This window comes from Anticarsia gemmatalis, chromosome 3, assembly GCF_050436995.1.
Source record: "Anticarsia gemmatalis isolate Benzon Research Colony breed Stoneville strain chromosome 3, ilAntGemm2 primary, whole genome shotgun sequence".
Lineage (NCBI taxonomy): Eukaryota > Metazoa > Arthropoda > Insecta > Lepidoptera > Erebidae > Anticarsia > Anticarsia gemmatalis.
Window position 1 is genome coordinate 9304762 of NC_134747.1, and position 144179 is coordinate 9448940.

Consider the following 144179-nt stretch of genomic DNA (forward strand, 5'->3'; position numbering starts at 1 on the left):
TCCAGAAATGTGTACATGCAACTTTTATGAATAACGGTAGATACTTCAAGTTTGAACGACGCAAATTGCAAAAAATCTGGTACTAGATATTTTTACAGAACTGTTTTCTTTGAGTTTGTTCGTATGTAAAAATTTCGGGAAAGCTTATTTTAGCCATGTTTGGTAACGCTGCAAATTAAAAGGTCTGGGTATTGTGAGTTTAAAGAACAAATTTATGAATTACTTGAGCTTAGAAGCTCAAATAATTAATCCATACTAATATTATAAATGCGAAAGTAATTCTGTCTGTCTGTCTGTCTGTCTGCTACTTAATCACGCCTAAACTACTGAACCAATTTGCATGAAATTTGGTATGGAGATATTTTGATACCCGAGAAAGGACATAGGCTATATATCATCACGCTACGACCAAAAGGAGCAGAGTACCAGTAATTAACGTTACAAAAACGGGGAAAAATTTCACCCATTCTCTCTTATTGGACGCAAGCGAAGTTGCGCGGGTCAGCTAGTTTAATATGAATGTGGTATAACTCTGGAATATTCGATGGATAAAATCTTTGTACTGAGCTTTCTAAATGCAATTTCCTAATTTTCCTCATTCGCAATTAAGTTGACTAAGTAAGCAAGTGCTATACGTGTTAGTAGTGGCAAATATGTGGCTGGTGGAATAAATAAGCAACCTGATTCTATTGCCGTCATCACATCTACATTTTCAAACCAGTTCCACGACTCGAGAGCCTGTGCTTGTCAAACGCCACTGTTCCGATACAAAACTGAGTTGTATCGAAATGCGAGCAATATTCTCCATTCAAGTTTAAGTGTCGCCACAGCTTTCAGTATCCCGCAAGTTTAGTGCCGATGTCGCGACGGTCACGAGGCAGCAACACATGGGAGGTGCGTGCATCGACGTTGGCTCGCAATACCCATAACTTGATACGAGACATCGTCGAGAACCTTCAGGTCGAGCCCAATCCTAACAAGCCCTTAATTGCGCTTTCCGTGGGTTAGTGATATTTTGTATTAATTCTATATGCAATCTTAAGTTTTTTTTTATTCTAAGGATATTAACTGGACTATAATAATACGTGGTTTGTTGCTGCAGTAACGTCTGTGTGTTTTGGGGTAAGTGAAAACGTCTAACAGAACAGTGCTTACTGTAAAGAAGTTTTGCAACGTAATATTAATTTGATTTTTGTTTCGAAGATTTTTTCTATGCTACAGCATATTTTAATATAAACAACAAAACCTTCAATCGATGGCAATAAAAGTGCATGTATTTATCAAATTAGGCATACAACAGCATAACTACTATGCCTGATTTTTTGTTCTGCGTAAATGGTACGAACGCTGACTTTCTTACTCGTCGATTTTTGTTTATATTTTTCCTGTTGATTGCATTGTAAGTAAGTTTCTCGGATAAACAGCTAGAGAAAACTGCTTTAAATAACTCGGCTAAGATGGTTGGAAGAAAAAAAATATATTAAACTTGTTCCAGAATTAGGTCAGGCCATATTTTAAATTCAAAGGTTAGCAGGATTTCGGTTACACAATATAAGAAAATTTTGTAAATTTTCATTATTATTATTTATGTTTATCCCAGGTGACCCAACAACTTTTGGTAATCTGAACCCTCCAGAACAAGTGATACAAGCTGTTCGAGACAGCATTGAATGGTTAAGCAGTCGGAGCTATGGTCCTGCTAAGGGACACTTGGAAGCCAGGCAAGCGGTAGCGCAGTACAGCGCACATCAGGGACCTATTGCTCCCGATGACGTCATCCTCTGCAGTGGATGCTCTCATGCCATAGAGCTCGCTATCACTGCGATTGCAGATTCAGGACAAAATGTACTCGCCCCGCGTCCAGGTTTTATGATATACAAGACGGTGTCTGAAGGACTAGGCATCAATGTCAAGTATTACAATTTACTGGTAAGTCCACTGACGATAAATGTTAATTATTTTATGTTTGGTATACTTTCACACTAAATTACTTTTCATAATATATTTCCTTAAACTAAAATCACATTATTTTGCTGGTTTGACCAACTCCACCATAATGGTATATTAATTTACTGCGTAAAATAAATTGAAGTCAGATGTTGTATGAGGAAATGTGCAAAAACTAGGGGCATAGTTGCGGCAGTAGCGGGAGCAACTCGTAATATCAGGTGATGTTAAACGAGTTTCTAGAAACATAACAAGTTTCTTGTTGAAAGAATTTGCATATTGCTCATTTACGCTTTATTTTATTTATAACTGCGTAAATCCTTGATTAAAGGTTACTTATTAGAGAGACAGTAACTATATGTACCTACCTATGTTTTCTTGCAGCCAGACCAACAATGGAAGATAGACTTAGAAGATCTAGAAAGCCAAATAGATGATGATACCGCCGCTATCATTATTACCAACCCGTCAAATCCATGCGGATCAGTTTATAGCAAGGAACACCTGTGCGAAATATTAGAAGTAGCCGCTAGGAACCGCGTGCCTATCATCGCTGATGAAATATATGAACATTTTGTGTTTTCTAATCATGAATTCACTGCACTATCGGCTCTTTCCAAAGATGTCCCGATACTCACGTGCAGTGGTCTCACCAAAAGGTTCTTGGTTCCTGGCTGGCGTATGGGATGGGTGATCATTCATGATAGACACAACATATTTGGGCATGAAGTCCGGAAAGGCATGGCGAATTTAGCGACTAGAATTCTAGGGCCAAATACATTAATACAGAGAGCTTTACCGGCGATACTGTCATGTACGCCGCAAAGCTTCTTTGACGATGTTGTGTTATTTATAGAGGTGAGTGGAAAATGTTTAAATATTTATGATACCACGTTGTATAACATGTTGTTAATGATAAACATAACGATTAACAATATCGACATACAAATGTTAATATTTGCTTGAATTGCAGTCCGTGTTTTGTCATGTGTTTCGCATTATATTGGTACTTTGGTCTAAAGCCGTTCTGATCCTTAATGAATTTTAAAATAACTGCTTTTTTTGTACATAAACCGCCACCCCTTATTTGAAATTCAAATAAGTTGATAGTTTTTTTATGGTAATCGTTTTTAATATACTCTTTTATATCTCTTTTAATACCCGGAAATGTTTTAATTTTAACCCATTATTATTTACAGAATCAGGCTAAACTGGCATTTGAGGAGTTACGATGTGCTCCTGGATTGCGCCCAATGATGCCACAGGGAGCTATGTACATGATGGTGGAAATCAAAATGTCCTTGTTTCCAAAGTTTAAAAACGAATTACAATTCGTAGAAAAGATGGTCGCGGAACAATCTGTTTTCTGCCTCCCAGGACAGGTAAACTGTAATAATTTTTTACGCTACTCTTATAATAGGTAGGTTACAGGTACAAATCAAATCAAAATAATTTTTCCGTGAATTTGACGTATTTAATGCGCGTGAGAGCAATGAAAAATAGCTAGAAAAATTAAACTAAGTAATTTAACTTAAGGGACATTCAACTAAATTAGGTTACGGAAACATCGAGAGAACAGCCACTTTAGCTAGTCCCTACCTAGGTAAGCTTTCACTTGCTTTGAGATTATGCGCAGCTCCAATATTGCAACGTCACAACTTATGTGCAAAGAGTTAAGTAATTAATAAAAACAGTGTAAAAAGGTTTATACCTAACTAGTTTATTGATATCGACAACTTATCGAATATAAGAATCGCAAACATCAATTAAAAAACTTTCTGAAAAAAGATGCTCCTTTATCTCCAACACACATGTGTGTAAATTCTAGTAACGAAATATTTTTTAAACGATACTTACAGTGTTTTCTTTCATTTCCAGTGTTTCATGTATCCTAACTACATGCGGATCGTCTTAACCGTGCCAGAAGACATCATGCGTGAAGCTTGCAAACGTATCACAATATTTTGTAAAGACCACATCGTGTCCCGGGAAAGTCTGAAAGAGATAGACAGCAACTTGGTCAACGTGTCAAGTGAAGCCGAAGTCATTTGTGCCAGTAAATGTTAATTCTATTAGTTATCTATTTGCTTTGATAGAAAATATATTACTTGTATCATTTAATGTAATAAATGGTATCAGTGCATAAGTTGCAGAAATGTCTTTATTTTTAAATACCGTACCAATATGTTACAACTAAGGTGCCTTGACTAGTGTCTGAATCACATAATTATCTGAAATCATAACATAGTATTTATTTGTAATATACCTACCTACAATCTAAACTTAAGTACCTACTAAGATAATTTTGACCCTTTTGTTATGTTTCGTCAATTTTATAAGCCATTTATCGTGATTTTAGATCTTACTTTTAGTTTCTATTGAATTTTAACGATTCGTTATCGATGGCGTTTAAGATTTAAGTCGAACCTGCCCATAACGCTTTTAATTGCATACATATGTATCTACCTACTAATACCTACTTCCTCGTCATTTTCGATAGGTACGATATCTTGACGTCTACAACTCGCATTGTATCTGCATAGCGATATTGCAATCCCCTTGGTACTACGCGCCATTCTGATATGCATTTCAAATAATATCACTCATGTGCTACGTGTTTTGTATTGCAGAAATTTTCCGCCTGATTACGTAGACACTTTGATTACATTACTTATCAAATTAAAGCACTACGACATTATAATAAATTCAGAGATGCATAATTTGTTCTCAGACCGGTATGTTACGTGTGCAATTGAATGAGTTGACCATTAATGTAGGTATCTACGCCAGTTAAGTAGTAGACCAATAATTATTTTATTTAAAGTTTAAATTAACATTTGTTTATTTTAATCAGCTTTCCAACTAAAGTATGTAGGTACCTACGCTGAATACTTTGAATACAGAAACGTGAAAATTAAAAAGCTTGAAATTGCCTCTAAGCTGAAGTCATATGTCGTTCTCTCATAGCTCAATATAATTCCGCCGTAGTTTACCGAGTTCATTTTTGCATGCTAAATTCCAGGTAGAGAGTAGAATGAATAGTTTTTAGATATTTTTAACGACTAAAGACTAGTAAAGAGTACTTTACTGTAACAAACTGTAGTCTATAACATGCTGTAATACACGATAGAGTTCTAAGTCTAATTTACAAAATTAAAAAAAATACGCAATTAGTAGGATATTATTCAAATCTAAAATGAAACAACGCAGCTAGAGCGCATTGAACAATAGTTTTAGTTAGTAGCAACACTGAGCATCGATATGTCAAATGGCTATTTTCAGTGTTCATCGTTCATTCTCCGCGTTCCAGGCACCTTAGTAATCAATATTGTCAAATATTTAACATTATGTTTTCACTATTTCCTTTTTTCACTCTACAACTCATATCTTGGCATTTCATATTAGTGCAATGTTACCTTAGCTAGATAAGAACGAGGCTTATTCTGACAGATATCACTTGCTGACTGACTGAATACGATTGCATTGGATCTATGTACTGTATTTCAGGAAACATTCTAGCGGATATTGTTAATTAATAACCTATATTCTACTGCAGACTTAATATTATTGAGTATACACAGTATCATTACAGTTTGATAAAGTTGCCAAAATGTCTCAAGTAAAATCAAACAAGAAATTCAAATGGGCTTTGGATTTTAATCAAAAGTACGTACCTAGTTTTAAAATTAAACTATGCAGTGTTCTATGTTTATTCGGTTCTTTGACTATGTTATGTTTGTAGGTCTCGCACAACGGCAACGGAGCTACCATCTCCACCAGGCTACAGCCAGTCTGCTAATGCAAATTACACAGAGTCCTCTAAAGATACTGATTCTAATCTACTTTTAATCAAGAAGCTTTGGGATGTTGCTTTGGGCCCACTGAAGCAGGTGCCAATGAATCTGTTTATCATGTATATGGCTGGTAATTCCATATCCATCTTCCCTATCATGATGGTAGGCATGTTGATTGTTCGTCCAGTGAAGGCATTGTTTGCTACTCAAAGCACATTTAAAATGGTTGAAGGAACTCAAGCAACAGGACAGAAATTTGTTTATTTTATTGGAAACATTGTTAACATCTTATTAGCACTTTATAAATGTCAAAGTATGGGGCTGTTGCCAACACATTCCAGTGACTGGTTAGCATTTGAAGAACCTCAGACCAGAGTAGAACACATTGGTGGTGGTATGTCTCTAATTTAGAGCAATTACATGTTATGTATGATGGCTATAGGAATAAGGTGTGGTGTTATGTTTGTTAGAACACAAAGAACAATGTATGTATTGCTAATTTTATTTAGAGTATCACTGTATAGAACTATCTAAATTATTTACAATAAACTTAAACCGGCTCATGGATATTTCTTAATACAAAGCTTGTTTCATCATTTGTCTCCTTTTTTTCCATCAAATTCGTCGATTTTCGTCTTGATGAAGGTTTGTGCCTTTTCAAATAATATCTTTGGATCCTCAACTTTGTCGATCTGTTATAAAACAAAATTTAACAAAATATTAGTGTATTCTATAATTATAGTTGTTGCAGATTATTTACACTCTTTAAAAATTTTGTGGGTATGAATCTAAACATTCCTGGTTCAAGAATAAATAAAAAACAAGTAAGCTAACCAGTCTTTCTAGGGTTTCTTGTCACATTGCTCCTTTGCTTTTTTACAAATTTCATCCATGATACCAGCCTGTGTTGAGAAAAAATATGTAAGAAAATAGAAATTATTTGAGAGAACAAAAGAGGTCATACACTCTTTTAGATAATTTGAACCAGGAATTGTGTAAAAGTATGGATCAATGATTTGATTGCATTATGCTTTATTTCCTGCAGACCTCCTTTGCAAAAATGAGTTACATTGAGAAATCATTTACAACTAATAATGATTAACAAAAAACCAGTCACCTTATAATTTTGGGCTATGTAGACGCCAGTGTAGACTCCAGCACCAAATATTATCTAGAAATAATATTGCCATTAACATTTATCTTCAATCAGTAACAATCATGAAGTGGTATTTCATTATGTATAGTGGTATATCATATTATCAACTAAGTTATATGTCTGTGGTTAAATTACTTTAAGGTTGTTAACCTTACAAAGTTGGAAACAGTTATTACATATTTTAGATCATCTTGATCAATAAAATTTAAAAATGCACTTTTAGATGTTTTTGATCACAATAAAATTATTGCAAGGTTCATGTGACAGCATATACATGTCATGCTGATAACTGTTCATAGGTATATCACTTGGAAGAAATACAAAGTGAACAGCAATTTCCTGTTCTAATTTTACACCTTAATAAAATTATTATCAAAGCTGAGCACTTACACCAGTTTTAAAGACAGAAAATAAAAATCCCATCTTTCTAGCTGGTCGGTTTATATTTGGGCTGGGCCTACATTTCTGAACATATGGTTTACATTTCATTTATACCAAATTTGTATATGTATTTTATTGGATGTTGAAGAGCACATTGTAATAAGTTATAATAAAATAAAATTAAAAATACAATAACATTGTAGTGCACACAAATTGTCAGAGTGACATTCTAATTTTAAACTTTATTGCTCTATCTAATTGGCAATGGTTGTGTACAAAGAGTATATAATATTTGCAAAGACAATTACATCTAAAAAGTTTTTGATGCAATGAAAACTTCACAGGCATATGAATAGGAACAGATCACAACAAAGTTATAGAGGTATACAGATAATGAAACTGTTGATATGTAATATAGAGGAATCTATTATTGGCAGAGTTAAAGCTGAGGATTAGTAGCCAGGTTAGTACTTATAAGGATAATGACATAAGGTGTCCACTTAGTGCTTATTTCCAGAAAGACATCAATGTATAGTTTCAATAAGTCTGGTGTCCAATTAAGAACATCTTTGGCTACATTTAATAACAGACAAGTTCTTATTGTGCACTTAAACAAAATTACTCACATTAAGTAAGTTTTGGTCAGACCATTGTTTATTAAGTCATACATACTTATAAAAATGGTGTAAGTGCTAAGCTGGAACAACAAAGAAAAGAGACATAATACTTTGAAAAATGTTTTTATTTTAGAGCATCTATTATTTTAATATTATATCCAGACCAAGACCATTTTAAGCCAATAGAGCAGTTACTTAGTTGCTACATAACTTAAAAGTAATGATTTCTCTGCGTCATTGTTGACAAAAGATTTATTTTTAACTTTGCCTAAAATATAAATTACAAAAAATAATGTTTTGAAATAAATGTATGAACTTACTATTGCTTTAATCATTTTTGACATCGATTGAAGTAAAACTTCTTCTTTGTATAAACTGATTTACGGTGCTTTTCGAGGTCTCGGAGATTTCAATGATTTTTCTTACACAGAAAGAAATCTTTTTGCGAAATGCAAATCGTAATTTGACAGTCGGTACAGCTGACACGGCTGACACTGACACTGTTGACAGTACTGTCATGTATTTTGTGATTACCATAAACAACGGCAAGTTACGTTTCATTTTTCGCTATAAAATTGTATTTTGTAGCGAAAAAGGTAGTTAAGGAAAAGGAAAAATTTAATAAATATTATTTTCTTTCTTCTGTATTCATGTACCTGCTGTCAGATATACTTCTCTTATTTATTACGATTCTGCCAAATTAAGCAATAAACGTTGTTAGCCTATCTGTATCTTTCGTAGTGTGAGTCAGCAAAAGCCACTATCTACCAGCCTACCGACTGGGCGTTCGTGAGACCAATTCTCATCTTAACCATACAGGTGTATGAGTGAAGATGTTTTTGTTTCCAGTTCAATTGAACAACTAACATACTATTCTAGTAAGATAAGTTTTCTCTCATACAACAGATCAAGTAATAACATTGAATTTGGCATAAGTTATAATAATAAGTATATGCCTCTATTTTTACTGTCATGTTATTTAATTATTTTTGTTCATCCCTGTGGCAGTATTTTTTTGCTGAGGGGGCTACTTAAACTAGCTACTTACTTACTTTACTTACTACTAGGTACTTTTAGGTGTTTTCTTTACAACTTATATAATTGCGTCGTAGGTAGGTATTAAAATAAAAGTAAAACAAAAAGGTAAAATATTTTATTATGCCATGAATTTTAAAATAAAAATATTTACAAAAGAAATTAACAGTTCATTACAATGAATTATTGTGTTTGATTAAAATAAATACCTACTCATACGGTACGGATTACTTAAAATACCTATCTTATAATTTATTAGGCAATATATATTGAATTAATTAATTAAATTTATAAAGTTTTAGACAAACGTATTCCAAATTCATCCTGATTATAATAAAATTAGGATTTTAGGGCTATATAAAGTTATTTTAAGGCTACAAAATCATTGACATATTTTTTTTATCAGTCAATAGCTACTGGAACTTTTATTAAAAATAGTCGCATCTAGAAGAGAAATATTTTAGCACACAATTCACTAATTAGAAAAAAAATCAGTTTGACTACTCGTAGAATAGAAAGGTAAGTGTTTCAGTAAATATTATGACCTAGGTACCTACATAACATTTCGGGACTTTAGACCCATTCATGTCTACTCGCGCTTATCTGTATAAATTATTAGCCCTAAAATACCTGTTAACATAACTATTAGCCTAAACATCAGTTCACAAGTAATAATATCAACGCAAAATATTACAAATATTGCTTAAACTAAGTTGAGGAACGTTCGAAGTATTAGTTACAATAGTATTAACTTAATAAATACTATTATTATTGGTTACTTAATTCTAGGGTTTTATTACCCATATTGATAGATGGGTACTTATTGCTGAATATTTTTGTTTTGTAACTTTAACAAAACACCACTAACATTACCCAAATAAACAGGTGACACAACTAAATTACGGTCTACGTTATATAAAAAAAAATATCGTGACGAATTGAGGACCTCCTCCTTTTTTTGAAGTCGGTTAAAAACGATGTTCTCCTGTAACCATTTGATAAAAGTCACGCGCGAACAATACATCGTTTTACATGACTCGCCTGTGACTTGCTGTGATAACACTAATAAACTTAGTTTTTTTTTTCTTCACCGTAATTTCATAAAACTCATGAAAAATTAATGATCAAGAAAATTTTACGAAGTAAGTTCGCGTTTATGCTGCTAATGACTCGCAATTGGTTACCCGTATTTTTTTATTACCTGTGTGGTACACCATGCCAGCACGGATTAGCTTGAATCATTATAGAAAACTATTTAAGTAATTATAATAATTAGGTACATTGTCAGCTAATGGTGTTTTGTCAACTCATATGTTGTTGATATGACTTAAATCGCTTATGGAATTAGTTAATGACGGCAGTTTAATTCACGTTACATTTTTTACAAATGGAAGGTACCTTTTTTTTAAACACGGCCATGACACTACTATTATTCTATTTTCTTTTAACCAGTTTTATTGCTTTAAGAAATGGAACAGATTGTCCTGGGGTAGGTACAAACTCTGTAAAAAAATTAATAGGTACTTTTTGAAGTGATAACGTTAAATATGGAGGGTACCGGTCTTTATACTTAGCCTTTTGTAAAGCTTGTGTAAGTGAATCGTTTCTAAAATGATAGTGTTATAATATTATTTATTTACAGGCAACTATAATGTAATTTTTATTTTGACTACCCTATAGTTACATTTAGCTAAGATTTTAAGATTAATGTCACTAGCTGCACGTATACCTCTCGAAATAACTGTCTGCCTATCTACTTACACACTTTGAAAACTACACATTTAATTAATCGACTATTCTAGTAAACAACCATGAGTACGTTTATCACATTACATGTACTGTAATAAATTGTTTTTAACAATTAACATTCGTGACAAAAAAATGTGACATTTACAGGCACTATCCTTACTTCCTTACTTTACACATTCATGCTCACTTAATTACTCGCATTAAAAAAAGTTTATATCTAATTTATTGTTTTAACACGCATTTTTGAAAGCTTTTCATGCAGTCTCAATTTTTATTAAACAGAAATTATGGAAACGTGGATGTCCATTTATGATTTTCAAAACATGTTTATCTGTATGTTTTTTTTCTGTTCAGTTCAACGTCTTTAGGTGAATTCCTGGTTTAATTTCAAAACTTTTACACAAGTAGATTCTTAACCTAAATTATTGTTCTGCACTTCTAAACAGATATTGAATCGAGTCTTCGTGTAGGGCTATCATTAACATAATAATACCACCAGAAAGAATACCTAAGATAGCAAGCAGTAAGTTAATACTCTTGCCATGATTATTCTCATTTATTTCTGGAACTAAATCGGCAAGAGCTATATAGAAGAATGTTCCCGCCGTGGCTGCGTAAATCCACTGGGATGCAGACTCATGGTCTTCAGCGAGCCAAATTCCACCCGCCATTCCCATGAAACTGAGCACCGACGAAAGTACATTATAGTACAAAGCGCGCCTGATGCTCATACCTGATCGTAATAGCACTGCGAAGTCTCCTAACTCGTGAGGGAGCTCATGACAAAATACAGCTAGAGCCGTTGCAAAACCAGTGACCGGATCTCCACTAAATGCCGCTCCAATTGCCAGTCCATCTGTCAAATTGTGAAGCCCGTCTCCTACTATCACCATGAGTGCTGTTGACGTCATCGGACGTTCTACTGGCGGCGGCGGTGAGCCCGGCATCATTGCGCCCAGCTCTATGGGCTCTATTTGTTTGGCAGCATCAGATTTTAAGTCTGAGCTAGGCATTGACGCGTCATGCGAATGAGAATGACCGCCATTTAACGTTTGCATGATAGCTTCGACGCTGTAGAATAGTAATATCGTTAGAAAGGTAACGCTACATTTCAATACAACTTCTGTCTCCTCTTGTGGTGCTGCAGATGGGCCGTGAGATTTGAGAGCATGAGGCAGCAGATGGAGCAGAGCATCGCCACACAGAGTGCCAACAGCAACAGCTACCAGGAAATGTAACACGTGGCTGAAAATTACAGACTTCAGCAGGGGAACTATTGCCACTCCAACCAAACCTGTAGCACTTATCACCAGGATACTCAACGTTGCGTAGATCCATGCTGAAAAGAAACAATAATAAATTGTAGTGCACCGAAAAGTACTACATATAAAAAATATAATTTTAGTATGTTGTCACTTGTAATATAAAAGGAAAGTAATTTTTAATTTTAGCTTTAAGATTTAGGCAAGATAAACCATAAGCGGAGTAGGTACTTACTCCAAAATCTGTCAAGTTTTGGTGCGGGTGCTTCTGTTTTGTAGCAAGACCGTTGATCCAGCTGGTACACGAGGGCGGGGCACATTTCTAAAAATGTCTTCGGTTTGATAGTGATGACACCCGGCTCGTTCTCCATGCCATACACTTCTAAGATTTCTCTCGGTGACAGGCATGATTTTTGCAAAATCGGTTCCGCTGAAATAATAAAAATAAAGTATTTTTTAACTGACCCTAATCGACTTTATAACACTTCTACCTATAATAGTGTAGCCTCCATACTAGGCAATAGTCCTAATAGAATTACGAGTCTAACAATAGTGAATAAAAGAGCCAAAGTTGACCTGACCATGAAAGGTTATTAGGTCAAATTGTAATCCTCTTGACTTTTGATCCATGAAGCGATTGTGGATCAGATCCAAACAAGTTTCGCTTACCTTATTAAGAGGTTAATAGGCAAGATTACCAATGAGTACTACTGAGTACCTGTGATAGGCCTATCGTATGCAAGTAATGTATACGTTTTAAATAACATATTTAAACGTGATCTTGGTAACTCGATAGATACTCGTGTTATGAAAGTACACTGGGAGAGTATCCGCTGATGATTATGTGAAAGCAATTTCCTCCACTAATACATATTCTGCTATTATGTTTATCTGCTATTATGAAATAAAAAAAATGTCTTTGATTAAACGGCACGATTTTTCTTGATGCACATGTAAGTATGACCGCTTTTTCCTATTATCATATCTATCAGTAAATAAATAAACGTTCTCCTACCCTAATTATAGTTAACTGATTTGGGGCATAGATAGCTGAAGACCGGTTGCTTTTTTCATTATTACAATATAGAAAATGCAGCACATTATTAATGGAATAGTCTTGTTGAGATTAAAAGCCAACGATGTCCAAAGGTAACCAACTAAAGGTGTATTATTTAAAAAGTGTGTATGTAACCGGCTTTATATGTGTTAATTTTAGTATAATGCATATTAGTTTGAAATAATGAAGATGCAAATAATATATTTGAAATTGAAATAAGTATAAAAAAACAAACTGCAGTCTGGTTCATGAGTGTGTGGGTGGACAATAATAAAACCACAATCATTTGACATCGAGTCTCATTCATGGATTTATGAGACAGATCCTTGGCTGGGGTCAGGCAACTGCCCAAGAGCAGTCAGTAATAGGATAATCGCGATTATAAAGGACAATTCTCAGTCCATTCGCCGCTATGAGACGCATATTTTAGCAGCCGGAGACGCACAATATGGGAGCTAAAACGTTTGACTTTTGTCAAATTGTTACAATACAATAAAAGAGTTAAAACGCGCAGTTTAGAGGTTACTGTTTTAACTACCTATAACACTTGCCTGTGATTGGAGGATTTATTCCGTCTAAAATAAGAGATCTCCCTGCAAGAGCATTTGGATAAGTATATATTTTTTACAAAATACCAAGAGCATATTATTTAACATAAGGGCATGGACTGATTGCTAATGCTGTCGCAACAAATGAGAAAGCAGTGAAACCATCAGTAGCGCTTTCTACAAAACGCAGTACATGTTAACATGTCATACCGGATTTTAAAACTGTTGTTTATGATCTTTCTTATCAGCATTAATCCAATCAGATGTAGTTAATAACGCACTAAAAGTAGATAAAAAAGGAAGTGTCTCTCGTTGAACACATTGCGCAGTTACCCTAAACGAATATTTATCATGTAGTAGCTAGACTAGCGAAAACATACAATGGGGATCAAATTATAAAACGCAATTTACTAAGATTGGTCACAGCTCAGAAAGTACCTTGCTTACCTTTGATCAGGTAAAAAATCGTGACTGTCACTAGTCCAGGAAATAAAACGAATACAACGTTCATTGCAATAACAACAGTTTTTGCCTATGTTTAAAATATTATTGCAGAGTTACAAGAAATTCGTCGTGAGCTATTTGGCAATAAATACCCCATAGAAAAAGATGTAGCAAAGCAAAAACGACTACTTTTTATGGGCATTTGAATTCGCTGGACCAACATTCATGGTATTCATGGTATACAAACGACATAGACATACAACTTCAATCTTACCTCAAACTCCTCATATCGTGTTATATTAGAGAAACACGAATGTTATCGTGTATTTTATTAGATTTTACAAAGACGGTTTATGTTCAAGGACGTGTAAAACTAGTTAAACATGTACGTTTTCTCCATGAAAATTGATTAATTGTACACACTTCCTCCTTTCCTTCTAACTAGCAGATACTAGTCATTCAAGGTCTCATTACTCATTATTGCTTGGTTACCATTTTTATGGGCACCAATTGTGGTTTTTCAATTTATTGTTTATAGAAAATAGATACGGACCTATATATTTTTATTTATAAGTATGTAATTATTTCAAACCTGTGAATGAATACCATATTATTTCTTTAATAGACATATCAACAGCAGCTATTTAGCTAAGCTATCCCACATTTTTTTTGCCGATATTATTCCAATGGCCCGGAAACTAAAAAACTTTTGTCATTATAAATTCCAAGCTCACTGCACTTGCTTTTGCGTACCTAGATAAGCGAATTTTATTATTCTTATTAACTTAGGTAATATAGTAGGTAATATCTTAAGCCCTAGATCTTTAGTTAAGACCCCTAGTAAGTATTTAATTCTACATAATTATTCGGTAATTCTAAGTCAAATTAGAAGTGTCATACTCGCGACTTACTTAAGCTGTCATTTGTCGAGGTGGTTGTTTGCACACTCACGTGTCCGTGTAACCGGCAATTTCACCTATTATATGTCAGCTGTGGCAAATGGCAACGTCCTTTTTCCTTACAAAAGACTTCATTATATTTAATCATCATCATTTAAACTTAATTTACTACGAAACGAACTCTGTATCTAGGTCTAAATTCTATAATGTTGCGTTTCTAGAGAAGCTATTTCCAACGCCAGATAACTTTGTTGAACATAACTGAAGCTTGAGAAGCTTCATAAAGTTATGCATTGGAGGATGCTGGAGGACCTACCACAAGTAAATGTGTAATGAAGATCAGACAAATAACTTTTTCTTTTATAAAACTTGAATTATTTTGTTTAAAGTATCTAGTTAGTTTTGTAAACTTACGAGGTGTAGGAGATCTTCGGTGCCTATGTTGCTGGTCGTGCAGTTGCCGGAAGGTGCCGTTTATTCGATGGATGGCCAGGTCATGTGGTGACGTGAACACTCTCCCGCCGAGGGCTCCAAGTCCTAGGCTGTCTAGAAGATGTTCGAAACCCTGCAAAAAGATAAATATTATCTCGTTAGTTTTTATCTTCGGATTATTTTTTATAGAAATGAGAACTAGGACTATGTGCATTATTTTATTGATCTGCTTCTAGACTCTTACAAGATATTGACAGCATATCGTCCGTCGCTTAGGAAATTAAAAATTCAATTGTATGTTTACATGCGGTTGGTTACAAGATTTTATACATCCATTCTTATTTATCAGCAAACCGAAATCATACAAAATTAATCAATTAGTAAACAAGGCATTTGTACTGCCCATTAATTTTCCAAACAGACAAGTCAAGTTGAAGGGCGAACGTGTACAGTTTTGATAAATATTGATAATGCAATGCCTAATCTGTATAGGTAGTTCGCTGAAATTTTGCTAATGATCCACGTATATTTCTAGTCATAAAAAGATTATAAATCGTAAAGATATGATTATTATAATATGTGACAGTCGATAGAATGCGACAAAAGTATAGATGGAAAATATAATTTGGTAAAACGTGGTTTTTAGAGCTGATTGTGTATTCCACTCACCTACTCCCATTTTTATTTGAAGTACACAACACAACTTGAGTATAAAGAGATAAACTACTGGTCACATAACACACTGCTGAATGATTAAATCAGCTTTCCCAAGGACAATAAATTACTCGATATTTGTATTACAAAAAAGTTATCTTGACATTCCCTTCTAATTTAAGATCCTCAAAAAAATGTGTCTCAGAAATATTTTCTCAGCTAAAAGAAAAACTCAGGAAATTAAGTTGGTGCCTTAATTTTGTCGTTTTATTTAAATTGTTTGCCTTAACAATAGTTGTTAGTAATTGTTTTTTAATTAAATAGTTACCGAATGATTAAGAACCTATTAATGTTTTCCTTAAAAAAGTAAAACACAAAACACAGCGATAAGGGTCTACACAATTTCAAGGTAACTTACTATAATGGATAGATATATTTTAATGACTCACGAAATCATTGTTAAATTTATAAAAAACATTATCAGTCTCCCAGCTAGGTGTATCGTATTGCTCACGAATATGGTAAGTCTAATTTTTAACATTGTGTACCTAGTGCAAGTACTACCGATGACGATGGAATGCGCATGATGACAGGCGTTTGATGGATATTTTTACATTCCTGACAATGTAAACACTAAAAAGTATTGATAACTAGGCTTTTCATTTTTGATAATCTAATTAATCAATTGGTGTAAGTAATTTTAGCCTGAAAACTTTATTACCTTTATCTAACGTCGCAGAAAAGTTGCAAGTAGTCTGACGTGTCTGTGACTCGCTATGCACGCATGGTTGCTACTGCCTATGTTCTATGTAAGTGCAACTTGTCATAGGCCTTATAGGCTCTAACTAGTGGATACGTTATTTTTTCATGACAGTCTCTTAAGACCACACGCTAGTTACATTTGACATCGGCAAGCTACCACATCCGGCTGTTTTCGGCTTATTTCCTTTTGATTATAATGTTTTTATAGATATCTATCGCTAACACTATCTGTATAATATTTTAATTGGTGACGTTGCATAATGTACTCGCTAACACACTATAACGTGGAGCCATGTTTTAGAAGAGCGTAGACCACTGTTGTTCCGTGGCGTAGAAGATAATAAAAATAGGAGAGAGTTTCAGAGTTTTTATTTATTTAAAACCGATCTTTTGATTTACAAATTTGTAATATCTTCGACATGTTTAATATTTTTTAACGATGAATCGAAAGTATAGACACCTAATTTGTTGTCAGTAACTGTCAAACGCATGGTTAGCTGTGACTGTATCGATTGTGACATAAATATAGTTATATCATTTGTCTTCTTTAGCTTCCTGACATTATAATCTAATAATTATTTGATAAGATAATATGTACAATGTCCTTATCTTTCTATTGTGAAAATTAGTTAAATAGGAAGAGAAGCGCGATTGATGTAAACATATGCAATGAATACTGTTACAATACATAACATTATAAATATTTACAAATAACTGTTTGTTTATAAAATACTTTCGGGAAGCATTTCCATTGCGATAGCGACAATTTACAAGGGAAAGATTCTCTGTCATACGTGCAGCCTACATACTTCTATCAAAAATAAAGTCACTAACATTTGATCGAAAAAACACATCGAATGCAACACCAACAAAAGTCAGAGGTGATGTATAATCGGAACATAGTTCCTCAATTACAAATTATCTTATTTTAATTAAGGACAATTTACCATTATTATTTATTATTTACGGCCGACTATCGAGAAATTTTGTATTGACATCTAATCCGCGCCTCTGAAGGACGTCTTAAAAACTATTTTGGCAGTACATTTTAAATGTCAAACTTTCGATAGTCGACAGCACCAACTGTAGAGATATGGAGCTACTGTTTTCATATTTTACTATGTTGTTTATAGTATGTACTATGTCAATCTGTTTTGAGACTATATTAATAGCGGTTATGACGAATCCCTCTAGCCTTGTTTATTAAGTGCCTTCATAACAGTGAGAGTACCCTTAGAAGGCAAAAAGAAGTTGGCTGATTTGATGTTTCCGGCAATGTGTCATTATAATTTAGCCTTGAGAACAAAGGTACTTTGAATATTGTGGCCACTAGAATTACTCAACTATAAGAGGTTTATATGTTTAATACTGATATACAAATTACCAAATACTCGATAAGTAATCGTTTGGTATCATATACATCCATACTATTCTATACTGCAAAAGTCTGTTTGTTTGGCTGCCGGCAATGCTTTCGCTGAATTGAATTTGAGGAAATTTTGCGAAAATTTATGCTACATGGGCATTAGCATAAATTTAAGGCCTGTGATCAAACTAAGGGAAACGTTTTTTAAAAATCAACATTAGGTGTTGATATTTGCGGCTGAAATAAATAGGTATACCTTATGCCTAGCCGCGCAGGTCAGACAGTAACTGTAAAATATAATAAACTCGTAGCAATAAGAAGGCTTTAAGAAAAACTTTTTTTGTGAAGAAGCATTGCCACTTATTACAAGCCGTAGCCCGGAGAAAGAAAACAAATTTTTAATGCGAACATTTTTTTTTGCACATTTAAGAAGACTACCGTCAGTCTGATTTACTTATTGCATATTGTTCGATTGATGTCATCGAGTAAATATCCAAGTAATTGACACAAGAAAGTTAGATATCTTGTGGCGATATAAGTCGATCGAGACATATTTAAGTATCGGTCTTTGAACTACTATATCTAAGATATCGACGGAAACATATTTTAATCGATGTTCATATAAAATCTCGTGTAACTAACTTACTTCTACGGTTATTGGAAGTGAAGTAAACCATATTCCTTAATAAGTTGTATAATACAACTTGACTGACCTAAATAAGGATAACTAGATCGTTTGTGTTTCTAGCATAGATATCTGAATAATCTGATTTATGAGGTTACAAGGCCTGTTATTTCTATCTAAGAACACATATATCTCTTACTTATTAAAGCAAAGTTTTCCGGCGGGAAAAAAGCACTCATAACGTAATTACTTTGTGAAAACAAAAGTGTTTAAATTTATTCAAAGTACCCGCAGATATCACTGCACTCAATTTCCTCATTACCTGCTTCGGATCTAATAATTAACAAATCGCAATTATACTACGAGTTTTAGCAATAAAATGGTATCGACCACGTGCGGAAGCTACGTAACAACTAACAAGCAATGCCTGAATACCGTCGTGTGTTTACGTCAGTATTGGTTCAGAGGCAACGGACCGGAGGACAGGAACTACGTTTGTTGACAATTCCAAGCATTGATTGCATCGAAAGAATGCTGAATGCTGTCAAACATTTGGTTACGTCATTGAAGAATTTCGTCAGTGGAAAGTAGTGAAAACTATCTATTGGATAGTAATTTTTTAAATGAAATTTTACTTTTTTCACATAATCTCCACATCTAAATTATGATTTACGTATACCTACTACGGTCTGAACTTGTTCCTGAACTTTCAAAAATATCCGGCACTAGATAATAGCAAAAATTAGATAGTTGTATGTTATAGTTATAAGTTCTATTATCTATTCTTCCTCTCCTGGGTCTAAATTATTATCTTAGAGATACAATTAATAAATATCTTAATTAAATAAAAAGAGGTGGAGTAAATGACCAGTTAGCTAATATATTATGTAATCAGAATCTTGTTCCTTGTCTTCATTTATGGAGACGTCCATGTTTTGCTGCTAGCGATCATTTTATGGCGTGATCCGGCGTTAATATTCATGTAAACTGTTTTTAACGTCACTGAATTAAGCCATAGATTACTACATACTCAATATATTTATGCACAATTAAGAAAACCATTGCCGTAAAGACAGAATTGATGTGGTGTGGATGAACACATTATCAAACAGAGATGAGTTGCAGCAAAATGCATCCTGTGCTACGAAGAAAAACATAACAGTCCGAGATAAAAGATGAATGAGAATCTCAAACTCATATTGTATATGTTACTGTAAAAGCCCGGACTGTGGTAAATCCTAAGATTTTCCGGTATATCCTAAGATTTACCAACTCTCAATGGTAAAAGTCCGAACAATCCTTTTATTTCGAACTTTTACCCCTATTCACTTGGTAAATCTTAGGATATACCTCAAGGGCAGGTAAATGTAGGTAATATAAAATAATTTTATAGTTATAAAGAAGGAGTTTTGGGCAAACCGACAAGGGTAGGTTAGGTTAGAAGGCTGAGGTGGGAGCGAGCGAAGCGAAGCTCCCACCTCAGCCTTCGTGGTTATTTTTTTTAAACCACCCAGAAGGAGGAGCCCCGCGAAGCGGGGCTCCGGCGACATCTTCAAACTCTCATTATAACTATATTACGGCATATAATTATATCCCTAGCAATATCATTATATTACGGCTCAAACACATGATAATCAACTTTTACCGTGTCGTTATGTAAATCCTAAGATTTGCCAATTAAATGGTGGTAAAAGTTCGAAATAAAAGAACGTTCGGACTTTTACCATTGAGAGTTGGTAAATCTTAGGTTTTACCGGAAAATCTTAGGATATACCACAGTTCGGGCTTTTACAGTAACATATACAATCTTGGGAATTCACGCATGTCACAGATATTAGACAAAACGTATTTTTATGAAATTTGACAATGATCCACCTCACATAGTACCTACGTTCTTCAAAACATCTGTTAGCGTTCATGCTATGTGTTTATCTTTTGAGTGGGAGAACAATACCCGCAGGCGTAATTTTTCGCAGTTTTATGTACTCGACAAATTAAGAAATAAAAGTCGAGAGTGCCATAATTATGTATGGCCTGTACGCAACTTGTATGCGCTTATGCAGTGATTGAAACTCATACAATACGATTAATTGTGACTTTCGTCGTAGTGCATTGTTCTGCCCAGCCACCTGATGGACTATTTGATTTGATCTAATAATCGTGGAACGTGTTTCATTATCCTCTCACGGTAATCGACTTTAGTGTTTGCTATTTAATGTTTATGTGAATGATAATAATGCATGCCGCTGTTGTTCAACCTTTCTTTTCTTACTCCTATGTTTGTATAATAAAATGGCGTCACTCATATTCAGTCCATCACATGTCAACATACTTACACCTGTCAAAATAATTAATGTGTAGGTCATATTTTATTTATAGTTCCGGGTATCGAACCACAAATCTATCGATGGCTCTTTACAACTGTGCCATAAGAGTCAGTCGTAAATGATTATGAGTCAGGTTATGTTATAACCGAAACCATAGACGACAATAGGATCATATTAACGATTTTATTCTGATTGAATAATATAAAAACTCAGTGTAAACAAAGTAATTAAGTAAGCACATACATTTACTTAAGGCTTCAACAAACAATAGCTTAAGTAATATTATGATTTTAATGAATTATAATGAGGTGTGTTTAATAAAGAAATAATAAACATTTCAATACTTAGTGATTCTATCCAAAATGATTATTTAAGTAAAGACAATGTCCTATATATATTCTGCGCACTTATCAAGTGATTTAATCCCCAAAGGGATATGAATCTAGGACTTCCTTTTCCGCAATTACGAGCATATTCCCAGTCGAAGAAGGCGTCCAGTTTATAAGACAAATATACGTTATAAATGACACAAAGTCGATGTGTAAAATGTATATTTAATACGACGATTAATAATACCACGAGTCACCATACATAGTAATGCATTCAAACAAACTATTCAAACAATAAGATGACTGATGTTTTGAGACAACGCTTAGCGCTGAGAACTAGATACAAAATAATAATATGCCACAAGTAGTCGGATTCATTTCCAAATTTAGTTCAAATTAGCAGCTATCAATAAAGCGGTGGATTTAACTAAATATTGATAAGAGCGATAAGGAAACCTGTAATGCCAAATACAAATAGTGAAGTTGAATTTAAGTTCGATGAACTTCCGTTTACGAAACTGGGAAAGATGTCCAGGAACATGAAAATTTACACAGCTATAAATCAGCAACATGTTTCTTCGTCGTGTGTGTTCAATGAGAAAGTCAACAAAAGCATCACAATTGTATCTAGTAAAGTAAATACAAACGTACCAATATCGAAACATATTAATTAAATAGCCATTTTTTTATTCCACCTCATAATGTTAAACCGGTGGTGGTCGTACACGCGAAGTAGCACGTTGATATTTACTGTAAACCTCGTTGAAAAAGAAAATAATGGACTTACCTCGAATGTGATGACGCCTTTATCTCCGTATTTATTGAATATCTTGTCAATGAAGTACTGTTCGGCGGGCAGGGTATTGTTCAGCTCGTTGTCGATCGTTTGGATAGTTTGGATGTCTACGGCGCTGGCGAGCGTCGCCGCCAGGACTACGACGGCGCACGGTGTCAACATGGTCGCGACTGAGTGTCCGCGCCTGCGCCCGAGAGCGGTGCGCCGGCGGCTGTCCCGCGCCTCCGCACCACACTATCAGCCGATCAGACTCAACACCGCTCCGTGCGACGTGATAATGTGACGCGTCGGGTGGCGCTCGCGCTTCCACACACACGCCGCTCTTTTGTTTATAAATTTGTTTGAAAATAGCAATAATATAATCGCGGATAAAATTAAATGCTTGACGACGCCGAGGGAACGTGTTTGTCACTTGAGGTCAGGTATGCGTCTGCGACTCTGCGCTGACTTTCACCCGTCGCTCTCTGGAGGCTCTGAGGCCGGTTGTGGACACCGTTACTGATAATAAGGTGTATTTACGTACTGACTGGTATCGAGAAAATCTTACTATTATAGTATTGAATGGCGGAGAGGTAGACTGTTATCAGAGTCTGTCCTTGCCGGGTGATCCCCGTGACGTGGAAAACTGGATACGGTTTAGTGGTTGCAGTGAATGGAGCGCTGCTCGACTACTTACTGCTGAAAAATAAACCTCAAGTACGAATTTATACATCAACTTATTTACTAATCATATCTAAAAGATATTTTAACATGTAAGCAGTAGTATCGTGGAAGTCAACAAATAAACGTAAATTGTTGTGTTAGTAGTACTCGTTCATTCATAACTTATTTTATCGTTTGTACATAAGGGTTTGGTTTTATTTCGCAGATACTGTTCATTATGTATACGAAAACACTTGCTGAGTTAATAAATACATTCATTAGATAAACTTCCTTCTTACGTCGCGCGTAGATGCGAAACGGTGTCTTTTGTTTTTGCGAAGATGAATGTCAATTTTCGGTCGCACTATGCCATTGTCACACCGGTCACGCGTCACTTACGCATCGCGATTGTTAATCATATCTAGGCAGTGTTCCTAGATTCTTACAAAGGTTTAATGCGACAAAGAAGCGAGTATTATGTAGATTCATTGAGTTATTATGTAAGTTTTGTTGTAAAATAATAGTATTACATAATATTGTAGGTCAAGCACTCGAGGAGACAGTGGCGATCGGTTACGGCAAGTAAACAAAGGTAGAGTGGTTTCAGTAACTTACTGTAAGAACTCTCACTGTAGATAAAAAGTATAAAGATTTATTAACGTGCCAGTACCTTGATATCGTGCTGGTACAAGTGTACGAAGGTAATTAGAAAGTCAGTCACAGATCAATGGTTAAATTTGCCGACGCGACGTGTTATAGGTAATGAGGCATTTAGGCCAAAAATCTTTATTGAAACTTTGAGAGAGGTTCCTGTATAGATAGACTAAATTATTTTTTTACTTACGTCTTTATTAGGTATATACAGGGTGTGGCGTAAATAATGGATAATCCTTTACCAGCGGATGGGCGACCACCCAAATGATCTAAATATCAAAATTTACCTCTGGCACAAGTATCATAGTTTTTGAGATTATGACCATTTTGTGTGTTTTTTAAGAAAGCGATTTAGGCTCGTTCTTTTTAATGCTGTGATCACAATTTGAGGCTTTTTTTAAATCGGTTTTTTGCAAATAAATCCTGAATAGATGTGCTATTGAATCTACAATCTTGTTTTGTTATTAGTACTTGTTTTTTATTTTAATTATGCATTCAAAGTTGAATTTTATAATCTTTCACAACATTTGTGCAACTTTGAGCACTTGTGGTGAAAAAAAAATGTATGGTGGCTTTACTGCCCACGCCATAAATAATTTCTAAATTTTATTAGAATTCTAAATTGGTATAACATGCAGCATTAATACCGATTATTGTCAAAATATTACAAAGAACTTAAATTATTAACACTTTTGCCGGTCGACTAATTTTATTTTATCAGCGCGTTTAAGCTAAGTTTGCTTTCAAATATTCATGTTTATAGGGTTATTACACTATTAAAGATTATTTAGATGATAAAAAAGCTTGGAACTGTGCTGCTTCTACCAAGTCTATTTCAAAATAATGTATAACAATTTGATGAAAAATGATTTTTTTGTCAACAGAGTAGTTCTCTTTAGATTTCTAATTATCTTTATTATTTGAATAGTATTTGTGTTTTGTATTTCTTTTTTTTTTCAACACTGCACACAAGTGTTCAAAGTTGCACAAAAGTGTTGAAAAAGTATAAAATTTAACTTTGAATGCATAGTTTAAATAAAAGACAAGTAGTAATAACAAAAAAAGATATTAGGTTCAATAGCACATCAATTTAGGATTTATTTCCAAAAAATTTTAGCCATTATGTGTGTTTAAGAAAGCAATTTACGCTCGTACTTTTTGGTGCTGTGATCACAAATTAAGACTTTTTTTAAATCCGTGTTTTGCAATTAAATCCTGAATAGATGTGCTTAGTGTGAAAAAATAAAATTAGTCGACTGGCAAAAGTGTTAATAATTTAAGTTCTTTGTAATATTTTGACAATAATCGGTATTAATGCTGCATGTTATACCAATTTAGAATTCTAATAAAATTTAGAAATTATTTATGGCGTGGGCAGTAAAGCCACCATACATTTTTTTTTCACCACAAGTGCTCAAAGTTGCACAAATGTTGTGAAAGATTATAAAATTCAACTTTGAATGCATAATTAAAATAAAAAACAAGTAGTAATAACAAAACAAGATTGTAGATTCAATAGCACATCTATTCAGGATTTATTTGCAAAAAACCGATTTAAAAAAAGCCTCAAATTGTGATCACAGCATTAAAAAGAACGAGCTTAAATCGCTTTCTTAAAAAACACACAAAATGGCCAAAATCTCAAAAACTATGATACTTGTGCCAGAGGTAAATTTTGATATTTAGATCAGTTGGGTTGTCGCCCATCCGCTGGTAAAGGATTATCCATTATTTACGCCACACCCTGTATATGTACAATTGTACATGACTTATACCACTTTAAACTAAATGCTGGTTGGTTGATTCCTCATTACCAGTGTATTACTATTCATAGTGTTGTGGAGTATGATCAACATTTTCAGTTTCGGAAAATTTCAGGAACCGCGCGGGTGTGGAACGTACTCTCTGCATCGTATCTGATGCGTCGGAAAAACGTATTCGTTCAATTGGCCTGTTAGGACACATCAGTGTACTGATTTGAATATTATAAACATTACACGATATAAAAATACTACGTATTTACTATAGATAGCATTAGGTAAGTGTTTAGTGTTATTGCTATTGTTCTAACATCCAATGATAAGAAAATCGAAAGAGTAATCCTTCCTTGATCATTATTTGTAAAATTCGCTGATAAGCAATGTTTTCTACAGTGTACTAAACAAATAATGTAAACACTTAAATTGAGATGTTAATTACTTAATTGCGAAACCTACTAGGTAAATCGATTTTAATGAGATTCGGCAGTCATTAAAACATTTTTTTCCGGAAAATATTATCAGGTTTATGAAAAGAAGTTAGTTATATTTAAATTGTTTTCTTTTCAGTTAATACCTAGCGACTATATTATTATACAGGGTGTGTGGTATGTAGCAAATATTAAACACCTAGGTTAGATCACATTTATTACAATGAAACGTGTTATTTTATTTAATCTAAGTTATGAACACCATTTAAACACTATTAAGTAACGAATAGAGGGTTTCTTTAAATATTTAGATAAGAAGCTTACTAAATTTATGATATCAGATAGGCTTATTCCATTTATATTTATTTTAAAGACTAGATAGATAAGTAATCTATACTTATAATAAATCTGTAGAGAGGTCAATTCTGTACATTGAATATATTTAAAAAAAAACCAATGGGGGATGTTTAGTAACGGATACTGATACCGAATCTGCAATTTATAATTTTCTTTTCTGTCTGTCTGTCTGTCTGTCCTCCGTCTGTATGTGTCGCTATCACGTAAAAACTACCGGATAGAATGCACTGAAATTTAGTATATGCATAGAATAAGTAGTGGAGCAATTTCTAGGATACTTTTTATAGCATAAAATTTCAAAGATTTTTAGAAAATTGAAAAAAATACGTAGAAATCGTTTGAACCTGCGTTTCCCTATAGAGACCATAGATGGCGTTACAATCCATTTCACAACATTCGCATAGTTAACGCGGCGCCTGCCGTATCGATACCTGTTGTTCGATTTATTTTGATGGCTTTATTGTAAAAAAATACCTTTGAAACATGCTATACATTTATAAGATTTTTAAACATAAATGTTGTATGATATATTACACAAAATTGGTTTACCTGGGTCCGGTGCGATCGGGATATCCTAGATGGCAAACCGAGTAATTTCGTTTGTTGTCGTTGTTCGCCGCAACTGACAGATGGCGTTGTTGTTCGAATCACATAATATTTAATAACCAAATTAATTGGTTGCATTAAGGAAATAAATTGGATAGCTATGAAACAGACTATGTGGTAAGTTTTAAAAAATAAACAACGGATGATATAAGTATAAAAAATAATTACGGGTTACGCGGTTTCGGACGTATCATCGCAAGTATACATTATTACGCGTCTGAAAAGCTCCGGCGCAGATAGGACCTATAATAATATTCTGAATCCAGACGGGTAAGCAATGGTCAGTCTATTATAAGGTATTATATTTTACACTGTAAACTGCTACGGATACAGACGAGAGCGGAAAAGAAGGTAACCACAGGAAATCAGGCCTGCCTGAGCCTGTGTCACATTGTGTGCCTTTCGGGTCCCTTTCGTAAATAACCATTAGATGACAAAAGAGTTGTTAACATTTTTATGTGTAGGTGTATCGAGTGCTTCGCAATTCGCGTGCTCAAACGAATAAGCAACAGTACGAAATTCACGCGAGCGGAGCCGCACGGGTCAGCTAGTTATAATATACATAGGTGTGTGTTAGAGATGTCACCACCAGGCTAATGGATAATTTATTTCGATTACTCGATTACTTTATACTAACTCTTACTTAAATATTAATGGAACTTAAATATAATTAAGGAATTATAAAACGATCGAATAAAAAAAATCTTAACGACTGATGATGACATACTGTTTTAATAACTTGAGCAGTATGAATTTGAGTAAGCGAAAAATTAACCAAAGTAACTACAAATATTGATTAATAATAAATTCTAGAAAGAGATTACAAAAAGTGGGTTGTGATTAATCCATTTCAGAAATTAAAATTCTGTTCTTGCAACTACATTACTAAGTGAGCGACTAGAAATACAGAGAGGGCAACTTCAATATTAAAATAGATTCGATTTTTCCAATTAAAAGGAGTTTTTGGCAAACCGACATGGGTAGGTTAGGTTAGACCTTCGTGGTTATTTTTTTTTAAACCACCCAGAAGGAGGAGCCCCGCGAAGCGGGGCTCCGGCGACCTGATGTAATATCAAAAGAGACGAATTTATATATAGCTTATCATACTCTGCTCATTATAGTATTTTTCAAAGTGGTTTTTGTATTCGAAACACTTCATTTAAGATGAAATACCGCTCAGTATAAAAAAAACAATTGCCAAATATTGAAAAAAAAAATAGGTCGCTCAAATATTATGAAGCTTCTCATTTTGAATTTTAATAAGTAACTCAAATTAATGTTTGTAAGTTGCTGTTCTGCTAATATCTCGTCGCTCGCAGTTAGTCGCTCACTTAGTAATACTATACCGTAAATTAATTATTTTTAACACTTAAAACTTTAATTTACAGTCACTCGTTTAAATACTACCCAATATTAATTAACCTACATGTCTACAACCTATATACAAAATATTACTATCAGTAAATAGTCCATTAATCCCTATTGCTTTAAGCTTCTTTTGAGCCCTACACGTTAAAAAAATAGAATTGCCTATTCGATGGACTTTAACAAAGGTATTAGTAGTTATAAATAGACTACAATTCTTTTTTGTGTTTTTTCAGTAGAAGCTTAAGTTCAAGTGGGGTCACCACCCTTGTCCCCCGGCCGTTATTTTGGAAAAAAGCTTCGGGGCCAGGAGACAAGGATACGTTACTTTGTTAATTCCCATTTCCACAGAGTATTGTCGATCATATTCTAGTCTGACTGACCTGACGTGCACTAAGAAAACTTAAATCTATACTTATATTATAAAGCTGAAGAGTTCGTTTGTTTGTTTGTTCGAACGCGCTAATCTCAGGAACTACTGGTCCGATTTGAAAAAATCTTTCAATGTTAGATAGCCCATTAATCGATATAACATCACGCTACGACCAACAGGAGCAGAGTACCAGTAAAAATCTTACAAAAACGGGGAAAGTTTTGGCCCATTCTCTCTTATGTGACGCAAGCGAAGTTGCGCGGGTCAGCTAGTACTTTATATACAAAATACTTAGTACATTTTAATAATGCCACGATGATTAGAAAATTGACTAGTAATGAACTGTTGTCGATATCATTGTGTCCTTAATTTTATCGGCGGTATCAATTACCTGGGATTAAATAAATATTACGTTCAATACTCGTGTACATTACCCGAGTGTATCCTACACGATACACTGTAAGTGTCAATGTTAAATGTCTTCGAAGGTTAACAGTTGCAACATTGTTTATGTAATATTTATGTAAAAATATATACAAATTATGGGGATATGGAGAGCTATATTTACCCTTTTTAGTCCTACAACTGGGCAACGGTCTCCTCCCGAGTGATAGAGGGGTTAAGGCTTTGAGTGCACCAAGCTGGCCATGGGCGGGTTGAAAAAGAAGACGACTCAAGAAATATATCAAAAAATTATTGCAATTACAAGAAATTTTATTCATATTACTAAGTAACTCGATTGTGTTTCAATTCAATGTCGGATGGTTACGAAAATAATCTTATGGGTATATTTATATTTACATATCAGTTAAATATACAATAACGATATAGAAGTCCTTATCCGTTATTGAACTATTTATCAAATAATACCGTTCGCTTCTGTTATCCATTATCCTGGCATTGATACAATGTATTAGATATTAGTACTTTGCTAGTACGTATTACAACATTTGTTACTTAAGTTATCATTACCAGTAGGAACTAGGTTCTTAATTACATACCCGAAGGTGCAGGCTTTTCACATTATAGTATGTATGAACTTGTAATAAAATCTTTTTTCTACACAAAGCTCTATATTTGGGTAGGTACCCCACGAGCTCACTGAGCAGCTGCTGGGTACCATTGTTTTACATGGAGCGACTGCCTATCTGACCTCCACAACCCAATACCTGGGTTACAACACGATAACCTTCGGTAAGACTGGTTGTCAGACTTTCAAGCTTCTGACTACTGTTAACGCCTATCAAAGATCTTCGAAAATGACAGCCGGGACCCACAATTTAACGTGCCTTCCCAAACACGGAGAAACTCGATATGTATAAGATGGTCACCCATCCACAGAACCAACTCAGCAAGCATAGCTTAACCTCAGAGATCGATCTGCGCGGCTGTTGTTAACTAAACCACGAGCTCCTCAAACCAAACTCCAGGCTACTATTAAGAAATATTCTATATCCATTTTGAAAAGACCAATTGCATTTTACCTGGCCCGGAGACCTGGTGATCAGCAGTCGGATATACTACCGACCGTGCCACAGAGGACATAAAGTACAACTTTCCTTTTTAAGATGTAATGATGTTATTTTTTAGAACTTTGTACGGGCATTTTTATCATTACAACTAAGCATTATAGAGAGATTAGCTTTGTAGAGTCTGATAATATTAATGATTAGCTAAATTTAGGAACAACTTAATAATAGAATACTACAGGCTCGTAAGTAAAAACTTTACATTTATAGTACCTGCTCTATTATTTCATATAAAGACTCAAGTGGTGTAATTAAAATGTTCTCAATAAATAAATAAATATCATTGGACAACTCACACACGGTCATTTGATTCCAAACTAAGCAGAGCTTGTACTATGGTAACCAAATAACTGATAAACATACTTATATATTTTTAAATACATACTTATATAGATAAATTGACATCAATAAACAATGATAATTATTTAAAAGAACATAAAACATGTTGCTTGGTTCCTGTTACTTCGAAGTAGGTAAAAAGGTTGAAACGAACATCAAATATTTGGTCAGTACAGTGGTCATGATAATCTGTTGCTTGTTATATAACTGTGCTATTAAAACGACACGGTACATGACTCTACCATACATTATGTACTATGTAGAGTATGTCACTCTGTTGTATTCCTAACTATAAACCGGAAAATATTTGCAAAAACAGATCAAATGGTTGAATTTTAAATAATATCTATTTATGGTCAGAATAGCAATTGTTCAGTGTTTTTTTTTTATTAAATTATATATCATGTGCGCCTGTTAGCAGGCAGAGGTGTACGAAATACATCGACATTTCACCATTTACAGTGTTAGTCCTATGTAATAGAGGCCAAGCCTATTGTCATGTACCGGACCCGTAACCAAACTCCTGGCTAATATTGAAAATAGTCTAATCGACTAGTATAGTTTTTAAAAGCCGGGAATCGAACCCGAAACCGTGGTCAGCGAATGTCTACCACCGCTCAGGAGAAACTGACAGACAGTCGGTTTGTATAATTATATTTGCCAATTTGAGTACGTAGCTTTAAAGTTTTTACATTTAACGAATACCTATTATCAAAATAGATTGGTACGTTCTTCCGTTACTTTTACTTACTTCGCCGAGTTTCGTTCAGCGCATTGTTAGCAAAGTTCGACGGCATCGTTGAAAATAGTGTCCGGTTGTAAATTGTAAGTTGAGAAAAATAGTTTTAGCGCCATTATTTTTGGAATCAAGCGTTTTTTTGTTTAGTCGACGGAGAGCGAATGAACTTAATTTGTGCTAATCAGTTTTATCCTCGAAACTATGTATTTGACTACGGGAGTTTACAAGATTCAAAGATTTAAGGCAGAAGAACTTTGATAATATAATTTAATTACTACTGAGACAAAATGTCTATGATGCGATCTTTACAAGTTATATTTCTGAAAATGACTTTTACTACTGAATATTACACAGCTATAATTCTTATGAATAGTTCACTTCACCAGTTATTGAATTGTGAATAAAACCATTATATGCCTGCCAAACCTAGAGATCCCTACGTGTGATGGCCATCCCCACACATTCATCAAGTCTTTAAATACACAGCTTATACCTATAAGTAGTTTGTGGAAAAAACACTCTTGACAGGACACCGACAATGAGCTCTTCGTCCTTTGGGACGTCTGATACTCTGCGAGTTGAACCCAAGATCTTGAAGGCAAGATGACCTCGCAGTCATGAGGGCATCGAGGACGTAATTGTCCACGTTAACTACACGAGTATTTACACCACTCATTGTTCAATGACTCAATCGCTTTCTTAACGTATTTACATTTAAAACTCCTATGCTATCTGTTTACTGACTGAAGTCGTCGATGTGTGAGGTTGAAGATACTACTGTTTGTTGGTGTGTTTGCCCGACTGCGCCAAAGTAAACATTCCCATCCACCGGACAGATAGTCAATGTCAATAAGTTCTAATCGATTATATCAATATCAATTAATATTGGCCAAGTGTGTGCTGTGACATGCACGCTGCAGGTTTACAATTATTTATTTCATACAGTTTAATTAACCTGTATCTTTGATCAGTGAAGTTTTTCAGCGTTCCTTTTTTCTAGTTTACACATTATATGTGGGTCTTTGTAGTTTATGTCTACCGTAAAAGAGAATGGAGGAACTAATTTCTTGTAGAGATAAAGGGCCTTGATTTCGCATTTTCTATTCCTCAAATTTTTATATCAAACATCTGAATATTTACCTAAGTGTTGTTAAGATTCCACCTACTTTCGCAGGCCCATAAAGACGGTGCATTTTCAGTCTATCATCTTGCTTTACGGAACCCTAAAATGCCAAATTGTAAAATTTGAAAACATGCGAGCACTGAATGTTTGATTCAACAGTGGTTAGAATACCGAGTGACTTTGCATTTTGAGTAAATAGATTTTTTATGCGTATTTGGAATTTCGGTGGAAGACGACAATAATTTACTATTTAGTATGGTTCAAGGAGTTCAAGGCAAAAATGTTTTTTGCCCGTTTGGCGCTTAGTATAACATTGCAGTCGTTTTGAAAACTAAAAATAGATACCAAAAATCTTATAGGTAGTCGTGATAAGCCGAAATTTATGGAAATACATAGCCGCTTACAAAAATATGATATGTTTTTCTTATTTTCTAGATAATTCACAGCTTTCAGCCTTCGGTTGAACAAAGGTACAATTATATTTTTTAATAATTAATTTATAAAATATTCAAGGGATCGTAGCGTAAAATCGTAGTATCATACTTCTTTGTTACGAGTATGAAGAGTATATATTATCTATGAAGAGAATATCTATGAAGCCTATTTTAAGATTCCTCGGTTGCCTACTTCTGCACGTTTAGTTCAATTAAAAACATAGGTATATTGTAAATTGGAATAAACCAATTAAAAGTGGCTTTATTCTAGAATTAAATTATTAATAACAAATATAAAGTATTACCTAATAACATAATTCTACACACTCAGTAATAAATAATAAACAATTTGAGTGCGTATATAGATTGAGTTACCTAACTGACAATAATATTTATGATAAAGATTGAAAAGGCAGTTTTTCCCAGAACAATATTATAAAAGGTTTGAATATAATAAAATAATTTATTGTCAAGATTTCCACGATGATGTAAATGTTTTCATTGCCGTCTACAACTATCATGAAGTAGTTTGTTTTAATTCTCTGTAAATTATATTATTATTTGATTAACATTAAACTATAAATATCATAATAACTAACGTCTATGTTTAAAAGACCACGGTGGCTACTAGTAAACAAGGTTTTATAGCAAAGATAGGTATTATGTAATAAGATTATTTTGCCGTCGACAAAGATGGTTCTTCAAAACGGTTACATATTTTTAAAAGCTACATCATTAGTGTCAACTCTTACGTATAAATAATGCACGTACTAAAAGGTAATAAAATGAGTGTAATTGAAAGTGGTCGAGTCAAAGCTTCGTGATTATAGGTCGTTGTTAATTATCTAGTGTGGAATTTTCTCAATATGCATATACGAGCTTTACAAGTTTTCTGGCCACGATTTTCCGGAAAAAGTTCTGCTTCGTGCTAAACGCATGTTTCCAACTATCAAGAGCAGAATAACTCATGAGAAGTCCAGTCAACGATGTCAATCAAAATCAATCTTTGAGAATCTGGGGTCTTAGCTTCTAAATTGATCAACGTCAGACGCTCAGTTAGAAAAATCGAGTTATAACAGGTGGTGTACCTGTTGTCTGTCGTAATCTAGGCGTCATCGACTGACGATAGCGCGATATTCGGTCCCTCCTGTAGACAGCTTTACTACGCAATAACCCACATCCGTCCATATTACTGGCACGGGAAGATAAGTAACGGAAGAGGGAAGACATATCTACATGTAATCGTTTCCTTACTTAGATATGAAGTATTCGGCAGGTTACAACTTTTAAGTTAACGGGTGCAATGGTGCTACTAGATAAGTCACTTGTGTCTGATTACCTGGCTTGTAGTTTAGTCTTGATAAATAAGCTTTTCGTTATGCGATGCTTAGCTACAATAAAATTCGACAAATATGTTTGAACGAAAATAATAAATTCTTTGTCAATATTATTTTCGGAAATACCTTGTACAAACGGATATTTGATGTAGGAAGTCCTGAAAATACTATTTTATCTTTGCAAAATGTGTATTGAATCAGTCGGCACGTTTTATAGGCTTCCGTAACGGTTACGAAACTTTAATTTGGCCAATTTCCACGGTAAGCATACAATAGAGACGTCGCGACTAGCTCATAACACCGGCTATAGGTACGTGATGCTCGGACCGAGCACGACACTATTTATGCTTCGCTAAACATGGCTCTGATCAAAAAACCAGCTTAAACGCAGATAAATGTACACCTACTTGAATAATTTAAACACTAGTTTTTTGTAGTCACGTATTTAAATTGAAAATTAGTTGTAAACGCTCATTACAGCCACTTGTTAAAACTGTTGTTTTCGGACAAAAAACAAATGCCGAAGTAATTTTTTTTCTATGTGCACAAAGCACCTGTCACATGTTATTGTGCCTTAAATCAAAATTGTCAATGAAGACACTAGTTTAATCAGTTAATTTGAGGTTACAGATTCTTGAATAGTAAAGACAGCTTAGCAATAATTATTTTGAGTCACCATATATGTCTCGTATATCGACTATCAAAAATAATATCTGCCATGAAAGGGACTGCATAATATCTTACTATACGTTGCGTCGTAACAAATTCAGTACAATGTAGAATACTAATAGTATGATTGCTATTTAATACTATGAAGTTTTGTCGCGCAGTTCAATGTCATATATTAAAATTTAGCGAAACCTCCTTGCACAGGTATATCTTTTATTTAAAGGGAGGTTTTTATGTAAGATTTACTGTAAAAGTGTTAGAAGTCACTGAAAAAAACTACTATTGATATATTTTTTTAAAATAACCTCTGTTCTTAGTTTTCCTGGGCTGAATTGGCTAGCTAAAATAGCTATGCGGGTAACATAAGGTCTTCTAAAACTTCTTTCAGGGTTAAAACGTCCCTGGGTGTATACTACAATATACATGCATTATGCAAAGTGTACTTGATAGTTACACCTTGATGATGAATTAAACGATTCGCAGTAGATGAGCAGCACAATGGCAGGAAATTATCAAGGTAGGCAACTTTTGACAGGGACGTTAGAGATACTACCATAGAATTTTATGTGTCATGTTCATTATGTTCCCAAAAATGTAGAATCACTTTAGTATGGGTGTGTATCCATTAATTAAAATCATTATTATAACGTTAGTACTGTGTAGTAAGAGTCAAGTCTGGTCCTATTCCTGAGTCCATATATCGGGCATATAAAACTTCCCGAATACAATCTTGCATAATCGAGAAGCAATAAAAAGGGCCCATAAGTTTACCTTACTTTACTTAAAACAAAAATCGACACCGAGATCTTTTGATCAGGATCCCAACCCAATTGACTACCACACAGACTGCACTAGAGCCACTAGGCACTCCTAGGCATTATGTTTTTATTATTAGCCGCTTACATAAGTTTCTGTTCTTCCAACTCATAAGTTCAGAACCGTAATACTCTACATTCGGTACTATCGAGTATCGAGAGTTTGACATTTAAAATGTACTGCGAAAAAAGTTCCTACAGCGTCCGCTAGAGGCGCTGCTCAGAATTTCATGCAACATTTTTCAATAGCTAGCTGGTTCTATAAAGTAAGTAGTAGAAAATCACGCGACAGGTTACGGGTAATGCAAAACTCAACTCGGTTAAATTGTCAGCGTACTGTTCTGTAAAGCCCTTCTCCCATTACGATACGCCCACGCGACTCTAGTCTCGGAGACTAGTCGCCACGAAGTATCTCACATACATTTGTATGGAGACTACCAGTATCGTAATGTGAGAGTCTCCATACAAATGTATGTGAGATACTTCGTGGCGACTAGTCTCCGAGACTAGAGTCGCGCGGGCGTATCGTAATGGGAGAAGGGCTTTAGACACGGATATTATATTTTACGTTACCATATGAATCAAATATTTACTCTCTTTCTAAACACATTTATTTTATTGTTTTGAAAACAAAAGAGTATTATTACATCTTAATAAATGCAGATCAATATTGAGTCACCATGGAGGTAACTGTGTAATGAGTTTTAAAGTTTGAAAACTGAGATATACACTCGTAGCCAGGCGAAGCGCCTGCGCTATTAATATAAACTATGTTATGTTTTACGTGTTGCGCTGCGAAAACTGTAAGTACTGCGTTAGCTAGAAATAGAGCTATACTATTCACTGCTTGCCTACGTTTTAATTATTTAGGTACTTTTGAAATAATATTATTAATGCGGATTCGTCGACTTATCTACTCAGTAATTCAAATGAGAAGCTTAGAAAATAGGTAATTCGGGATCGATGTTCAGGTACTTAGTGTTTTTTTGTTTTCTCAGTGTACATTTTTTAGATATCGCCCGAGGTGCGCTTGCTCAGTTAATTTCAAAAGGGCCAGAAAGGCTCAGTACTTATGGTAATGATAGCACAGTGCACACGATATTGTGTGTTAAGTGGACTTTAGACTAAATAAACGCCAAGGATCCATATCGACGGTCATAACCTCGCTCTAAATCGGCTTAAGAGCTAAGGTATCAGAGGCTTAAGTTAAGCCTACAATACCTAACTAACTAAATTTATATCGTTTTAGACCTATCTGCATGTGAAAGCAGTAACATGAAAAGAAACGTGTGTCATAGTTTGCACACAGAATTTGTAGATTAACCGAGAAACAAAGTCTGGTGTAAGGCACTTGAATAAATAACGCAACATTATTAACAATGTATTTTATTATCATACGAAATTGTCATAAATTTATACTTATCGTCTAATCACATATAGATACTTAGCCTATAATTGCATAGGAATCAGCTTAACTAAATATAATTACATCCGCAGTCAGTATTATGCGAATTGACTCATGTATGTACTCATCCTAATAATAATAATGTAAAAATACCAAAAATATCAGTTGCACATTCTAAATAAAAATACTGGATGTAGAGGATCATAAATCTTTGAAGTTCTCTGGTAGGCACATGAATAGTTTGGAGCAAGTGAGGTTGAACGCGTCACATGACGATTGCATCCACTGTGGTTTGTGCTTCCATAGGATAAAGACGAAGTATACTGGGACGCCGAGAGCGACGATTGCCATGCCGATTCCTACTTCTTTGGGATGCGTGAAGCAGGAGAACACGACGAGGAATGTACAGATGATGAGGAAGGAGACAGGCAAGATGATGCTGACTCGAATAGGCCGCAGTAGATGTGGCCGAGTGTAGCGCATCCAGAGCAGGCCGGCGACCGAGGCCAGCGTGAACAGCGCCTCCACGGCTGTCACGTACACGATCAGTGACTCCACGTTGGTGGATAACAGGAGCACCAGCGTCGCTAAACACTGGAAACACAAAAATAATTTTATTAATATTGCGCTTGTACAAAAATCTATACATATTATCTATAATATATATTATTGGGACTTCAAACCCTTCTACGGAGTACTTGACAATTTGTAAGTTTAAGAAACGTTTAGTTAACCTCTAAGGTTTACTGTTCTTTTCGTGTTAGTATCTAAGTCTTTTCCCTAATCCCAATAAATAGGTAACAGGTATTTTTCACACGGCATATAAGTTTAGTATAACTAGTATTTTATAGGCAATTAGTGTAGGCACCAATGGATAACATACGAAGAAAACAAGAAAGCGCGAAACTATGTCAATCATTATTGGGAGCGAAAGTTCTCATCATGCCGCATTACATTTAAAAATAGATCATCAGCCGAGAATAGATTTCAACCTTAATACAAGTTTACAACCTTACATTGTAGACACTTAAACGAAATAATAGTCAAACCATTTACAAGACGGATTTTATGCGTCCATGTTAATATGTATTTTTGTACCCAGTTACCTAGTTATGTATTGTATTTAAATCTACATTTCGTGACCGACTAATTGCCAGAGAACGGTTAAGCTACTGACGTTAAAAATATGACTTTATGATAAGCAACGGGAAAATAGTGGACACGAAATGTTAGCGTCAGCTAAGCACATACTATCGGGTCAGTCAATAGGTCATTAATATGAATTTGGATATTTTGAGCTAATATTCAGCCATGAATTATAATGTAGGAAACGTAATAATTATATTCATGGTACAATCTGGTACATGCTTCAAAATATTGTCCCCTATGGTGATTTTATTACGTGATGTGGATACCATAGATTTAGAAATAGATTTCAAGACCTATACATAATTATGAACAAATCATTGCACAGCAACCGATACAGGAAGATCTCTTTTTAAATATTTATGGCTGATAAAGCGTGTAATATTTATAAGCGTTCAAACGTTTGTTCAAAGGAATCTAAAAATAACTGTTATTTAAACGGCTCACTTCCGAATAATCCTTGAATAACATGACGGTTAAACATGGCTTTTCAGTACAAAGTAGCAATAGGTACTAATATAAACGTACAACATGCAGCAACTTTGTATTAGGATTCGGTACAATTCTTATAATGCCCTATTATTTTTGTCAAAATCTTAGAAAAAAGTGTGAAGCATTAATCTATTGGCGTTCGCTATCTTTGTTATGGGATAAGTTACTGCAAACGACGATAATATACTGGTACGTGTAGTTACAGGTATATCTTTGTATATTATATTTCTAATGGCGTTCTCTGGTCTTTGCCTAGCCTTATGGGAAGAAGGCGTCATTTCAGGTATGTATGCATGTATGTATGTAAGTTTGTAATTATAGTGAAATGTTAATAGTGTTGCAGCGCTAACTAGATTTTTTAATGAGCACAGATTATTAAAGATCTTATCACTTTCTAGACTGGGATTAGCTTCGCGTCAATTAACTTTCTCTTTGTATCGCAGATGTCACTGCCATTACTGTAATGTTTAATGACAAGAAATCAATCAGTAATGCAATCATAAGTACGTGTATAGATTATGCAGATTGCTCTATTGATAATTTAACATGATGATGATAACAATGGTAATCAAATCTTATAAGTTAATTTATGCTTAAGTGTTTTACTAATGATATGAAGCATTTTTGTGAATGCTTTCGAAATAAAAAAATCTATATAGAATTTATTGAAGTGGTTACTATAAGTCAAGAAAAAATTGAGTGACTTAAAATTTAAAGTTATAGCAAGAGAGCTTAGAATGTCAGCTACAAAATTCTACAGTATTATGAAGAATCTCACCAAAAATATTAACGAAGGCACTGGAGTGAGTCTTTTGACGTCGATCAACGATATCGCTAAAGGCAGGTGTCCATTCCTGGCTCCGACGAAGAACAGGCGAGATGAGGCATAGATGGCTCCGTTCAGAGAGCCGAAAGTGCATAGAGCGACGAACAAAGGCATTGTCCATGACATCATGCCGAGGATCTTTTCACTGAAGGTGACGGCTACGGCCTGTGATGCGTGGATCTCATCGTTGGATAACACGGCGAAGTAAGCCACGTTTGTTAACGCGTACACCAGGGTTACTACTGGCATGGAGATACAGATGGCTCGGGGCAGGTTCCTGAAATCATACAAATGTGCAATGTTAGTTTTGTTGTGGTAGAGTCATTTATAAGATGGGTGATTTTTTAACTTTTGCAAGTTGAGATGTTCAAAAATAGCTTGACCATGCAGAGGCATCGAGTATGAAAATGGCAGGCAATTAAATTCCGAGAGTTATTTTTAAATAAAATTAAAATTCTAACTGAATTGTAAATAATTACGATAACTATGTTGAAAAATACATATTATGACTTTTAAGTTATTTCACATGTGCTAATGCTATGGCAATATATTACATGAGACATTTGCAACATATTTGATTTAACAGCAGCTGCACAAAGATAATAAATAAGAACACTTCACATGGTGGGTGTAGCGCCACTAGCTCTGAGATTGTTTTGTTTACGTCGTCTTGTAAACTATTTATAAGCTTAAGACAATATGCCAACGATTAAGTAATTATACTCTGCTTTATACTGACTATGTTTATGTAAATGAGATTTCATAATGAGGTTGAAATGTATTTAGATCAAGTTTTCTTCAGCAACAATGCGATGCTTGTATACTATACTATACAACAAAGTATTTATAAAAATACTAGCTGACTCGCGCAACTTCGCTTGCGTCACATAATAGAGAATGGGTCAAAATTTCCCTTCTCGATAAATGGGCTATCTAACACTGAAATATTTTTTCAAATCGCACCAGTAGTTTTTGAGATTAGCGCGTTCAAACAAACAAACTCTTCAGCATTATAATATTAGTATAGATTTCAGTTAACTCTCTGTGATTACCGAAATAGCATTGTTTTTTAGATTAGTTACCGTATGTAAAGAATAATGAAACTCACTTGTAAGGTTCCTGCAACTCCTCTGTAACAAAGTTCAAGTAGTTCCATCCGGAATACGAGAAGAGGCCCGTGTAAAATGCTATGGCGATCTCTCCAGGTTTCGTGATGGTACCTTGCATTATGTTTTCCAAGTTCTCCGTATGTCCAGAGAATAAGTACCACAAGCTGGCGAAGAACGTCACCAACAACGCAAGAATCTTCGCCGCAGTGAAGGAATCTTGAACTCGCGTCACCCATTTTACGTTATAACAGTTGATAACTGTGAGGAAACCTGGAATGAGGGAGCCGCATTATAATAAGTTATTATTGCATGCAGAATCATTTGTCTCGTTGAATCACTGAGTAAAGCAGAGAGCAGATTGTTTCAGGGTCTCCGATGCAGAACGGATTTGCTGTAGCGGATGAACATGCCTTTTTTATGATATCATTTGTTTCGATGTAATCACACCTCCGTCAGCTTATAACTGTATAGCTACATAATTCGGATGGTTCGTATTCTGTGAGAAGCAAATTATACGAATTCGGGATTAATCGGGACAAATAAACCTGCAGCTACTTATATTCGTTTCATAACAATCCCACCTTGGGTCTGTCGGGAGAGTAAATCGTTACGGACATCATTATTTACAAATGGCAAAGGCAAATCCGCGTCGGGCTATTAAGTGCCCTTACGTTATGTACACAGAGCGTGATAATTCCGCACAAGAGTGTGTGTCAGCGCGATGCGGGAGGAAGCCCTCATTATCCTGTCAGGAGCAATCAGCACAGGCGACCGCGCCACAGTACACCTATATACCTACCGGGAATAAAGACGCGGACACAGTCGCCCTATTGAAGTGACAGCCTGAGGCCTCAAGTACGATAAATCGCTTATCCGTCACACTCCGTCGTACGTCTTGTTGTGCTATCTTCCGACACTGAGGGCTGTCGTAACATGTGACCATTACCACCTACTCGTATGACATTGATATCGTTTCCACGTTATTACAACAGGATGAATGTTAATACTAGAGATATTCTGAAGTAGAGCACGATGAAAGATAATTTGAAGCAATTTGGCAAGTCAATGATCCAGACATGTCAGTTCAATGTGAGAGGTAATGACTGCACCATTAACACTGTGAATACTTTTGGCGGCTATTGTATTTACAACAAGAACTTTAAACTAAAAAGTTGACCAGTTCTCCATGTTCAAGATTCTGTACCGTAAAAGGTACAAAGAAATCGCCAAAACTTGGTTCAAGAGAAAAAAAACCGGTTCCCAACAGGGGGTGATGATAATGCTCTGTGAGCGAAAAATTACTCATTATTTATGAGCGCTGAATATAATACGAGTAATTGTGCGCAACCCGTGAGAGAATTCTTCAATCTTTGAGCAGGTTTCTTGGAAGGATGTGTGCTTACTTACTTTATTCCCAACGTGTCATAGTACTTTTTTTACTTTGATTTTCATAAAATAGTTGACGACGAGCAAGGGTTCAATTAAAAATTAAATATTCGTGAGTTTTTTTCACTTAGTAACTATAGATCAAGATTCTTGATAAAATTTGGAAGAAATATTGATTCGAGTCACGTGCAATCTCCATCGACGTAACAGGCCGAAGGCCATATTGAGAGTATGAATAAAATTATGGACACAAAAATGTGTAGGACTGCGGCTAACAATAGTAATAGCCGACGAAGAAGCCTAATGGGCGCCATCCTCGTTATAAATGACCTAATCTTGTAATGGTAAGATGAAAATAACAGTCAATTTTAGTGCCATGATTGTGACCGATCGTTAGCCAGATGTGTTACCACGTGTGCTACTCGTTTCATTCTTATCTTTATCTCATTAATCTGACGAAATCTCATGTGAGATTGTCTAGTAATGAATTAAGAAGATTAGGCCACGGTGCGATGTACTTTACCTACGCGTTTAGATGACACGGCTTTTTATAAGACCACCTATGGTCTCACAATCACTTTAATATCATATCAAGCATTGTTGTCCTTGGTAACAAATGACGAAACACTTACAAATTTCTACATTGAGTTAAAGCAAATTTTTGTTAATCTTCATTAAAATACAATTCACATAAAGATCAAGGTGTCTAATTATGTAAATTGGGTGAAGATACATAATGAACTTATATCGCTGCGACGGTTTATTGTATTATTTACCAAAAAACGGTATTTTTCAAGAGGACAATTATAACATAACGCTTTACTCGCTGAAAATGAACATCGGAACGAGTTGAATATCGGAGAGTTGACTTGGCATGGAAAGTCAGAGATGGAGGTTGAGCGACGTATGAAATATTGGTACTTACAAGTAATGCTGGCTGCAATAAGGTTGACTGCAGCGGACGGCGGAGAGCACGCTGGCCATAGAGGTTTGAGGATGTTCTCTGCAAATGTGAGTGCAGTGATGGCATTGCCGGTGGGCACTAAGATGAATAGTGCCACCCACAAGTACAAGAATGCTGGGAGCGGTCCAAACGCCTCACCGATGTACGCGTAGTCACCACCCGACTTTGGTATCATTGTACCTGAAATGGAACACGTCAAAACGCTTTTTTATGGTACTTCTAAATACATTTCTAGGTGTATAGTATTAGCGATGTCAATAATTATTTCTTTCGATTTCTGGTAAGGCTCTATAAACCAAACTGTCTAAGTTACTGCAGTTTTAAAAAGCTGATTCGTGTATCTCTTTTGGTCACCCCCTGAATCTTTGCACGGAAACTTAAGAGATAGTGAGAGATCCAAAAACTTAGAAATTTCGAAAATCGTGAGGAGATTTACAATATATTGAATCCGAGTTTATGGATTAATCCATTAAGTGTAACAAACATAATATCTATATGTTTCAATTCGCCTGTTCAAGTTAAAGTAAACTGCATTTCTTCGTTTATGTAATAACTACTTCTGACGCTGCTTTTCAATTGGAAACCGGTTTATGTTGAGTCGGACGTGTTTCGCACGTAACTTAAAAAATTGCTAGCACGCATGGCTGTCGTGCATCTTGAGACTGACTTGAAAAAACCAACCCATTTACATAATACTTATTTATTTTTAAACCTATTAAATTAAACAAAAGATTAGTCATCCAGCCGCAATAGCCACTGATACTGGGCCGAAACGTCAAGAAAACAAGGTAACTAAGCGTCGCGATAATCCAATTTAATAGATAGAAAAGTCATTTTAATACAAATTGATTAAAACCCCTTTGCTGTTTGAACCAGTATTATTTTTGCTAAGCGTATTTATGTATTGAATATTATTCATAGCAGATGTAAGGGGGAACGTTGTGAGTCGTTTCACCCTCGTGGTGGCGACACGGAATGGTTATTTGGCCTTATTTGGGTCGCTGCGTCAGAACTAATTATCTGCGTATAATTCATATTTTGCGAGACCATAACCGTTATTTGCGGTAAAATGTAAAAATCGGTAAGTACCTATATTGAACCACACTCTATGGGGTAGGATTTTTAAATATTTTGTTGAGAACATTATAGCACTTCTGTTCTATACACGATTTAGACGTTGATCACAAATTAGGAATATTTTCTTCATAGATCAATTAACGGTTCATTAGGGTTCCATTCCCAGTGCCATTTATTTTTTAAATAATAATTGTAAATTATCCTATTATATATTATTACAAGATAGTGAAGGTATCTTCGGCCTCGCAATATATGCACAAGTGTATTTTCAATGATACACTGCTTCAGTAATCCATTTGTATGTATTCGAAGTCCGAAATCAGCTTTTCACAAGATTTTTGCTCAAATCCCAAAAATCCTTAAGGTCTTCATTATGTTGAAAATGCTAATGGTTATTTTTTATTGCTGTTTAAATGCTCACTGGGTTTGATTCAGACTGTTTACACACAGTAAAACGTAGAGCATCGTAGTAAAGCGCCGATCATAGTAACGCTCGATTGTGTTAATTGAATCAAGGAATTTTTACACAATTCTGTTTTACCATGTGGTAGTACAGTTTTCCTCCGTGAAAGTCTATCCAGTCTTATAATGAAAGTAAGGAGAAATGGTATACTTTTAAACCATATAAACACTGCGTATAAAGCTCACAGTATCGGAAATGTGCGATAAGTCTCGTTCTGACCCGAAATATTAACCTTGTCACGAGGTCAAAAGATTATGTGCTTTACAAAAATAGATAACTATACAAATTCTCACATATTTTTAGAATGAACTTGATTTTTTCAAAGCTAACGTTTAGGAAAACAATGTTTTGTTCTATTTAACATGTTTTATAAGACTTTTAATCAAAACTTGCGTAGAATTTCTGTACCTACATATACCTGTTTATGTATATGGGTCAGATCGACACACTTATTAGTTGCCTGTTAGTTTTGAGCTGATTATAATGTAACAGGATCGTTACTGGCAACTTATTTGGGAAATGTTTATTTATTGGTACGTATTTACGATATAGAAATATTAAAAAAAAAACTAATGCTGCATTTCTACACATTAGCTCAGAGCGCAATTGTATCGCCTCTACATTTTGATTTTTACGAATTAGTCCTAAATAGTTTCTTTAGATTGTTTTGCTGGATAAGTAATTTTAATTACTGAAAGTGTTATTACCTAATAAGCTCTAGAGCTGAGTCATTGCTGAACTTTTTATTTGTCTCGACAACTCGTTAAATTGTAAGTACAGAAATATTGATTTCGTGAGACGTCTGGCGACAGTGGTTGGTGCAGTGTTAGCTAACATGCTGTTTTCATATTTATATCTGCAGTGCGCTACTTTAGCACTTATATACTTTTATTTATTTAACTAACACAACCACCGTACTACGTAACGTCCTCGATGAAAGATTAATTCGCGCGGGAAACGGAAAAAATATCCCGAAATTATTTCTCCGATAGTTCTACTATAAAAACTTAATATCAATTATTTTTATACTATTCGAATTTTAAAAATAACTACTGTTTAATAATTATGTTCGTTATATTCAGGTTTCCGTAAGTATAAAATGATAACAATTTACCTACTGTACATTTACATGAATTTACCACAAAAACATAACACGTGTCGCATTATATGCAAATACAAATTATTTCTTTAGAATGAGGTACTTTAGTCAATATATATTTTTATATAATTACCTATTGCCAATCGCCACAGGTTTGTTATCGACTAACATTTCGGGATGTGGTTTAAATATCATATTTGATATCAATAAATAACTAGACTCTACCAAACTTTTAATTAATACCTAGGTATATCAAATCGAATTTGACATCCAATATGATTCTAAATAGATATTCTAACGCGATGAAATTGATAATTCCTCACACATTTCAGTACTGAAATAGAAAGTGACTACATCGAGATAGACACACGTTGAATGATAGAAGTAGACGAGCAACACAGTTCGTTACTCTAAATCCGTGATAAAATTATTAAAGTTCTTAGTTACTCATTAACATCTGTGATGTAGGCAAAGCGTTACCTGATAATTAAATTGTCTTACCTAATTCTGCATAGCACAAGGCCCCTATCATAGAGAGGAAGCCGGAGAGCACCCACACGATCAGCGCCATGCCTTTAGAGCCCGCATACTTGAGCGCCAGGCTCGGAGACACGAAGATCCCAGAGCCGATGATCACTCCCACGATGATAGCGACACCGTTCAGCAAACTTAGCTCCTTCTTCAACCGAACTCCTTGGCTTGATTCTTTATCACCACTGTCATTACTTTCTAAGCCTGTGTCCATCGCTTTCGGCGGCAGCACATCAATATCACTCACTTTTGCCATGTTCGATGTTTTAAATATTGTCCTTCGTCAATATCTTCAAGGAAACAGTTAACTTTAATACAAATTTAACAAGGCACACTTTAACACATGGTCTATCAATACAAAACACCGTCACAGTCGAATTCTGAGACTCCCTCGCGCAAATATTGCATCACACTGCGGACTGAGCTGCGGCGGGAAATACCACGTGCGATGCCCAACACCATGGAACAGCCATGGACTGATAAACGTGTATGTGGTTCACGCTACTTATTAGCCGGCGGGAGCTGATAACGCGAACTAATAGTAAATACTACCGTAAAACAGTTCCACATGTGAGTGACATTAGGTTAAAATATTCAGAAGTAGAGCCGCACAGTAAATTATATTTAAATATACAATTAGTTTTATTTTCCCGTAAAAATGTGTATGTTATTTAAGTGGTAATTAATTCGCCGGTAACGCGTTTTCCGTGCCACTATCGTATCCATATGCTACGAGAGATATGTGTCCGTCATGACGTGCGCTTACTTTAATAGTCAGTCCGCTACTTTGCAAGTTAACTACGAACACAGCCGTCTGCGTCCGCACGTATGACTCAGGCCCAAAATGGCATCGGTGTGAAGCCATATCGAGTCAATATCGACTTTAACTCTCGCGCTTTTGAGTATATTTTAATTTTATGGGCGGCCACATAGATTCACTGCCAAGTTCGTACAACTGGTTTTTTAGCTATCTCGTTCTCACCGTCCTAAACAGTACACGTGGTCTATGACACAGTTATCTTTTAGAACCCTAATTTTCAAAACAAGCGACACGAATAAATCGCTACGTTAAGCGATGGGCACATTGACCGGTTGTATGAGGAATAGGTTCTTCACGTAAGCAGGATATGAGCAATTCATTTATAGCATGTTCGTTGCAAAGAGGTCAATGACAGTGTGGAGATACGAGATATCAATCTGTATGGTGAAAGCAACGAATTGTTTCCTATAGAAAAAAATGATTTGTTTACATGATGATTATAGCTGCTCTTTAACCTTCGGATTGTTGTAGCAAATAACATCCAAAGGCATAATTTAATACCTTCTCTTTTGAACACTCCAGATATTTTTAAATTCTTATTTGCGGCGGCTTTTTTTCAGATAAATATACCGCAAGATAACAACATCTAAGGCGCAATTTAGGAGAAGCAGGTATGAGCGCAAAGAATAAATACTGAAAACATTGGTAAAAAAAATATTAAAATCTGTATTTTTTTTTGGTTTTATGTTAGCTATCGCGGGATGTACAGGCCAGTTCACAAAATATTGAGATGGGAAATACCCGACAATTATGTATTTTTACGGTCACCAAGTTATATCTTATCTACTGCTTGGATGTTATCCATAAGCTTGTCGATATTTAAAGACTACCAAATATTGGTACGATAAAACGCCTCTGACGTAAAATAAGCGTAAAAAACTTGCCCACTATTATTCGAAAAAGGTGTACCCCAGGGTAGATTGCTATCACCCACCCTGATTACGTTTATCATTAATGACTTTCAATGAGTAAAGAATTCGCTTGTTTCAATTATTTGTTGCATTGCAATCTTGTGTGTGTACTATTTTGGTTAAAAGTCACGATGCAATTAAGCAGTTTTGTGTTTTCCGTCTTTTCTCATGGATGCTTTTTATAACGAGATATCAAATGCATAATACCTAGTATGCAACCGTTTTTATTACGAACAATACTAGGTTTACATAGAAGGCACCGATGACTTTATCTCTGCATTAAAATGATTTGTAATGGCAATTATGCAAGCATTGTGATGTTTGCATTACGGATTAAGCTATTAGAGAACAAATATGTTTGCGTACATTGCAAGGTAATTACCTGCGCATTGTGATAACCTGGTTGACGCCTACTCAATATAGGGTAAGTAAATCTTGTCAGAATTAGTTATTTGTTTCTAAACATATATTTTAGTAAGTACTTAAGGTAGGTAATCCCCAAAGAAAGTTCCTATTGTAGTTTTCAGGTCAACTAGCTTATGTATTTAGGTAGGTTTCATTGTTAGTTCAGTATTGGGTTGGCCGACTTCGCGATAATTAATAAAAGATGCTAGACTAAGAGTTTAGAACACCACGCCGATAAGACATTTTGTATAGAGAAAATACTTTTGCGCACAAGCGATTTAATCTTCGCATTATCAATAACTAAAAAGCATTGAGGTACTTTATGTAGGATTAAAAATATTTAACTTATATTTATTAAGTGTCAGTCAGTTCTTTTTCGTTTGGCAACACTGAATGTTCTACTCGAAAACATAACACTGGCAACACTCAAGATATAGAAATGAACCCCTTATGTCCTGTATGATACTACTACTTTAACAACTGCGCTATGAACGTCATTAATAATACGAATATTGGATATCGCTAAATCAAATGGCAATAAGTAGGTAAACTAGGTAAAATACACAATTTTCATACCTCGTTATAAGAAGACTTAGAAAGAAATGTGGGTTCGGTGAATATAATAAAAATCCCGTATTTTAGGCATTTTATATTTTTGCAATACAAATATAAACCTAATTTAACATTGTAAAAATAGAGTAACATTAAATAAGCATAAAAATATCATCAAATGGTTAATCATTCAAAATGAAATTCAATCGTTGTCTGTTTTTTCTTCATATTTGAATATTCTTGCGGTACCGTCGTCAGACGTGGTGAGAATGACACTTTGTTTCGCGTTGTAACATAGATCTAGTACTTCGGACCTATGGCCTGTGAGCATTTGACTGCGTTCTCCACTCTTGCCTTCGTAAACCCTGATAGAGCCGTCGAGACACCCAGTTACTAAATGATTCTTTATCCAGATCATCTTGGTGACACCTCCAACATCCTCGTCAGATTTCGCGCACTGATGACGTAACATTTGTCTCGCTACATCCCATATACTGACTGCTCCTGTTAGTGTTCCTGTAAATGAGAAATACTGATTTGGAACTGAACTGATTAAGGCATGAATTAATACAGTATGTAACGGCGAGTGAGTCACGTAAAGGTGGGATTTCGCAAGCAACTACGGCCTAGATAGAAAGTCGTATTTTCAATAAAATTTATATAAGACAGATATCTTCATATTATGGCAACAGTAGGATAGTAGAAAATTAAGTATCATATGCCGTTGCGAAATCTCTCGCAAAAAGCAAAAAGCTCTCGCAAGTTATGATTGACGTATGCGACACACATCAGAGTAAAATGGATTCTGCACTCATATTGACCAATATCATGCTATCAAGCAGTCATTTTTAGAATCATATAAATATAAATCAAATATTATTGTTCTTTCCTATATTATTCTTACCTAAAGCAAGTAGTCCATGTTGTGGTTCAGGAGCAAAAGCCACTGTTTCCAAATCATTGTCTATTTCCAACTGTCCCACTACTTTGCCATTGGTTGGTGTGGTCAGCACTACTTTACCTGTAATTATAACACAATGATAATATTAAAACACATTAATATTAAATATGCAGTATTTTAATATAAGGGATTTTGATAAAACAGTTATTTTAGGTCACTTTCTAGATAAGATTTAATTTTGCACACTTGTTTGTCATAAATTCAACACAATGATTTGCAAAAATTTTCTACATTAGTAGTTGTCATTTATGTATCAGTTTTTATTGCTCAGTCATTTGGTAATATGGTGCAATACAATTTATCAGTTAAGATTTTATTAAATTGCCTGATTTTCTGCTGTTAGAAAATAAAGTTTAAATAAAAATATATTCAGAAAAAAGATTGACATTTTGAAATTATATTAACATAATCTGGCAACACAGAAAAAAAGTAAAAAAAAAGTTATTTATTAAAGAAAATTATGCCTTAAAAAACAGATGTTCTTACCATCTGTAGATATAGATGCCATGAGATTATCCTCAGGGTGTGTGTCAACTGCTGTGACTCTGATCTCATGCACAGAGGCAGGCAGGGTGTGTATCACTGCTGAAGTCTTCAAGTCCCAGATCTTCACTGTGCCATCCTCGTAGCCTGCTGCTAATCTCACTCCATCATTAAATAGCTACAATATTACATATTACAATTTGTAATTTATAAACTGGCATTTTAAAGTTATTAGAAATTTATTACTGTTGTTTTATGTAATTTTTGTATTATTTTCAACATTCTTTAGGTCTTCAAATAAACTTTTGTAGTGAAAATAAATGGTAATCGCAAATAAATTTTTAAATGGTGGTTTTGATTGTTATTGTTTTTTATTAACTTTAATTTTTAAATATCAATTTTTCAATACTTATAAGATGCTTACCTTTCCACATTCCACTTTGACATTATGTCCTTGCAAGACCTTTGTGTCTCCTGATGGTACTTTAAAAACATAAATATCTCCTGAGACAGCTCCAACAATAAGTACTCTTGCTCCAAAGTGCCACTGACCCCAGGTCAGGTCATCAGCTTCATATTCAAAGGCGACTGTCCACGGCTCTTGTTGATTCTCATCAGTATTGCACTTCCATACTTTGATCAAACCACACATGTCTGCTGTAGCTAAGTAGGCACCATCATGACTGAACCCAACGAATATGACAGAGTCTTTGTGGCCAACACAGTCCATGACTAACTGTCCCGTCTCCACCGACCACACGTAAGCCTTGTCGTCTTCACCCCCAGTAACCGCCAATTTACCATCAGGATGCAAGTCACAACAAAATACGGAACCAATGTGCTTACTAAAAACAAATGAAGCGTGATCTTCTGGCGGCTCCATATCTGCATCCTCTTCTTCTTGATCAGCTACTTCATCCATCAAGTTTTCATCATCCAAATCTATTTCTTCAACTTCTTCTAAGTAAAACATACCTTCCTCGTCCATGCCTGTAATTTCGTCGCCGTTTACAGACGACGGCGGTGTATCCCCCTGTCCTTGCATTATCTAAAAACCCAAAACAAGAATATCAGAACCATTTCTCAGCAGTAAAAAAAAAAACATTAGTGCGCACAAGTATTAGAAAAACTAACCTCTTTCATGAGTTGTCCGGTAAATTAAATGTCACAAGAAACTATCAATACCTCAATATTTATGTTATAAATATTAATATGTATATTCTTTTCTAACAACGTTTGTTAGTAATATAATAATCTGAACAAGTTGAGTGAAACACGCCGCGTTCAATTTTATACGTCGAGGTTTGATTTAATGTCAATATATAAACGTCACTTTGTCAAAACTGTCATACTCACATGGCCGGTCGTCTGCCAACTAGAGATGTGATTTGATTAACAAAGATCGATTTTGTGAATCACATAGTACTTGTTAGTCCTCTGATCTAGTTCCAGTTATGGCTATATGATTAAGGTTTACAAGGAGTCGCTCGTGAATAATTTATTTTGATAAATGACTTCCTCTCTATCTTAATATTGACTAAGGAGCAAGCTGGCATAAGCGCCGTGAAAAAAAATTGTAGATGCCATTAAAAATAAAAATAAAACATTTTTTTTTCTTTTGTTATATAATATGGCTATCAAAAGTTTTCTTTTGGGAATTGCAACCAGTGACATTCGGCTAGAGAAACCCTCATATTTCAAATCAAAGCTAGAATCCAAAAAGCTTCTTAGTCAAATATAAAAACAAAAACGAAAATTGACAATTGAATTGACATTTTATTTTTAGGTTAAATATTGGAAAACAAAATAACCAATTTGCTAGGTTTTGACTCGTATATCTTGAATTAACAGGTGTACGACAAAACAAATACATTGCCAAAATGGCTTCTCTTAACAAAGGTACTCTTTGATGGCAAGATGAAGCGCTGACGTTGGTCGTGTACATTTTTTTGATTGCACTATGTAACATGGTATTCTTATTATTTTCAGTATTGCTATCTGCACAGACTCCGTTTCTAATAGCTAAACGATTTCGTGGAAAGATCAACATTCAAAAACCGAGGAAGCCTCACTATGAGAGACAACTTTTGATAGATTTGTCTAAGCCTGTATACGGTACTCCTAAACACAAGATACCTGATGCTGCTCTATGTGACAGAGGAGAGAAGAGCTTTGTAAAGGACGTTGATAATCCCTTTGAGAGAATTTTAGCTAACGAGTGCCTCAACTGGTTCAATACATCGAAAATGGTGGTATTTGTGCATTTAAATTCTATATCGATGGAGGATAAGATGCCTGTGTTTGCTACTTTAGCTAAAAACAACATGCATATGAGGCGATATGGTAAGAAAATAGTGAGTATGGCGACTAAAGGCACAAGATATGAGGCTGTGAATCACTTGTTTACATCACACCAAGAAATTATATTTGGACAGCCAAATAATGCTGCTAAACTGTTCAAAATATTGAAGAAAACTCCCCAATTAGTTGTCATGGGTTAGTATCTCTATATTCATCTCATTAAGCTTTGATTTTGTCTACATATTGTCATTAATTTAGTCAATTATTATTATGTCCATATTAATTTATTATTATAAGGGTTGTATAGCCAAAGTGTGAAAGAGGAACTCTGTTAAGACTAAGACTAGTACTAAGACTTTGCTGTGTCTGTTTGTTTGTTTGTCGCTAGGTTGTATCTCATCAACCATGAACAGTTAAATGATGATATGATTTCATTTCTGTTGGCACTTCAACAACAAAAACTAAATACCAGAAAAAAATAAATATTTGTCATTTTATTTCAGCTGGAATAATTCAAGACAGATTGATGTCAAAGAATGAGTTGGTAGAATTTAGTCAAATGCCAAACTTAGATGCGGCCAGGAGTCAACTTTGTCAAGTCCTGGATAGTGCCGGCTCACTCTTAGTACAACAACTCAATCAGAGCCAGCAGACCTTTGTAGGGTATTTGGACAAACATGTAGAGTTGAAGGCCAGTGAGAGCAAAGAACCTCAAGAGAGTAAAGAAAGCAAGAGTGAACCAGAAAGTACAGCCTAGTGTTAGTGAAATAAAATGTTGTTAATTTGATAGTATAAGCCTTAGAAGATTATATGCAGTTTTTTTTATGAATTTCTCATTGATGGGAATCCCTAATGTATTTTAATGATTATTTTTAAAATTATTATAAGTTAAGTTTATAATAAAGACAAAGGTTCTATCTTATGATTTTTACCTGATATGAATCAGTGAGCAACACACCACAACAAATAAAAATATTGTAGCATAGTATCTGGATTAGAGAATGTAACTTCTGAAGTCTATATTTGTTGTATTGATTAGTGCTTTTTGTAAATAATTTGTGTTAGTAATTGAGTGAAAAGTAAAAATGCAAAAATGTCTAATATTAACAAAATTTAATTTTAATCTTGAAACACAATCTTTGGTTGGAGTTACAACTTATAACTACTTAGTCCAATAGAGATCAAAAAGTTAATGACTATATAAAGCAGCACTGCTTGTATGAGAACCTTACTTTAAATAATACTTGAGCAACACTGATTTCATTGGCATTACGTAACAGTAAATTTTATTTACGTAGCAAACTAAACTTAATTAAAAATACAAACAATAATGGCAGTTACTCTGTTACAACGAGTATTGTTATAGAAAAAGGCACTTGATCACAAACACTCTGGGCGCGGTACATCACGGTGTGATGACTCGGCCGGTCGCAGTCGCGAGTGCTGTGAGTGCGACGGCAGCCTCCACCTCATCTCTGTCGTGACGTGTCAGCGTATTTATTGTTATCCTTTGTATCTTGGCGTCAGGCTTCCGACGCTTGCCGTCTCCCCACCACGAGTAGTTACACTCGCTCGGTTGAAATCTAGCTGCGCTCTCCAACCACTTGCTTAACAACATTGGACTTGTTATTGTTTTAGTTTGTTCCATACCGTTGTCGTTAGGCTCCACTTTATAGGAGTTATTGTTGAAATTCACGCATTTATCTTTGTTGACTGACGATGCATCAGAATCTTCTTGATTATATTCAGTGATGGTTTCGGGGCTTCCAGTCATTTCACCGTCGTTGTCTAACATTTCGTCGTGGTTGGTGGGGTCCGACTCGCTCCAGATGCTATCGTCAGAGCAGATGCTGAATTGCTCTACATTGCCCTGCGCACGGTCGTTGTAAGTGCGTATGAGGTGACCCCATGTTTGTTGATTTCTATCTATGTTAACATTTTTCAGTTTTCTCCGCCAGTTTGCAAACCAGTTGCAAATCTGTAAAATAATAGCATCTTCATAAATAATCATATGGGACAGACAATATAATACAAAACACGTGCAAGAACCGTAATAGCCCGAGCATGTGTGTGGAATTTGATAGGTTTGGTGTTAGGCAAAATTTAAAATAAAAAAAAAATTCTGCGACAGCAAACGACAAAACCCTATATTTTAGTACCCAAATAAAGGGTGCCAATGTAGTTTTAAATCGTGGAGTGTTTTAATAATGTCTTAACATAAGTGTACCAATAGCCCGACTCGAGCAAGTTATCAAGTGACAATAATTTCTATAAACTGTAATATTGATATCATTCATAAATTCATCCTTAGCTGCATTCGATCAGTCTAGTTTTCACTTAACGTTAAACGTTGCACACTAGTTAACAAAGCAGAGACAAAAATAGTGCCTATTTATGTACAAATAGCAATTTCTGGCATCGATCCAATTAGGTTGCTGTTAGGCACAAACATGATACCTACGTTTAAAAATCGAAAAACAATGACGCGTTTACAATGTTATTAGGTACAGTTTGTAATAGTTGAAACTTACTTGAATGTAAGTGAGGCCTGTTTCACGAGATAAATATTTTTTTTCTTCTCTGTTCGGGTACGGGTTATCTCTTCGTCGTACTAGCCAGTCTTTTAGATATCGCTTTATTTCTGGTGTGAATAGCCTTTTTTGCGGACGCTGGCCCGCTACTAAACTCCTCCTGTAAACAACGAAAACATTATTCTACTGAAAAAATAATAAGTGCCTCTATCACCATTTTCCATAGATAAAATGTCAGAAAACAAAACAAAAATCTCCGCTTGTTACCTTTATTTATCCAGAAGTGGTGAAACGTAACATAAAATAATGTATTAAGTATCATAAATTACACTTATTGCACGTCTCAAGGTTCTATGTAATTATAAATTTCTCAATAAAGGGAATTAAGTATTTAGGTGATTTGTGTGACGCACAAAGAAAATGATTCTGAATACTGAAAGTAATGAGTCATGCATGTCAATCTTTGTAGTGGAGTAGGTACTGACCGTGTGTATCGCCTGTTTCTGACAGGCCTCGAGGATTTCCCGAGGTCTTGTTTGCTCGTAGTCTCATTCATGGTGGCTTCTTTCCCCTCGACCGTCGTTTGGATGAGTGTCATCTGATCTTGTATAACTTGAGTTGTACTTAAAAATATTGTTAGAATTTGTGTAACCTTTTAGAGCGATACGTAACGAGTCGACAGCACGTGCAAGGGCACCACGGCTTGCGACACGACTCGTGTCTCGCAACACTGCCGCTGCGGGGGATGCTTACTGATCTATTAAAAAAATAAGGACATGATGACATAAATAGATTGTCTTTCGAACAGTACACTGATTAATTATGAGCAGCAGTTCGATAGGTAACCGTATGTTGTCGTGGTTGCGTTGATGTAACCGAAACATGACCGTCACATTCCTCGATCCACTTTTATATGTTATTTATTCGCGGTACCCTCCGCAACTAGTGATTTACCTTTTAATAATGATTTATTCACATTCGTGAAGTGCACTTTAACGGGGAGTTGTGTTAGAACGTTTTTGAATTCAGTAATTACCACAAAGAACAAAAAACATGTTAACTATTACGTGTGCTCGAGGGTCAATGTTCTTGTTTTTAAACGGCACAATAAAATGTAGAGTTAATTAGATGATTTCCTGAACGCGGACAGACGCACTGATTTATAATATGAAAGTGTGTATATTTTTTATTGTTTCACTAATAAGTTATTGTCACAATAAGAAAACTGAGGTACGTACCTGTGTGCGGGAAAGCTCGGGGATTGTGTGAAAATGGCGTCGGATAAGCGCGCGACGGCAGCGCCGCGGCGCGGGCGCATCGCTGCTGCAAATACGTGTTATTTCAGGATGTCTCCCGCGATGTCTTCAAAAACATGATTACAATGAATACTACTATACATTAACTGTGACGGTGAGTACATCAATCTGTTCTCTATGGTACATTGTTCTTGATTATCTTAGTGTTATTATGCAGCGTTCAACAGTATGTTACATTCTAATAATATCTTACTGAAGCCAAAACAGATACAGTCCACTGCATTATTTTCAGGTTTCCCTTACTTTATTTTTACAGCGGTGAGAATTATTTTTAAGCTATGTTTTCCTACTAACTTTACAATAGATAAAACTTGTACTAAGGTGTAAAACTTGAGGTGTCTAACTGTCTACCAATATTTTTTTTAAATTAGGTATCCGCTCTACAATTTTAATATACTTACTTAGGTACTCATGCCTCAGTTTTGCATCGTTTTAAATTGTTTCATCTCTAAAATTATAACAAAATCCTGATTTCGCATTTAATTTCTTATGTTTAAACGTTATTTAGGGAACATAATTTGTATTGATATAACATTTAGGCAAATGTATAATATTTAAATTAAGTAAGTAAGTGCAAAGTAGTAACATAATAGTATAATGCCACTGATTGAAGTTTGATAATACAATAGGGCAAATAGAGTGATTTTATAACCCACAGTTGCACAGTGTTTCACAGTGCCCCACACGCGCTGACTGGTGAAGGGTCCCATGTTCAAATTCGACTCAGCATATTATTTTTGTTGGGGAGCTTTTTAATAAAAACACATGCTCTTCATGTTTGTTATGTTGTTTTACTGACTACGTTGACAAAGTTGTGTAGGTATTCTAAAGTATTCTATTATGATACTGTGATAGTTGCATGGTTTTTTCCCATTACTGTCCCAGTGTCGGGTAACCTTAGATTTAGAGGGATTAGGCCCTGAGTCCACTACGCTGCCCAAGTGCGGGTTGGGGAATTTGCAAGCCCTTAAGAAATGCATAAAAAAAAAATTTAAGCGTGCAAGGTTTATCAAGATGTACCTATTTCTTTATCGTTATATTGTGTTAAATGCCTTCTCGATGTAGTCGTATCGTGACGTAGAGATCTACAGCCACTGAACTTGATGACGTAGAGATTTGAATGCAATAGGCAAAAATATTTCATGACGCTTATCAATTTTCAATGTCGTAAAATTTCAGTTACGGGTGTTGATAATAATCAATTACTGAAGTAATAGTGAATAGTTAGAAATAGTGTGATTGTTGATAGCTCCTACATGGAACAAATATCGGTACTTAGTCGGGATCTTTATTTTTTCTTTACGTTTTCTTGGAAATTTGATGTATTGTATTCATTTAAAACTTTTCGCGTGATTTCCCCCACAATTGTTATATAAATGCATGGGGCATTTGTAGAACTTCTGTTAAAATATGATGCAACTACTTCATAATATGTCGTCACGAAACTATCAACTGTAATCAACGATCGATTGGCAAATTACCAGTTAATTTACCGCGATACTAATATAACTATCTATTACTATCCTCGCACTTCCTTGTCCCATTAAACAATGAATAACAACAAAATAGTTGTTCAAATATTGCCGGCTGCGTGAGTTTGACACCGGCTACTGAACACGTTCTCTATCCTTGTCGGGAGTGCCCGCGAGTGATGGCGGCGTCCCTGTCTGGTGCGCATTTGTTCCGGTGCGCATGGTGCTCGGCGAGTTCCGCTCGTCCCCACATGCGCGGCGGCGACTACTCCGAGTGGTCGGCGCGTTGTAAATACACCGCATCTGACGTCACCACTATATCGTCTATTCCAGTTTCGCAGACCATAAAATGGTAACAGAAAGTGAGTCAGTCGTGTGAGATATTCGGTGGCGGCGAGTCGGTCGATGGTCGAGTGATAGCGCGGTAGAGCGGCGTGGAGAGCGGTATCGGTCCACGTGCGTTTCGTTTGCCGGTGTACGCGATTGATTTTTTTACGGAATGGGTGAAGAATCTCAGGCCGGTGATGGCAAAGTGGTTTTAAAACGAAAAATAACATTGTTTAATGGAGTCGGAATCATTATCGGGACAATTATCGGTTCCGGTATCTTTATATCTCCGGCAGGAGTGTTCCTGTACACCAAGTAAGCAGTATTCAAGTTTCCCGCCTTCTCAATATGTTGTTCAGCCACTTGTTGCTATATTTGCAAACTTCTTGCACTTTTTAGACCACTCAATTTATTTTTACAGCGATACTCTTTTCATGTTTATGCTGATGTAGTAAAATAATAGTAGAAATGTAAGTAGGTAGGCAGTGCTAATTCATTGACTAGATATATTAATGATGATTTACGATTTGAATTATTAATATTTAAAAGACTCGTTTTTATTCTCGAACTGTTTAGCAAAATTTTTATATTTATTTAAATTTAAGCGTATCCTGTGAATAAGTAGAGCTAACAGCGTAGTAGAAGTCTTACTACTTACGATGTTATCTGATACAGGTGGTTTCGAATGAACCGATACTGTTGCAAAATGTAACATAACACTTAGTAGGTAGGTAGGTACGTTACGGACGAAACTTTACTACCTATCCATGTTTGTTATTGTATGATCGATTTTTCCTTTCTGGTCATTGACTTTACTAACTTTGGAAACTTTTATCAATGACGGTATTGTGTGTGACCACCTGTGACTTGTGAATAAGGCTTTAATGTTTTGAAACACGATCCCAATGTTTAATAGTTCTAACGAGAGTGGAATGGTGAACGGTATCAGTAGGAATTTGCAATACGGTCAAGGCTATTTGCCGTCAATTAAAAAACATAACATGTGGTTTACCGTTGCCATGGAGACGACGAGCAATGATATAATCAAAATTGTTTAGTTATCAATTAGGGATGACGCATTCGTTTTTTGGTTTAATGTTTTACATTAGGGAAGATTAAAAATTTTACGCGTATACTGCTTAAATACATTAAGTAAATATAGATAGGTAAGGCTAAAATTTTATCCTGTCCTGTCAAGTGTCAATACAGTCAGGCAACTATCTATCTATCTACATCGAGATTGATTTTCTGCAATCGTTGAAGTTCGTAACAGTTTAAAGATGGTTTGGTAGTTAATAGAGTCATCAATTAACGATATTTATTTAGAATTTGAGGCTACGGCTAATCTTTCGTAATGTTTGTTAATGTAAAGTACCTACCTATAAATAAACTGTGTAGTAAAGTACAATCTTTTAGTGGTTAGGCCTAAGGTCCTGGGTGGCAAAATCGGCCGCTGTTCCTACATTTCATGGTTTTTCATGGTGTACTCAACTTAAAAGTCATGAAAATGGTTTTAATATTTGTAATATCTAGTGTCGTACTGGTCAAGAAAAGTAGACTTCGAATAGCAGAAGGCTTTTTATTAAAAAATCGATCCCTGTTAAGAAGTTATTATTCTGGTCCATCTTGTTAGTTTGTCAAATTTATTTTGGAGCGACAAACCACTTAGTTACCTACTCTAAAATTCTTAAATATAAAGGTACGCTTATAACTAAGCCGTTTAGGAAGAGCAAATTCATAGATAGTGACTTACGTTTCAGCTATTAAATAACAACGTAATCGCTGGTGTATTTCAATATAACTTAGTCACGTCGCTGCAGGCTCCCACGGTGTTTTTCAAATGGCGTTTATCACGATTGTCTAGATTCATTCATAACTTATAAACTAGTAGACCGTGGCCCTAAAACCTATAGATTGCGCAAAAAGGCTGTATGTAATACTTCAGCAATAAATAACTTTGTATCAGCTACACTTGTTCGAGTTGCTACCTATTTAGAGCTAAGACAGCAACTTTAAGTGACCTAGAATGGATAATCTTTGCTGTTTATCATACAATGCATGAAGGTGCAAAGGTGTTTGTACCTTATTTGTAGCACCGAAACAGTATAATATTGTTTAAAAAGTATTGATGATTAATAAATTATACCTATAACAACATGTTGCTTATAAATCTTGGTAAATAATGGAAATGACCAGGAATAAAATATACCTCGGGTTCTATTAGAAAAATAAGAATAACTGTTGTGATGTATTAATTTTCCTTGAACCTTTTACTACGAGGAATTCTGTAAAGTATTAAACTACAAAACAATAAAACAATTTTATTTGGTTATAAGTTTTATGTCATCAGTTTCCTGCCTTTGTCCTAGGTACTATTCAGTAACAAATTACCGCATAAGAATTGCTGAATATTTTTCATTTCGCTTACTTGGCAACGTACCGAATGTTCTTTTAATCATACCTAAAGTAGACTGGCAGAAAATGCCCCTGGCTTTAAGTCCGCCTTTATACAGAGTTGTATATTAAATATTAAGTTTCAATTAAATAAATATTCTTTGTTGCAGTTCCGTCGCCGCCTCTCTAATAATATGGCTAGTGAGTGGTCTGCTATCCACATTCGGTGCTCTCTGCTACGCCGAGTTAGGGACTTCGATCACAAGGTCTGGCGGTGACTATGCCTACATCTACACGGCCTTCGGTCCTCTGCCAGCTTTCCTCCGCATGTGGATCGCGCTGCTCATCATCAGGCCGACGACACAAGCCATCGTGGCTTTAACCTTCGGACATTATGTCGTGAAGCCATTCTTCCCTGAATGTGATCCGCCTCAGAATGCTGTCAAACTCCTGGCTGCCGTTTGTTTATGTAAGTGGCTATTGTTTTATGTCAATGTAAGATTGAAGCTTGGGAGACGTCAGGCGTCTGTCGTCCACCCCCCAGATTCAGGGTTACACGATGCAGGTACCAAAAAGTATGTACTGTGCAAGCGACATCATCTCTTTTTCCTGCGAATCACAAATTACGCTGCAAATATATTTTTTGAACATTTAAAATAACGAATACTTTCATCCTGTGTAAACCTATGGGGGGCTGGGGCACATGGAACATAGTCTGACAACTGTGTTCCTAGTAAAGTTAGTCGGAAGTAGGTTAGACTAGTTATTCAGACTATTCAAACAACATAAAGCAAGCAATATATTTGTCATACACAGATCGATCTATTGTTGGAGTCGTATGAATCGACATTGCAATTCACAATTGTGTCCGCGAATATATTTGTCGCGAATTGATTTATTCCGACAGATCGTCCTCGAGTTCAGTCTATTTATTAATGTCTAGACCGTTTTCTAGAATGCATATTTTTAGGTACTTTCTAGGCATTTATAGAGTTCTATTGGTTTGGTAGAACTCGCATATCTCCCAAACTACCTGGTTTGATTTAGAAACTAAGAAGATGCCTACCTATTACTCTGAAAAGAGAGCCATTGTGTGTAAAATAATGTAATCTTTACCAAAAAGTGTAGACTCTCTTCAATAACTAGACCAATGAATGTCTTAACATAAATTGATCGATCTATTTTTAACGCTTCGAACTGATTTTCGTTTGTGTCTAATACATTTGATCTTCGGCAATGACTTCGCGCATAATGTCAATCTTAATAGACATAATAAGAAATGATTTCCTTTAACTCTTCATAACTGATAGAACATTTAATAATGGCAAATCAGAATTAAATTGACAGTCTGAATTGGTACAAATTGAAGATGAAAGATGAGCTAAGATCTAGAAAAAACAAAACGTCGAACTCGAGGTTAAATTAAAGTTATTTAATTGTGAAAATATACACTAATCAGACAATATTGAAAGGAACAAAAGACAAATAGAGGATAGAAAGTGCGTCGTAGTAATTCTCTACATCGCTGTCCATCGGGAACGTTCCCAGAATGCTTGCAGAATGCATCATCGATACATTGAAAAGTAATGCTAAATCTCTGTGCTTAGTAAATGCCATTTCATTGTTATGCATTTTCCAACGGTTTACTTAACAATTATTTTAAAAGTTTTCGAAAGTTAACTGCAATAAAGTGTTATAAATATGTATTGCTCGTTATAACGTTCCAATTTCACTAAGCTTATCGTTACTTTCTAATTATATAATAGGCCCTCAAACGAGTTTTTATAGAGTACGCGCCCTTAACAACACTGCATAAAAAGTGTATTAATCAAAGAGTTATTAAAAAAACTTACTACCTATAGATCATAGAAAAACCATGGAGTATTGATTGAATAGTTACATGCTTGGTGTTTGCAAATCTTCTAAATATTGATTGTCGTATAATACTGAAATCAGCAATAAGTAAAGCAGAAATATAACAGTATTTATTTTAAGTAATAATAAATTATATCAGCGCGATATTATTGTATAGTACATACCAAGTATGTAGGTATTAAATAATAGTAACTAGAATTTGTTGAAATTATTGACCTTTATTTTATTATCCCCGACATTAAATTTTTGGATGACCTTCCATCAAAGTTCACTATACTCAGCCAATACATTTAATCATTATAATTACCTAATTAGCTATTAAAATTAATAGAGCTTAACACCTTCAATTCAGAATGGAATCAAACTGCCGGAGATAGGTTACAGTGAAAACTATGGAGGAGGTCTTTGTCCAGCAGTGGGACTATACAGACTCATAATAAAGATAAACCCCCGGTCTCTGAGGTACATTTAGCCGTAGTTTATCTGTTCAATAGCGTTTAAACTCATATGAAAAACGCTATTGAATAGATAAACTACCGCTAAATGTACTGAGAAACTGAGGGTGAGCAACTCTCATAGATAATTCCGCACCCCTTTTATAGTCAAAAGAAATAATGAATTTGCAAACACAAACATATCGCTCTAACTTCACGATCCTTTAATTTTGAGTGACATTAACAAAGACTAGACAATCATTAGGGACATGCTGCGTCCCTAAAGTAGCCAAGTCATTAACAGCAGACGCCGAGTATTTGAAATGTAATTGCTAAATATGCAGACTGTGAACACATTGACTTTTGACTTCGATGCTTAATGAAGGAACACAGCCGTCTCGCTTCCCGGTACGAATATGTACAGACATAAGCTAAATTATGATTGTATAGTACTAACACTGTTACATACTGTTGAAAACAGCATTTTTATCAATAATAGTAGTATAAATGGTGCTGTTTATTAACAGTAAAGTTATTTTACAATCACTGTGTAGGTACTTATTGTTGATCAAAAGTAATGTCTTCGTGCAAACAAGTTACCCTTAAAAGTATAGGTTGGTACGGTCAGCGTCAAAGATACACTCTCACATTTTTAAAAGGAATTTTATTAATGAAAATACAGCAATAAATGTTGTATAGGTATAAACTTCTAAGTAATCTCACATTCACTATATTGTTGATGTTGACTAATAGCAATTTTCCATTGATAATTTTGTACGAAGAAGTACGATTTGAAAATGTAACAGCGATTAGATATTTTCATGCGTACGCTTCGTATACAGTTACAGTACGACCTTATACGCAAGTTTACGTAGTCACGTAGTATTTCATTAGAAAACTATCAATGTTGTTTACTGTCCGTTGGGAACGTCTTCGATCCCCGGTCACAACTCATGTGACCACATTGTTTGCGCAAACAATCATCGACTTCTCGTAGTGAAAGCGGAATTGCACAGAGTACTACGCTCAACTAAAGTAACACATACAATCAATGTGCAATTTCTAAAAGGGCACAAGTCTTACCTACTGAATGTGAGATATGCCTTTTTAAACTTGTAGGTAATTCATTCAAGTTGCTCGCACTTTTCTTACGAGAGGTCATCGAGTGTTATCGCAAGTAATTAAGAGAGTTTTTTCTAAACACATTAATTTTAATTTTTACTGCGATAATATATTAGATAAGGATACTACGCATATTTTATGTTCATTCATTTATTAGTCATCTCTAAACTATTATTCTTTGAAACGGTGCTCGAATTGGGATAATTTTGTAACATGATACACTTATCTACTAATACTCAAAACATTTGACAAATCTACTCTTGTGCTATTAATTCGTTGATATCGTTTTATCTATTTTTAAGATACCGGTTTTATTTCAAACAAGTACTTTTTGAATGTAGAGCCACACAGTTGACACACACCTGTAACATTATTTTATTATTATGTTTAATTTGCAGCTACACCGGGATTTTCTTGTTATAAAATTCACTTTATTTAGCATCCACAACGGTAAAATTGGTCCTACAAATTGTTCTTACCAGCTTATGTGCTAGGTAAAACGTTATCTGGTAAAGGTTGATCTGTATAGTCCGTCAACGTAATAGAGAGCCTTGGCATGCACGAATGACATTCTCCAAACTGCATAAGCCCGCGGGTCACCGATGCAAACCAAGAATCGAGGCTCTCTACTATGTTGCTGGACTATAATTATGGTAGTATTTTTGTATTTACGCGTAAAAATACAGTGCTGATAACATGGCTTAATGGCCAGTTCATTACGTGTGAAGAGAATGTATGTCAACGTAACTTGCGGCCCGCTGCAGTGATTAACGTACCCGTGCATTATTCATTAGAACCAACATACTGTATGAATAAACCAGTATTTTTATTTTCAATGTTGTTACAATGTCAGGAACCGGTGTATTGAAAACAAGAGCCGTGATTTAAAATCAATGCACAAAGAGAGTAAAAAGTCCGAATGAGAAATGATGGAGGTTTATTCTGAATTGATAAATAATTATTTGGCGGATGAACTCGAGTAACTTATTACGCGATATGATATACAAAACTGTCGGTCATTATCTGGGGTTTTGACCTTTTTAAAATATAAAAACTATTTAAAATAATATTAAGTGTTTAATTATTCTGTTAAAGAAGTTATTGGCAGAGTATAAAAGCATCAGTACCAATGTACTAGTGAATGGTCGACATCGTAGACAAGGTGACTTAGAACGTAAAAAATAGCTTTGAGTAACCATCATTCCTTATTATGATAACGAATGCTTGTTAATCAAAGCTATTTTGCACTCTATTTTTCTCACTAGCTAACAACTTGTTTATTTATGTAGGAAATAATTCTGTCCGCGAGTGGCTACATGAGGTGTCAAAAAAAAAAATTAAAAGAAATCTATTAACTTTTGCGTTAACTTGCATATATTATTATGTTTTCATGCAGTTTTACCAAAGTACTAAATTAGTTTCTTAGAATAATAATACGTCTAAATGATAATAGCACTTAAATTAAAGACGTTAGTAATGATTAGAACTTACTTAATGATTAAGCATTCCGTACGGTGATTATCTTGAACTAAATAAAACATAGCTAACTAGACTAATGTGAAATTGATTACCAACCCTTTAACCCTGTTTCCTAATGATTGAATGAATGATTAACCCTTTTTCATTACTATTTTAGATAAATGCAACGTACGTGCAATTTGTAAACTAACGGTAGAAGTCCCTACTTACATTATACAGGGTTAATAGGTACAGCCCTGTGGTGTACCTGAATAATATACTAGTGCATTGCCGCGGAACTTATTAATGCCTAGTTTTAAATAATAAAAAAAAAACGCTCCCCCGGTTTCTGAGGTACATTTATCGGTAGTTTATCTATTCAATAGCGTTTAAACTCATATAAAAAAACGCTATTGAATGAATAAACTACCGCTAAATGTACTGAGAAACCGGGGGTAAGTAAAGTACATTGGTGTAGGTACGGTTTGAGTTAGTTTATCAGTCTAATAGAAATACGCATTGGAATATAGGTAACGAGTTATATAATCACGTGCACCGGTGTATCGGAAAATACAACTAATCGTAAACCCATAAAATATTTTCCTCAATGAAGTTCCATGTGAAGTGTTTATTCGATGTAGGCTTTTTAGTATGCACCGAAGAACCCGGCATTAATCATAATTTATAACATTCTTTATAAAACGCAAGGGCCTGGGGATTCCCGAGTAATTTATGTAAACACAAACATGTTTTTATTGTTATAATTGCTTATAGGCGCCATTTATTCTCTCATTTCTTTTCTGTTTCATAAATAAACGGGTAAAGATATTAAAAAATGGGATAAATGATTGCTTGAGAATAAAAGTGATTTTGATCAAAAGATAACAGACGTCTATCGGGGATAATAAAGCCAATGAAAAGTCAATAGAAAAGCCTTTAATTCTTTGATTGCGTCGCGCCTGAGGCGCTTGCCGGCTTCACTTCAGAAACTTCACTTAACCCAATTACTTGTGACAGACGCGATTGAAAATGAACTGCTTTCTCGAATCTGCGAGAGATGTTCGAGTAAATTAGTTATTAGTGTTGATAAATTTGATATATGCTGAGAATATCAAACCTACGAGTAAAATAATCAGATCAAGTTCGCCGAGAGTTAGACGACTCTCTTATTTATTACGTTTATTTATTTCCTAAATTTTAGTAATAAAGCTGAAAAGGTCCAAATTTTTGAGAAAACTACAAAAGAACAAGTCCATGATTAAACTTACTAATGAAATTATCAACTTTCCCACTATTAAATGAATCTAATATCGCACGCATATTAATATTTGTTGAAGAAAATCTGCAACTACAGTTAAACAACTACAGAGGTAAAATATAACATAAACATAGCCATAAAGTTGGACATTTTACCTTGAAACTATCGTAAAGTTGCTTAGCTTCTTGTAAGTAGATTCTAATAACTTGTTTACTTGACGAATCCCAATTATCATTAACATTTTCAAGCTGATATCTACAACACCATTATTAATAGGCCTGGTAGACACAAGAATTAACGTTTTAATTGCCAATTAAAATATTTACATAAGTTTCTTAGCATAAAAATAACTGTCATCAAACATCCTTTAAATTAAATTAAATTAATAATATATAATCCGTGTATTATTTTTTATATGTCACTTATTGATTAAAATACAAATATGTATTAAATAGAGCAGCATTTTGATTTTGCATTCATTAAGATTCTATCTTTCCGATCATAATCTACAGATTCCTGAAGAACTGGTTCCGCGTGACTCTTTGGCCAATAAATTGCAATTTGCATTGAGTTTAAGTAATGAGACTTTGCGTACTTAATAAGCCTTAAAAAAGTTGAATTTATTATTACGAACTAATTAAATCTTTACTCTTAAGGATTGCGTGATAAGAAACACAAAGCACTAAGGTAGAGTTCAAATAATTGGGAAAATTGATATACGGTTGCAACTAAATAGACTGCTTAGGTTTGCTTAGTTGATTGACGTAGACAACTTTGCATAACATTTGCATAAGCATAAAATGTAACAAAACACGAGTAGTCAAGAACTAGATTTTATTTCAAGATACAAATAGAATTTTGTTAGATCGAGTATGTAGATAATATTTTATACTGATAAAATAAGTCTGACTAAAGTTCGAAATAAATTTATATGATTCAAAAGTGAGAGTATCGTTATCTTGATTTTAATCAGAACATAGATAAAGACCCGTTCTATCCACATTATGTTTGAATTTTCGGGGAAGCCTTGCCTTTGTCGATTTATTTTATTGGTATTTTATTCACTTATAAACTGTACTAGCTGACCCGCGCAACTTCGCTTGCGTCACATAAGAGAGAATGGGTCAGAATTTTCCACGTTTTTGTAACACTTTTTACTGTTACTCTGCTCCTATTGGTCGTAGCGTGGTGATATAAAATATGCTTTTTTTTCCACGAAAAATATTCTCAAAATTATATATGTCGTAATATAACGAAGTCGCGCTAAGGCATATCCGCCATTAAAACAGTTGCCATGACAACGGAATTTTGTTAATTCAATGTCATTATAATATTTATTATTCGCGACTTCATTCGCCACCTGAATTTTCCCGGGAAATGCGTCATTTTCCCGGGGTAAAAAGTAGCCTATGTTCTTTTTCGGGTATCAAAATATCTCCATACCAAATTTCATGCAACTGCTACTGAACCAATAGTTCAGTAGTTTAGACGTGAAAGAGTAGCAGACAGACAGACAGACAGACAGACAGACAGATAGACAGACAGACAGACAGACAGAGTTACTTTCGCATTTATAATATTAGTATGGATTTAATACATATTTAAATTTTCGTTAATTTTTTTTGCTCAGCAAATTACGCTGACATTATGGCAGGCAAGTAGTCTATGTGTAAATGTACTATTATCAAATATTCTGACTTAAATAAAGAAACACTATCTATTTTTACAATAAGCAGCTTAATTTAATCTCGTTCTCGTCTGGATGTGGGATGGGTGTCAGATAACGTGAATCTCGAGACAGAGTTTATCTTTCAGCAAATATTTGTCGATGCCTAAATGCCGAAACAACTTTGCACCATTTGTCCGTCTGCAAGAAAGATGAACCATTAAAAATAAACGATCAGTTGAAAGCGAAATCAGTACAGATGTTATATAAAGCCATTGTTTTACAACTCAATACAATTCTCGGTTTTTCTTGGACAGCACTCCAGTCCACACGTTACAAAAGATTATCTGCAATAGTCTGGACATTTTTCTATTTATACTTTAATGTTTTCAACTATTTTCTGATCCTACATTTTAAATTATAATCCTTCTGCTAGCAAAACAACGTTTGCGTGTAGTACATGTGCCTGATTTGAATTTTATTTACAAAACAACCTTCGCAACACCTCATCTCTTTACAGACCCGCAGTGACTTCCATTCGTTGTTATTATTCTGATCTTTTTTATTGACATACACTGCTTTTTTATTTATCCTAGAAGTGTTTAAAGTAAAGTTATTTTTTTTTATCTACTTATCTATACTAATATTATAAAGCTGAAGAGTTTGTTTGTTTGTTTGAACGCGTTAATCTCAGGAACTACTGGTCCGATTTGAAAAATTCTTCAGTGTTAGATAGTCCATTTATCGAGGAAATCTACTACCAATAGGAGCAGAGTACCACTGATAAATGTTACAAAAACGGGGAAAATTTTTAACGCTTATGTAACGCAAGCGAAGTTGCGCGGGTCAGCTAGTAACTATTATAAAACGTGTCAGGATAATTACAGAATTTGCATTCTTAGAGCAGAATAAAAAAAATGCTGTTTATATCTGTAATGTTATGCAATATCATTATGTATAGAAAAATTTGCTCAAACGAGTTACCCTGATTAATATGTTAATTATAATAAGAAATAAAAAATAAAATAAATTAAAAATTGCGTGAGAACTTTGTGTTATGATCAGCAGCGTTTTATAGTCAGTCGCGCTCACCGGTCTTTGAACGAACTTTGGGTTAAGCAACCCATGGTGTGGGCACCCCATGCATGGGTGGCCGCTCAGTTTTTCCACTCTTGAGATCTTTGTAAACGTCAATTCCGGCTGTTATCTATTAAGGCAAGAGTTGTTAAGCCATGTTTGGCCGGCTTGTGCATCTTTGACAGCAGGCTGATCATCTATAAGTACTAATATTATATCTATACTAATATTATATCTATACTAATATTATAAACAGGAAACAGGAACTACTAGTCCGATTTGAAAAATCATTTCAGTGTTAGATAGTCCATTTATCGAGGAAGGCTATAGGCTATATATCATCACGCTACGAGCAATAGGAGCAGAGTACCAGTAAAAATTGTTACAAAAACGGGGAAAATTTTTACCCATTCTCTTATGGGATGCAAGCGAAGTTGCGCGAGTCAGCTAGTTATCTATGTAATACCTAGTAGTAATATAGTGTATGTTTTCAGGTTTGCTAACTGCTATCAACTGCATCAGCGTCCGGTGGACTATGAGGATTCAGGATGTGTTCACGTCGTCCAAACTGTTGGCGCTCGTCGTCATCATTATCTCTGGCATCTGCTACATCTGCATGGGTAAGTTAGGAAACTTAAGTAAACTCATTAGAATTCATTATAGTATTTATTATTTTTAAATCATTTGATATGAAAGAATTTACATAAGGGCTTGTTTAAAAGCTTGTAAGTAAGTGTTAGATAACCTGTCTGCTAGTTAAAGTGTCAAAAATTTATGAAAACGACTGCCAAAATTCACTCTGATAAACTGTGTGCTGACCATCTATCCAGAAGTAGAGAAACCGGCAATTTAAGTAAAGCTGAGACTAAACTTGAAAGTATGTTTCTAGCTTTGTTTAAAGTTATGCAAATGCATGCGCATACGCTTTGACATAAATTACCATTTAATCAATAATGCTTACTAAGGAATGATAATGACATAAGATAATTAATCGAAATAAAGAATCTTTATAACGTTTATTTAAATATAAAAATTGAATTCTTAAACCGCGGAAGTTGTGTATCTATTAACATTGAAGCAGGAAGATTGCAGCGATAAGAAGGAGAAACTCGTGTATCGGTCGAGTCTTTAGATATACCATTGGTAGGTCAACTGATAGAATGATTGATGTACGAAGGTTGCTCATAATCAGTCCTTTGTGTACTATGTCAGCTATGTCTCCAACATCATTATGGGATAATTAATGTACCGAGAAACTTGAGAATCATGCCTCTTTGAATTAAACGTTATCATCTGATGAATGTGTTGTATAGTATAATATCATGATGAATTAATGAAATGGAAGACTGAAATGGAACATTTATTATGAGATCGAAAAATAAAGGGCTCGTTAAAAAACTAAGTAAAAGTATAAACCAGCCTAGAACCAAATAAGTAATTGATATTTATAGAGTTTCGAATCAATTGATCTGTAGCTAATAATTGATATATCTGAAAAACTTTTTTTGAGGATGAGGAACAATTTCTTATTTTTACCTTTGAAAAGTTTTTATGTTTTTTTTTAAATTGTCACAGTCCGATGACATTTATATAAAAATAATCACAGTACTTACTTAGTTCCTATTAAACCCTTCTTATCTACATATTGTATCAGCTAAACGACATTCAACACATTCGACAGTTAATGGCGTTGATTTATTTTTAGAATCGGCATTCCTCGTAACTGTGCTGGAGCCCTTTTTCTGAGAACTTCTAGGTAACTCTTTGGTTCAAAAATGGACGACGAATAACATCACGATTTGGCCCCCTTTTTTGTCGATACCTTTTTGAGTAATAAACAACTTTTTGCTAAATTTTGTATAAGAATGTTAACAGATGTTTTGAAATTATCCATAGTTATTCCGGCTAATAAAATTGTAAGACATGGTATGTATGTTTTGGCATAAGTGCAAGATGTCCACGTGTCGGGATATTAAATTCAATGAGTGCGTTAAAGGATGTGGGCGAGGACTGACTAATCAGCATTTAGTTACAACATTAAACTATTAGCGAAGTATTTGTGTATCTAAGTATATTTTGCTTCTATAGTCATTGGCTCTTTCAATCCCTACTAATAGTATATGTATATCAAAAGTAACTTTGCCTGTTTGTCTACTTCGTGTTTGTGTCTAAACTACGGAAAAAATTTCGATGAAATTTTGTACTAAGACGATATGAAACTCTAGATGAAACATTGGATAGTTTATATCCCGCTAAATCACATGGAAAAGGGAACTATGCGGGTAATACACCATATAACTTTAGACCACGCGGACGGAGTCGGGCGTTATACACTTATCTACATGTTGATAGTAGGTAGATACTTGTACTCAATTTTCTGTCAATTTATGTTATATCGTAGAAGATGAACTGATGCATGTAGAAAGTCGTAGAAAGCTCTAAGGTAATATTTACATTCCTTTCCAATAGGTAAGTTAATTAATTGAAGGTGATACTGTAGTCAATACTAAACCTCTTATGAAGGCATGTTGCTGAACGTAACATTTATTAAACCTTACTTTACCTACACTAAGATGAAGTATATTGCAATTTAAATTTAATTGAAAAAACTTATTTAAGAATTAAACGTGTTAAAATCATTGTTTCATTGTCTGATTTCATTCAAGGGGATGGTTTATGTGTAAAAAATTTAAATATTATTTATAAAATAACTTCTTGAACCGGGCAAAGCCTTAAGGCTTTAAGCCGGCAGTATGTTATAATTATTGTTAAAAATTATTGCATATAAATAAAAAAGAAAAACTACACAACCCACAAAGTGATCCACAGATTATATTCTGAAGTTGTTATCATTTGAGTTTGGGATGTTCAAAGACCTTCTGTTTTAAAATCTCCTCATGATAACCGATGACAACCGGTCATTTATCGTCACTGTCATCGGCTAATTTATAGCGAACGTATCAATGAATGCTTGCATACAGTCTTACATTATGATTTATGTATCGAAAGCTCGGCGTTTCTTATATTATGTATACGCAATAAATTACTGATACATCAACACTGACGTTGATAGAAGTCTGAAAGTCTGATTCTCATTCCATATTTATGGCATTAGCAAGTAAAATGCTTTGATACCTTAATGTCCATTATCATACCTCTATTAATGTACGTATTACTAGGTATTATTGTCTTATTGTTAGGCTGTGATTCAGGAGTTATAGTCCAAGAACTTAGTAGAGAGCTTTGTTTGCTGAGTTCGCTGTTATTGGAGGTATACAACGCCCAGAATTGAGAACGTTAGTGGCTCAAAGGCTTTGATACACCAAATTATTACCTTTAATCTTAATAGATCGTGCATTAGGTTCTATACTAAGTTGTCGGACTACAGTAGTTGCTCGATATCAGGATGTGTAGCCAATTTATCGATTGCGAACATCGTCAACAGTTTAAACTGTGACCACGGTAATATGGATTGGAATAACCTTGAATCAGAAAGATGCGGTTTGTCTTTACTAGATACGACACAAAAATAATAAAGTCCATACTAAATATTATAAATGCGAAAGTAACTCTGTCTGTCTGTTACTCAATCACGCCTAAACTACTGAACCAATTTGCATGAAATTTGGTATGGAGATATTTTGATACCCGAGAAAGGACATAGGCTACTTCTTACCCCGGGAAAATGACGCATTCCCATGGGAAAATTCAGCCGACGAAATCGCGGGTAAAAGCTAGTTATTATAATATGAGAAAGAAAACTGAAAAGTTTAATTGTTATGACCAACCTGATAATATTATCACAATTTGGGTTCAAGTATAATCAGTCAAAATTGCCTACATCGTAACACTATGACAACTGGTGACAAATTGAATGAGTCAATAACTGTAGTTTTAAACATTTTCTACTTTATTTTAATTAAGATAAGACATTTTGAACGATAAGAAAGGTCAAAGGTCAGAGGTCAAACTCGTAAGTTGATAACTACACCGTCATTAATAATTGTTAGGTAATTCGAATCTACGTATAAATAGGTAGGCAATTATTTTTTATGTAGGTAACTGATTTGTTTTTCTTGTTCTAGGACATACGGAAAATTTCGAAAATGCATTTGCAGGAGACTACAATGCTGAGAATATAGCTCTTGCATTTTATTCTGGGCTGTTTGCGTTTGGAGGATGGAACTATCTCAATTTTGTCACTGAAGAACTACAGGATCCATACAAGTAAGTCGAAGTTTTTGAGGAAACTTTACGGTTTTGGTTGATTCCACTATACTTCTAGGTATCACGACTATCTTATAGAATAAGGTAAGGTAATAATAACATTTTTTTCGGTAGGTTCAAAAACTTAAGTATTTCGTTGAAGATGAAGCATTCTACGTTAATAAATGGTTGCAGATATCATATAGATCTCGTAAAGCGCAATACATAACACCAACAATAAAAGCTTGAAGCAAGATAATCGAACTTTTCTCTTAACTAGCATGATTTGTAAGGAAACACGTGCGCTACGTATACCTTGTAAATCTTTCTCCCTGTAACTCGTCTAGATAAATAACAAGAATCGTGCCATACCGAAGGACATAGTGACTAACTATTTTTTTACACATACGTTTTGTTTTACGTAGTCTGTGCAATACACGTACGGGTTGCGTCATTTATGTGGAGCAAATAGAGGATTGGTGTCAAGATCGACAATTTGGTATTGTAATGGCGTAGATTTGCACTTCGGATCTAGGATCCTTTAGAAGTGGCCTTCTAGAGTGTTCTTCAAACACCCCTATTGTTTGACGTCCGGGCTTTGCAGTAGGGTGGCAAGGCATCATCGCTGGAGAACGCGATAAGAGTTTCAATGTACCATATTTTCCAGTTGGTTAGTTTACAAATTGAAAAAGTTAAAGCACCGTACACTTGGCCAGCATTTTATCTGGATTGCAAGTGAACACTCTCCTTATTACATGTTTTATTCATGGGCATTAGTCCGCACTTCGCACTGATGTGGGTTGACGGCGATCTGATAAGTCGATTCTATTCTTTGCTGCTACAAGCCGTGTTATCACAATACGGCTTTCTTTCTCATATTATGATACACTTATATTTTCGGGAAAATTGGTTTAAAAGTTAAAAATATTGACACTTAAGACCAGGGAAAATATAGGACTTTACCATGTCAAAACACATATTTGTTTCGTTTGACGTATAGGTTCGCATTAACCTGCGCTATAAATATAGGTACACAACGCTTAAACTTTGCCTCGAAAATATTTAAACTTTGAATAATTATTTAAACTAGGCATCTCTCAAAACACGTTTTTCACTCAGTTGTAAAGTTAAATGGAAAATGTAAACATTACTCTCATTCCGTGACTACACGCACTACTACAAACCTCGCGCGTATTATAATATTTTCAGGTAATATTGGATTTAGTTTGTAATTGGATTTACATTTCTCACATTAGTTTAAATTACGAAATAATAACGTGTACAATATTGTTTGTACGCCTTTTCATAAAACATGTAGGAACTCTACCATTCTCATAATATTATAAATGCGAAAGATTTTGAGGATAAATGTGTGTACATATGTTTGTTAATACGCCAAAACTACTAAAACATATTACACATTAGTACAAAGATAATTTAATTTTAAAGCCTGGACTATCACATAGGATACTTTTTACTGTCGCAAATCTTTTTACGAACGGAGTTGCGATCAGAAGCTAGTTGTTCTAAGAGATGTTAGTACTGCGGTGACTAACAAATGTATTATTTTACGAACAGTTCCCGGATAAGTTGCGAATTACATTAATATAAGTTTTATGGCAGCTGGCTTTCATCCAATATCCGTCGTTTTCATTGCGTTGCATGCGTTTTATCATTTTCTAAATCAGTAGTGACTGTGACCTGTTTTTTAACAATTTTAAACTACCTAAGTATGTACCTGCCTGCTACGTACCAAAAACTTTTTGGTTAGATTTTGTTGACAAAGAAATTTCTGTTCTCTCCACTCTGCTGGAAAACAAAACTGACTGATAAAAACGTAGCTTTAGTGTTTCGTATAAGTGGTTCAGTAAAGTAGTTCCTAGTTGTTTGTCTCAATGGATTTTACGAAAATGGAAAAGTTATTATAAGTTACTTTATAGGGAATATAAATAGGTAAATCATTAGCATTGAGTACGAGTAGGTCCTCCGAAAAAATCTTTGACAGACTTTTTTTTGGTTCGGTTCGAAAAATTAGGTTTCGTCGACAAAGTATAAAGTGTAGTTTATTAAATTTATTTTAATAATCATTGGATTTAATAGACGCGCTATTATAACTTTAGTGGGTGATAAAAATAAAATGCGTAATATGTCGTAATGTGTGGTATTTCAGGAACTTGCCTCGCGCGATATGGATAGCCATGCCGATGGTGACTATTATCTACGTGATGGCGAACTTGGCCTACTTCGCTGTCGTCACCAAGATGGAAATGGGGTCGAACCCAGCTGTAGCCGCGGTAAGTCATACACAACTTACTTAATGATTTGTTGATGAAAAAGAGATAAACAAAGCCAAAACGTGATTAACAATGGCTTTATGCAAAGACGCTAAAGCTTTTGTGTCTCTTCTTTGTTGTTATTAGTAAGAACGTTTAAATTTTTAGGCTGACATGCTGACTGATCATTTATACACTCTATATATATGTCGCAGTAAGATAGATAAAGCCGTAACAGCCGTATCCCTAGGGATATAATTATATACCGTAATATAGTTATAAAGAAGAAGTTTTGGGCAAACCGACATGGGTAGGTTAGGTTAGAAGGCTGAGGTGGGAGCGAGCGAACACACTATATGAGTCCACTATACCTACCATTTACTAATTGGTTAATTAATAATTTAAATGTTTATCTGTTGCCTGCGGAAACAAATGCGTCGTGCATTTATCATGTTTACGGGGATTAAATAATTAGCCATAACAACGATACGAAAAATATGATATTCTTTTTGAAAACACGCCTAGTATCTGTAGAACCGTGGTAGTCACATGACACTGTCATCATTGTTTAACTTTTGTTTTAACGGAAACTAACGAAGGTTATCACTGAGGTGTTTAGGCTTGCTTCACACATTCGGGTAGGCATTATTCAGGCTAGCTGGGAGGCAAGATGAAATATATGTAGGTGAATGTTTGGGGAAAATGCCGCTCGACATCGCCGCATCTGAATGTTTAAACCGAATTATGACGACTGGAACGACCCGATTGGCATAAGCCGATCAAGTGCAGTAATTGCTTCGAGTAGCTTTTGTTGTTCGACAAATACTGCCGAACTGAATATCGGCACATTCGGTTTGGCAATATTTGTCGAATATATGTGTAGCAAGCCTTACACGACATTGTGCCTAGTAATAAAACGTACACAAGTATGGAATGCTAATATAACTAACTAGTAAGTACCCTGACATTTGCGACACCAGTCATCGTTACTAACTTTGTTGTAGCAATAACTGCATATTTATTTAATCTATTTACGGAACCTCTCGTTTCCTTTAAAGATAAACGTCGGACAATGTTAACGTCATTGATATTATAATTTATAAACAGATCTAATAACACCTTATTTATCGTTGAAAAATTAGCACAAGACTATAAGTCTAAAGTTTCATAGAAACAAGTGTTTTACCAGCCTTAAGAACTTTTAAAGGTTAAACTTTTGTCATAAGAATAAAATATTTATATTCTGTGGTATTATATATCATTATGGTTGAAGATTACTCCTGAATTTTGGATGAATCTATAAATATTTTTTAATAGGTAAACTTAGTCATCTTGTAGGTACATTTCCGGTATTTACCGGTCAAGTTAATAAATATTCCATCTAAACTTCCAAGCTTATGGAATTTCAAGTGACCACAAGAGCAGGAAAATTGCAATAAAATGAATATTGCGCGTGTCGTGAGTTCAATAGGTACCTACCTAGGTATTAGTGTCGTTATGTAATTAGATGTTTATTACGAGGTAAGGCAATACGGTCTTACTATGTTACGTTAGGTCACGGATTAATTGATCATAGATACTGATATCCCTTCGAAATTACTTTTATAGAGTAAGTACATAATATAAACTTAAAAGCGCGGGATGTACTGAAGGTGCACACTGCATTGAAAAAGGTACCATAGAGCACAGTCTTTTTTTAGTTTTATTCGTTTGGGGGGACTCGGGCTTTACGTCAAATTACGCAAAAATACAATATTAATAAAAATCATAATTTGACTGTTACCATATTGATACTTGAAACAAAAGTTTAGAACACAGTTTGTAGAGCGTAGATGCAGGGAAAGATAAATCTATGGAAAAATCTTGTGAAAAAAAATATCGGAATTGCGAACTTATCTGCAGGGGTTTTGCAAATGAAGTCCGTTCTACTATTTTCGTACATATCTAATTGACAACAAGTCTAATATATTATGAAACAGTGATTTATGTCCCGCAGTGTTATGTGTCCGATAATAGACGTGTAGTTGACAGAATGCAACAATGTGACATTATCTGTTGCTTGAGACTGGAATATTCCTGTCTACCAGTTAAGTTCGATGGGTCATCATAGTCATATACTTATTAACTCCTTTGATTTGTCCCAAGAAATTTTCAATGGCTTTGATAGTGATACGTGAATTAGAGATCCTTAGGTAGTATTGAAATTGTAAGGGCGCCAGCGGTCCCATACTCATAACTCATAAGTGAAATGAATTTCTAAAAATATGATATCATAAAAAAATTAGAGTATTTTTATTTTTCATTCCAACGATTTGATTATCCTAAAACATATGTTGCTTTCGTTACAATATTTTTTTTAAAGTTCGTAACTTTACAATAATGAACATCGCATTGTTTTTATTTTTTTCTAGAATATTAAATTGTTAGCTAACTTAAATCAGCTTACTTCTAGGTTGATACCTACGCCGATATTATGTAAATAGGCTCCCTTATGTGCTCTAGACTTCCTTATCTCAGTTAGTGCCTATTCCGATAAATGTTAAGGAAGCTAGGTACTCATATCTATTTAATTATTATTTCGTTTCATAAAATTAATCATCTTCACTACACTAGCTAAAATATTACTTTACTATGCTATCACGCACACGATCTCATATGACAAGTATTTTTATGATCTCATTTGCAGCGGCTCTCATTACATATTGAGAATGTTTTATTTTATTAGATCGTCATATCATCATATGCAGCTTCTATCGTTTGCTACCTTCGCCAATAATCCTTAATTTCAGCACTAATCTTTCTTATTAACGATCTGTTCAAGTGTAGTATATTTAGGCATATCAGGCAGATACTTATCGCAGTAATCTATTGATATCTGTTCATTAAAGCCATGCCCTTTAATTAAGGTACTTTTTGGGCTAACCAAATACAAAAATAGACACAAAGATAGGTAAAATAGGGACAGTTTGTTGTGTTGTAATAATGTAGGTACTTAATATGATAAATGGGAACTTACTAGACGAGAAATAGGGTGCTCCGCCGACCTCATCTCGTTTGATAAAGTTGTAAATTGTTTGTGCTGTTAACATACATATTACTTATCAGGAAGATTTACCTACATGACCTTGTTAACGTGCTATTTCTGGATAGACACGAATTTAATAGATATTGTTGCGTGTTAATAAGGTCCTTAAGTAACTAGATAAGTACTTCGTAACATTACTTACCATGAAATAAAGCATGCAAATGCTTTGTCCGCATTTTAGTCGCCCATTGAGATAGCTTTAATTCGTCGCTTAGGGAGGACCCAAAAGGCGAAAACTGTTTTACAAAAAAAAAATAGCACAGTTTTCGCTAAACTACTAGCCCTTCATGTATAAATCTAAGTATTTCGTTTATTATTATAGTACTTTAATTAACGCGTTTTTATAATTTCTCAGGTGTTCGGTGACCGTCTGTTCGGTGTCTGGAGCTGGGTGATCCCAGTGTTCGTGGCGCTGTCAACCTTCGGTGGAGTCAACGGTGTACTGTTCACTTCGGCGCGACTCTTCGCCACCGGCGCTCAGGAGGGACATATGCCGCAGTTCTTCTCACTGTTCCATATCAAGAAACAAACACCCATTCCTTCCCTCATATTCACGGTTAGTATTTTTTACTCATATCTCTGTCTTCTCTACTAAGATTAACGTACAAGCTATTTTAACACACAGAAAATACCTAGTCATCGATGGCGTAAAGATCATATAATGACTAAAAAAAACTAAAGCAAAGCTGGCTGCAAAGTTTTCTGGGTCTGCTACAAGATATTTGTTGATTAAAATATTGAATTGGGTGATATAAATATTTCTTTTATTTATTTGCAGTGCCTCTTCTCACTCCTTATGCTGACAACGAGCAACGTATTCGATCTCATCAACTACTTCTCTCAAACGTTGTGGCTGTCCGTGGGGGCCTCGGTAGTTGGCATGCTGTGGCTGCGTCGAGCTAAGCCGGACATCCCTCGACCAATCAGGGTCAACGTCATCATTCCATACTTGTTCCTCATCGCTATCGGATTCTTAGTCATTATTCCAGCCATCACTAGACCAAAAGATACCGCCATAGGTATTGCCATCCTCCTATCCGGTATTCCCGTCTACTACCTTTGCGTCAAATGGAAGGGTAAACCAGCAATGTACCACACATTCTCTACCCACGTTCTAAGGTTCCTACAAAAACTGTGTTCTTGCATTTACGTAGACTCGTCAGAAAAATTGTCTAATTGAAGAGATTTATATATTTTACCGACTTATATTGTGACAGAGTACGGGTGGTAATGTGGAACGTATTTATTCAAATGTGTAGATCTTTTTACAGTAAGTACCTAATTTAGTTGAAAGCCAATGATATTATATACCTGGAATATGGGACCGTTCCTGTGAATTTGAGCATTTCGCGTAGCTAAAAATATATATTACTAGCGATAGATATTGAAATGTAACTTAGCTAAATATGAGAAATAAATACTGGAGCTTAAAAAATATATCAATCATGTTCATTATGTTCAACAACATAGAGTACATTTATGAATGACCAACTTTTTTGGATATGTCTTTATTTTTATGAGTCTTTTTTGAGAAAAGTAGAGAAATATGAATATAATATTTAAACTTATATACCTAAATATAAATTGTAAAGCATCTGAATAATAATACCAGTTCAGTATTCATTGATACTTATCATCGAATGTGCTTAATTGAATGTGAAAATTGCGGTCGGTTTTTAAATCCAAAGATACATGCATACATATCTATTTGCTCGACGAAAAGATTTTGACACATTCTTTTACTTTATACTCATATCTTCCAGAGTTCTGTAATTTTATCTGTGAGTTTAAGACCGACCGTTAGTTTTTATATATTTTAATTGCAAACACAGAATAGCAAACAACTTGTTACGCGGCGACCAAGTGACAATAAACTTAGATTATATTAAATTAGTGTAATTAAAGGCATTAATTTATTAAATATATTTACAGTGTATTTATAAAGACAATGTTATAGGTATACGGGCTTACCATAGATATCGGGGCTTCACATTAAAATAAGTTATTTATATCTAGCATGTCCAGTGACAACAAGTTGTGTATAAGTATCAGATAACTGATAAGATGAATCTTTAACGCACTTTATGTTTAAAATGGCTGCCGGTAGTTCTGTGGCACGGTGGTCAGTAGTTTATGCGAATGCCACGCAGAGGTCTCGGATTCGAATCTCAAAAAGTATTTTTTGAGTTTTCCTATTAGGAATTTCTCTCAGATTACTCGAGTATTTTTTGAGTTAGAAAGCTGATCGTAGACCTCCGTGCCTCGAAGAACTAGTAGCGCCGTCGGTCCTAGACCTGACCCCTCACTGGTCTTGTTGGTTATCCGTCCCACCGGGCTATACGAGAGAAGTTATAGTGAGTGTATCATACACACACTTGGACGCTATAAACAAAGTTCCGCGCCGTTGTAGTCGGTTACAAAGAAAATTGGCCGGATATCGGCTAGGTGGATAATATCTAACAAATAGGTTATCCGACACTTATTCATAAGCTGTGAAACTGGCCTGCAGTCTTGCTGGTGTTCATGAACGATGTGGTTAAAGTTTACGGCTAAGAGTCAGGGGTACTTAGTGATTGCTCTCTAAATATGTAATCTTGTTGCACATTTAGATTTAAGCGCGTATTTATATTTTATTGTTAACAAACGAACATTCCTACCAAGCACTGTATTCATAGGCCTTTAATATTTAGGTGATACTTGTTAGTTTTGCTACATTGTTTTTTATTTTTACAACAAATTTGAGATTGTACTCGACAGTTTACACATTTTGTATTCATATATTTTTTACGTATTTATGTATGAAGATACGTCTATAATACAAGGGTATCTAGAAATAAGTTGATTAATGTGACTGAGAGTGTCTTAACGTAACAGAATCATTTCTTAAATATTTAATCAGAATATATCGTATATTTACCTAATATATTTATTATTACTTAATATTTATTTATTGCTTTTACGCTGTGTTATTTTTGTAAGTATAGATGTTATAATATTATGTTGGCGTTTGCTCACATAAACCGCATTAAAAAACGAGTAATCTGGAACTCTGGATGAAACAGTTTCGGATTTATGCGATCTTGCGCCGACATCGATGTATTTATACATTAAAGTGTTAGTATACCTAGTGTATAATTGATATTGCTATACCTATTACGTAGGTACCTGTCTAGTGTCTATGTATAAAACAATTCCGGCAAGAATAAAGTAAATAAAAGCCATAATCGAATAAGTCTTGAGCTTTTTTTGTAGTAATCACCACAGATCGGAAATTATATATCTTTGACATCATCCATTGCTCTGCTCGTGTAATCGCTATCACTTTCGCTCCTGCTATCGACCCCGCTCCCGCTCTCGCTTCCGCTTGCGTCTTAGCATCTCTAGCAAGTAAGTTATCAAGTAAGCAAATTATACAAATTAAATAATAATCTTAGAAAACCTAAAAATGAAGTTTCATACTGAGATTAATTTAAGAAAAAAATTGTGAAGGGAGTCTTCATCAATCCCAATACTAAACTGAATCAAGATTGGTTTTGCAGTTAAGACTTGAAAAGATACACCTATGTAGACAGGTGGACTTTCAAATAAGAAAACATTGTTCAATAATAATTAACCTACTTATAATAAAAAGGTCGCTTAAATATGAGGTTAAAATTATTTTATTTTGGAAAACCAAAGTGACGTCATTTTCTTTCAAAAAAACACAAGTCACAACCTTGATTGACGCGTCAGTTTTTATGTCAATATACAATTTTAGGACAATTACAACTTATATAAAATGCTGTACAATACAAAACATTTGAAATTGTATAATACTATCAAACTTGTGCGGCAGTTCACTGTACAGACGCCTTTGCGGGGGCACCGTTGGTACCCAGATGCAACATACGTGAAGGAATTTACTGGCGTAGCCATGTACCCCACACCGGAGGCTAACAAATATTACAAATTAATTTATCATTCACGGCTCAAGCCTGTGGAACGTAAACTTCAGAACATGTGGATTAATTTTGGTCCCCAACACCCTGCCGCTCACGGTGTTCTTCGCCTAATATTGGAGCTAGACGGTGAAACAGTCCTTCGAGCTGATCCTCACATAGGATTTTTGCACAGGGCTACCGAGAAATTGATGGAATATAAACATTATAATCAAAGTCTTCCATATATGGATCGTTTGGATTATGTCTCCACTTTAAATAATGAAACAACTTACTGTTTGGCAATTGAGAAACTTCTCAACATAGAGGTGCCACCAAGAGCAAAAGCAATACGCGTTCTCGTCGCAGAATTGTGTCGCATAGCAAATCATTTACTTAATGTATCGGGAACCATACTTGACGCTGGTGGTATAACACCTTTCTTTTGGATGTGCGAGGAACGAGAAAAGCTTTACGAGATGTTCGAGAGGCTTTGTGGTGCCAGAATACACTGCGCCTACGTCCGACCCGGTGGAGTGTCTCAGGATATTCCGATTGGTTACCTTGACGATGTTTATGAGCTGTGTAGTAAATTGAGAGATCGTTACGATGAAACGGAAGATATAGCCACGACAAATAGATTGTATTATGCTAGATGTGCGGGTATCGGCTTTGTAACTGCTCATGAAGCAATCAGCCTGGGATTTACTGGCCCAATGCTTCGTGCATGCGGAGTTAAGTGGGACATAAGAATATCTGAGCCATATGATGGATATGATTTGTATGACTTTGATGGAGTTATTGGTACCTTTGGTGACACATATGATCGTTATTTGGTTCGTTATGAAGAAATGCGCCAGTCGTTGCGTATTGTCGACCAAGTTATAAACACAATGCCGGAAGGTGAGTATAAGACAGACGATTCTAAAATTTGTATGCCATCTAGAAGGGAGATGAAAACTTCCATGGAATCTTTGATACACCATTTCAAGCTATGTACTGAGGGATATCCTGTTCCACCTGGGTGCACGTATGTCGCAACTGAAAATCCTAAAGGCGAATTCGGCATATACCTTGTTGCTGATGGCACTTCTAAGCCATATAGAGCTTACATTAGGCCTAGCTCATACACACATCTTTTAGCGTTGGATGTATTGTGTAAAAGTCTAATGATTGCTGATGTCACAATGCTTGTCGCGTCAATAGACGTCGTGTTTGGAGACGTTGATCGTTAATTTGAGTGTAAACATTTACATATTTATACCTAGTGACATTGTTGAGTAAATAACAGGAAATATATAATTTTTATGTAAAAACAATCCGCTACTTTTGTTTTGTTATTGTAAAGTAAGTACAATATTATTGGTCTTCCTTTTCTTTACACGGATGGAGCCAACACACAACCATTATTACTGTAGGTACCTAGTGCATAAAAACTACGGGTCTTTGCCTTTCTTTTATTTTGATGTTGCAATTGTTGTATGTTGGCCAGCTACTCTTCTTAGCGGTTTAGTGGGCAGAAAACCTATGTCAACATCCGTCGCAAATAAGTTATTTATATGTATCAAACGTATCAAATGTTGATTAAAGTTAGTACTCAGTACCTACTTACTAGTTGACAGATAGCCTCTCAATATAGCCTTTTAATCCCATGCATCAAAACAAATAATTCCTAATGCGAAGCCTAGGCTGCGCAGCAGTTTAAGACTGCCATCCCAGAATTTGTAATCGACTAAACTTATATTTGGCATATCTCTAAATTCTCATAATCTATGATGGCACAGCAAGTTTTGACATTTGACATCTATCATTGTCAATAATGTCAAAAATTCGGTATTCTGTCAAGTCCATCAAACGAAATGACATTCTGAATTTATTGCGCTATCGAACGATTGTTCATTGTCAATTTTTCGTAAATAATAAACTAGACTAGACATCAAAACAAAGATTTTGTAATATATAAAGAAGATATCATGGTGAAATTTGAAATAGTGTCTTCAAGGACTGTTGAAGCTTTTGAAAAAGAGAAGAAATTTGTTGCTTATATGTTACAAGCAAGACAGGAGTCGACAGAATCAAGGGTGTTTGATCCAGACCCAGCGAACGTTGAGAGAAGATACACCCATTTTCTTGACTTGTACAATGGGTTGAAAAAAGAATTTCCTGCTTTGTTGAACAATGTGCAGTTTCCGAGAAAGGTAAACAGATGTAGTAATTTAGTTCTTTGTTATTGTTATGAGTCATTAGTTCGTTTACTAGTTCTTGTTAACATGCAATTTTGCTTACTTATGTTTTATTTTATCAACCTTGTTGAAAGTCGAAGTTTGTAGATATCTATATTTTGTAACTAAAGTGTATTTTTCAGTGTCAAATCAATTAGCAACTGGTTGTAAATTTATTATAATTTGTCAGGTACCTCAATGATTCTCATTCAATACTTAAGTAGGTTCAGAAATCTAGTCACATGACACAAGTCTTACATTTTATCAAATTTCGTCAACTAGATATAGTTATTGATTAACTCTTAAAAGACTCATTGATTGTTTGATACTCTACAAGAAATGAATGATTTTATTCTAAATCTGTCTATGACATCACACACCATCAATTTCATAAATGAAATGCCTTGGTAACTAACAAACTAAGAAAACCAAATTGTTATGCTGCAACTACAAATTCAAAGAATTCTTAGAAACTTATGTCAGCATTTTAAAAATGTGTTGTTGAAGTTATTTTAAAATACAGCAACTTTCTCTCACAACTAGTTCTAAGTCGATGATTCATCTTGTAGACATTTAGAGCAACTCTCATGTGATAATACTATACATAATGTATTTACTTGTATCTAGGACACTAGCTATAAGGTGATGAAACAACTATTTTATGAATATGTATCAGCATTCATTTATGCATTCTAATGTATTAATTTTGAAGTTTTCTAGACTAGACTGTTTCTGGTTATCTTTATTTAAAAGACAGTGAAGTAATCAGCAGGGACATAAGTAATTAGAGAATGTAGACTATGGCTTCCTATTTAAAGAAGGCATACTTTGGCATGATATATTTATGGAGTGAAAAGTATACAAATTGTTCTCTTTGTCTTATATATGAAGATTTCATTCTTATTTACATTTATAGAAAACTAGCTGACCCGCGCAACTTCGCTTGCGTCACATAAGAGAGAATGGGTCAGAATTTTCCATGTTTTTGTAGCACTTTTCTACTGTTACTCTGCTCCTATTGTTCGTAGCGTGATGATATAAAATATGTTTTTTTTTTCATGAAATATATTCTCAAAATTATTTATATTTCTTAATATAACGAAGTCGCGCTAAGGCATATCTGCCATTAAAACAGTTGCCTTGACAACGGAATTTTGTTATTTCAATGTCATTATAATATTGATTATTCGCGACTTCGTTCGTTACTTGAATTTTCCCGGGAAATGCGTAATTTTCCCGGGAAATGCGTAATTTTCCCGGGGTAAAAAGTAGCCTATGTCCTTTCTCAGGTATCAAAATATCTCCATACCAAATTTCATGCAAATTGGTTCAGTAGTTTAGGCGTGATTGAGTAGCAGACAGACAGACAGACAGAGTTACTTTCGCATTTATAATATTAGTATGGATAGCCACTCATAGATATTGTTTCTTTTTTGCAATTATAATAAATGAAATATATGTATTTAATACATTCTTATTCTAATTTACATTTTTGTCACATCATTTAGATAGTGGTGGGGAATTTTGATCCAAACCTCATCACAACCCGGTGTACAGCATTTGAGGCACTGTTGGAGCTGATAGCAAATGACTCACGCCTGCGGGACTCCCCACCGGCTATCACGTTCTTCCAGGACATTGAGCTAAATGACGCAAGGAGACTCATTAATGAGGGGAAGTTTGACCAAGCATTATCAGTTCTGGAAACAAGCTTTAAATTGTTAAATAAGGTAATTTTATTTTCTGCGATATATTCTTGTTAATAATAAATTATTGTTATGTCATTCAGTTCTTATTAACATGTGTAGCAAAGAGTAACATTCTGTGCAAATCTGCTTTATCACATAGAAATAAATACATACAATTACGCCTTCTTACCATGATCTCAATAATAAAAGTTAACTGTGAACAAAAACAGTTTAAGATTGATAAAACAATTAAGTATGCAGTTTATATTCTGCTTTAAACTTCTCTTTTATTAGTAGTAATATGTAGATTAATTATGTTCCAGGTATACACAGACAGATCTCGAGTGGTCCTTAGTGCTCTGTGTCGCATAGTGGCGTGCGCAGGCGCCAGTGACGGCACACTGGCGGGCCCTGTCGAGCGCTGGGCGCAACTCGCTCTCAAGCGGTACGAGGCGGTCAGTGATTACGACCTGCTGCTCATTTACATACCATTACTACACACTTGCATCTCTATATGGTAAGTGTACATAAAATACATTACGCTTTGTACATAAAATTACGCTTTTTGTCATAGAGTTAGGCAGATATCAGAGATCGTCACTTGTTTTGATTCTTACAAACAGCCTTGCTGTGTTCATATCCATATATCTTGACATACAGGGCCACTGGTTACGAGTACTACGCACTAGAATTGTTTGTTGTACTTATCTAAATGACATAGTAACTATCACTACTTCAATCGTTGATAATTCAATTACAGTAGATATAGTAGGAGCCCTTGAGTAACTTATAATTCAGGCCTTCAGCGCAAAAGTGGTCTAACCCTGAAGTACGCAGTCAAAAATGGTCTGAAAACTAGGCCAGTTTTGAATTATTAGCAAAGGAAAAGAAGAAACAATTTTTTTGCAACGTCATTTACTTTTGTTGAAACAAGTGATGATCCACCTTTGCTTTTGATTAATGCATGTTTTAAATACTCTTAAATGAATATGATTTTTTAGAATTTTTATTAAAAAAAATTATAAAAAAAATTTGCGCTGACAGCCTCAAATAAGCCCAATGTACTGCCTTATAGAAATATATCTTCTAAAACCAGTCACATCAATCAATGAAAGACACGTAAAAATCTGTTCAGTCGATTTTGAGTTTATTGCAAATAAACAGATCAAGTTTCAAGGGTACTTTATTTTGAATAAGTAGCTATGATATTAAAAATGTTTCTAAGAAAACGTTAAAATGATGTTTAATAACAATACATCCTGTTATCTCTTGCTATTGTTTGTCCAGATTAATATTTTATGACATGTTTATCATTATTAAGTTTTGGCACAAACAACAAATAGAGGTTGTTTAGATAATTACTGACACTTTGTTTATGTACTCACGCTTACATCTAAAACAATATGTTTTTATTTACTTGAGCCTTTATAAACTATAGCGCGATACTCTTACACTGTCGACTATCGATAACCGGCTATACAGAGCTGGTGTTGAATGAAAATCTGATCAGCGCCTCTAACGGGCACCGTAGGAACTATTGTTGAAGTACATTTTAAATGTCAAACTCTCGTTACTTGATAGTAGTTGAAAGTATCAACTGTCGAGAATTGCGCTACTCGTTTTGAGTAATTACAAGCAAATACATTGTTTTATTCTAGATTTTGTATCAAACTGTGTCATAATTTGTAAACATGACACAAATGGGACATTACTAAGTAGTTGTAGTTATTACATTGTATGAATACAAACTACTGATAAGCAATTATTTATCTTTAATTAACACCAGAGCTCTTTCTAGTTCACAATAGATTTACTTACTATATTCCCAACTTACAGAATGATAATATTTGGTGCACACTTTATTTTAGTTTCTTTTTTATGAAAGGTTGCTTAGAAAATAACATAACCAGTGAGTTAAAAATTTTAAAATTATTACTGGGCTACGGTTTAAATGATGAATCAGAAATGTTTAAACATTAGGTATGAGGTATCAATGATTACTTTTATAATTATTCATAGCTGCTAAAGTGGCACTGAATTTTCCTCGTAATTCGCAATGCTGCAATACGGTCAGCTGATTCATGTTTACAAAGTGGAATGTGTGTCAAAACGCCATAAGTAATTATACCACACATTGTATGATGATCTAACTACAAGTTACGTTATTTATTTCTTTTATTATGAATACATTGGTGACTATAATTTTCGTAGTGACTAAGCACTTGTAAGTAAATTAAAAGTGTTTGAATTCAAAAATTCTTCAACTTATTTTATTTAAGATTTATTTATATTTTCAGGGAGGCGCTAGGCAGAGATAAGTCGAAGCTGGTAGAAGAACTGAACGATCTCCGCAGACGTGGAATGAAAGTGGACTCGGTGCCCAGCCTCATGGAAGCCGTCGACGGTCTAAGTACCACAATTTAGACAATATTTACTACGCATTCGGACTGCTATTTATTTGACTCGACATTCGAAAGTATGTTTTGCAAAACTCGGACCAAAAATAATTTACCGTAACGGAAAATCTATAGGCTTTCTTCTTCGTCTTCTATGCAAAATAAACGGCTTATAAAATACGATTTTAAAATCTCGTATTACTAGTCTCAAGTTAAACTTTGCCATTCATTAGGCCCAGTAGCTAATTGATCTAAAAATTTAGAAGTCTAAAGAGCCATTTAAATCTTCAAAGTTATGTCACAAAAGTGTGAAAATATTTCTCAAATAACAGAAAGATATTCTTTATTTGTTTGTTATTCAAAATAAATATTTCAATTTTTCCCGCGGCAACTAAGTAGTAAAGTTAGATGGTGTTGCGGTAGCCTTCTCTTTATTAGTTTAGTTAGTTCACAATAAACACGATAGGTGGCGTTGCTAATACTATACTCATAAAAAAGTTTGAGCGTTTTTTCATTGGCTAAATTAATATGATGTAGAACTATTGAAGCGTGATTTTTACAATTGGAGTTATCGGCAAGCGAGCGTTTGACATAAAAAATGCCTCAAGTAAATAGTTCTTGCCAAGTTCGCTAGGGGCGCTGATTAGTTTTTCCATAGAGACATTGTTGAATGTTAGCTAGAATTTACCACTCCTGAAATTGTGTGGAATCATTATTTTAATGGGACTTCGTATTTATTTGGGCAATGCAAAAAACGTTCTCACGTCTTCGTATCTCTGTAGTGATTCTCAATTCTTTTAGTTATTATTGTATTGAAATACTTTAAAATACTTGTATTGGTATGTATCTCGTTAGATTCTAAGTAAAGCTATTTGATATGTGATTTATTTATATTTAATCAATATTTTATTGTATAAAAGGTTATATTTAAATAAAAAATACGATAGAACGTTTAATTTTTATGTATGTATATGTGAAACACAATCGTAGAGAAGCAATTGGATTGTGCCTCGGCTAAAGTCGAATTTGGATTTTAAAATTTCGTTCCTATTCTTAGAAAATTTAATGAGCGTAATTGTGAATTTATGATAATAATATCTTGTAGTCAAAATTTGAATTGTTTAAACAAAACTGCAATTACTGGTTGCATTTTAAATGAAGTTTTAAATCGTGTTTTAATATAACTTGTCAATTTTACAACTACAGTGAGATAGTAAAAGCTAGATAAACGTAGGAAAGTATTGAATATCCAAAGGTCATTTAACGATCCAGAAATGTATTGAATGTACGCATGTGACATGCGAGCGTGGTTAGCGCAGACTGATTTTACCACCTGATTTAAACACCCTTCGTTGATACACGTGTTGTTATTTGGCTGTTTAAGTTCTGTATACAGCTGCAACAGTTTTGCTCGACTTAATAACTAATATTACATTGCGGTCAAGCATATTTAAGTCAACTTTTGCTTGACGTTTCGGCGCACGTAACACGGCCCATATTGCAAGGTAAAATTAGTTATGCAACACGGATGTGTAAAAATTATGATTCTACAATAAATTAAAACTTCAGCTTTAATTGCTCAACCCATCATATCCAGTATTCTAAGAAACAAAGTATATTGTCAAAAATGAGTCTGCGTCAGTCTATGGTCTAGTCTTATTGGGAATAAAAGCGATATCTATGAATTAGCTTTAGATATGCACAGCGTAAATAATTATTACATCTTTAAGAAATTTAATTATTGCTTAGTATTATAATCAAATGTGTACGTAAGGTTTCCTTTCCTCTTACGCTATAGCGGTCGTGTACGTCGATCGAGGGCACCGTCGGTTGAAAAATCTGCCGTACACGTCAACATAACGGCAGTATTCCTACAACATTTCGTATATTCGTACCCTCGACCGACGTACGTCACCGACGTCAGCGTAAGAAAAAAGGAAGCCTAAGAAGTATGTCGTATGTCGACGGGCATTATACCTACAATAATCTGTTCGGTGAAAATGTATGTGGCGAGGTGCAATATATGAATAATAAGGCATAATAATATTACGTATAGAAATACTAACTATTCAATTTGTAGATCGCTAACGTAGACAACTAGATTATTGTTTTATTCTATTGATATTAATACCCGCGTAACAGTTTTAATCGAGAGCTTCTAGATATTTACTATGATATTGTTTATAAATATTGCTAATGGTAAGATGACTGATATTTTATACATTTGTAGCCATTATAGGGTGTAATAAAATATATACTTATTTCTCATTGTGTGTTTATTTCTGATACGACCTCAGCTTTATAACCCAATAGCCACCTTGAAACACATAACTCTATCGCGCATGAAACAACAATCGCGTGTAAAGAGCGCGCGTGCAAAGGGAAAGGAAAGACAAAGCGCCGCGATCATCTGTCAAGCCCGCGAAGAAAATCGCGAGCGAAGACCGCGCCGCTTTCCCACGCGTAATCCTGCACGCTCCTAGGAACGTGCGATAGAGTGGGTGTGTAAAGGTGGCTTTTGACTGAAAAGTTAAGAGAAAAATGAGCTCAACCAGAATTTCAGACCATAAACCTCTGCGTGGTCATATCAGCGTCAGTGTAACTGTACTTAGAACACTAAAATTTCTAGTCCATTTCAAAGAGAAAAAAGTTGATGAAAAGTAGAGGCATTGAATATTTTGAAAAAAAAGTTCACAAAATATGACTTGCATAAGAACTAAGCTTTTTTTAACGACGTCCTAGGCGCTGTCTGAGCTGGAAAACATTTTAAATTCATTCGAGGAGTCGATCTTATAATCTATCGTTTTTAGTTATACAAAGTTGTTATGTCTAAGATAGAGCTTAAAAAGCTCTACATCATACATAAGTACACCTACGGAAGTACCTACCTGAAGTCAATCCACTGTTAAAAACATATTTTATTAGTACGGCCATAGAAGAAGTTTCCTCACTAAGAATCGCAATAATCCGTTTAATCATATTAGGTTCTTTGTAATAAGGAGGTACCTATCCTCAAAAACATTTTACAAGAATCAAGCCCGCTTTTTGTACCCAACGTAATAATAATGCACGGTGCCGCTTTGTCATGAAACAGTACGTAATATACCTAATCAATTTGGTAAATTGATTGGGGATTCACCAAAACAATTTGCCCTTCATAAAGGTAAATTAATTCCGTTCCAATTATTGGAAGGGCCCTCGAACGCGGTGGAGCAATTCGTTCATTATTGGTTGGTAGTTACATTCACTGTTTGCTGTCGAGCGTTTGCTAAGGTTCTCATGCCATTCTTGTCAATTATTATAATATGCCATAGGCCCTTTTGGTATGATATTTACTCACCTTTTCGCGAAATCGGTAAGTATACCTACAGTTACTGTGTTAGATAGGCAGTACTTAGGTACCTACTTATATCCAGAACACGGCTGATCTGATTCGGCGATTTAGTAAAGAAGTAAAGGTGATACGAAAACGCGACATAGGTAGGTAATCGATCTCTAATTCGTGGTTAGGATTTCATGTTACTCTTGTTTTGTTATAGAACAATGTTGGTTCCAATGTATTTTAAATATGACTCGCATACTCTCTTTCTTTCAAAACATAACGAGCGACAAATGGGTTTTCCATTTACGTATGAATGCATAACCATTATTGACCATCGACGGCTACTTTTCCCGAAGACTCGAGATGAGCGAGATGATACGCAAAAAGAAAAATCAATCAGTGTCCATTTTATTGAAAAGGGTCTTTTAGAGATTACTGCCTAGGTATTTAAGTACTAAAGTCTTTATTAAGTAGATACAGAGCTAATTTCATAACGAATGTCATAACGTTATACTTTGTAACCAAGGCAGTTTATAGTATTTAACTAAAATAAGTTGAGACCCATTAAAGCCTAATAGCCAATCAATAATTTTATAGACGGAATAATATTTTTTATTGCACTATCTATTGGCTCTAAGTAGTTTTTGTTCAAACCCGATTCACGTCAGGATCATTAGTTTTTACAGCGTTTTTACTGGTAGGGTTTTGTCACGCGAAGCCGCAACCCTCGAATCACCTAATTGATTCGCGTGGCCTGTCTGCTCAGACATGGCGAGCACTTCGTATTCCTCGGGGAGTTGTTTGCGATCCTGTCAGTCCCAACCTTGTTAATTCCTTGACGAAGTTTTTAGTGACACGCGATCACAACCCACTTGTCTACATTGTTAATTTATTAAGTACATACTTGTTATATACTTAGATACTTGTCTTAACCCTAACTCTGGTTTGTGTCTACGTTTATCTTGATTTCGGAAATGGTACAAGTAAAAATGTACAGAGAGTACACGTTATTGTGCTAATGCACACGCTCGTTGGTCACCTACAAGCACTACTACGTCATAAGTTAGGAAAAAGCTGCAATTTTCTTGTAAAATTAAACACGTTTAATATTAGATCAAGGGGGCTCTACTAAACCTGTGTGATCGGGATAATAAGGCAAAATACGCAGAAGATATACTTATTAAATAAATTCAAATGGGCTTTTATCACAATTTTTCAGCTAGTTCAGTTTCAGGTGTTTCCAATTGCCCCTGCAAATCTTGTAACATTATATTATACTTAGAGGCAAGCATTAATATTTCTGGTACAATCTTCGGCGTACGATTTCTTCCTGCGTTTTGCTACATGACAATCTGTAAAGGTTTTTTTCATTACAGCGTACAGCGGTACCTATAAGGAAGCAATAGATAGGTAAAGAAGTCCTTTAAGGAGCAACTTTGTTTTAAACGCGGCTTGTAACCGCCATAAATCAGCCGTTCAGAATTTACGAGGGCCCTCCGCAAATCGGTTTATATTTTCGATAAATAAAATTGGCGCGGGTTTTGCGAGGTAAGCAGAGGCCGTTAGGAGCGCGTCGCCGCTCGGCGCCGGTGCCGCCAGCTGCCGCGTGCACATAAACCCGACTACCCTCGCGTTTTCTTGCTGACAATTTTTTCCTGCTCCGGTCATTACGCAGCTGGGCCCCGAGACAAAACGGCGAATCGTTTAAGCCCTCTCCGGAGACCGTCCAATTTTATTGTGTGTACCTAGTCGAAATTGATATGCCGCGCGAGCGGCGCGTCGTCGGCTCGCTCCATATGACGGACACAGGTTTCGCGCGGGACCATTTGCTGCCTCGCGAATTTTGGACAGTAAACCTTACAAATGACCTTTAGGTACTGCTTTGATGTTCTGCTGTAATGCGGAAAAGATTCTTTGTCAATAAACCAAAATAAAGGAACATTGACATACGCTTTCAAATAGATTATTTGTAGTAAATCCCTGGCGTAAAAATTGTAGATTGAATAAGATTTTTCAATTTCGATTATTCGTACCAAATTGTCAAGGACCAAACTACTTCAATATTTCAAGGATTAATATAACCATAAAGCACTTCCATCTCCAATCTACTCTTTATTTGTGGAAAATGTCAAGCACAACAAAATTTGACAGTTTCGGTTTCGAACAAAATGTTGTTGTTTTTATCCAAGAGTGATGTCTGATAAGAGTGAGTGGGATGTATCGGTGGTGGTGGGGGTGTTGATCGTGTTCTCCCTGCCGCTGACGCTGCTTGTGCCTAACTTTTCTATATGGCAGGTGGTGCCGAAGGTGCAAGTGGTACGGTACCACATCATCTCACAAGAACTCTCCTGGCATCAAATCAATTCCGCGGTCGTGACTCTACTGGTGTTGTTTTTCTGTCTGTATCTTGAAATGCGGAAGCGAAAGTAAGTATGTATGTACTGCATTATGCTATTTTGTCGTCATCCTTATCTGCCTTTCACAGGTCATCTATCTTGATGATACAAATTATTACAATTATATTCAAGTAGAACCAAGTCTATCATTAATATTTTTTAAGCCGTTATACTACGAGATAAAACATTCTACAGGAGCTTTTTTACAACTAATGCGATAAAATTTAATTACAAATTAGGATACTTTAACGCTTATTTTTGTCTTTCAGATTAGACGATATGGTAGAGAAAGTATTGGCTGTGAATCAAGCGACGGATGAGACTATGGAGGTGGAGCATGGTCGGCAGACGGCTGCAGTTCGAGTGTGCGTGGAGCTGCTGGACGCCTCCGTCGACCACTACGAGAACTTGGTGCTGCTGCGCGGGGAACTCCGCAAGAGAGAGAAGACCAAGAAACAGTACCCACCTGTCGTAGACCTCAGTGACTGTCTCCTTTAAAATACTTACATTATTTTGTGTATTCTTGATGCTTCGTATTGTTGCGTTTGTTAATAAACTGTTTACCGGTATTACTTCCGAATGCTTTCGTAACTTATGATGTTAAAGGCTTGTTAAAATATCCAAAATTGGTGCATGAAAAGTCGCCATCGTTCTGAAAATTCTCTTACGAAGTGACTCCACGCTCATAACTTTCTTCGAAATCCACGTTGTTTTGGAAAGTAAATTATAGGTAAACGTATAATTTTATGAAATATAAGTAGTATTTGAAATAATGTGCTGCCGTTTTTGGGTTCATTACCGTTTTAATTATGACTGTTCGCCAACATCTTCACAACGTTTTATCTGTGCAACAGTCTGACACAGCTTTGCTGCAAGTATTTTCATCCTAACGGCGTAATTTTCAGTGCTCCTATTTAATATGTCAAAAGGCCTGTAGGTATGAATACAAACTTGCATAAAACCAACTTTTGGAGACGACAATACCCATTTCCTTTTAAACGCTTCAGCCAATTGTATAATGTAGCTATTTACAAAAGAAAACTCGGATGACCGCCGTGAAAATAAGATTTTTATTCAAGTGTCTCAGTGCTAGAAGTGTTCATTAAAGCAAGGCAATGTCCTGGGGCTCTCGCGGGACGTTGCCGACGCGAAAAAACCAATCTGGAGCTAGCAATTATGGCAAATGACCTAATTAGACCCCACCGGTGCGCCTGGCCTGTCTCGCCACCGCAAGATTTTTCACCTCCCCGTTGTTTGCGGTCTCCCAGAGAATTGGCTTTTAATAAGTGTCGAATTACACTGTTTTGTACGGCATCCCATGAACAGATTACTTAAATGGAATTCTTAGATCAGAGGTGTAATGGAAACATGTTATGTTTGTTATTATAACTTTGACCACGATAATGTTAATTATTTGAATAGAGGAACGTAACTGTTTTGAATCTGAGTGGGTTTAGATATGGTATTATGAATTTTAGTTAAATCTATTTAAGGTTCGTAGATTTAATATTTTTAATCCAGGGCATAATTTAATTGATAGTATGTCCCAACAAGTCGCAATGTGTTTTGGTTTACGACACACGAACCCCGTTTTACGAGAGTTGTGGTCGTTAATCGCGACTAAATAAACTCGTGTTCCATGTCTTCGTGCAACTTTGTCGCAATTTTGTAACTGTCTGCTTTAAGAAGACATTAACAAAAGTTTTGCATGACGGATCGTCTGAAATCCGAGCTTCAAACGAAGTTTAGCGACGTCGCAATCGTGGTACTTTTGTCAAGACATGAGGGAGCTTAAATAATTAATTATTAGCTAGTATTGAGGAGGTAGGTGAGTGCCGCGAGTAGTGAGTGCGGCGGGCGCGAGCTCAATCCTCGCTAGTCGCTCGGAGACACATTTGTCTGAGGCGCGTCGGCGTCCCCGCTGCGGAGTTAGCGGGCATGAGCGTCTTCCTCTATTTTCATTAGACGGATCCGCCGGGAGCGGATCAGCCGCTCGCAAAAATAAATAAAACTGTTATTGAGATAAGCATCTGCGCGGCGAGGCTTTTCGCTAAGTCCCGTTGTGTCGCGCTGAGCAATGTACCGAGATATGTTCGGATTACGGCGCGCCGCAGCTCCGTGCGCTTTCCTTCATATCTACCGCTTTTCTTCGGTGTTTTGCAGCTGGAACCCATTTAAAAAAATGTCTTTCGTGTTTCTTAGGTATTTTGAATCGCTGTAAACTTGGTAACTTATTATAAAAACAAATGTAGGCTAAAACCTGGAATACTTTAGCCCTTATGAATGTTATTTAAGTCAGAGCAATTATAAAAGTGTACTTAAGTGGGGAAACTGAAAATATAAAGTGGTTTAGGTGGCGTATGCGTGGAGACGTAGACGCACGGATTAGGCGTTGCTCTCATGAAGGCGATGTCGCGGCGCGGGCGGCTTATTGCTGCGGCAAATTGGCCGCGCACCGCACCTGCGGCTACACCTGCCCACCCCCGGATTAATTTCTCATCACACCGCCCGTCTTCCCGGGAAATAATGAACACGACATCCTCCGAGAAAAATGCCACTAAGCCCAGAGATGTCGCTCTACTTGATTAATAAACTCCGTATAGCCGTACCCAGTTGTGCTTCATATTTTTATGAAGCCTTTGTGATGAAATTGAATAAAACCTTAAAAAACCATTGAAAATGTTTTAGTAAAGATGTTCGACGTACGTTTATAAAAATAATTCTAAAAGCGATTATAGAATATCGCAAATAGGTGACAGTACGTAGCTACCCACTTAACAGTGTTCGCGACGCAGATGGCAATTTCACGGTTCACAACTCCTTGCCTTGTATCCCATATTGTTTTTTATAACTCTTAAAAAGTATTTTGTTATCTTCATGTGAAGGTATGGAAATTAAATGCGTGCTATGAATTAAAAATGTTCGGAAATTACTAGTCTGATAAAAGTCTAAGTGACATTGTCGCAGAACCGTTTATAATTAGAAGATTGGCCAATTTAGTAAAACTGTACTCAATTCGATTACATGTTACGCCGTTGTCGCATTATTTATGCCGCTCCGACAGCTTTCAGTAGTTATGAACAATTTTGGTGACATTACATTGCCGAAATGTGATTGTAAACAGCGACATTGTGACCGCAGAGTCACGAACGCGTCATGCGAGACTTTTGTCGCGGTCGCAGGATGGCCGCGAGCATCTGTCGGTTTGTCGCTCTTTCTTTACAAATAACCGTTTTCTTGATACAATTATTACCAGGTTGTTATTATTGCGGTTCACTACGTTCATACGAACACTTTGTGTAATTTAAAAAATGAACAACATAAAATACCAAGCAGTAATACTGACACTGGTGTGTAATAAAACACACGTATTATTAAAAAAACAATTGTACTTTTTATTATTGTCGTATGTCGTATGCACTGACAGTTGTTTCGATTCTAATTATTTGTGTAAACATCACTGGCTTAATAAGGCGTTGAGAAAGCTGAAACTGAAATGTTTTCCCTCTAATTGAAATAACTGGGTACTTGCTTAGATGGAGTAAAGTTTCTTATGATAATATTGCACTAGACTCTACTAGACTAGTTTTCACACAACATAAAACATTACATATATAAATTCGTCATTTCATTTATCAGGCAGTTGGTCAGTTTGGATTGTTAAGTTATTACACAGTTTCATGCTGTATAATTATTATCTTATACTAGCTGACGCGCGCAACTTCGCTTGCGTCACATAAGAGAGAATGGGTCAAAATTGTCCCCGTTTTTGTAACATTTTTCACCCATACTCTGCTCCTATTGGTAGTAGCGTGATGATAATATATAACCTATAACCTTCCTCGATAAATGGGCTAACTAACAATGAAAGAATTTTTCAAATCGGCCCAGCAGTTCCTGAGATTAGCGCGTTCAAACAAACAAACAAACAATCAAACAAACAAACAAACTCTTCAGCTTTATAATATTAGTATAGATTTTTCACCCATACTCTGCTCCTATTGGTAGTAGCGTGATGATAATATATAACCTATAACCTTCCTCGATAAATGGGCTAACTAACAATGAAAGAATTTTTCAAATCGGACCAGCAGTTCCTGAGATTAGCGCGTTCAAACAAACAAACAAACAAACAAACAATCAAACAAACAAACAAACTCTTCAGCTTTATAATATTAGTATAGATTATTAGACGGAAATGAACTCGTTACTTATTACACGAGTGTATAATAAACATGATGTGCTTGACATGGCGCAGGTTACAATTGCTTTAGTTGCAGGCTGAGTAGTCAGCACTCCTAGTGAAATGCATAATCGCGTGAATACTCTAGTAATATTAAATAGCGATTCGTGTTGCGTGGACTCTATGGAAATATACTCTTTAGATCAGATACCTATGGGGAATGTCGTAACTAGAATATTATCCTTTGACGTCAGCACGATGATAGATGTACAACATCGCAACTAAACTCTCAAATGATATAACCGTAGACGGTAATAAAGATTTATTTAGAGTCTCGTTAATAGCTATAATATAATAAGTTCCATGAGTTTTAAATGCACAAATCATTCGTTTTGAACGGCTAGTTGCTCCTTAAAGACAGTAGAGTGCATGTACATAAATTTAAATTGTCTTCTGTGGCTTCTCCCGGGATATTTATGTCAGTATTTATTGTATTAACATAAATTGGACATGAGTTATTTTATTGGCCCGAATGCGTCGTGAATGCGCTGGACAAAGGTTATGATTGTAATTCAGATTTGTCATAGCTCGTAAATGCAACGTTTGTTTATTTTATATACGACTAGCTGACCCGCGCAACTTCGCTTGCGTCACATAAGAGAGAATGGGTCAGAATTTTCCATGTTTTTGTAACACTTTTTACTGTTACCTACTCTGCTCCTATTGGTCGTAGCGTGATGATATAAAATATGCTTTCTTTTTCACGAAAAATATTCTCAAAATTATTTATATCTCTTAGTATAACGAAGTCGCGCTAAGACATATCCGCCATTAAAACAGTTGCCATGGCAACGGAATTTTGTTAATTCAATGTCATTATAATATTGATTTTTCGCGACTTCGTTGAATTTTCTGAATTTTCCCGGGAAATGCGTCATTTTCCCGGAGTAAAAAGTAGCCTATGTCCTTTCTCGGGTATCAAAATATCTCCATACCAAATTTCATGCAAATTGGTTCAGTAGTTTAGACGTGATTGAGTAGCAGACAGACAGACAGACAGACAGACAGAGTTACTTTCGCATTTATAATATTAGTATAGATAGTAATGATTCGTGTCTTATGATTCGAGTAGTGGAAATCAAAAGTTTTATGGCTATTTATAATGTGTCCAATTGATATCACGAATATCCTGGTTCCTGTTATTGAAGATGTATGTCAAACGAAGTGGCTCTACGACGTTTATATTATAAATTACTTGGTTACACTCCACAAGTAGGTATAAGGAGTAGGTCAAGGTATTATATAAAGATCAATATCAACTAAAATAATAACATGACTATCACGTCAATAGACGGAACTGATATTTCAGTTCCACTAACTGAAATGAAAATTTTAACCACCATAGTTCTAATAAAATATGTTAGGCATTCTACCAAATAAAGACTGCTTGAAAAAAAAGCATTTAAGTAAGATAAACTCCCATTTATATAAGAGTTTCATTAACAATTTTACATGCATTTTAAGTAAAATATAAAAAATCTGTACTTGTTGTAAATGTTACATAGCATCCGCGGAATATAGAGTCTATTTATAATTTAAGAGATTAACATATTTTTTTAATTCTTTCCAATGACAAAACCAATATAAATAAAGCTCTTCCAACTACTGGCCGTAGTAGGAAGTTTTTAGTTGTTTTCAAGTTAGTTTTCATTGTGAAAATTGAGTGTAGCGTTTGTTTGTTACACGTATCTAGTGTCAAGAAATTAATATTATTTATTGCTAACTAATTTTAATATTATTTGACGGTCCCTTCTTCATTCGGATTTGTATTTACTTTTTCACGTCCCCAAATTAAAGTAGATCAAACTCCCACTAAGCATTATTCAATGACAGCAGAATTGAACTGTGCAACAGATTTTTAAATACGATATTATGTTAAACATTTGGCCGCGAATTGAACGGTATGTGGCACTCGATCATTCCTGTCCAAACACAGAATATCGAGAGCATTCATATCCTCGTATAAAATCTGTGTAGTGGAGCGTTTTGTGGCCGTGCACTGCAGGGGTCCTACATTCAACGCCAGCCCTTACTTTAATTCAATAATCGCGTATAGGGAACAACACTCAAATAGTTTTGACTTACTAACGATTATACGACAGATTACTGAGCTCCGTTTGATGACTTATCGCTAGACGTAGAGCGCATTAGTACAGAGATTATACAAATGTTATAGCTTGCATATTTGTCAGTATCGATTAGCGATGCTTTTTCGTATAAATGTTTGTATATCAAAGTAGTTTATTTTTAGATAGTCTTTGTCTAGAATGAAACTACGTCATAGGTTTCTTGTTAATTAGTTTTGTGTAATTTGTATTAAAGCGTGTGATAGAGTAGTTAGTTCAGATATAAATGAATATTTCACAATCGTTTATCTAAGTTAAATAGGAGACAATTTTACTTCCCAGATGTTATCGTATTTCGTAATAGTTGGTCAGTTTACTCTGTGAATACTTTAGCGTAATGGGGTATTGTTAGAGCGGCTGGCGCCGGGCGCGGACGAACTAACGTCTTTCAGTCACATTACTGTAATGTCCTCCCACTCGGTGACGTCGGGCTCGCCGCTCCCTGCTGCTACGACATCCATCGATACACATACAAATATCATCTACGTATACAACTATTTACAATTATGTGCACGTTCAACAAGAAAGGGTAACAACAGGGTTTTAAATTGTAGTTTCATTTTATGCGTTTGAGCCTCTATTGTAATTCTTATTTTCGGGCAATAAAAATCGTCACATAACGTTGAACTGACCAGTCATAAACAGAAAAGAAACGTTAATCATATCGAAATATCTCTATGGAGTACCCTCATTTTATTTGATATGTTAACGATATAGCACCAACAATCTCACATTAAGCCTTTTCATCTGTCAAGTCTTAACAACCATGGAATTGGGTTGTAATTTACGATTTTATCTCGCCGGGCACCCCGCATAGGGGCAGCGGTCAGTGTGGCCGACGAAAAAAACTTGCAGCAGGGTAACACCGGGAGAATGGTCATCGGGTCCGGCCGCCACGCCCGGCCTGTTGTGACTTGCCAAAATAGAGTCGTAATAATGAAAGATGGCCCGCGTAAGTTGCGCGTAATTTAGTGCGATCTGGTAACGAGCGCTGGGGGCCGTTTGTAGCTGTTTGTCCGGTGCGCGCCTCTCTTGTTGTATTAAGTGGTCGGGGGTGATTCAGTTTCACTTTTGTTGGTCACTTTATGTCCGTTTAGTATTTATTGCCGACATCGGCAATGGATAACGTTTTCACTGTTAATAATAGCGAGCCAATCGAATATTGTGGCGTTCTGTGTCGGGATGATAAATGAGACACGCAACCGAGTCGTCAAGGATCGAGGTCGCGTTAAGCCAGCACTCGAGATTGATGCTGGTCGCCGCTAGTCTCTGACAAATAGTTGGTCCAACGGAGGCATCGCAGGGCGTCTTGCCATAAATAAGGATTACGTTGGTGACCACGCAGTCTTGTGGAGTGGACGCAGAACACCCTCTGTGACGGCAGCTGGCGCCGCACGAGACTCATGTCAAACGTCTCTGTCGTCCGCATCGTTTGTTACTCGACCTCCTTGAGAAATCCACCAGCCGTTGAATAAATTGTATCGCCTTAATTTACAAAGTCTTTTCGTGTTTGACTCGCGACAGTCGCGAATTTGCGTTACTTCGGCGCGTAAGTCCCGAATCACAAGTTAGAAGACGGCTATCAAGTTTGGCGCGTGAAGCGCTAAGCCTCGGCTGTTTCAGGCTCGGCGGGGATGTTTCAATCGTAAGTGCGCCGCGGCTTAGGAGCTCACGCCGACGTCGGGATGCGTCAAAATGCGCGTCAAACCTCCATTTCGCTTATCCCCATTTCCCCGTCTTTACAGCCTATTTTACTTCAACAACTGAACTTGCTATATGCTGATTACAATAATCCGTTTATATTTGATCGCTACCAGCAGGTACATCTTTTATTTTGTTAGCCGATGTGCTTGATTCGCTGCATAATTAGTTAGTTATCTATTAATTATTTTTACTACTTGATTACAATAATTGTGTCAACATTATCTCGCGTTATTAACTTTCTCCAAGGTTACATTGATTGTTTCTATCGTGCAGTTGTTAAGTAGATTGTATATTAACACGCTCGATAAATCTGAATAGTCAGAGTTTGGAGAAAGGGCTTAAGTTAGTAAAGATAATCTCTTTGATAGCTGAGGGTTAGTGTGATCATTGTCTTACCTAAGACGAACAGTTTAAACTTGTTTTAATTTTCTTCTTTATTGGATCTTGTTAAAGCAAAATAATACTGAAAGGCAATTAGCACAAAGTTTACTGCGCCAAATTATTTAATTGTACACGTAAATATTGTTTGCTTTAAAATCGGTGATGTTTTACTTGTATTATGATGGGTGTGTTGTATATAGTACTTATAGTGAGTTGTATTAAGTTAAACTGTAATACAGTAGATAACAGGAAGTCGTAACATTTCATCTTACCTCCGGTACGTGTGCACCCCATTTCATAATTAGGGGTCATAGTGTTATCTCGTGAAATCTCCAATTACATAGATGTGTATGGGCAGTGGGTCCGGCGCGGGCGGCTGGCGGCGGGCGGACAAGGTCCAGCCTCCGAGGATTAGCCGATGGTTAGTCTTCTCACGTCGTGGCCGAGCCGGGGTTTCAATTAGTGCGACCCGCCCGGCCGCGCGCCCGTCGCCCGCACAAATGACAATATTGGTTTATTATAGCCTCCCATGAATATGTAACATAACTTTGTTATGAGTCAATATCGTAAACGTGTATGTACGTAACAAACCTTCCAGATAATACCTCTTTATGCGGCACAAATATAAAAAAGTTAACGGCGTAGGTCATAGATGGGGCGACCCACCTTTTACGTATGACATTATAACGCGTTGAATTAAAGGGTTGTTGCGCCACCGCCACCGCCGCGCCGCGCAGCCACGTACAGTATACACTCTTACACTCGTACGCTGTCTGCGTATGTTTTAACGTTTTAATCACGGATCTACATAATAATGTGGAGCGGGACTTCCTGTCCATCTGACAACTTGATTGATGTGCCTTGCTAGATTTATACGCCCAAAAAGTAACACGCTACACGTCCGCAAAGCTTTTACCACACAAATATGGCATCCGTAATACCTTTGTTTTATTTTTAAATACGACCCTTTCATAATTAGCGTAATAAATTATAAAATGATAATAATGCGAGGGCCATCTTGTGAAACGCTTTAATACTGCGCGTCGGGGGGCGCCGCCGGCGACCGCATGTCAATCACTCTCCCGAATGTAGAACAATTCTTATTTCGAAAAAGAATAAAAAATGAGTATCACTTTTATTTTGTGTCCCGCTCGGGTGAGTGGAGGTGCTTTTCGCGCGAGAGGGACACCGTATGAAATCGGTCTTGTGGTAACATCTGTGCTTTATAATAGACGCTTACGTAGGCTTCTTTTCGGGGATCGGTGCGAGCCCGGTGGGATCGCTTTAACATGATTGATCTGTTTATTTTACATTTTAAAGGAGCATTTTTACGGTTGCTTGTCAACTTAATAACAAAGTGTTTTATTTCGGTATACGTTAAGTTCAGTTTTATTGATAGGTTTCTTTTAACATTATTCATTATTATTTATTCCTCGCGGTGCTACGTGATATATCAAATTTACTTCTGTCGTCTATTGGCATTGATTTAAATGATCTTGAGGGATTACGAGACGCGGGAGATGAATTACATAGAAGTATAATGCGAAATGTATTGTTAAGCGGCGCTTATGAATTGTAAGTGGCTTTTGAAAATATTTAGTATCTATATTTTTTGTAGGCTTAGAGTGAAGTGTGGCAGTAGGCGCCAGGGGTTAAAGAGAGTGCTACTGTGTGTGGAGAGTTAACGAGTGGTGGTGGAGTGAGTGGGCTCTTGACGTCGCCGTCGGCGTCTGCGGCCTCTACGTAGAGTCGTAGAGCCGTCAGTACACAAGCGCCGCTATCGCTATCACCAGACCGACAGGTGCCGAACTACTTAATACGTGTTTTGAGAACTACCAATGACTGTATTAGAGTGGTACTACAAACAACTTTCAAAATTGAGTAGCAGAGCCATTACACTTAATTAATTCTTACGTTATGCTTGAATAGATTTTCTTTGGTTTTAGAGATAGATAAGGAATATAATATACGTATTGTAGATTTTTTTTGCCTTATTTTACCTATATGTATTTTGTCTTCAAATATTAGGAATTTTTGCTATTCAAAAACGACCTTCCTGAAAAATATTCTAAAACTCGTCGTGTTACAATCATTGTGTTATTTACGATTCGCGAACATGGACGTTATGTTCAATTAAATATATCCGATTGTCCTTCTGAAATTCGACGTCATTCGTGAACACGGACTTGAACAATAGTTCAATTAAGTACACACAATTGTTCTTCTAATATTCGACAAAATATCACGAACAAAGCTATAAATTAATTGTTGGAAGAGTTTAAGACAGTGTTTGTATTGCGCGCGCTCGTTAAAAGGGCAAAAAAACGTGTGCGCGGGCGCAGGCGAGCCGCCTTATCGGAAGCAATTACATGTTGTTCACTTTATTAATTTCCATAACTACCCTCGCGACATCAAAGCGAGCCGCGCGCTCGCGTGCGCCGCCCTCGCCACCGCTCACAAGCTATGAGACATTAGCGAGCAATTGATTAATGTAATTTGTCTCGTTTTTCTCGGTATTTAAGTTTGACAAGTACAATACTAGGTATTCTACAAGTTTTCTAAATATAATTGTGATTTCTTATGTGTTGCCATAAAAGTCACAGTGTATAGCACTAATAAGTATAAAAGCGCTTTTTAAATCTAGATCTTAACTTCCATACGTTTACCATCAAATCATTAAGCCGGAGAGTTTTCGGACGTGCAAATTTTACAAGACATTATAATGCTAGTTACAGTTAAGTAATCAGCTATAGGATGTACATATTTAGAATCATTATTACAATTTGATAGTTCGGAAGCCGGGTTTTAACGTCTTATTCTTATTTAGTTGACGTTAGAATATTATATTTATGCCAACAACATTTCCTATAATGTGATGTAGACGCTGTGTTTCATAGTTTGCGCCAGCGTGCGTGCTACTGTTTACCGCTCTGAAACCCTTGAAGACGTTTTAACAACGCTCTCGCCCGGCACATACACTCTTTGATGTTTAGCGACACTTCACATTAAAATGTTCTGTGCTCTTCAAAACATATCCATCCTTTGAAAATTTGTATTATGAAGATAAGCAATGATCAAGACGAGATAATAAACTCGCTACCAATATTTTATTCACAAGCCGAAAGTCCAATATGTAAAGTAGCTAAAATAAAAGACAAGCGAATCAGGGGATACAATAAATCAGTATTCCAAAACAAAAATTTCCATGCATCGCGAGAGGTGAACAGTGGAACAGAGGAGAGACTTATCTCGCTAAAACGATTCCCACATAAATAAAGCTCATCGGATATGAAACCGTATTTACATAAGAAAAATATAAAGAGGCCTAAACGATAGGTCCATAAGGGCGTCGTATCGGGCGGACCGCCGCTCGGGACTCCGCTCACGTCTGCGGGGAGCGCTGCGCCTTTAATAACAATACGAAATATCAGTTCGTTCCTCCGATCGCAAATCTACGTCAATAACATATCCAATAGTAGCGCTCAATTCATTTCGACATAATCTAATATAGCGGGGCACGTTTCCCGCCTAAATCTCCCGCCACATGTCGCCAAGATGGCCGACCGGGCGAAACGCGAAACTAAACAAAAAGGAGATCACGAATCGGTAATATCTTTCGAGTCCATAAAGTTAAACGTTTATTTGCAGCGATATTTTGTCCTTTTGTGGATATTGCTTTACTATGTATTGGACGAGGACGTGGGTCCGCTTCCGTTGATATTTGTGGAAAATTGCCATGAAAGAATTAAACTCATCCACCAGCGCACTTTTCCTTGTTACGTAAATAAACAAATTCAGTTAGCATTTAGAGGGATTTTGCAGTTTGTTCAACAAAATTACTGGCAATTTTCTTCAAAGAGTTATTTTGTAATGACTTGGATTGGTTAATTGGACCACTTTGTGGTAGTTAACCGAAACCTAGGATTAACTTAAATGACTAAATCAAAGCCCATTTATCATTCACTTGTAATTGGGCTGTTTTATTGAATACGAGGAAAGGTTAGTACAATTTTCTAAAGAAGTAGTTACAATTAAAAAATGTACATTCTACAATACGTTTCAGTTGATTATAACATAAACATTTGCAAGAAAAAAGGTAACAGATTAAGACGCGAGTTAGTTTTTTTTAATTTGTATTATTGATCAGACGATCAATACTTAATTAAAATATTACTTTTATGCCTTGACAACAGTTTTTCGGACGCAAGTTTCAGAAGAAGCCGAGTAGACGATGAAATTAAAATATTATCTTACGTTTGCGTCTGATACACATAGTTTTAGTTACTGATAGGTCTATGGCTCCAAAATAAATAAATTCAATCTGGATAAAAAAATAAAAGAACCTACCTTTCGTAGTAACAAACATAAATAATTTCCAAAGAGCCGCTGTAAAGCCTACATTAACGTAATTCCCCGTCGTCAGTACAAACAGAGGTCGGAATAGCCGCAATTAAGCCGGCCTTTCTAATGCATTGATTGATCAATCATCGAACGACAATCGAAGGAAGTGATGCTTTGTCTGCGGCCCGCATTGTGCGGACGTGCCACCCTGAACTGATGTATACACTGGATACAAACCAACGCTGTATTAATGCCTAATGCCGGTTTCTCGTGACTAGTTTTGGACTAAAAGAAGGTGCTTCCATAGAAGTTATTGTTTTCTGTTTGACCTTTCAAACAATTTGTCAGTTAGTTTGCATCGGAGTGTAATGTTGTTGATTTGATTATTTCGTACTTATTTCAGTATGCTTTAAAAAACTAGTAAAGCTACTTAAACTTACTTTCCGGTTTCTTGTATATTTATTACCACGAAAGCAAGCATTTTCAGTGACCGCTGAAACAAATTTCTTTTCGAATTGTATACATTACCAATAAAGTATTTGTCTTAAAAAGCATCATGTCTGTGTATTTAATCTATGCCTACAATAGCGGCCAATTTCAATTGATCCATCATTGTGTTGGAGAATAGTGATTTCAGGGATTGTTCTATCGGACTCCTGTACTATACAGGTGGGTAGGTAGGTACCAACTACTGATACAATTATAATGTAATCATTTAAATAAATCTAAAATACTCTTAAATATAGCAAATCGAAGCCTGCATGTGCCTTCGTAATTTTTCATATCGTATTGTTCTGAATGTTAACAATATGATATATGATTTGGCACTAATTACTTTATGTATATTCAATTCAGACGGCGTTCTTTATATTTTTGCAAAACTTACGTGGTCGTTTATCACGTGAAAGCTCAAATAATGAATTTAGTCTATAATAATCATAATCCATTGGGTAGAAACCCAACAATTTTCTTGCTTTATGTGGCGAGTTTTCCGAGCTTTTCCTTAAATTCGAGCAACTGATACAACAGTAGAAGTACTCACCGGTAAAAGCGGAGTTGCGCGCTGGCCGAGCCGTGCGTTTTCTATTAAGAACATGATCTGTCACGAACTATACTACATTGTTCGGAGTGATGTCGGCTGTCGGCGAGATGTAAGGGTCGTCGGTCACGTGCGGCGATTGCTATTGATTTCCATTTAATTCGGCGCGTGCTCCCACTGGCCTGCCTACAGAGGCCATCAACGACAAATTGCTGCTCTGCTCCTACCTCAGCTGCCTTCATTTCCACTGATTGAAGGATGCATGCTGTTGGTTTCCGATCCGCGGGTTTTGTTTTCTTGATCGTGTACGTTTTACTTAGCTGTCGTAAAGTTGTACAGCTTGGATGTTCTTAAACATTAGGTTGTTTGATTCAATATTATAGGGATACGGGTGTTTGCTCTTAAAGTAATCAGTTTAAACCGAATTTTGAATCACTGTTTCTCTATTTGATCTTTGTTTATTATGCGTGGTCGATTTCGTTAGATGAAGTTCTTATGAGCAGAACTTGCTGTCTGTCGTCTGATGAAACCGATACAACAATGTAGCAAGTAATGACAGTGGAATAATCTAGTAGTTATTTCAGTAGTAAGTAGTAATCGTATATGCACAAATTATTGTATTAGATGAAATAGTCTGTCCTCGGTGCTCGAGACAATAGCGCGCGTGACTCCATCTCGATGCGTCCGCGCACCATCGCCGCCGCACCGTGCCTCCGCGCGCCACCGATCATCGCCGATGATTGCACTGAATTTTCTATAAACAATGATATTATATTAGAAGACCTACTCCTTGATTGCCATTGTATTTTCCAGCTACCCAGAAAATTGTGTAACAACCACATAAAAAATACGTAAATTGAAAAAGTTTGCTAAATGTAAACCTTTATTTGATCAATTACTTTTTGATACCCTTTTTTTGGTAGAAATTGTTTTTTTATTGAGCCCAGTAAATTTCGAGACGGCTTACGCCGCCCAAAAATTAATTGATCGGATCTCGTTTCTCAGAGGAAACAGCGCGGAAGAGTTTTAATTAGCGAGAAAAAAAGCACCACAAAACTTCCGACGTAAAAAAGCGGGAGACAAGGGTGGGCGTAGCGAGGAATAAAAATCTCCCGCTCGTAATGCGGGCAACATTTGTGTGAGGAAGACGCTCAGTAATGGAAGACAAATTTCAATATAATTTGCAATACATAAGCGTGTTACTTTAATAGCCCAGAACCACCCTTCAAATTAAACGGGGCTTAAGTTTTATTTTATTTTTTCCTCCTCTGTTCGATCGTGTTGTGGGCGCGTAAGCAAGGCACGGGGAGAGTCGCGCGACGCGCACAGGCCGCCCCGAGAAAAAAATATAATCCGACCAAATTAATTGCTCCTACAGGCAATAGTGGCGCGGCCGCGATGCCGCCAAATCAAATTAAGGACGCGCTATAAAAACCAAATTAGTGCCCGCTTTAACCGTGAGAGGGTATTTAGTTACAAGACGTTAGTTCAAATCCCGCCATTTTCATTAACAATAAATATCCCCTTGCAGCCGCACGGAATCCTTATTGTTTTACTTTTTACACCCTTGTGTCCCGAGTGGGATATAGCGCGCGGACGACGCCAACGTCTTGTACTGAGGCCGGCTAATTTGTTCTTTTTGTTTACTTACCGGGCGAAGGTAATAAAAATTTGTGTTGCGCGAATTGTATGGACTTTAAATTTTATATAGCCGCCGGTGCCGGGCCGAGTTTTGCATTTAATTGGGAAAAATTTAGGGTCGGCGAAGCGCTTCTGTGCGGATTCTTAAACTAATTGGATGGCCGTTACAACTTTTTTGTCTTAAACTTTTACGCAATTGAAGTAGGGGTGAAAAAGAACATTAGAAAAAACCTTTTACTTTTCTCTAACATTCATATAGCTCGCAAATGTTCCAAAGATGCTTTACGCAATCTTAATCTTAATATAATATAAAAGCATACAAAATTAGGACCCACTATTTAATTAGCGATACAATAATTCGTTTACACCAAATAAAATGGGTATTCATAGACTTAACACCGCAGCTATAATCTTGTGCAGACATTAAGAACATTTTTGGGATAGAGCTCAAGCACATTCCGTTTGACCGTTATTTCGGTCGTCCCATATTTCATACAAATGCGATTATCACAAAGGGGTGAATTCGTAGTTTTTGTAGTTCGGCGAAGCTTAATTACAGGCGATATAGTGAATTAGAGGGCGGCAGTGATCTAAAACAATAAGCTTACACCGTCATTAACGTGACCCGTCGCAGATTGCCGCACCTCCCTAATGTGACGACATTTATTTTCTTCATATAATTTAGTATTAATATGCCCGGACACCTACCTGTGAAACATAATTGTATTATTAATTTGAAAGAGAAACTCAATTTTTTGTTGCAATTTATTGAGCCGTTATAATGGACATAATTTTCCATTTTAATGTATACGTAGGGACCTTTATAAAGATTTGTAATAAGTACTTTCGGAAGATTGCCAGTAAATTTTCATGGACTTGTTATTCAAGGTTAAAAAGCTGAAAAATCAATCGGGTTCTCGTTTTATTCGCAAGATCAAAGTGTAACGAGAATGTGCAAATATTGATAAATTTATAAAAAAGCAAGAAAATATTGAGTACTCAGAATCCTGCGGGTTTCTGTTTTTCTTTCAATGGACGGTGGACGCAGATGCCGAAAGGGAATAATCTCAGAATAATCTACTTTATTTGTGTTTGCGTCAACGCTGAGAACACTTTTATTTGACTGATTAGAATATGTGAGTATTTTCGATATTCACTTGATGGATTCTATGAACTGATAATAAATAGTTTAAATTAACAATAACTAAGTATTGTCTACTTTAATAGCATTCTTATTAGTTATGCCGCACCCTTGGGAACGAGACGTGATATTACTTATTATTTTGCAAAAAGGTATGTCTTAAAAGGTCTTCATTATAATAACATTTATCATTTCTTGCAAGGCATTAAATATTAACAAAATTTCTTGAACAACTCAACCTTTTAATCAGTTTGTAGACAGTAACAAAATACTTCCGAAACCATAATTAAACGTGAAATGGATGCGAGTAGGAAATTAAATTCCGTATTAATTTGATCTATTAAGTAAATGGCTTGGCTTGAAAAACTTAACGAATGCGGGACGGTGCAAATTACGGTATAATTTATGTGCTTTAGTGCGATATCAAACTTGTAGTTACATGAGTTTATGTTGTACGTCATGCCATAGTTGGATACTATGTATTACAGAAAGGCTCAACTGCTTAGTAGCTAGCTTTTTAATATGACATCAGAACCTAAGCCACCACAATGATAGAGTAGAGGATAGTGTTTTCATTTTTTAGACAAGAACTTGATTTTTCTTTTAAAAAGTTAAATGTCTTGGTTAAGTAAATATCACCAGCCTGTATGCTATATACTGATTTATATGTGTATTGTGTATAAAAATAACGAAATGACCTCTGATTACATAAAATGTTCAGGGTTTGCCAAATAAATGTCGGTATTTATTTAAAGCATATCACGTTGAGTCGTATTTTCTAAACAATTGACGTTCATAGGTAATTTAACGTAGACATGAAAAACATAACAATCAATTGTGACCCCGGGCTTTATTCCAGATGAATCAGAAACACCCAAATTACACGATCAATGTAATACATGTATGTTTAAGCATAATAACAGTTCGGTGTGATGTATATTAAATACATTGTGTGCTATCATTACAGGGTTGAAAAGCCGACATACGAATATCGTAATTATATTATCAAAATTACCACGACGATTGCAGGAAACGTGTTATTTAACGTTGAACCGATAAGATCTTATCGCGGCGAGATCCTAATACTCAACGTGTGTATATTATCGTGCTACCTGACGAAATCGCCCGGATATTCACTGTATATTCGACACATGCCCCTGTATTTTGTATACAGGCTGTGTTATACTTTACGCTTTTCTTTTTTTCAGGTTTTCATCAACTGTCATCAACTTTCTACTTTAAAAATATTTGTTAAGATTGAAATACAAGTTATTAAAAGAAGCAATGTAGGAATATTAGCTAATAAAAATAGTGCTAATGTAATGTGTTGTTAAAATCACAATTACACGCGTCGGTTATAATTCATTCTGTGCAAAATATTGACGGATTTGAGGCGAGTTTAATTTTCTTACAAATGATACGATATCAACAATGAAACTTGCCAAGTGGTTAAGTGAGCGATGTTTTAAAACCACAACGATACTTTTCGCAGCGGATTGCTTAATCATTGCTTGCGTAGGCGCTGTAATCAGTAGTTAACAACTTCCTTCATACAAACGTAGATGTGCACATAGTTTGTAGCCTTCCCAGACTATTAAACAATAATATAATGTTAATGGTCGCGTGATACCTTAATTAGGTTATACCAATTGTTTGTTTTCACCATATTTACACAATGCAGGCTGTCCTAGGTCGAGTAGTTAACAACAACTCATAAATCGTTTTTTTACTGGGCGATGATTAGATTCGAAAACCCCAATGAATTCATGAGATTCAGGAATAAAATTAATAAAATAGAATGAAGTTTATGAAAATGATGCATTAAAATTGTCATTAGATTGCCAGTCGTTTACGTAACCAGTACGATGTAGCGACTAGTAGAGCACGCCGTATAAAGCGTTATTACGAGACAATGCAGTCTGTTTGTCTATCACGATAATCTGTGGACTGCTCATTTCAATTCCGTGTTGTGTAAACGCCCTAATGGACTCTAGTAATGTGACACGCTTGACGATTTTACTCACAAATTGTTGTACGAAACTCTATTACAATCTAATGACAGCCACCGTCTAATTGCAAGGTTATTACGTTTTGTTGTGCACGCGGCTTAATGATAGCACCGGGTAATTATTGGGCGAGGTGAAACCCTGAAGATGTGTCGAATTGAATCGTTGGCTGCGTAATGATGGGGTTCCGCCGCGGAGACTCTACTCCGGATGCGCGCCGTCCTATTAACCAACTACCAATGGCCGCATAAGATTAATTTTTAATTGTCTTTACCTCCGGGCTACGTTTAAACTCGATATTCATTCTTCATAAACACAAATTGCAGTATATATTGTATATTTAATAAGCATCTCAGTGATTGATATTTATTTGCGACTGTGTATCCTTGTAGCGTGTAATTATTTAGTGAATGAAGCCTTCCAGGTATCAATTACGGTACAGAACTATTGATTGATTGATACATTTAGTGACCATGTTGAATATATTAAAAGTACTTAATTTCTTTGAAAATGATTAATTTCTTTCAGAAAATAAATTTATTTTCTCGAATGTCGCCATTAAAAGTTTAATGAAAGATTGTAGATATTTTTTTGTAATAATAATTATTACTACTTATTACAACATGATTACTGTTTATGAATAAAATAATAATCGGTGGGCCGGTATTAAAACTAAAGTCGTCCAAAACGTGAAGGTTTATTTTTAAAACATAAAGCGTCGTCATTAAGCACGTGTAAGTGGAACAAAAAGTCGATACAGGGCTGTCACGACTGTCATCAGCCGGCTTCACCGCCATAAAATATGGAAACGCATGTAATTCACCATATCGGTACAATCTCGTCCAAGATCTGGAGCGACGAATAGATTTCGTGAATAATTTACCAGACAATGGACTGTCAACTCTTTTATTCTATTATTTCGGTATTGTCGTGTTGAACGTCACGAGAAAGTGGCATTTGGTCGGTAATTGCGTTTAAATACGTTTGCGTAAGCATTGTGAAAGCGTAATGACTGGCAAAAATAATAGCGGAGTTGATCGACGGATATTTTCTGAGGACAAAGTGAATGTCGAGCTCCGAGCTTTGGATCGCCCTTATTTATTCACTGAGTAAGATAATTCTGGATAGACTTTCTATCTATTCGATTAACTTGAATATTTTACTTGACTTAAAAAAACATGTTTTAAAATATGGCCAAAGCGTTGACTGTGTTGTCTTTACTTAAAACTTCACTATCAAGATTGCACATTTGCAAGATAAAAAACGTCAGTGAAATGTGTTGGGAAGCGGATTTGTTTGTCGCGTGGTGCGGTGGCAAAACCCGGGCGACCTCTTATTTTTGCCGCGTCGCCTGAGACGGACCCGGATTGATTTATCGTAGCGAGTGAGTCGCCCCAACCCGACCCCGGCTTACTCCTAACTAAGCTTTATTCCGGGATTACGCAAAACACACGCCACCGATCGCTGTGACGTGTGCCGAATTGAGAACAGCTTCTTGCAAACGATATACTTTTGATAATGTACATATAACGGTTGATTTCACTAGCAGGAAATATGTTTGAAGATTTCCAACATTGTATCAAACTACTAAATAAACCTAGTTGTTTCTTAAATTTAACAACATCGTAAAGTTTACATTCGTGTTATAACTTTGTTAATGACCAATGTTTTATTTCAGACAGTTATCGAAAAGGCAAATGAATTAATATTTATTAAAAAAAAACATAAAGTCGTTTATGGTGCAATTTAAGACACTTTCGAAAACACATCGATTGGTCAGATCGGGCGAAACTTGAATAAATCTCGGTTTTCTGTTTAAGTTATTACACCTATTAAAGGCAAAGTAAGAAGACACGTTCCGCCATTAAGGCAGTCTCGAGCTTGCGGGCCGGCTGAAGCGCGGGATATTATCGCGCCGCTTGTTGCCCGCGTAAAATAATAATGGCCGAACTTCCGGTGCCGGCGGCGCGGAAAACTTAAGCGAAAAAGGCGGGAAACGCCCCCGGCCGTCGCCGCTAACTTTGTTAACCGCTCGGATGTGACGTCACTTAATTTATTAACACATCCCTACCTCCGCCGAGGGGTAATTCTTGGTTTTTACGACACTTTTCCACTTCTCACTCAACGTGCTACAATTTCGTAGCGCCGCCGCAGGCGAATAGTTTTTGATGACATCAATGTTTTTAAACAGGTGAACTTTTGTTGAGTCTGGATGATAATGCTCCGTCTCTTACAAATCAGTGATTTAGTTATTGTACGTACTCACTGGCAAATGATTGATAACCTTACATTTTCAGGAGCTACGTTGCTACAGCCACATAACTAATAACTAAGGAGTTATTGCATGATGAGACGATAAATAGCACGTTATAAACCTTAATTTGACAGAACCATAAGCAAGACTATATGAATATGTTAAGGGATTAAAATGATTTAGAGTCATCAAATAGAATATATTATTGACACTCAGTGAATTAAATTTTCAGGACTTCCAGTTTGTGGCTCGGCATAAAATAGTTATATAAAGTTTTCATTTGAGCATTTTGTATTTTGCTCGAGTTCCGCAACAGCAAGCAGTGACGGTCGAGTACACTCTGTGACAAGTGAAACTTAAAAACAACGCTCCGGTAAAAACAAACACAAGCCGACGGAAAATCAATAATCGAAACCGCACAGAGAGCACACGAATAAATACACACCGACTATCCAATAAAACACGTGAATCGTTTACAATTAAAGCTTTAAATCGGCAATAGGTGTTGCCATAAATTGGACGAGAAAACAATCAGCGAGCGCGCGTCGCTCGCAATTAGCGCTGCGCGGCTCGATAAATTTGCATTAATGCTCTCGAAAAATCCGAGCGGCAATAATTTTCACGTGCCATGTGTTGTATAGTGCGCCTGCCGCTTGTATGCCGCCCTGACGCCCCGTGACTACCTACTTTTTCACTGCGGCCGATGCCAAACGGACTTACTTTTTTCTGCTATCGGATCTACTTTGTTCACCTGTAGGTACTGATTCGATTTGGATTCGGTGCTGGTAAATGTTATTTTATCCAACCTCACACGAATTTTTCTTTATAGTTTACTTGTGTCTTTGTTGCATTAGATGATGATTATAAGATATCATTACAGATGATGGGTGTAATGGTGCTATGCTCAATGAAAAGAAAATATTTTCACTTCATGAATATAGGGTACAAAGTTCAACATAGAATTAGAATTAGAAAGCAAATGATTAGTTTCATGAAATTCGGAAACGACTTTTTAATTTATCAAATAAGATTAAACTACCAATATTTATATGACATACCTTTCAATAAAGTACCTGACTCTACATAGTTGAATATGGACAGAAGCCGGGAGTGCGCGGTATATTTGGGCTGGCGTCACATTCTCGGATGGGCATATTTTCACGTTGGCAATTCACGCGTATCCGCGCTTGATTTACGCAACGCCCCCCGCCTCACTGCATTTTACACTTTTGCAGCTCCGCGCGCACCAACGCCTATTAATTGATATTCGCCGCGACACTCCACACATTTTTATACAGCTTTTCCGATACACCGTTTTAGTTGGAAACGCTACACTAGCCCGGCGAGTTAGACTCGTTTCGGCTCCTCTTTGATATACATGCGATCAATTAATTTATGCTAATAGAGTTTCTAAAAGTCCTACTACCGACACAATTAGTACATTTTAAGTAAGCCATTATAATAAACGACGTTTTTATCGATTTGTTTGTTTTTTTAACGACCAAAGCTATTGGATTTGTGGTGTTCGATGTTACGTAGGCGGCGAAATTAATTTAGCATGCTAATAAGCGAGTCCCCTGGAGAGATAATGAGTCTTATAAGTCTGTCGCGCCCACCTCTTAGTGCGCACATCACTTGGGAAGCTTAACCGGTTTTCAATAATCATAGCTTGCCGATAAATACTCCATGAATCTAACGCGAAACTCACGGATTACATAAAACGGACGATTTGTACGTCTAGTGCTGTACTTTATGACTTTTTAATAGTCTATTTATTTAAAGTGGATTTTTTTATAGATTTGTTTTAAGTTAATGACCGACCGATTGGTGCAGGAGCGTGGTTGTCACGCTGGGCGCTATGTGCGATATATCTCTATGTTTATGTCTTATGTTCCAACAACCTCTACCTCGACTGGTAGGGCTATGAAAAACAATCGATTCGATTGAATCGTTCAAGTGCTTTATAGTAAAAAAACAGAACGGTAGGGTACGGCTTGTAGGGTTTCTCATTGATAGCTACACCCACCATTCCATTTAATTCACCGTGGACGAAGTGATGCGATGTATGCAATACAAATTGAAATATATTTATTCTATTGCCTATTTGTCGACTTCATTTGAATACGAAATTAATTCGTTGACCAAATTATCGTCGGATTTTATAGAGCTCCGTTGCATATTTCGGCCATTGTATGTATTCCATTTCATCATTGAAGCGATAAAAACTTTCGATCTCTTTTATGTCCACGTTACGTCCGGTGGAGGGCTCGTATTTATTCTCTGTTTGTTATGTATTGAATATTTATAACATACAATAAACTCGAATGACAACTGTGCATAGTGCACGGTGCAGGAAACATACTAAAACATTTTTCAAATTTTGTGGAGACGTTAACAGCGATATTAAATAACATCTCTATTCACAATAAAATGTGTCATAAAAATGTTTAGGTTGGATAGACAGGACGACGACCAGCAAGCGGAAGAGTCTCGCCACGGGGGCAGCCAGCTCTCCAGCCTAATATATGAAAATATTCAATTTTATAACATTCTGTACCGATAACATCTTCCTGTCGATTTGATATTTTCGGCGGTAAGGTAATATTATACGTTGGTCAGTGAATGGAGGACGGTGCCACGCTGCGCGCGCGCCTGCGAACATCGTAACTTAACACTTAATCATTTATCCGGACACTTTATAGTCTCGTCCAGGGCTGGAGCCCCGCCACAATCACACCTCGCCTGATGTATCGAGGCTCAAAACGATGCTGTTTACTCACCACGCAATCTGAATACATAACTGTCTATTTTAAGCATTCTGACTTCAACTCTGTAAAAAAAATAATTTGAAGCGAATTAAAAGTCTCCTATTGTTGAGTGGTAGTGTTTAATAGGGTTAATAGAATATAACGTGACATTTGAGGTAGGAAGTATATGGATATTCGCATAAAAGACCAGAGTCTCAAGATGTCGTAAGTCAGGCTCGAGTGAGACAATAAGTTAACAGTGGCATTGCCTCCGTGGTATCACGTTCAACGTCCGGCGGCTCCAGCGTGGTGCGGCGTGGTGAGGCGTGGGCGACGGACGCGACGGTAGCCGACACCATAATCCTGCTCGTTTCATTTCGTATCGTGTTACAGTTTTGCATACAACGTGCCATTTTCTATACATTTCTATGACGAGGCTACCTCAAGACCAAATATGAGACCTTTGCCGTGATCCGAAGATTATAATCATTAAGAATATATTAAATAATAAAGAATTGTTTTATAGTAGTATCTCAATAGAAGCATAAAATTACATTTAACTTATTTAAATAACATCAATTTATTACGCAGTGCTATAGTTATGTATAGACAGGACGAATACTAATAAAATACACATACACAAACATATAAATGTCGTTTGAGAAGAAGTTTATTTTTATTCAAGCTGTGTCCCAATGAATATATGTTGGAGTGCATCGATATCAATGAGAGTGAGTCAGGGGCTGGTGGCCGGTGCCAAACTGCGCGAACAATAACAAACAAGCGAGCTTGCACTGACTCCGAGTTATGGGTGCGAGTACAAAACGGTCGTTAGTCAACGGAGTGCTACCTACCACACCAGCCCATAACACAGTTCATTATTTATATTAACAGTTTAGCAGTCAGTGGGCAGCTCTTTCGATCCCGACTTATAGCCGCGTGAATATGCGTGGGCATTATTTGTACCCTTGTTAAGCGCTGAGGATATTATAAAAATGATTCCTTTATCCGCGCTGTGACACTCGCTGGAAATTGGTCGTTTAATTTATGATCATCATAAAAAAGGATTCGAACCCGTGCAGGTTGGAATTTCATTCATAAGAACGCAGAGGCGTTTGGGTCTTTATGGATGGATGTTTTCATTAATTTAACGCGGATCCGGGGAATGCCACCGAGGTGTCAGGTGTCAGGTGACGGCGACACCAGATCCTGCGATAGCCTCGCTCGTGCTGCGACTACCGTTCATCCCTGTTGGACATTTGTCTCGTGTGCCTCACCCGTCTCTCACTTCATCGACATTTATATCGTATTTCAATCCTTAGTAAATCAACTATCAATTCAGTATGATTGCTCACCCTAGATAACTACCGATCTATCTTTGATACGAAGAAGTGCAACTCATGGTCAAGTCGTGTTATGCTTATTTACATATTAAATCAAGCATTCCTTGGGAGTCGAGCGCGTGACTTAATTTATTGCCGCGATCAATGTAGAATAATTCTTAGAGATCACAGTAGATCAGTCATTAGTCACGATAGAATGGTGGATGATGGTATGGGGGAGTTCGTCATAGGTTTCCGTGGTTCGCTGGCACCGAGTGGCGAGGTGTACCGGTGGCGAGGCGCGGTGGGGAGGCGATGCGCGCGGGCACATCATCAGATAAGCGACAATAACTCGATGCGCGTTCCAAATAAGCTCAGGAGCGCATTAGTTACCGCGGTGACCGACACCGACAGTTCGCCTAATCCACTCAAAACATTCGGAGACATTTGTCGGCTCGCGGCAGGGATCGGGTGATCGATAGCGCGACTCGCCACAAAACGATAGATAAAAGCCGATAAGTCAGAAGAAATATGACGCGAACAAAATCGGGAGATGTACGTAATAAGATAAAAGTCAAACAATGATTCGACCGCGGATTCGCCGCGGCATAATTTATGTGACAACGCGTGATGGACGAGCGGCGACTTTCGGTAAACTATTTACATACGGCGGCGGCCGCGCTGTCGGATTGGGTTCTGCTTGTGACAGAGGGTGGGGCTTAGTACCGAAAACAAATGTCACTGTTATTTATTAGGTTACGCTACTATTAAGCCTAAGACGGGAATTATGGTTTAGGGATAGCTGTGAAACGCTTGGCTAGCACCTAATCTAGGAGAAAATTTGCGGCAGGATATTTTTTTGTTGTTGCTTATCTTAGACATGCAAAAGTATGTATGAAGTATTTGGGTTACAGTGATATATTCTTATTTAATATCTGACTTAAAAAATAACTCCAACGCTTTGTCAATCCCAAGGTAGTTAATATAGAAAAATACACTATCAATGTAAGTAAATAACGTGATTAATATTCAGAAATGTGTCAGCTTAACAATCTTGTCAAAATGTGAATTGAATTGGCCTGTATTTAAAATACCTACCTTCTTTGTGCAAATAAATACTTATAGCCCTACAATATGCAGGTACAACAATGGTTCCTCGCTTGTTCAAAATGATGAGTATAGTTACAGAGTTCCATTGGCTAAGTACCACAAGTACCAAGTTATAAGTGTACAGACGAACTGGATGAGGGGAGTGAAGTCCCTCGGCGATCTTTGTAATTGAATCAAAAGCTCGCGGTCTCGCGCTTTAGACGGAAACTATCTTAGCACGTCCACTGAGATTACTTGAATCTCCGACGTATAATATTATGTGCGTATGTCTAATACATGGGTATATGGATAATACGTTGATAGTTTAGAGAACATGAAAGTAGTTGACGATCTTCCGTAACGTGCAACCTCGTGTTCAAACCACTGTATTTTTTTGTTTACAAGAATGTTGCAACGGAAAATGTGTTGGAAAGTCACTGATAGTTGACAACTTCGAGCGGTTCCCCTGAATATTTTTATGGACTGTGTTAGAATTTCGAGTTAAGAAGTGTAACTTATCAGAAATAATATAAGTATAATCCACAAAGCCATAATGATAGTTTTATATTTAGATAATTTGACTATTGGTATCGTCATATTGATGTCTTTGTGTATTTGTGGGGTGAGGGGTGTTAGTTGGCGTGTCGGGTCACAAATAGCGTTGTTAGGCAGAGAGCAAGGCGCAGAGGACGCTCGTAGGTGAAAACGTTAGGCTGGCGACAATCCCCGCGGAGACAGCTCCGAGGCTCGCGTTTTTATCTCGCACTCGGAGCTCGGCACGGTGGCGCTCGGCGCACTCGCTCGACCATGTAATTGGATGAGAACGGCGCGATCCCAATAGCGCGCTCTTATCTGTTCGCGGCAAATCCACCCCCACGCCGCCCTGGGGCCCGCTTCACCCCCGCGACGCTCCGACAATAAGTTTTTAGTGAGTAATTCAAGATAACCCCTTGATGTTGTTCATTTTCACACTTCCTTTCGCGAGAACAGCTCTTTATTGCGTAATATGTAACTGTCTCGTCGCCGACGGGTGTCCCGGGGGCGCGTATACAAACTTCGCCCCTTTTATGATGTTAATGCGATCGCCTCCGACCCTCCTATCTGGATAATGATAATTGCTTTTTCCGAAATTATTGTTTGATGTTGTCGCTCGATGTAATTTCTGAGTCTCTCCAAATGGAGTCTTGACTTTTTGACGTTAACAGGTAATTTGTTTAAAATAAAATTTAAATGCTCAATTTGTTTAATTATTGTATTTATGAATAACGACGCGCATTGCTGACTTCATCTTTAAAGTTTATATATATATTTTAGTGTCGAAACGTGTGTGGGCCAATTTCGTACTAATGTTACGACACTAAATAATTGGTAGGAAATGGGCCAATTATCCTGGATTATAGTGGTTACACACAAAACAATATTCTTTAACAATTGTTTAAAAAATACAAAAAAATGCCGAGCGACATTTCGTAGCATTATTTCGTAGCAAGCACATCGTACTGCGTAAGTTCACAAACGCCGTACGTATCTCTACTCATTGAGAAACGTGTGTTTTCAGAATGACTATAAGTAGTTAGTACCGATACAGAGTGCAGGGTATATTTATCTGGTATTGTCGTCGTATTACGTCGGTCTTGAGCGCAGGCTAGCCGGAGTAGCCGGTGCTACGCCGCGACATTTTCCCGGCTCTACTCTGTCTAGCCACCGGGCTTTCCAGTTGCTTGAGTTTAGTCCAGGTGTTTAAATTGTATAACCAACTTATTAACTAGTTTTCATTAAATACATAAATATGATTATATAACTATTATGTTTGGAGCACATTTAGCGTTATATATTGTGTTTTTTTAAATTTAATTAAAAACTTTCACAACATTGAAAACGAAATACTTTTTAAACTCTATTTCTTTGTATTTAAAAAATCAGTTGTTAGAACTTAGATAATGTTAATTTATTTAACTCTAAAGTGTATCAAAACCAAACAAAATCTCTTTGCAAAATTTAAACAGCGGTTAACATAATTTATAAAATCCCCGTACATGTCGCAGAGTAAGTAATGGGAACGTATAGAGATATGAGAGCGTACGTCCATAGGTGTTATTGCATAACTCTAGTCGTAAAAGTTGTCAAAACGCGGCACATTTTGCGTAATGCAGTACGGGGGTTTATCTGTATCGTTCTCGAGTGATACGGAGTATACGGGGTGATACGGGGTGATACGGGTCTCGGCGGCCGGGAGCTTGCGAACTGTCGTCGTATACAGGCGGTATCTGATCGCCTCTCCTGGGACCCGCTATCTCTTAGCCTAACCGCCTAACCGTCTAACCGCCTCGCCGCCTCGCCGTCTAACCACCGACCGCACTCGCTCTAACAAATATACCACATGTTTGCTACATTTTATAATGTTAGATAATTTTAATTGTTAGCTTTAAAGATAAGTCAGAGTTATGTTTATTTCACCTACTACAGTAACATAAACATATGAGCCCAGAACAAAAAATATTATTTGAATGGGCAAGTTAATAAAAATCACGCCCTTTTTCCATAAGGGTAATCAGAGAACACCACTTGGTATGGTCCTTACAAATTTCCCTAATGGGCAAACTAACGTTTTGTTATTATCAGCAAATTAGTTGGATTTCCACAATGGTTCTTTGAACACAAATAAAGTAATGTGTCTAATAATAAACTATAACGTGTCAAGTATTATATTGTAATATGCTATTAGGACAGTTTGTGTAAAATGATGGTAAAATTCCTTATAACTCTTAGGGGCATAATTGTTCAATCAGCACATTTTGCTTTATGACATTCATTGAATTAAAAATAAAGATAAAGACAAAATTATTGTGTTATTAAAAATACCTTGTCAAAAGGTTTCGTAGAAATCATTTACATAAGTTGTTAGGAAGTTAAAGGTCACAAATTAGTTTAAAAAGTTAATTAACCCTTACCCTTTCATGACATTCACTGCAGATATTTATAAAATATAAGATTTAAATCACACATTGAATATATTAACATAAGTGATAAATTTAAATAATGTCTTAATAAACTTTTAAAATTGATTGAAATAATCCAGAATTCGCAATTAATAATACATTTATGTTACATACTTTTATAGTGCTACGAACTGATCACATCAAACTGAAATGAAGTTTCACTGTTACTTTGTTACGATAAACTCAATTTTCGCTTCTCTGCTCACTTGTTCAGGAGTCGAAAATTAGAGGGTTAGTATGTTAATAAGCGTATTACTTACATGTAATGATCGACAAACTATAATCTTATACGATCCATTCATAACGCAAAAGCAATTTGGAAGTTCGTAGAACAATTTCGTCAGATCAGCGCACGATTGAAGTTCATATTGGCAGGGATCAACACGAGAGGCACCGAGCACTGCCGTGCAGCACTCGCGGCTCACGTCGCCAGCTCTCATTTAAGGATCCGCCGAAAACTTATTTTTTACTGTGTTCATTATTTTGAGTGAAATTGCGAGAGCATTAAGATGAGTATAGGGTGGGACGCGACGGGCCTATTACCGGCCGCCTTGTAATCAGTGCAGCGCCGTCCGCTCCGCGCCAACACAACACTCGAAACACATATCATTAATTTGTTAGCGATTTCTTGGACTGTTCCACGAATTGCCGAGAAGTGACACACCATGTTACTGTTATTACCCTTTATAACAGAGCTGAGTTCACAACGGTTATTTTATACTTACCCTCTGTTATAGTATACCTTAAGATATTATGTAGAGCTAAATCTTATAGGTCAGCGACTAACTGAACATATTTTTTTATTCGGGATAACGGAGATATTTTGATATACAACGTCTCGTAGTTAATATATTCGCATAATTTTACACTTGGATGTTACAATTTAACATAGAGTCGGTATTGGCGGGCGGCGGCGGCCGACAGACAGCGCGGCCCGTGGCAACGCATCATAAACGTGCCATCGGCGCGCCAGCCCTATAATTTCCGCCCTAATTTTCCCATTTTAAAGCTGTGATCCAAATTAGGATTTGCATAAAATTGTTAATGACAGTTAACGCAATATTCGACGTGTCAAAATTGGCGTCTACCTATTCCAGTTTTATTATGGACTATATTATCGCCGAGATCGACTTAAATTGGGTTCGAGCGGGTAATTTGGCTTAAACATTTGGTTGAGCAGAAGCTAAAAAAGTTAATGTGAACGATATTAGAATCGCTTTTTATAATGCCGTGCACGTAAGCTTTATAATGTCTGCTGAGTGTCGCTCACAATGGGAACATTCTGCTCGAATTACTGTCGTGAAACGGACAACGCGACGGTGACCGCAGATTACTGGTGTTCCGGAATCGTAGAGTCTTGGGTGGCAATAATTACTTATTCTAACACTTTATTACGACTAAATAATGATTATAAGTGAGTAAGAGAGCTCTGCCGGTGGCGTGTCTCCTGTAGCCTGTAATCTCGAGCCGGCCCTCAATCACGCATTTCTCACCCGGGCGCGTTGAAAAAATAATACCTCGAGAGATTTGTCTATAATTTGTCGGATGCCGCACGTCCGCCGAGGCCGCCGCGCGTACGGAACCGACGCACACCCGAAACGTAGCAGCTGAATCGTTTTCCATTCCATTGTTATTTTATTTAGACAGTAGCTTTCTAATATATCTACACTATAATTTTCGGTAGATAATACAGTGGTGTAATTGACTTCTGTGGGGTTTTAATATTACACTTTGAGGTGGCCACGGTATTGAAGTAATCATGAAATGGCTACATCGACATAAATATTATGTATCACCAAAATAATGTATGATCAAGCAAATTCTTTGCGGATAATTTTTTTTCAGTAGTATTGTACGTATTGCATTGCATGTATTTACATCAGAAAGTTAAACACAAAAGCGTTTATCCTGTCATACTTTCTATTGATTCGACACGTGTGATGTTGTGACCGCACCAAAATCCACCATGTTATGGGAAATTAGCCGACAACTTATATTGTTCGGTGATATTTGGACAGTTGACTGACAGATGCTTTCGATGAAGAATTATGCGTGACCGACAAGTGACGGAAAACCGAGATAATGTAATAAAAATGCTTTTATTTCCCAAGCAGTCTGTCAAAACAGCCAGCGGCATTATAACAATGTAGAGTGTAACAAAAAACGCTATGTTTAGTGAACAAGCTCGCGAACAATGTAGTGTCTATACTTATGCAGGTAATTATTTTTTTATGTTAATAAGTACTCGTTAGACCGCATAGTATTAGCACTATTATTAGTACGTTACTTCCATGCGTATTTAAATTGTATGCAATGTTGAAAGATTTCCCGTGACCGGTCTACTACAATTTATAATATCAGAGAATGTAAGTTCCTTATAGTGTTTTCAGTTTCGATTATTAAGCATTTTAAAATCCAGTTACAGACTACTCCTACTATTTACAGATATTCTGTATACCTAATTATAGTTTATTTCTTTTTGACGCATTACCTGATTAGTATTATCGCGGTCATTTCATTTAGAATTTAGTAGGCTGTTAGGTATTTTATTGAAAGAAAAACAAAATATTCTGGGAAGTTCGATACAATCGAGAACAGAGCGTTTGGTTGGCCACAGCGAGTGTCACTCCGGCCACACAGCTTGCCTGTCAGCCAACATGAACGATTGCTTTTTGAACGCTACCTACATTTGTACCGAGTGAAGAGACTACGTGTACTCCCTGTCCCGTGCCGCAACTCATCCACACAATGTCCATTCATGTAAGACAAGTTCGTGTTGGGATGCCACAAAATCGATGTTTATCTTGTTTTTGTATCTTTACGCTTTTTATATTTGCAACTGTCAGAATTTCAGCTTTAAATACCTTTCTATAACTGTAGCACGGAAATTCACAATGTGATACAATTTAAGCGTAATTGAAAATCGATTACGTCTTTATAATTTCCTTATGTTTGATTTAGAATTGAAATCATTAAAAGCGATTTGGTCAACATGTGAAAGTTGTAAAGGAAATTATTTTTCCACCACTTCCGAACGAAATGAGGAAAAGCGCTAAGAATATCGTGTATGGTACTTTATAATTTAGTTGAATCTATGAATACGTGGTGATTTTCGTAATATTTCCTGTTAGATGGACAGGCAGTGGCGGCAGGTGAGAGGGCGATCGACATCGATAAATTGGATTGACAGCTGGTGTGTAAGTTGCGCAAGAGTTGCTGCCGAGCGCGCGCCACTCTCGTGTCAGACTTGTTTAAGTTTCACAACTTTCTGATAATCGCATACAATCTTCTACATTTAACCTATTGTGTTACTAATTTACCTACTGTTCTCATTGTAATTGCTGTTACGTTCGCAAACAGGTGGAGGTTATTAAGAGAGGGAACCAACCGAAAATCATTATGAGCGATAATAGCCCGACGCCGACGGCTAAACGTGTTGACTGAACCGACGCTGATGGACTTGAGCTCACTTCAGATCCAGACCACCAAGGTGCACATTCACGGAGATATTCGACAGAGCATCAAATCGTTACGATTGACAGATGGATGTGTTGTCCCCACTTGCGATCTTTCGCCTTCCTTTTTTTTTAATTTAGTTAGGATGAGGTTTAAAATAATGATTATTAAGCAGAGATCCTAATTCGCGATCATTATTTATAAATCTTAAATTATTTTAATATATCTTTTCGCGTTAAGAAATAAGAGGAAAAATAAATCTTTCAATACAGTGCAGTTTGTATGAAACTATAAGTTTTAAACAATATCGTGGTACTGGTAGTAGAGCAGTGATGTGCGGTGCAGCATGTCCCGGCTCGCTCGTAATGTCCCATTGTGCGGCGGCCCGGTGTCGCTTAGTGACGGATTACCGAGCTCTTTAGCCGCTTATTGATACATGTGGCTTTGTATCCATTACCTTTGCCTGCGACCGCCGCTTTGTGCCATACATATTGTACAACGATAGGGATTGAGGAAGCCCTATGGGAGTTTAGTTTTTTACGCGGTTTTTCAAACGGATTTATTGTAATTATCTTGTAGTTTTTTAGTACTTCAATTAGGCGTTTCATGCAGGAAAAGTCGTATTTGTTACAGTAAGTGCAAGTAATTATATGCATTTGAATAATATACTTTAAGAAAGTTATCCACACGGAAAATGAAATAAAAGAGCATTTTTTCAGAAAATTCGCTCGTTTGGAGAGTTAGGTTTAAATACTTACTCAAAACTTATAATCAGTTTCACAGCACAATTAATCCAAATATCAATTGGGTAGACATCAACGTCTTACGGTGCACGTAATTAAAGGAAGTCACGTATCATTTAAGCGTAGATTAAGGGTGTACTCCAATGACCCTTGCGATTAGTAGCCGAGCTAGGCAGGGCGGTGGCTTGTGGAACGCAAAGCCGGCGGTAATTGCGGCTTCGACGCCAGCCCGGCAATCCCTAACTTATCCCCGAGGATGTTCGTTAGTGATGCCCACTCACTCACCCGTGTACGAAACACTTTCGAAACAATTGCCAACTGATTTTGTTCGACACAACACCGACACTGAACAGATATTGCAGAATGAAAATGTTTGATGTGCGTGCGAATATCGTTACTCATTTATATATTATCTGTAGATAGGTATATTGTTTTGTAACATATTATCTTGATATACATAAATCACGAAAAATTATGTAATTTCGCGTAATTTATTTGCACTTGTTTTTATGAGCGGCTAAGCCGGCGTGAAAATCTTTCTACTTTATCTATGGCTCGTTTAAAAAAGTCATCATTAATTTTATCATTATATTCGTTAAGTCGTTATCAAAGAAAAAATCTTTTGCGATAATCATCATTTGAACAAAAAATAGTTCTCTCCTGTTTAAAGTTAAGTAGATCGATTAATACTTGTCTACTCATCGAGTTAGCAGTCGGCTCGACTCCATGCCTACTTGGCACATTTTTCACATTTCAAAAGATCAATGACATAAACAATCACACTGATAAATTACCGTCGGAGTTAACTAACTGAAGGCAAATGTTAGTGATTTCTTTCACCGCGGCTGCCGCCCGCGCGGGTGCGCACGCGCAAGTCATCCAGGCATCTCGGCAGCGATCACAAATTACAAACAAAAAGCTAGGAGCGTCCTAATCTGACGTCGCATCACGTTCGATCATCGACTGATCATGATTTACGAACACGCTGAACGGTGATAGGTGATCAGACTGATCAGCTCTCTAACAATTGATTCTCGTTTGTTGAACTTGTGTGCGCACTCCATCCATTTCTGTTTATTGTACTTAGTCATTGAACGCTCCGTACGCTATGTATACTCAAGAAATCTTCACAATAGAACCTCTCTAAAAGCGTAACACGCTTGCAGTTAGTTCTCGTATCAGAGAACGAGTCAATTTCGCAATAGGTCACTAGGCTTACTAAGCCTCTAATGAATTGTGATTTATGAGTTCGGTTTAATTCTTTGTTCACTTTTTCATATTTGGTAAGTAGGTTGACGTTATCGATGATGTCTGACTGTACACATCGTTTATCTAGATAAAATACACAAGTAATTAGATGGGAAAAATCTATTACGACGGACTAAGAGTGTTTTTTATAAAAAATCTGATTGATCATCAGATTCACCTGTAAGGAATTTTAAAAATGTAACCAAAGTGAAGAAGTTAAAAATATCGATCGATCACAACACGAGTGTTGTTCTGCGCGAGGTGGCACGCCGGGCCGCGGCTGAGCCGGGCGCGAGACGAGCCCCACGTCAGCCCACCTGTCCGATTAGCATCACCTCCTTTATACGGGTCACTCACTGACGGCATACCGCGCCACGAATTGAAATCTGTTTCGTTATGCCGTGTCAAAGGATCTAGCTGACGCGGAGAAACGCCGCTGGATTAGACGATGACTAATAGCGCGAGCATCGCATTCCCCAACTTTATAACTGTTGCGTGTTTCTAAAACCAATCAACGTTATGTCGGCACTCAACGATATCAAAGTTCCATTACTGTGCAATATCAATAGACTAACAATCGTCTGCTTAATTGATTACAAAAACAATGTTGAGCGGTGTGGTGCGGGGTGGTGCGGAGCGGATACGTCGGTTACTTCCTCGGTCGTTGCATATATTAATCCGAATTAAAAGCAGCGACGGGAACCAAACGTCGAGCATTAACCGGCCGGCCCTAGAGACTCCATTACGGGCAATAAAATGCCTATTATTATCGAGGGCCGAAAAGCTGATGCACGCGATGCAATTACTTGATTGGCGGTGTTCTGGCCTGCTCCGGCTGAACCGTGATTGATGGTGTACATAATTAGAAAACACTTCAGCGTGTGTCTTCATCGACGCAATCTTAATTGCGGCCAGCACTTACCTCGCTGAGTCAAACAGCACGTGCCACAGAATCACTTTACCGCCGCGCACTCGATAATAATTTGATACTGTCCGAAAAACATTCACGTTTGATGAACGGCACGGCTGCACCGAAAGCGTTTTAAACGTTGCTTTATGTGCCACTGATAGCGGCTGAAATCACATTTCAAAAGATCTGAAAGAAATTCTTTGAAACATTATCAGCCGTGCTGTTTGTGTTCAATGAAATTGGCTCTTGAATATCATCTGGTGTATTTGTTGCACCTCACAACCTTACCGTTAGATAGAACTTATCTCAACTATCCCTTAAAACTGAATGCTAATCAAATGACTGGCAACTTAATTTATCATGAGAACTGGCGCAGTTCATTTTGTTTGCTTTTATTTTTTTTCAGCGTTTCTCATCTGAAAATGGAAATACTGAAACAATAAAGATTTTACATTTTCGAGTGAGAATTATATTGTTAATTAATTTGATCAATTCTGTAATCCACGTCTGTAGTTATCATTTGAGTATTTTTGACAGCCAGCATGATTAATTCTACAGCATATTATTATGGGCATGTAACCTTAGAACAAGCAAACAAAGTGAATCACGTACCGAATCCTTTCTGACATTAATTTATAATCTCCAGCGTTTTCCTTCGATGTAAGACGCAGGTACTCAAAATACTTCCTAAGCTGCTTTGCAAATGATACAAACCATCAGGCGGAGAGTGAGCGGCCGATAGTGGCCGACACCTCGCAGATTTATGCCTGAGCAGATATCGACGCTATTTCCGGACTATATCGATATGTTCAACTCGCTACGAGGCTATTAGCTCCCGACAGTCCCGACGCGCTAAAGTACTTCACCAAGTGAAATCACCGAACCCAGTCAATAACATAGGATAATAATAATGAACTACGTATAACGTAAGAAAACTCAGACGGATTTCAATAGACGCTTTCCCCAATGCGTAACTACTAGTTCTTGGACAGTATTAAGGTGGCACGTTCTGAAGACTGATTCGTTATCCAACTATCACTGTTGTTAGCTCTACTAGCAATTACAAGCAACAGAGAATTGTATTTACCAACGAATGCACATTATAATACAGTAAACATATAAGATGTGATGCAGAACAAAGTAGCTGGAGCTCAGATTGCCGTTACAGTCAGAGGGTTGGCGCGCTACATTTTATTATTTACCATGGCTTTGTCGGAAGTGCATGCAATTGAAACTACTTTAGAGTCGCAAAGCTTTTCTTAGGTCGGTTGCATAAGTCGAGATCTGTGAGGCGGATGCAGATCGGCGGCCGCGCCCGCTCGGTCCGCAAGTAATCAACCTATTAATAAGGGGCTCAGCTCTAATGCGACCAATTAAAACGGTGACTCCCGTCTTGAGACGCCCACAGTTTTTGGGCTCGTTCCAGCCGGATTAGGATTGCTTCGACGAACTTACTGTGTGTTTTATGTGCTCCACCGCCAGTGCTTCGCGCGATTGTGTTTTATATCGGTTTCATGTGAATTTTATGTAAATTGGAGATATTAATATTCAATTGTCGATAGCACTCATCGCTCGTAATTTCAGCCGGGGGCGAACATTAAGTATGGACCGTGACCGCGTTGACAGGGCGGGAGGAGGGCAGCGGCGGCGTCTTTGTCGGCGTCGGTCTTTGATGCGCGGTGCGCGGGCGCCAGTAGCGACGGGATCGAGTGCCAGTTTACGACCACCGACGCGTTTTATTGCCTTCTGCTTCAATCAATAAGCGCGAACGGCCATTAGTCAACCTACAAGATGCCGTACCCACAGTCTGAATTTCACACGGCTGCTCTCAATGCAATGCTTTTCCACGAAAAATTGATTCATGACACGTTTTCCGGGAACAAGTTGGTCGTGATTAAATAATGTTGAATGTTAAAGTAATAAGTCGTAATCAGATAAGCGCGCATTTATTTCACGTGTAAAAAAAAGTTGCTTAAAGTTACGGATTCTTATAAGTTACAATAATAATACGGTTGAACAAGTGTTTAAGTGCATACATACAGGCGTATTATTTTGTAAACTTTTATAAATTCCCAAAATGTATCATTTAATGACTTATATAAATAACTTTCAAAATTTAACCTTTACCTTAAAAGATAACATTTTCCAAAAAGGAAGTTATGAGTACCAGCCAAAAAATAAACTAGAATTAATAGAACTATCAATATCATGTACATATTTTTTTTTTGTAAACGCAAACGATTACTAAAAATGAATACTGCAGGCGATGATTTAAACTAAGTAATAATTTCTTAAAAGCGTCTCGGACGGTTTATCTTATAAATTAAACACAGCCAACGTTCATGCTGTCATGTTATCGTTGTAGTAATTGCGCGTATCGTATAATGCAATTAATCGGTATCTGGGTGCGTGCTACCGTCGGCGCGGAGTCACTCGACTACCGTGCGGGGATATTCTCGCGGACAATGTATTTAACATCATTTAGTAGTACCGATACGATACGTTTATGCGCTATTAGGCGAGTACCGCGAATCTTGCGCAAAAACCTTGTTTCATCAACACCAACTCAGTATCCGAAGGTAATTAGCTTCCATCGACAAGAATAATGTTTTATGCAACATGGAACCATTTTTATATTGAGTTTTTGCGGATACATATATAGCTAGCTTTCAACGTTATTAATGGTGAAATTATGTAATACTAAATTTAATTTCAACATTTAAGAGGTATGAACACAAAAAAGTGATATTTGTTCGGCTGCTGTTGATGTTCTATTGCTGAAATAGAACGGAATAGAAGTTTATCTTTGCAATACCGTTTAAGCTTGAATAGATAAACTACCGCTAAATGTGCCCGAGAAACCGGGCATAAATGTTGTTTTTGTTCTAAACTAAAAGTAACTCGTATTCCTTTAAGAACTTATTCCTACTTTAGAATATTAATTATTGCATAATTATTGGCAATATATTAGAGTGAAAAACAGTAGCAAAAATCTTTGCTTTTCATGTATAAAGTTTATTTAAATCTATTTTTTTTACGTTATTTAATCTTGGCTCATTACTGGTTATGATCGTCCATGCAATAAAATGATATCGTTACAGCATAAGGGCTGCAGTAATAGGTGATGCCGGGCCGCGGCCGAATTTGCAAAAAACGCGTCTCAGCAAACTGTGATGTACTTGCATTAAGTACCGTCAGAATATTCGAAATATAAAATATCAATAATCTTAAAATTTAACTAGGTGATATAATCATTTCAAACGAGAAGAAGAACACACAAGAAGTAATGAACACATACATACATAGAATCACGCTTTTTTCCCATAGGGGTAGGCAGAGACCAAAGAACACCATTTGGAACGATCCTTACAAACTTACCTTGCCTTATTATTGACCCCATAATATAGATTTAGAAGACAACGACAGTACTACTGAATAGGAACCGTTATCTTAATTGTGTGATCAAATTTTCTTAGAGTCTACTATTATCTGTGAATTAACGCATTTTACAGCAGAATTACTAAAATATCCCTAAAAGTTGTAGACTTAACCCGGGGTTCGAATCCAAATTCAGCCTACAACAGTCGGATTTACAACCGCTGCGCCATTTGTTGTAACACAAGTACTACGAATTACGTAATCATATACCATGTAGAAGATGCAGCTTATGAACCTAATTTTTACATTCAATATTACTTTATTGTGGTACAATTATCTTTATATAGGTACTGTAAATTGTAATAAAGTTGCGTGATATGCCACGGTAACTAGCACTAAATGTTTTAAGTAATGTTTCCTTTTAAAAAACCACTGAAGGTGTCATATTACATATTTGAACGTACTTGCGTTGCATTTTTGTATGAAAATTGTATAAAATTATATATTGTATTTATTTTCCATGGGTTTAATGATAGGAACACAAAACATATAAATTCAAAGAAGTGTAAGTAGATATATGTACTTTTTTTTTAAGATACGTTTTACTTAGTGGGATAAACTTACTCTATTCAAACTACAAAGTAACTTTACAAAATAACATTTGTCTTTTATAATTTAATGTAACAGGTATAAGAAAATTAATGTCCCTACTGATTGAGGTTACAAACTTCAGGTTGCAACCAAATTGGACCAATTTGTGAATAAAACCCACGGCCTGGATAAACAGTTGCAACAAACTATAATCCATACACACAAAATTATAATAACATGTGCTGCAAATTTTTCTAAAGAGAAAATTTACGTTACAAACCCCCGGTTTCTGAGATACGTTTAGCGGTAGTTTATTCATTCAATAGCGTTTAAATTCATACAAAAAAACGCTATTGAATAGATAAACTACCGCTTAATGTTCTCAGAAACCGGGGGTAAAATTTCTAGTGTTTGTTTGTCGACGGTACTCGTGAGAGAGCGGGCGGCACAAAGAGGTAGCTCCGGTCAGCTTACAGGTGCTTAAATCGCGATCAAACATAATCGAGACGAGCAGCTTTCTACCTCACTAGCGAGCATAAATAATCAACCTCTCCACACATTATAACTTATACTATACGCTATCGGTAGCTGAAACTATAGTTTTATGGACAGACGATGAGGAATATATTAAGGAAAATATTAAGATTTACACTCAACCAATGCTACGACCTACTTGGGCTGATTTCGGAAAATGTTTGTTCTAAAACACAGTTAGTTGAAAAACACAAAATTGGAAATTAAGAAATACGAGTAGAAAAAAAATTAAAAACTTACAGAATGATTTTTGAAAATCTTTTTACGCAGGCAGAAACTATACAAATAGGTATAATTTGTTATAAGGTATTAAACTTATTCAGAAAGTTTGTTGAAAAACGTAAAATTGCAGACGAAGAAATAAAAAAATACTTAAGTACAGAATGATTTTTGAAAATCTTTAGCATAAGCTTCTTATAATATTATTTTCTAGCTTGTTATATAAAAGCGGATGCCAGAACTCAAAGAAGATTTCTTTAACACATCCACAGAGAGCTCTTAAGCGCAATAGCTGGTATCGAATGTCTGGCGCCAGGACTCAAAGTGAACGTGCCATACGTGGTTAATCTCTTACAGAGCCGCCGAATCCATCACTCTTGAACAACTATAAATAGAGGAGAGAAAAAATGCATGTGCCCTAGTTATCTGCATCGCTGTGCGCCACTGTACTTGTTATCTGTCTAATGGAGCTTTTTCTTAGCCGTTTGTTGGTGCAACCCAACTTTACAACGCAAGGAAGCCGATGGCAATATCAGATCTTGAAGAATTCTACTTTTTATTCAGCTTATTAGAACTTGTTGCACTGAATCTTGTGTACGGAAAATCTGTTTATTTTTGCTATAATTTACCATCGACCATTCGTATCTGAACATCGAGTATACGTTTAAAAATGTTTAGGAAGACTAAAAAATATGTTTAAATACAAAACTTATTTAGAGACTAAATAATGTATTGTAAAAAATTACTGAAAGTGAACTCTTCTTTCAATACTTTGTTTACGTTTCAAACATTATTAAGACATCTGTTAGGAAAACATCTCTCTTCACCCGAATGATGGAAGATCACAATTGTCGCCAATTAACAGGGTGTGTGGGACGCAAAAAACGACCACCATAGTGGAAACACCTTGGTTAATGTGCCAGTTGACAAACCCAGATAGAGGGCGTGAAAAAAACATAGTTTTGCGAAACCACAGGGGTGCCAACTTAGTGGCCGAGTTGTCCAAACATGGACAGACCTACCTCAGTGAAGCTTTTGATACGATTTTAATGAACTTACAATTGCCTTCCCTATTATTATTTTATAGAGGGCGCTTTGTGATTAAGAAATGACTCTATTATGAACGACAACCGTACCTAGGTGGCCTGTTTTGTTTTTTATTTAATCACCAAGTGCAATTGAAATGTAAGGAACATGGTGTCGGATAAGCATCAAGACCTACTAAATATCTATATTAATTGCATTTCAATTTGCTCGGCTTGGGGCGGTACGTAAGTTGGTAGCTTCTACATTTTATATCGTAAAATTATTTTATGGTCGTTGTATTGAAAGGAACAAGAATTATTTTCACTTTATCCTGGTGCCATTGCGAATGACTCAATCCAAAACATAAATATCACCAAATCATTCACCTACAATAAAGTCCTTGAACTCATATAAAAAGAGGTAATTTTTCACAAGTCATTGGACGGGGCCACACGGCGAGTGAGCCGAGTGACCGCAAATATGGCGTTCATTGTGGGTAACCAGCGTTTAGTTTGTACTAGTCGACGCCCACTATTACTCACAACACAATGGAGCATTCTGAAAACGTCTTAATATTGTTAATATTGTCGTGAATGTGTATCGAGTGAGTTCTCTTGATGAATAGCGTCGTGGGGGCTAACGAGCGTCGTATAACGTCGCAGATGTCATCCTACCTTGTGGTTAGGGTTGCTTACACAAGGGTAGCACGTAAACATTTATTATGTTCTTAAAATATTGAACAGAAATATACTGCAAATAAAAACGTATAACAAGAAACAAAACAAAACCGAATCGCCCAACGAACAAACTTAAAGCCTATGAGTGTTTAAATAACAAGTCGATTTCCACGCCTACTAAACGGCTAACGGAAATTATGTAGCACTCGGTTTCCTTTCATTCAAAAGGGTTTTCAAGTCACACGAATACGAAGTTCCCTGTCCTTTACTTCCTAATTACTAAAACATTAATACTGTATAAAGACTTTTTCTTACAATATATCCAGAGCCCTTGATTCACGACGTGTGATCAATATAGCATTATATTTTTTTTTATATTTGTCACACCGCAGCAATACATTTAGACAATCGTATTCTCAAATAAGGGTACTTGAGATATTGAATGAGTATTCATAGTAGAAGGAAGAATAGAGTCACAATACATGGTCATTTATATGAAAAAGTGATCACACCTGGTGATGCATGCTGTGCTATTGGCTAAATAGAGTCATCTTTAACTGATTGTATAAATAGTATTGTTTGGAAATGTAAGAGATTGACATTATTATGGTTATGGATGTATGATTCGAGGCGTTTATACGTATAAAGCAATAATATGCCCATGATGTCAAAACACGTGTTTCATTGTAAGAAATATAGGAGTATGGAGATTTTATTGCAGATCTAAACGTTTATTAAATTGATTCATTTGATAAAGTAATATTTTATGAATCAAATGAAACTATCTGTGTACTTAGGTATCCATATGCGATTTATTTTTGCTTTGACTACGTACCTAAGTAGGTACTAATTCATGTGATGGAGAATTTTTATAAGAATCGTTTTTTTATGTTGACACAAAGTAAGCAAACAATACTCTAACAACAGTAAAAACAACATAATTAAATAAAAAAAACTCGTTCTCAACTCTGATAAGTTGTCCAAACCTGTGTTTATTTAAGTACTCGCCTTATACAAAGTTAACATTACTCAAATCATTCACTATGTTAAATCAGAAGCTTTCTTTCATTCTATAAGAACATACTAAGGAAATAACAATGCAAAATACCTGTGTTTTGTTACGCATGCACTCAGTAGGGGGAAGCAGTCAATTTAATGGCCATAAGCAAACAAACTGTTACAATTTGTGGCAATTTCTATCATGACTTGTACATATACGGATGTTTTTCTTGATGTATAAGACTCGTTTTACTGACATCATTTCTGAGTCTCATATTTGTTATGGAATTAAAACGATATATATAACAATTCGTAGACTACATGTTAACTAACACTATTATAAAATTTGCCATCTTAAGTTTGGACAGTGTCTGTATATCTTCGTATCCGTCCGATTTTAAAGTCAGTTTAATGAAAAAAGGACAATATTATTCTACTTTTTAAATTAGTTTTGACTGTGACCCATGTAACTGAATTCTGGGCAAAGTTACTGTTATCGTGATGAAATCCCAAAACCTGATATATTTGTGCATACTTCGCAGTAGACACTGTTCCCCACTTAAGGAAAAAGTGTCAGTTGGTAATGCTGATTGATATTTAACTTGTAGTTTATGTACTTACAAAATTATATTAAAACAAGGCGGAATGCGCGTCGTGTCGAGTGAAGGCAGCGAGCGACCAGGCTAGATATGTCTTCGTCACAATTTACATAAATGATATATGCGATCCGCCTAATGCTGCGCACTGGTCATTTATTAAGCAGTTACGAGTATGAGGCGCTCAGGCCGGCCGCATAGCGCGCGTGCCACTCGCGCGCGCCGACAGCGCCACGACGCAGGACCACACTGAACACGAGCCCGACCACGCCACCAAATACCATGTTCGCTTTTGGGTCAACCTTGTTGACGTATGTAAATGGGGTGATTGTTATCTACAGATAAGAAACTCCAAACAAGATTTGTCTCCCGAGAGAGTGCTCTCTTTAACTCCAGCACACATCGGCCCATGATGTAATATTTTTTGCAAATGTGTCATTTGTAGTTTGACAAAAACTAGGAAATTGTCGAAACTATTTGTGTTCATCGACGTGTGAGCGCACACGCCCTCGGGCGGGCGGTGGTCGAGCGCGGGTGGTCTGCGCGCGCGCCGCCCGCCACTCGCCTTCACACGTCTACTACACACGTTTCTACTGCGTGCCACGCACTACACACAAATAGTCCTACGGCTTGCCCCACAAGATACAATTTCCATCAATATGAAAAAAGCACCATGTTACTTTTTGAAGATCACTGGTGCACGTAGTAACTCATTAAACATGATAGTGGGTCTACCGAAAGTAAAGATTTGGACGTAATAACAGATGGGTGTTAATTGCTATCATGAGGCGTCAATAATTGTTTTTTTAGCCACTAATGGCAATGGAAGTTCCGGGTTATGAAAGTTTTTGTAGGGTGTAATCAAGCCGTAATCAGCGGTTTGGCTAGAGCGTGTGAGTTACTCCGCGGCCTCACCTCTCGGTGCGAGGAAATTATTAGTTTGGTGGATGTATTCCGGCGCTAGTTTCGTGTTGAGGCGTTTGTGAGTGCCGTATGAAGACATTAGTGCGATCTTTATGATCCGTTGCGTGCGCTGCTCGTGCACTCATGGCGCAATCACATATCCGTGCCTCTACAATTGCAGCTAAACATCAGTTGTAACACCATTGAATCATGATTACTCATTTTTTGCTGACAGAGGGACGTGTAGAGACGTATACCGGTTATTATCAGCCTCATCCGGAACTCTAGCACGTCATTAACCAGAAGCAATAAATAAGACAAACATCGGGTTCAGAAAACAATTTGTAACGCCTTACTGTGATCATAAATCAAAGTTGTGCATCTTGTTTCACAGAAAAGGCGCATTGCCGAAATATTTGAAATCGCTTCTGTCATCTCACGGGTTAGTTTTTGTGGGTGTGGGTTTTTGTGCGCGCTACCGCCGCGTGCTAATGAGATGAGACTGATGAAAGTTAGCAGACCTCTATGCCATGATAATACTGTTCAACATTACTGCATTTAACAATGTAGCAATAAATGTTTTTTTCTTACATAGTTGTGTAATAAAACAAAAACATTATATTTGTCACCTGCTTATTTTTTACTATTTATTGACTTTAAAACGTACTAGCGTAAAAAGCATGAACGGTCAATATAAAATCAGCCCCTACTTAGTGTTACATTGTCAGAAATATCGTTTACTAAGGTCAATAAGTTTTGTTATTAAGTATCAGTTAGAGAGTGCGGATATAATAACTGTACAATAATTAACAAGTTGTGTACTTTAAATGGAGGTCGGTCGTGAACCTAGACGACGACCACCCACGACGCGTTTCATACAAAAGCACGGAAATCGTCCGTGACGTACTATGTGGAACATTTCATGTTTTTGAAAAGCGTTGCTGTTTATAATATCATAATATATGGCGACCTCGGCAACTTATCCGATTCTTGTCTCCTATCCCAAATTGTCATCTTAATAAAAACAAATATCGCGCCACGTCCCTACGCTAAGGCGTCACAACCACGGTTTCCTCTTTATGTAAAAAAATACAATCAGTGTAACATAAAACATGACTGACAAGAAAACTATCTTGCAAATAAAATTTTCTATACAACAAGCCGGGATCCGACAGATCCTATCGCAAAACCCACTATTTTCCATCGGAGTCGGCCATATTTTTGTCAATTTTTCGTCTGACGTATCCCATTTCCTATTCAGAAAAAAACATGGAGCAGACGTGAAGTTGGAAAACAAGGGAACGGAAAAAAGAGCGTCTCGTTTGAAACGACAGATAATCGTGTTAGCCGGCCGCACCGGCGAATAACTGATGCGAGCCGCCCGCGCCCGGTGCACCCGACACAATGAGATTGCGGTGTTTTTTCCGCCGACGCTCCACTGAGACAAACAAGGGATGCAAATTCGTGTTGACACCGCGATCCATCTTGTTCGCCTCTCTCGAGACCAGTTCCTGAATAAATAGTACCGTGATTGAGACGTCCCAGCGGTTTATTTGTACGTAACACGATTTGAGATGTTTTTCTTTGGCGTCGCGTCGCATCGAAAAATAAGTCCATTTTGCCGTGCCGGTGCAATAAATAAACGTGAGGTCAGTGAGTAGTGGATGCCAGCAGTTTAGTTTCGCTTAATCTTGAAAACAAAACTGGCGGTGTATCGTAAAACAGAAGCAGCGCGACAGAGCGGCTGCACTACAAACTGTGACCTTACTGGAATGAAGAACGACGCCCGCCCCGCGCGCAGACACAGACTAACGCCCTGCACTGAATATTTAAACCAGCTTTGTTTCTTTTTATCTTTCAGCGTGCACCTACTTCTTATGGGTGAATCTTTTTGTGTTCTCTTTGTGACAGTGGTTATGGGAATTGATATTGATATGTGATTCGGTAACATTTTATTGTTTGAAAAGCTTGACTAATAATATAATTAAAACTAAGTTAAATAATATTTGTCAGCATTAAGTCTTAAAAAAAATCGTGTGAACGTATTCTCTGTCACGTTAGCCTCTTCGCGATTGTTGTGTATGTCGAGTGGCTGGTCGCAAAGTGTGACAACGTAAGGGTACAGTCGCGCAGAGAATAGATCATCCGCCGGATCGGGCCGCGCCGCGCACTGTCCAATAAATATATTGTTTCGCGCACAGCCAGCGCAGATAAAGCAAGCTCGCGCCTCGCTGCCTCCGAGTGCGGCTCCACTGACGGCGGCTATTATTTCTTTATCTTAACTTCTTTTTAATTCACTTGAAAACGTTTATATAAATAATTATCTTTGTTACTCATTGAGTGATTGAGTCGCAGAACAGAGAATAAGTAGATTAATGACATTCAAGTAATATCGAGAATTCGGAAGCAATAATAATTGTCTGACCCCGACGAAAACCTGCTGACGGCAAAATGAAAAGTTCACAGAAGAATGAAGGCTTCGAGCAATTATAGTAATGTAACCACCTACTTAACGACAAAATTATGTAGAAGCACTTAAGCAGAAGACAAAATCTATGCCTTTCTTTTTAATATGTTAACACAAGTATAAAATGTAAAGCTACGACGGCAACAACAATAGTCGCTATTACTGGAGCGGTACCCGAGCTCCTATGCCCGGAACAGTGTCAGCCAAACGCGGAGAGCTTGGCGTTTGCACATTATGACTAGCGGAGGGTGTGTTATATTATCCTTGTTTATCATTTTACTGTTTTACTACCGAAATACTGCGGTTTAAGTATCAAATGCATAACAGAATTGGAGCGGAAAGTTTTGCAAGACTACTTTTGGAGCGATATTGTCAACCATACACTTGTGAATAAATGGCTCTTCTTTTTTCTTTTATTTTATAGTTTTTTTATAAATCTTGTTCTTTTGTATATTTAGTTTGAGATTTAATTCACAAAATCTCGTAATCAAACTTTACCCTCAAAAGAGGGATGGAGCTGACACAGTGCCAGACTATAATCGTTATGTGATTATTGATATCTGATGAGAGCATTAATTTCTTCACATGCAGTTAGCTGTATTATGACTATTTTGTTGGACAAAATGAAACAAATGAAAGAGGGCATTATCAGAAGTAACAAACTGCTCTGCACATAATGCCGCAACAAATCCAACCAATAACCCATTTCCCCAGAATATTCACAGGCGGATGATTCAAGAGTGCTATCACACGGAGCTCTGCGCCACCCGCTGCAAAAGGAAAGCGAGCAAATAAACAAAAGTGGAGAGAAACCAATACGATTTAGCGAGTCCCGGGAGAGGCTCGCGTGTCCGCCGACCGGGGCACATTGTCACTGGAAGTACCAACATACACTCCTACACCTATGTAACACCGCATTTACAATTTCCACGGAGATGTAGGGTTAGGGACGGATTCAATTGTTCCTTGTCATACTTTGGGGAAAACCAGTTAAATTGATATTTCTGGAGTTTTCTATTGGACTTGAGATATACGTGACTTTCTATAAAGTTTTTTATTGACATACAAACTTCAGAGTTTCACTCTACCATAAAACAATAGATAAATTAGTTATCCTACCTCCTGATAATGTGATTTGTGACAGAATACAATTTCTGATGAATGCTGCATTTACAAACTTCTGTTACTGGATGTCTTATATTGACAATTCAAAATAACGTTAACCTTAGGCGCCGAATGGTTTCTCATGATATACAATTTAAACAGCAATCAAATCACAAATTTTCTCAGTTTCTCCATCCAATCTTCTAAGTTTAATATTTCACACAAAGACTAATCTCTCTCCTATAAACAGTCTATTTACAGCGGGAATCTACTTAAAGCTGGCCACAGGAGGCTCTTAATCACGATAAAAGTAGTAGAAGCATGTGTCGCACATTAATTAAGATCGGACCTTCCTAATTTATTCAGGTGACAGGGAGCGACACGGGCCGACGTTTTGTCGCTGTCGTTGTGTCGTGTCGCGACGCCGCAACAATCGCAAGCTGCCACATACCACCCTGGTGCTTGCAGGATGTGCTGCACAGAATTAACAAAGGTTTCTTTTTACCAAAGCTTTTATATTTTATTAAGGTATTTGAAAAGAAAATATCATAATAGGATGCTAGATAATTAATTATTAGGTACTTCGTCCATTTAAAGTTGTTTATTGGAAACTATGCGACGATTGTCAAATATTTATGATAATCACTCATTTTCATTAGATTCCACGTTTTATCAAAAGAGCACAGGACGAGTTCAGTATATTAGATAAGTAGAAGTAAGTGGTATATTACTTGGTTTTATAAACAACAGAATTGCACAGTGGAATACTTACTGTAGAACATGCACGATTTTCGCATCATATTACAACTCTATTTTTTATTAAATTATGATTGTTGTTAAGTGGGTGTAGGACGTAAGTGTTTAATCCTTAAAGCACCCTACCTATATGAATCACATAATTAACGACAACAAGCCACTCAACAAGGCTATTGAAAAACACTACTAAAGTATAATAATAGTTGAAATGTCTTTAATTACAACTTGTACGTTATATTTTCGATAATGATACAAAATAATCAACGATAATTATGTCAACTGTATTACGTAGATTGCTGGTTACCTGTGTAATTAAATAGCTGAAAAAGGGTTTTTCAAGGTAAAGTACGAACTACGAAGGTGGACTGCTCTACAATAATAAATGTAGGAATATTTATTTTTTATGAAATTGATACTTATTACTTTAAAAAATATTTCTTTGGAATCAATTTTAAAGACATGAGAAGCGATTTCCTTAAAATGCTTATTTTTACAAACCTTCTGGGTTTGTTAAAGAAATACTTTTTTAAAATTTCTTAAAACTTCTTCTTTCTTATCTATTTGGTCAGTGGTCACATTTTTTCGTGGTTTGATGACAGTTGTGAAGAGTGAGAGAAGTGTCCCTCGAAACAGGAAACTAAGTAGTGACTAAGTAGCTCCTGTTGCAATAGCATTTTGTACATAGGGAAATCTTTATTGATTCAGCGTCACTATTCATGTAAAAAAACTAATTTGTTATGGTTTGTGACCAGCGATCCTACCAAAGACCCTACCTCTAAAGAGCTTACCTACGGTTGAGTACTAAGTAAGTCATATACACATT

General features: G+C 36.2%; 12 protein-coding genes across 19 annotated transcripts; 7 read left to right on the forward strand and 5 right to left on the reverse strand.

The window, feature by feature from the left end:
• Nucleotides 1-681: 681 nt before the first annotated feature.
• LOC142987520 (tyrosine aminotransferase-like) lies at nucleotides 682-4103 on the forward strand. The gene is made up of 5 exons (XM_076136336.1): nucleotides 682-1003; nucleotides 1601-1929; nucleotides 2332-2805; nucleotides 3147-3329; nucleotides 3826-4103. The coding sequence occupies exons 1-5, from the start codon at nucleotides 859-861 to the stop codon at nucleotides 4012-4014; spliced, it is 1320 nt and encodes a 439-aa protein (XP_075992451.1). The 5' UTR covers nucleotides 682-858; the 3' UTR covers nucleotides 4015-4103.
• A 1283-nt stretch (nucleotides 4104-5386) lies between these two features.
• EMC4 (ER membrane protein complex subunit 4) lies at nucleotides 5387-6324 on the forward strand. Its single transcript, XM_076136337.1, has 2 exons — nucleotides 5387-5613; nucleotides 5690-6324. Exons 1-2 carry the CDS (start codon nucleotides 5558-5560, stop codon nucleotides 6150-6152), a joined length of 519 nt encoding a protein of 172 aa, XP_075992452.1. The 5' UTR covers nucleotides 5387-5557; the 3' UTR covers nucleotides 6153-6324.
• On the reverse strand, nucleotides 6228-8395 carry LOC142987522 (uncharacterized). Its single transcript, XM_076136338.1, has 3 exons — nucleotides 8216-8395; nucleotides 6859-6912; nucleotides 6228-6433 (listed from the first exon to the last, which is right to left on the reverse strand). The coding sequence occupies exons 1-3, from the start codon at nucleotides 8237-8239 to the stop codon at nucleotides 6335-6337; spliced, it is 177 nt and encodes a 58-aa protein (XP_075992453.1). The 5' UTR covers nucleotides 8240-8395; the 3' UTR covers nucleotides 6228-6334.
• Nucleotides 8396-9033: 638 nt separating this feature from the next.
• Zip71B (Zinc/iron regulated transporter-related protein 71B) lies at nucleotides 9034-22832 on the reverse strand. Its single transcript, XM_076136339.1, has 4 exons — nucleotides 22172-22832; nucleotides 15304-15454; nucleotides 12177-12371; nucleotides 9034-12018 (listed from the first exon to the last, which is right to left on the reverse strand). The coding sequence occupies exons 1-4, from the start codon at nucleotides 22340-22342 to the stop codon at nucleotides 11102-11104; spliced, it is 1434 nt and encodes a 477-aa protein (XP_075992454.1). The 5' UTR covers nucleotides 22343-22832; the 3' UTR covers nucleotides 9034-11101.
• A 13888-nt stretch (nucleotides 22833-36720) lies between these two features.
• Nucleotides 36721-46655, reverse strand: mnd (L-type amino acid transporter minidiscs). Its single transcript, XM_076136340.1, has 5 exons — nucleotides 45819-46655; nucleotides 42640-42858; nucleotides 40328-40598; nucleotides 39172-39496; nucleotides 36721-37349 (listed from the first exon to the last, which is right to left on the reverse strand). Exons 1-5 carry the CDS (start codon nucleotides 46102-46104, stop codon nucleotides 36957-36959), a joined length of 1494 nt encoding a protein of 497 aa, XP_075992455.1. The 5' UTR covers nucleotides 46105-46655; the 3' UTR covers nucleotides 36721-36956.
• Nucleotides 46656-48620: 1965 nt separating this feature from the next.
• Nucleotides 48621-51318, reverse strand: LOC142987526 (angio-associated migratory cell protein). The gene is made up of 5 exons (XM_076136341.1): nucleotides 51115-51318; nucleotides 50405-51028; nucleotides 49984-50158; nucleotides 49441-49557; nucleotides 48621-49052 (listed from the first exon to the last, which is right to left on the reverse strand). The coding sequence occupies exons 1-5, from the start codon at nucleotides 51121-51123 to the stop codon at nucleotides 48739-48741; spliced, it is 1239 nt and encodes a 412-aa protein (XP_075992456.1). The 5' UTR covers nucleotides 51124-51318; the 3' UTR covers nucleotides 48621-48738.
• Nucleotides 51319-51730: 412 nt separating this feature from the next.
• Nucleotides 51731-53105, forward strand: mRpL10 (mitochondrial ribosomal protein L10). Its single transcript, XM_076135514.1, has 3 exons — nucleotides 51731-51879; nucleotides 51970-52476; nucleotides 52785-53105. The coding sequence occupies exons 1-3, from the start codon at nucleotides 51861-51863 to the stop codon at nucleotides 53036-53038; spliced, it is 780 nt and encodes a 259-aa protein (XP_075991629.1). The 5' UTR covers nucleotides 51731-51860; the 3' UTR covers nucleotides 53039-53105.
• Nucleotides 53106-53375: 270 nt separating this feature from the next.
• On the reverse strand, nucleotides 53376-59804 carry LOC142987528 (uncharacterized). Of its 8 annotated transcripts, XM_076136345.1 has the most exons (6): nucleotides 59681-59756; nucleotides 56530-56576; nucleotides 56051-56135; nucleotides 55298-55435; nucleotides 54813-54972; nucleotides 53376-54259 (listed from the first exon to the last, which is right to left on the reverse strand). In XM_076136345.1, exons 3-6 carry the CDS (start codon nucleotides 56128-56130, stop codon nucleotides 53687-53689), a joined length of 951 nt encoding a protein of 316 aa, XP_075992460.1. In that variant the 5' UTR covers nucleotides 56131-56135; nucleotides 56530-56576; nucleotides 59681-59756; the 3' UTR covers nucleotides 53376-53686. The 8 variants fall into 8 exon arrangements, with proteins under 8 accessions (XP_075992460.1, XP_075992459.1, XP_075992462.1 ...); XM_076136344.1 differs by lacking the exon at nucleotides 56530-56576 and having other exon boundaries at nucleotides 59681-59804; XM_076136347.1 differs by lacking the exon at nucleotides 56530-56576 and having other exon boundaries at nucleotides 56051-56132; nucleotides 59681-59773.
• On the forward strand, nucleotides 57837-82007 carry JhI-21 (Juvenile hormone Inducible-21). Its single transcript, XM_076136342.1, has 7 exons — nucleotides 57837-58242; nucleotides 60492-60790; nucleotides 69706-69831; nucleotides 73297-73438; nucleotides 75588-75711; nucleotides 79131-79331; nucleotides 79554-82007. Exons 1-7 carry the CDS (start codon nucleotides 58100-58102, stop codon nucleotides 79953-79955), a joined length of 1437 nt encoding a protein of 478 aa, XP_075992457.1. The 5' UTR covers nucleotides 57837-58099; the 3' UTR covers nucleotides 79956-82007.
• Nucleotides 82008-82477: 470 nt separating this feature from the next.
• On the forward strand, nucleotides 82478-84005 carry LOC142986867 (NADH-ubiquinone oxidoreductase 49 kDa subunit-like). Its single transcript, XM_076135515.1, has one exon. The coding sequence runs from the start codon at nucleotides 82554-82556 to the stop codon at nucleotides 83925-83927; it is 1374 nt and encodes a 457-aa protein (XP_075991630.1). The 5' UTR covers nucleotides 82478-82553; the 3' UTR covers nucleotides 83928-84005.
• A 542-nt stretch (nucleotides 84006-84547) lies between these two features.
• LOC142987530 (sorting nexin-20-like) lies at nucleotides 84548-91266 on the forward strand. Its single transcript, XM_076136352.1, has 4 exons — nucleotides 84548-84890; nucleotides 86423-86644; nucleotides 86926-87119; nucleotides 88900-91266. Exons 1-4 carry the CDS (start codon nucleotides 84666-84668, stop codon nucleotides 89024-89026), a joined length of 768 nt encoding a protein of 255 aa, XP_075992467.1. The 5' UTR covers nucleotides 84548-84665; the 3' UTR covers nucleotides 89027-91266.
• A 3187-nt stretch (nucleotides 91267-94453) lies between these two features.
• Nucleotides 94454-95214, forward strand: LOC142986883 (uncharacterized). The gene is made up of 2 exons (XM_076135516.1): nucleotides 94454-94746; nucleotides 94986-95214. Exons 1-2 carry the CDS (start codon nucleotides 94514-94516, stop codon nucleotides 95212-95214), a joined length of 462 nt encoding a protein of 153 aa, XP_075991631.1. The 5' UTR covers nucleotides 94454-94513.
• The last annotated feature ends 48965 nt before the right edge of the window (nucleotides 95215-144179 follow it).

Bases quoted from the DNA above. Each gene is read 5' to 3' on its own strand.
- LOC142987520 (XM_076136336.1), top strand. From the start codon at position 859: ATGTCGCGACGGTCACGAGGCAGCAACACATGGGAGGTGCGTGCATCG. The intron at 1,004-1,600 runs GTTAGTGATATT...TGTTTATCCCAG, and splicing joins CTTAATTGCGCTTTCCGTGG to GTGACCCAACAACTTTTGGT. The intron at 1,930-2,331 runs GTAAGTCCACTG...GTTTTCTTGCAG, and splicing joins TCAAGTATTACAATTTACTG to CCAGACCAACAATGGAAGAT.
- EMC4 (XM_076136337.1), top strand. From the start codon at position 5,558: ATGTCTCAAGTAAAATCAAACAAGAAATTCAAATGGGCTTTGGATTTT. The intron at 5,614-5,689 runs GTACGTACCTAG...TTATGTTTGTAG, and splicing joins GCTTTGGATTTTAATCAAAA to GTCTCGCACAACGGCAACGG.
- LOC142987522 (XM_076136338.1), bottom strand. From the start codon at position 8,239: ATGTCAAAAATGATTAAAGCAATA. The intron at 6,913-8,215 runs GTAAGTTCATAC...TATTATTTCTAG, and splicing joins CAAAAATGATTAAAGCAATA to ATAATATTTGGTGCTGGAGT. The intron at 6,434-6,858 runs GTGACTGGTTTT...GTTTTATAACAG, and splicing joins ACATAGCCCAAAATTATAAG to ATCGACAAAGTTGAGGATCC.
- Zip71B (XM_076136339.1), bottom strand. From the start codon at position 22,342: ATGTTGACACCGTGCGCCGTCGTAGTCCTGGCGGCGACGCTCGCCAGC. The intron at 12,372-15,303 runs GTAAGTTTACAA...TTATTATTTCAG, and splicing joins CCGAAGATCTCCTACACCTC to CGGAACCGATTTTGCAAAAA. The intron at 12,019-12,176 runs GTAAGTACCTAC...GTTTCTTTTCAG, and splicing joins AAAACTTGACAGATTTTGGA to CATGGATCTACGCAACGTTG.
- mnd (XM_076136340.1), bottom strand. From the start codon at position 46,104: ATGGCAAAAGTGAGTGATATTGATGTGCTGCCGCCGAAAGCGATGGAC. The intron at 42,859-45,818 runs GTAAGACAATTT...GTTCCATTTCAG, and splicing joins CTTGTGCTATGCAGAATTAG to GTACAATGATACCAAAGTCG. The intron at 39,497-40,327 runs GTGAGTTTCATT...GTATGATTTCAG, and splicing joins GAGTTGCAGGAACCTTACAA to GAACCTGCCCCGAGCCATCT.
- LOC142987526 (XM_076136341.1), bottom strand. The intron at 50,159-50,404 runs GTAAGCATCTTA...GTAATATTGTAG, and splicing joins TCAAAGTGGAATGTGGAAAG to CTATTTAATGATGGAGTGAG. The intron at 49,558-49,983 runs GTAAGAACATCT...TTATAATTACAG, and splicing joins GGCATCTATATCTACAGATG to GTAAAGTAGTGCTGACCACA.
- mRpL10 (XM_076135514.1), top strand. The intron at 52,477-52,784 runs GTTAGTATCTCT...ATTTTATTTCAG, and splicing joins TCCCCAATTAGTTGTCATGG to CTGGAATAATTCAAGACAGA.
- LOC142987528 (XM_076136344.1), bottom strand. From the start codon at position 56,130: ATGCGCCCGCGCCGCGGCGCTGCCGTCGCGCGCTTATCCGACGCCATT. The intron at 55,436-56,050 runs GTACGTACCTCA...AATATTTTTAAG, and splicing joins CCGAGCTTTCCCGCACACAG to TACAACTCAAGTTATACAAG. The intron at 54,260-54,812 runs GTAAGTTTCAAC...ATTATTTTACAG, and splicing joins CAGGCCTCACTTACATTCAA to ATTTGCAACTGGTTTGCAAA.
- JhI-21 (XM_076136342.1), top strand. From the start codon at position 58,100: ATGGGTGAAGAATCTCAGGCCGGTGATGGCAAAGTGGTTTTAAAACGA. The intron at 60,791-69,705 runs GTAAGTGGCTAT...GTATGTTTTCAG, and splicing joins CCTGGCTGCCGTTTGTTTAT to GTTTGCTAACTGCTATCAAC. The intron at 75,712-79,130 runs GTAAGTCATACA...ATAATTTCTCAG, and splicing joins CGAACCCAGCTGTAGCCGCG to GTGTTCGGTGACCGTCTGTT.
- LOC142986867 (XM_076135515.1), top strand. From the start codon at position 82,554: ATGCTGTACAATACAAAACATTTGAAATTGTATAATACTATCAAACTT.
- LOC142987530 (XM_076136352.1), top strand. From the start codon at position 84,666: ATGGTGAAATTTGAAATAGTGTCTTCAAGGACTGTTGAAGCTTTTGAA. The intron at 84,891-86,422 runs GTAAACAGATGT...CACATCATTTAG, and splicing joins ATGTGCAGTTTCCGAGAAAG to ATAGTGGTGGGGAATTTTGA. The intron at 87,120-88,899 runs GTAAGTGTACAT...TTATATTTTCAG, and splicing joins CACACTTGCATCTCTATATG to GGAGGCGCTAGGCAGAGATA.
- LOC142986883 (XM_076135516.1), top strand. From the start codon at position 94,514: ATGTCTGATAAGAGTGAGTGGGATGTATCGGTGGTGGTGGGGGTGTTG. The intron at 94,747-94,985 runs GTAAGTATGTAT...TTTGTCTTTCAG, and splicing joins CTTGAAATGCGGAAGCGAAA to ATTAGACGATATGGTAGAGA.